The following is a 144,179-nucleotide window of genomic DNA, read 5'->3' on the forward strand; positions in this document are numbered from 1 at the left end:
ACTGTTTGAAATACTCCCCTTGCTTTTCAATGTCTCTCTATCCATCTTTGTCTGCTCTTCAGAAAAGGGGACAATATAAAGCCCAGCCTGGCGAGCTCCCCACGCTCAGGCCTGGGCAGTGCCAACCTCCGCCTTTAAGCAGATTGAAATTGTCACTGCTTCATTAATCTGAAACTAGTTACTTTCCTAAGCACACAGCATACACTTCCGATCTGTTAGGATTCACTCAGGGGAGCCCCTGGGGCCTTCCTGGGTTTGGGATTTAGAAGGCTCAACAAAGATACAGCAAGGGTTCAGGAAAACATAGGGCTCAGCTTGAAGAAAAGCAGTGCCCAGTACCGAAGGGCGGCATTGACATCAGTATATTAAGAGAGCACAAAACACTATTTTCAGAGACAATGGGATGCCCAGGATTTTGGAGGGTACACTTGAGAATAAGTAGTCTGGCTATGGCAACAGACAAGGTTATCTATTGTCACATGGAGCAGCACTAGAGGTCTCACAGGCCTCAGAATTTTTTTCCCCAAACAGAAGAAACTGGAATCCAAATTTCTTTGCAAGTTGGAGTTTTGCTGATTTTTTTTTTTAGTTTTTTTTTTTTAAATCTGAGTTCTGATTCAAGTCTGATTCTAAGAGATGTCTTAAGTTCTGTGCTTCTTTGGCCCCTCCCTTAGTTCCAGCCTGTGTTGCCCACTCCAAGTGCCAGATGTTGGATGTAGAAGCCTCGGGTCCTTATAGAATTTCTATGAGACAAGTTGCCCCTTCTCTTCATACCCCCACCATTAACAAAAGACAATACAAAGGATTCTATTACTTTTAATATTTCTAGCTGGCTTAGAGTAGCAAGTTTTTGGGTTCTATTCTATGTAGTTTAGGGAAGAGAAGTGGGCATTTTTTAAGAGAAGCTCAACTTTCAGTAATGTGAGCCTAAAGATTTATGAAATAGATTTATATTAAATTATGTTAATAGACGCCTAGTAAATGCACCATTTAATTGCATGGAAAAAAATGTTCCCTTTTAAAAGGTCTGTCACCTTAACAGGTACATTCAAAGATTTCCTGGGAATAATGAAAATAGGAACAATTGCTTTGATGCACTGAACTGCATTCATCGTCTAGGACAGCTTTGGGCTGTGTTTGGAGAAGATGGGAGGAGCTCTTTTGAAAGGAGTGATTGCTCCTTTAAACCTGATTTCCTCTAGCAAATAGGTTCTATTGGAGTGTCATTCTCCTCCCCTCTCTCACACCCGTAAGGCTGGGCTTGAGATCATGCCCCAGAGCTCTTCTCCATGTCTCCCCTCCACGTTCAGACTGTTTTTCCTCCCCACAACCCAACACTGAGCACCTCCCCATCTCCCTCAAAGAAATCTCTCAAGGAGTGCCATTAAAAGCGAGTGGAACCTGCAGGAAAGGTATAAGTGGGAAACAAAAAGAAAAAGAAAACCTGGTTAAAAATTACTCTTTTCCACCTACATCACCACCATCAAAGGACCCTCTCTGTCTCTTTCACACACACGCGTGCCTCATGCATGCACACACTACACACATGTACATACAAAGACCCTGTTGCCCTCTGTGACCGCTTTTAGTTAGAACCACCACCTTTCTGGCAATTGTCTGACCACAGTTAGAGTGTGCCAAGCAAACTGCATTTCTAATCCTGACCAGATATAACTGGACAGAATTGGTGGGGCGTTGTGGGTTAGCGGGGTGGTGGTTGGCAATGAGGAGACGGAGGGGGAGGTCAGAAATCAAAGACTTCACATCCCCAAGTGTTTTGTCTCTCCTAAAATTATTAGATATTCTTTAGGGGAGTGGGGAAGGGACTGAGCTATGATGACCACTTCAGAATAAGGACCCTAGAGGAAAAGAGGTCTATGGGCACCAGTGTCTCCATCATGCAGGCCCACTGACACCCTAAGGATGGGCTACTGGGTCACTTTTGCTTTTGGCCTAGTTTGCTATCAGTATCAGGCCCTTGGCCTTAGGCATTTGTTGGTGGCTGAGTGGGAGAGTGAAGGGGAAAAGTCTCTGTTCCTCCTCTATGCTCTGAATGTCTGGGCTGGGCCAGGGCACATGGGTGAGAGGTCATCCTTCCTGCTCTCCACTCTGCCTTCCACCCCCAGCTCTTTTCCTGTTTAAAACTAACATGAGACTTGTTCTCAAAAAGATGGACTCAACCACACTCACAGCGGGTGCTACCCACTGATGTTCTCTTGGTGGAGCAAGTTCCTGCTTTCTAATTCTCATTTTCATTCTCTTTCTTTCCATTCTTTCTTTCTTTCCATGACCTCTCTAAGAGGCCATGCTCTGGGGGAACATAGTTCTGTTTCTGTTTTTCACGTGGGGCATAATGGAAACTAGTATCTAGTGCGTCCCAGGTAGAGAAATTGTCAAGGGTGACCCCATACATCTTAAACTTTCCTCTTAAATGGGTGTTTGATATCAAGATTATTTAGCTGAGAATGTGAGTTTCTGAGGGTTGGCTTAAATGCTGTTAAACTAAAGTGAAACTGTTGGTCTTTAGAATCAGACGGACTTCAAAATACCAAAGCATTATTCCGATTTGAAAACTTCAAAAACATCAACTGATATTTTTTGAGGAGTGGGGATAGGGGAATATGTAAAACATTCTAGCATAGTAGGAGACCTCATACTCCATTCTGAAAGTGACCAAAGAAGTCCACTTTGCATCAGATGTCCTAGAAGGAAGACCTCCCTGGGAACCCTGGAGAACCTTTTCTTCTATGGAGAGTGTCCCAATATCTAAATAGGTATCGCTACGCTTTTTTTTTTTTTTTTTTTTTTTTTGCCTCTGGGCAGAAATACTTTGTTTATTCTCCTTTCCCTAGGGAACTTCCCCAAAGATCGAAGCAAGAGGGGCTGGGGCCATCCAAGCAGATCCAAACCATCTAAACAGGGTTGGCACTGCGGCTATCTGCGGCATGGCAGAGCTGGGTCCACCGCGCGCGGTACCAGGTGTTCCAAGTGCTTGGCTCCGCAGGGCCTGGGAGCCGGGGGCCGGGAGAGGCTTAAGAGACTGTGATCGGGGCTAGTCATGGACATAGGGGAGGGCTAAACCCGAGCGCTGAGCCCCAGAGGGGCCGGGCTGGGTAGATGGAACGGGGACCAGAGGGGTCTCCCCACAGCCCAGAGGAAGCTTAGCTTTGGGCAAGAGCGCAAAGAGCTGCAGCAGGCGCTCTTTGTGCTTCTTATTTCCCCTGGTGGAAATAGTCTGCTTAAACTCCTGTTCTTTGCGCCTGCAAACTCCCTTCCTCCCACCTCTGTTCTCGCGCGCGGAGAGGGCTGCTTCTTGGGAAGAAGAGAGACAGAATCTTTTGGAAAGGCAGCCGGCCTGCGCCTCCTCCCTTTCGTGGCGGGCAGGGCGAAGAGCCCGGAGCTCTGCGCGTGAGAGACAGGAGGAAAGAGATCCAGAGGCCTGAGCTTCCCAGGCCAGGCAGTAGCGAGCCGGCTGTCTGGGACCTCTGCGCAGGACAGAGCTCAGCACATTGCACAAAGCGCCGGCAGCTCCCTTTTCAGCCTGACACAGTGCGGGCCCTCCTCCCTATGTCCCTTGACGGAACGAAGAGGGATTTTCCTTCTGAGTCTACTGTATGTGTGTGTGTGTGTGTGTGTGTGTGTGTGAGTGTGTGTGTGCGCGCGCGCGCGCGCTAAAGACAACACTCAGGGAAAACCGTGTCCAGTTTTAGAACCCCAGCCGTACCTGGTGAGGTTCAGTCCGACCGGCCTCAAGTAACTCAGACCTAAAGCCCTTGTGTATGTGTGTTGTCATTAACTCCTGTGGCTTGAACCTATTGGGTGGCGTCTTTATAGAACCTAATCAGAAATCACACCGGTTGAGGATTAGTGGGGCTCAGCTTGCAGGGAATGAGATCTCTTCGTTTTCCTGTTTCCAGTTTCTTCACTTCTCTCCCTAAGATAACAAGCCCAGGCTGCACTGAGGAGAGAGCCAGTTGCCCTGCTGAGGGAAGAGCTAGAAATAAGTCTTCTCTGGGACCAGGCTTAAAGGAAGTGATTCTGCTAGGCTATGGGAAGCGGGGTGGGCTGGAAGGGACTAGAAGGGAGCCAAATTAACTGAATATTAGGGTGACCGGGAAAAAAACCCCCAAAATTCAAAGGTCTAAAGGCACCTTTGGGCTGCTTTGAAAAAGTGAGATTATAAATCTTTGAACAGAATACTTCCTGTCCCTGACTTTTTGTTTTCTTAACATTGAGGGAAACCCGCTAATCCTGCTTGTAGCATCGTTTTTAAGTTTCCACTGTTTGCTTCTGACCTGTTTGATGGATTGTTGCTCTTCCTAAAACTATTCTGACTCTACAAATTCCTTCACATATTTCAAGTTTTCGTACTGAGAGAAATAAGGAAGTAGAAAGAAGAAAACAAAAACTAGATGGGGGATTTTTATCCTTCCTTGCTAAATAAAGGTTTACCTGTCGTTAATGGTCAGTGTCATTCCAAATGGAGTGATTTGTCCTATCAACTGTGAGGAGGTTGCCTATTTTAAGGATGGAGAGGCACTGCCTGGTAGATGCCATCATGACTAAAGGTGTCTCCTTGGCGAAAGTTCTGTTACATAGAAAACCTATTGAGCCACAAACTCCCTCAGTCAAGAGACCCACATTACCAAGTTCTTACTCAACATTTTCCTCGAATTCCTCAGACAGCTTTTTCCTGCATATGCCTTTCTCTAGACATTGGAGGAGGGGGCAGGAGAAGATAGGGAGAGCAAACACCACAGATTTAAAATTCTGGTTTTTGTTTCATTTATTTAAATAAATATAAATATAAATTTTATATAAACCTATTCACATACAAAGGGACTTCCAGCGACTTAGATTTTAAATTCTCCCCAGGCGAAATTTCAGAAAGCAAGACCTACAGGGTCTAATTTTCTAAATTATTTTCAACTTGGGTGTTTTTGTTTGAAAACGACAACAGAAAATAATTAATAAACCCTGTGTTCTTATCGAGTTCTGAAAGAGAGTAGGGATGGGGAAATGACATGTGCTTTCAAAAACCCCATACAGTGTTAAACTTAAACCAACCCTGTTTTTCCTCTGTTATACGACGAGAATGAGTTGAATGATAGGTTATTTACATTTTTTAAAAAATCTATAACTTCAAGTTGGAGCCCTAGATAAACAGGTCAAGAAGGAGACGCGAAGGGTCAGGTCCCGGCTTGTCCATTCCAGAACTTCCAGGTTCGTTTCTTCTCCAGATGGGACCACTGCAATGAGCAAGGATTTTGGCCCCTGGGTGCCCCACGCCTTGGCGTTGCCTGGTCTGCCAGGAGCGGGGGATGTGAGGGAGGAGGCCCTCCCTCATAAGGGGGAAATCTCCTTGTCATCGTTGGCCGAGGCCGGCGACAGGGAGTCCTCATCCTCGGAGCGCGCATAGTGCACCTGGCTCCCGACGCACTTGCAGCCCGCGTGACTGTTCCTCTGCGTGCCCTTCCCCTCCTTCTTGTGCTTCACTCGGCGGTTCTGAAACCAGATTTTCACCTGCTTCTCCGACAGGTTCAGGTAAGTGGCGATTTCAATCCTCCGGAGTCGAGACAGGTACATGTTGGAAGAGAATTCTCTCTCCAGCTCCAGGAGTTGCGTGCTAGTGAACGCCGTCCTCATCCTCTTGCCATTGGGTACCTGGCTGGCGTCAGAGCCTCCTGCGGACCGGCAAAGAGAGGGTAGAGAGGTAAGGCTCGGGCAAGGTGCTCCCACCCCACGTGCTAACCAGGACGCATTTCAGGGACCCACCCGGGGAAGCCCAGCCGAACATCTGTATCCCTTTCCCATTTCAAGGCACGTGGTTGCTTAGCGGGGAAGAAAAGAGACGTGCAAAGCAAATAAAGGTCTTCGATGCGCAGGATGCGAAGTCACAGGATTAAAGAGGGATGGGGGCTTGCACTATCTGATCGTCTCCCTTTGAGCCAAGCGGAGAAGCGCGCAGGCTTAGCCAAAAACGTCAAAACGCTTTAGCCAGCCCCGACGCGGGGATGCCACACAGGTTCAAACACACCCACCCCAAACCCCAAGCAGTTAACCTCTGGTTTCTCCGCCGTGACGTTCGAGGTCTCTAAGGCCCCAGTATTAATAAGGCAATACTCGAGCACCTACTACTAGGAGTAAAACGCACCAGGCTGAGTGGAGAAGCTGGCAAACTAACTTCCACTTTCGTGGAACTTCTGTGGCTGACTCTACAGTTACACTAAAAGCCCGTCCTCCCTCTTCACCCTGTCCCCGGGCTCCCACTTCCTCCACTGGAGGTGGAAAGTTTGCTCCAGGAGCGCGAAAGGCGCGGAGCGCAGGTGCCCCAAGACCCCGCCCTACCCATGGTGAGGCAGTGGAATCTCCGCGGGTCCGCCACGTTGTAGGTGGTGGCGGTGCAGACAGGTGCGTGGTGTTGCGGGTGCCCCAAGGCCGCCGCGGCCGCCGCCGCCGCTGCTGCTGCTGCCGCCGCCGCGGCCGAGCCAGGCTGCTGGGGCTGATGGTGGTGATGGTGGTGCTGCGGCGGGTGGTGGTGATGATGCGCATGGTTCACCCGCGGGCAAAACTGCGCGTCCCCAGGAGCCGAAGAGAACTGGCTCTTAAGCAGAGGCAGTGCCCCTGCGGCCCCTGCCACCCCACTACCTCCGGCCCCGGTAACCCCGGCCCCTGCGCCCCCGCTGCCGGCGCCCACAGACCCCCGAGAGGAGTGCAGGTGCGAAGTGACGCAGAGAGGGCACACGCAGAACGCGCCGCTCTTGCGGGACGGGCAGCCGGGGCCGGACACGGACATCACCAATGGGGACGGCATGCCAAGCGGGATGAAGAAATCCGGCCCGGGGTGCGGTTCAGGCAGCGAGGGCGCAGGCCGTGAGGTGTCCTTGATGATGAGCGAGTCGACATAGAAGGAGCGCGACATGTCGAGAGGGGTGGGTGGCTGGAAGCCCCGGCAGGTCGCGGCGACCCCTCTCCTCTAGTGTTCTAAGCTCTGCCCTGGGAGCCGCGCAGACACGGGCAGTCAAGTCCTTGGGGACGCAGAGGTGTTGGCGTCTGGGCTGGAAACAAAGGGGTCCCCGGAGAGGGCTGGTCCTCACGTCCCCCGCCCGGCGCCCCGGCTCGGGTATTTTATAGCCCCCCACCCTGGCACGTGATGCTGCGGAGTACAGCTCGGCTCAGGCTCCTCGGCAGCTCCCCACCCTCGGGATAGGCTGCCCGAGTCACAACAGAAGCCGCGAGGAGGGGCGGGCTCGCGGCGGGGAAGAACTCGGGGGAGGGGGATGGGGGAGACTTTGCAAAGTGTAGGTTTTGTTAATTTCCCGGGGAGGCCGGCCTCCTCCCCCTCTTTCTCCACGCTTTACTGAGAAATCACAGCGCTGCATCCTCCATCCCACCCCCTCTCGCTACCCTGGCCGCAGCCCAACTCTTCCCCACGCCCCACCGCAAAGCGTACCAGGTGGGGACTTGGAGGCTTATTTAATAGGAATGCTCAGTGTTTCCAGCTCCTCTGTGGTAGGGGTGGCTGCGGCGCGGTGAAGTGTGAGGCCTGCGGTTTGGAGCAGGATTGTGCGGGCGACGGACTGGCAGTCGTCCAGTCCCTGGGCGCAGCTCTGGCCACGGTTACACCTACCCCTGTCCACAGCTTTTGGACTTGGCAGAGGTCATTCAGGTGGTTAGTTCAGGACTGTCCGGCGCAGAACTGTGAGGCCTCCCAGCTAAGAAACCGTCAAGCTTTTCATGCTGATGTTCGACAAGGTCTGAAGTGTCTTTGTACTTGGGGCCCTCCTGGGGCCACTCAGATCAACGACCCTTCCTTGTTTCCCTTTCTGATCGGCACCTCCCACTTCCGCAGAGAGAGAGAGATGTTGAAGAGTCACCCTTTTCTTTCTCCAAGTAGTAACACCATGGCATTCCAGGGCAATCCTACAAACTCCATCCTGAAGATTTTGGAGGGAGGACCTCAAACAGCAAGCCCTCCTAAAGACGCAGCAGGGATTAGATAGACCTTCGCTCTGGGTCTGAGGATTTCCTGTCCCTCATTTTTACCAATCTTGGGCAGCTTAGCAAGGCTAACCAGGAAGCACTCTTTCCTCTGCATCTTAAGAACCTAAAAAGGATGAAGAGGATTCAGCCATCCAGGGAATCTTGCCTCTGATTGGCAGAAGTGGCTTTGTAAGGGAAATCTCTCTGGTCCATGGAAGTCTTGCACACCCCTTACTGCCCGAGAGAGGGTGGCTGCCAAACTATTGGGACTATTTATCTTCGCAGAAGGCAAGGCAGCAGAGGTGGCCATTTTCTCTCTTCGTTTCCCCCTGCAGAAAAGCGGGCTGGGGCCATGAGGTTGGGCAATAGTTAGAAGTCTGATCCTTTTTCCAGAACAGCTAACTTCAATCCAGAGTTCATGATGGTGCTAAGAAACTTAGAGACAGGACTCCCTCCACCTGAGAGAACAAGGTGCCCAAATCCAGGAGAGCACTAGCTAGAGGCACGGCTCTATCTTTCCATCCTCTGTCTTCCCCTCTCCATCTCTGTGACAGTCTCTCTTGCCTGCTAGAGAAGTGTAATTGGGTTGTAGGGATGCCCCGCTCTGGGGAGCCCAGGATTTATGGATGGCAATTAAAGTTTTATGAATTGCAGCTGAGGCTGGTTATTGAGCTATTTGAATGTGATTAGAATTCAATTAGAAAGCGGTTAGTGGACGGTGGGTCTCTGGAGTGTAAACAGACAGCTATTCCAGAAATGTGCTAATCCAACATCTTGTGACAACAATTAAGGAGTCTCAGGGCTTAACATGGGGCAGCTCAGCTGTAACTACTTTTGTACCACAAGGTCTGCAGACACTCAGGCTCACCCCAGCCCGCCCTTGTTCATGACTGGAGGATCTAGGCAATCCCTGAAATCATTTCAGCCCCAAGAAGAAGGCTTGGAGCCACTGACGGAGAATGGCAATAAAAAACATACCCTGCTGAATGGCAGGATATTTTTTACAGTCCTAAACTGTCCAAATAGATGACTCGATTCCCCCCATTCACTTTGCAACTATACAAGCATATATAGATATAGATATAGATACTCTTTAAGAATAATAGCTTTCTCTCTTTTCCTCCTCTGGGTTAGGTCCCAGGTTATCCACAGTCTGTTTTGGGCTGATGGTTTGAGTCACAATGTTCCCAGTGGTTTGGGATGTGTTCAGAGGAAGAGGTCCTATGCTAAAGTCCTAGAAATCGCACCCATGTGCAGACCATTTTACTTTAGAGAATCTTAACTATGCAAGAGGCTTGTGCATCTTATTCAATTTGTGTCTGACTATGGAAACTTTCATTTTTCAGTGCCAAGGAATTTTGAGAAATGTGAGGGGCTCATGGGGTTTCCTAAAGCCTTCAAGGGGAGCAGTGGTTTCAGACCAGGCTGAGGCTGAAAGCAAGACCATGTCTGAAAAACTTGACCCTTAGGGTACTTGGTTAATTCCTTCAGCCCACCAAGAGCAAGTATACTGGAATCCCATTTCTTGCACAGTTTCTGTCCACTCTGCCTCACTTCTCTAGTTCTCTTTGGATCTCTCAGTGTCTGCCAGTCTCTCTCCCTCCTTCTCTTCTGAGTCCAGCCCCTATCTGGCCCTACCTGCCTATCCCCTCCTCAAAGGAAGCCTACCCTCCATGCCCCCGGGGCAGCACTGCCCCCCACCACCCCGGCCCCGCCCAGCCCTACCGTTCCCCAGAGTGCAGTGCCCTGAACCAGCAGGAGACCCCAAGTTCAGCTTTCTTTTCCTGAGAGGGAACAGGCAGACCATTGGCGTGTGCCCATGGTGTCTGAGCCGCCACACAATTTTATTTCTCAGTGATTCTGTCCGATAAAATTTCATCGTCCATTAAGTAATCCCCAAAATGAGAGCTCTTATGAGCCTATAATGAGCTCTAATTGCCACGACTCCGGGAGCCACGTGGAAGGATTTATTCGGTATTAAGCAGTCGGGTACAGAGTACAGGCTGTTACCTAAGCCATTACTTTCATAATTCAAGGAGAAAATTAGTTCTTTTAAAGGAAAGGGGAAATCTTTTTATTATCTCCCCCTTCCTCGGGACAATAGAGTATGGTTTTGTCTTCCTTGAGTGCAAGACAGTGTCACATATGTGATGGTAACAAAATTGTTCTTTGTACCTCCTCCTGGCCAAGGCACTCCACCCTTACCCTCAACTTACAGAAAAAAATCAAAGCTATTCTAGAAAGAACAGCAGAGGCATGGCCTTCTTGTCTCTCGATTCTCCAAGTTGAGCCTGGGTGAGCAGTTTCCTTTCAGCCCAACCTGATATTTGGATTCTTAGTTCTAGCTTCCAAAAGGTCTCCAGTACTTCTTCCCAGCTCTGGAATGGCACCTGACCTGAACCCCACATTCCTGTCTCACTTCTCTTTCTTCCTGTTTGCTTTCATGGGCAAAGTCAGGACAAGTAAAGGGCAGGGACTTAGCATTGCTTATTCAACAGGCCCCAGAGTTCTGACCCGTTCCTGTGCTTAGCTGTTTTTTTCAGGCTGTAACTCCCACTTTGCCCCTCCCTCTGTGTCCTCCAAACCTCCCCACCCCCTCCCCACCACCACTTTCATCCCCAGTCCTTTTTTCTCTTAGTTTCAGCATTTGCCCACATGGTTCTCCAGCTCCAAATGGAGGCTGCAGGCAGGGCGGGACAGCCGGGGAGTTGGCGGGGCCGCCTCGGATTTATTTGCTCCTCTTACATTGATTTCATATTAGTTTCCAAAGCGATGAATGATCTCAAAGCTGGGTTTTGTTAGCCGAACACAAACAGGAGACAGGACTTACTTGCCCCCAGCTCCCTTTAATGAGGTCATTATCAAAGCGTGAACAAGTCTATGAATGTTTTATTGAAAGTGCATCGTTAACTTGTATCCATCCTTTTCTCCGAGTGGCATTGTGATATTGCTGTCTGTGGCACATCTTACCCGATATAGCCCGAGATTTCCCCATTCTCTGTAACCAGGCAACCCTTTCTGAATACCCAAAAATTGAAAAGAACCGCTTAGTCTTCAAGAAAGTCCTCAATAATAGTGGAAAAGAACAAAGATCCAGGAGACAACAAAATGCCACAGGGGTGACTTTTCATGAGCAATTATCTCTCATTAATCAGAAGAACAGCTGCAATATTAATTTTCTCTCTTTCTTCCTCTCTTTTCACAGTCCCCAACATTTGAATAATCATAAATTTTGATTTTATGAAGGAGTCACATTTTCAGGGGCTGGAGGAAAGCAGCTACCTAGGTGAAGACAAGAAGAAAATGCTCTCATTTTATTTTATTTTTTGTTTGGGTAAAGCTGCCAACAAAGCAAAATGGAAAAAATAAAAATAAGAAATGCCAGAGAAAATGCCCACCCCCCCTTTCTTCTTCTAGATGGCTGTTGAGAATAAGGACTCTCTTCTCCCCCACCCTCTGCTCACAACTACCCCTCCTTTCTTTCCTCCCCCCGCCCAGACCCATTCCCCAGTTTTGCTCTGAGCAGGGCGGAGGGAAACGTCCCTGGCGTCTGGCGTGGGAGTTTCAGCCGGGTTTCTGCCCGTTTAACTTGCAAACGTGAAGCCAAGCGTTGTCGATCTGACCAAAGAGACACTCTTTGGGCGTAACTTGCATTGTGGCCATCAAAAGCCCGCCAGCCTTGGATGAACTGAGAAGTGTATTCAGCAGAAATGGGGCGCTCGCTCTCCTTTCAGGCTCTGGAGAGGCAATTGTTCACAGGATGTGTAGCCAGGGTGGAAAACGTGGGTCCCCAGATAAGGCTATAACCTGCAAACGAGCTTGGGGGAGTTAAAAGAATCTCATTAAAGCCCCGGCTGCAATTAGCAAATACACACTCACAGAGAACTCAAGCTCCTCTTGAAAAGCTGTGGGTCAAGATGAAAGAGGGCAGTTGGGAGCTAGTCCCCACATTCTTGTACTGCTTGAGTGATGGGGGGCTCAGGAGCCAGGCTATTCCTTCAGCTGCCCCAATATTGTTAGTTTTAATGCAAGGCCAGGGAAGGCCTTTCTAGAGGGAGGGCAGGCTGTGGGCCCTGTGTTCATGCACCACCAAAAATAATCTTGCTTCTCCCTGGTGTTTATTCAGAACGGATGGGCTTTTGAGAAACCTGAATTCGCCTTTGTGCTCACCACAGTTGCAAGAGTTCAATTCGGCCCTCTGAGAAGAAGCAGCGGGGAGAGGGGGGTGGGGGGGTGGTAGTGGAGGTCTTCTGAGAAATAAGTGAGGGGTTTGGCTTAGAATTTCAGCCAGGAACGGCCCAGTTGGAAAAAAGTTTTGATGGCACTGAATGCCTGCCACACAGCCCCTCTGCTCCCCACTTCACTTTAATTAATATTCGCCCACCCCCAAATCCTCAAGCCGAACAAGGCATCCCTCTCCCACCCTCAGAGCTCTCCTCTGTCATCAGAATAAAATTTATCGAGCGCCTACTCTGTGCCCAGCGTGTGCTAGGCACTGCAGGGAGCAGGCCTGAAAAGGCCAAGACAGTATCCAATAGAATATTGTTTCATTTCAGTAACAATGGCCTGAGGTGGGGAACAATTATCCGGATAATTGAAGCAAATGCTTCACCTCCCTCCCTCCCTCCCTCTCCAGTTCTCCTGGCACTTACTATTTTTTACTACCCTATTCAGAGATGTGGTTTTTGTATTGGAGGGCGGGCGGGGGAGGCAGGAGTGTGTAAGAGGAGGGTTGAATTATTCACATGCATACCAATTCCCCACTTCCCTTGGCCTAAATTTTCTGAAAGCTTGGAGCCAAAATAGCTGCTTAGTTATGGGAGCAAAGACTTAAAAAAAAAAAGTCACTAAAATAAGAGCAATTCTTTATAATTTTTAGCAGCCCAGCCCTTCTGGTTTTTGATCTTGGTCATCTACAAAAATCACCTGGAGAGCTTTATAAAAATACTGATTACCTAAGGGATTTAGATTTAATGATGTGAGGCTGGAACACGGCGGGGTGTAGATGGAGGGGGAGACAGAAGTCAACCAGAATTCTGCATGCGGTTCTGATGTAGTTGAGAAATAAATGATAAATCCTGCCCCCTACGCCCTCCTATCATGGAATCTGAAGAGAGCAACGTAACTTTTTTGAGCCTTATCTGGTCATTTGATAGTTGGAAAGTGTGTATTGAGCGCCTATTATACCCCAGGCTGCGCGCCAGGGAATTCAGTAGCACAAGACCCGCCCCCGGGGAGTTTCCAGGTTAAGCGAATCAACAAATTAACTCGGAGCTGGTGAGTTAAAAAGGTCGTGTGAATATGAAAGAAAAGCTCAAGGGGCTCTGGGTGATGATAAAACCGAAGCTTGAAGTGACATTTAAACGGAGACCTGCAAGATGTGCGGGTGTTGGCCTGGGAAAGAGGGATGGGGAATGCGTTCCCGGCCACCTAAGGGTGCTCACGGGAGCCTCCGAGAGTTTCTCTTGGTTAATTGCAAAAACTGAAAGGAGGCCAAGGAAAGTGGAGAAAGAATTTCAGTTTCTGCATCTGTAAAATAGAGAAAATGCCATCGTCTTCGAGTTTTTGTGAGGAATTCAGGACTGCCTAACACCGGGCCTGGTGCCTGGTAAGGCTCGTGGCTTCTCTTGGTTTTATTATTATCTGAGACCTGCAGCTCCATGGGCTCTTGAAGCTTGTAAATTAGGTATCAGAGTCCCTGGGCTTGGCAACGAGGAGCCAGGAAGCCGCTGCACAATCATCTCTCCGTCCCCCCGCGCCTTTTCCCGGCCGAGTGTTGCCCTCTAAGGCTCCTCCACAGCTTGGCGCTGGCACCCTGAAGGCGCCCAGTGTGGGGCCTTTCTATCCCTCGGTTTCTGGGCATATGTTTGTTCAGCAGTTACATTAACCTCGCCACTCCCCACCCCCGTCAAAGGCTCTGGCGTCCTGGCCGTCCCTACTTGGGACTGCGCCCTAAATTTCAAAACGTTCCTATGATATTAGAAACCTCCCAGCTTTGCTGCACACCCACCTGCTTTGCATAGGAGGAAAACAGTCGCCTTTCGAGTATATGACAATACTCGTAGGTACATTTTCTGAGCTCTCACTGTGTGGCAGTTCCTGAACCAAGAGCCTTGCCTGCATGACCTCATTAATCCGCACAACAGCCCTCCCAGATAAAATGCCATTATTTTCTCCGCATTATGTTTGCGGAGAACCCTATTTGAACTACTGAAGTTCAAAGACTGAACCAAGGTCACACAGCTAGTGATGGCAGAGCCTTTTAGGCACTAAGCAATACTAACCACCTGATAACACCTAGCATTTATTGAACACCTACTATATGCCTGGCAGTGGGTGAAGACTTTAATGCCTCCTCTATTTCTCACAGCAACCCTGTGAGGTAGGTGCTTTTATTACTTCCTTATTTGTTGGCTGTCCATTTGTTGGTTAGTGTGGTTGGTTTTCCTACATATTAAAGGTTCTGAGGGCCAGTCCAATGCACGGACTGAAATTAGAATGAGGACAGGGAACATGATTGTTTTTATTCACCTGTGCCCAGAACACAGTAAGCGCTGAAAAACATTTGGAGTGGATGAAAACAATATTTTATTATTTAATTCAAAAGCCCTCTTCATAATCAATCCGTATGCTTGTTGACTGCAAACTGCTCCTGGGCAGAAACTGGGTCTGTTTTATGTATTCACCAGTGTATGCCAAACGTCCAGACCAGAGGTAACATATATTAGGATGGCAATTAATATTTGTTGAATGAATGATTCCTTATTTCAGATAGGAAACGGAGGCTCTGAGACAACGGTAACCTGGCCAAGGCCACATAGCAAGTGGCAGAGGGAGAATTCCAACCATAGTTTCTAACGCCGAGTCCCTTTTTCAGCCTCCTGCCCTGTGTCCCCGGGGCATAGGGACAGGGCGCGGGAACCCTGTGCTGCGCGGCCGAGGACGGTTGTAAGTCTGTCCTCACTCGCCCGCGTCCCACACCTGGGCGAGGGCAAGGGAGGCAGAAGAAATGAGACGCTGGAGAAGCCGCTCCGAGGAAGAGGGTAAACAAACAGGCTCTGGGGCTGCGCGAGGCGCTCTCTGCGCGACAGCTCCTACCCGGCGCTCTTGCTCCCACGGCTCTAAAACCGCAACCTACTCCCTTCCTCCAGTCTCTGTCTGCCTGGGTCTCCGCCTCTCTCTCTTCCTGGCTAACTTATTTCTCACTGGGAAACCAAGGAAATCTAAACGATCGCACTGACCCCACAGCCTCAAAACAAGCCCATCTGCAAAGGCCACCAAACACCCGCTCCCACACCATGCACAACGTCCTCTCCGCGACGGATGCGCATGCGCGAGCGCGAGTGAGGAGGCAGTTCGCGTGTGCGCCTGTGCGCATGCGTGAGTGTAAGTGGGTAGGGAGTCCTTGAGTGTGTCTGCGCGCAAGCTCGTGTAAAGAGCGAAGGCGAGGTGGGGGCGAGTGTGCATGAGCGCGAGCATAAGTGTACTGTCAAGAGTGAGATTAAGGTACGTGGGCGTGATGGTGTGTGAAGAGGTGAAAAGTGAATTAGAATGAGGGTAGGGAATGAGATTGCTTTTCCTTTTTTATTTTTAAATTATTTCAATAGTTTTTTGAGGAACAGGTGGTGTTAGGTTACATGGATAGGTTCTTTAGTGGTGATTTCTGAGATTTTGGTGCACCCATCACCCAAGCAGTGTACACTGTACCCAATGTGGTCTTTGATCCCTGTGCGCGGAGCTGTGTGAGTGAAGCGTGTTTGGGAGCATGGGTGTGTGTGAATATATGAGTGTATGAATGTGTGAATGTGAGGAATACGAGAAACTGGGGGTGTGCACAGGGTGAGTGCGGTGCGAATGAGAGTGTGAGAACGTGCGTAGAGAGAGCAGGAGTGTGTCTGCGTGTGCCCGGCCCCTGGAGCCCCGCCTCCCCACTAGGCACGCCTTCCTCTTGGTGGGGTGCGCGACGGGCGCAGCCCAGTGCCTCTGTCCGCGCAGACCCGCTCTGCTGGTCCTGGAGCCTGGCGTGGGCTGAGGCTTGAAACTGGCGTCACTCAGCGAGCCAGAAAGGAGTGGGCGGGAGTGTCTGGGGGGTGCGCTGTCTCCCCATGTAGAAGCCTGGACACTGTAAGTAGGAGGGGCTCTGGCAGTATTGCCTCGAGGTCCTCCCTTTCACCTGCCCCTAGTATTGCTCACCCACCTGTGGATCATCTTTATGTTCATGTACTCAGGGAGCATCCATGGTGTGCCTATAGTATGCCAGGCTCTACTTGGGCTTGGGAAACCGTGAGAACAAGATAGCTTAGATCTCATTCGTTTTGGAACTTCCACTGGGCCTTTTATTAATGTGTAACCAGCTTGCAAAATGCCAGTCATACACAAGTTTTGTTGCCTCTGTCCTCAAGCAGAGGGGCATGGAGATTATGAGACAAACACTGATCGTAATAAGACGATGCATTGAAATCAGTGCAAATCCATTTCATCTCCAACCCAACCTCACCCTTTCACTGCACCACTGGGTTTGGGATTGGGTTTAGGAGGTCCTGGATGTGAATCCACCTTCTCTCTGACCGTGGAAATAATAATGACCCTCTTCTCACAGGATGGTTGTGAGCATTAAGTGAGTTAAGCCTGACATCCCTTGGCACAATGCCTTGCACATACTTAGCACTCAGTATACAAACTATGACGACGTTGATGTGTGATGACGTTCCCTGAGTCTGATGGAATGTTGTGGGGAAAGAGGGAGGATGCGTTTGTGAGCTACAAAGTTTAAGGGATTATTTCTGGATTTAGGTTAAATTAGGCCGGTCGTGGTGGCTCATGTCAATAATCCTAGCACTTTGGGAGGCCGAGGCAGGCAGATCACTTGAGGCTAAGAGTTCGAGACCAGCCTGGCCAATATAGTGAAACCCCATCTCTACTAAAAATACAAAAATTAGCCAGCATGGTGGTACACACCTGTAGCCGCAGCTACTTGGGAGGCTGAGACAGGAGAATTCTTGAACCTGAGAGGTGGAGGTTGCAGTGAGCCGAGATTGCACCACTGCACTTCAGCCTGGGCCATAGAGCAAAACTTCATCTAAAAAAAATATATATATATATAAAATAAATTAATTAAATTGTGTATAATTTATACAGATTGAGTATCCTTTATTAGAAATGCTTGGGACCAGATGTGTCTGAAGATTTTGGATTTTTTATGGTTTTGGAACATTTGCATGTATATAATGAGATATCTTGAAAGAGAACCCTAGTCTAAACACAAAATTCATTTATATTTCATATACAGCTTATTCAGTGTACATAGCCTAAAAGTTTTTTATACAATATTTTAAATAATTTTTTGCATGAAGCAGTATGTTTTAAGTACTTCTGTGTGGAATTTTCCACTTGTGATGTCATGCTGGTGCTCAATAAGTTGCAAATTTTCAATATTCAGCCTGTATTACATTCTCCTCTAGCATCAGGCTAGTATTATAGTATCAGATACTCCATCTTCATCCTTTACTATAACTTCTTTTCTTCCACCAATGTTATCAAAAGTGCTGTTACCAAGGGAAATAAAAATGCAGCAAGAACCTATAGGAGCTGAATATTCTTTTAGGCAGCTTTGGAAGCATATTTAGTCCTGTTAAAATGGAAGGGAATATTTTCACAGTGGCACAAAATGAATGCTGTAATTTAACCTTGTGAGCAAAATTTCTGATTAAATACGACATAGGAAATATGTTTCCTGATTAGCCATGTACCTCCCTGGAACAAGGTATTGTATAAACAATTGCAAGACATACTTATTTTTATTTTAGAGAAGCTGACTTATTAAAAACATTTTTTGATATTTTGATCAAATATTTTGATCACTATATATATATATATATACATATATATATGGAATGTGGTGGTGGGATCATAGCTCACTGTAGCCTTGAACTCCTAGGCTCAAGCTGATCACAATATAATTTTGTTTAAAACCAAAATTTTTAAAGATTGGATTTCATTATTGAGATGTTTTCCCAAGGAAAAAAAATCAAAAAGAAGGCTTGAAAGATTGGAGAATCGATTGCAGATCTAGGTTCTTGAATTTAACAGCAAGAAAGGAATTCTGTCCTTATGTAACTGACCTATCTCATGTTATAACTAGGGAGACTGAGGTCTCGAGGGATGAAATGGTCTTAGTGGTCAGTCTCTCCTACAGTCACCAGATAGGACCATATCAGCTTTGTTCCTCTACCTACAGTTTTATACACTTGCCGGAAGATGCCCCGGAAACTAGGAGAAAAGAAGGTACAGGAGTTCCAGGTTCCTGCATTACCCTCAGGTCTCTGTTGCTGGCACCTCCATCTTCTGGTGGCTCTTGCCCAAATCCTTTGAATCTTCTGTGACTTCTCTCTTGCTCTTTCTCTAATCCTGTACATTTAACCCATCATGAAGTCCTGAAGGCTTTATCTTCAGATGTAACTGGAAACTGACCACTTCTTAACACTCCAACTACTATCACACGGGTCCAAGCCATCACCACTGCATAGGGATGACTGGGTTCATTCTTCCTATACTTGCCTCTACAATCTGTTCTCAACAGAGCAGCCAGAAGGATCCTTTTGAAATAGAAGTCTGATCAGGTCAGACCAAGAACAAAAGGCCCTCCATGATGCCACTATGGCTGTCTCTGACCACTCCAACCACTGGCCTACTTGCTACCTCTGTTTTCCTTGCTGGTCTGGCCCTCTCTAGCCTTCCCCTCTGTTGAGAACTCTTCCCCTACAAGCTCACACATGTCTTACTTCCTCACCTTTAGGTCTTTCCTCCAAAGACACTTTCTTACTGTCTTTTTTCTTTTTTGCTTTGAAATTTAGAAACAAATTTTATTTAAGATCTGAAATGTAATTCCTAAAATACCAACTTTTCCAGAAAACTGTGGCGTACACAATAATGCATTGCCTCTATCACGTTACAACATGCATTAGACTCAAATGCAAAAATCATGAAACAAACCACCATCCTTCAACAATTTGCGCAAAGATAGAATGCCTAAGGAACAACATAGACGGATTTGCAGAGGATGGGCTGTTTTACTTCAAGCATCATTAAAAAAAAGAGAACAAATGCATGGGTTTTTGGGTATATATATTAAATTGAATGTTTGGCACTAGGAGTCAGGGCATTTTGTCATGTAGCATTAACACATATTAGAAAATTGTGTAGTGTCAAAGGGGTAGAACCACCAGCATTCAAGCAATGTTGTCAACTAGGCAATAAAATGTTCCACTGAATATTTCTTTTTTGTTCTAATTACTGCATACCCTGGTAGCAACTTTGAAATGAGAAAAGGAGCTTACACTCCTTTTATTTTCTGTTTAAAACAGAACAGAAAACAAACTGAAACATAAGCCCTATTTTACATTAACAATGTTAAAGAACATCCATTTTACAAGAAAAAGACTAAGAACAAAAAGTGTTTCCAGATCTCAGGCAAATAACAGTGAGTGGTCTGTAGACCAGCACAGGGCTTTGTGGTGGTACTTAGCAGAAGCTACTTTGTAATCACCGCCAGTAAAAAGAGATGCAGAATTCTTTGCCAGATATTTTAGGAAATCATGCAAATGGCCCAATAATAACGCAAGGCTCTTCTCATCAAGGGATATATAGGCCAACATTTCTCCAATTCTTACAAATAACCTCAGTAGGTGTGTGCCCCTTAAACCTGGGACACAGGAGCATCAGGGTGAGCCAAGAGGATTTCTGCATACAGGGGCCTCTCAAATTTGTAGAGCAGCTGAGTGCCTAACATCACGTCGAAATATTCTTTTATTCTTGTCACAATTTCATTAACTGCCTATGCCTTATTATCGACGTTTCCCTGCGATGTTTTGCAATTTGCATTCTCCTTTAGAATTGCATCTACATTTTGCTTAGCAGGGAGTTAAAACAGCTGCTTCTGCTTGGTAACTAAGTTCCAGTCCCCAACAAGCCATGGTTTCGATTCTTCAGGCATCTTCACTTTAACTTCCATTCTGTTCTTGAATGCGTCCTCGCTTTCAACAGTGAGGTCTGCCCAGGCTCTTTCCTTCCCTGGGGTCTGAGGTGCTTTGCTGGTACTGCCCCCATATCTGTTTCCAGGAGTCCTCTGTTTGTTCTTTCTGGTTTTCCTCACGGATCCTGAAGCTAGGAAGTTCTCTGCAGAGCAACCCCACATCTTCCTGAGAGAGGTGGTTCAAGATTTTTCTGCTGTGGACCAGCTGCCTTCTTTCCTGAGGAGGCCCCTCTCATCTCTGCGTGTTGCTTCTAGTTGGTTTTTTGAAGTTGTCTTCTTCTGCAGATTGTTGTCCATGAGATTGAGAACCCGGCTTTCTGGAACTCATTCAACCCTTTTTATTCCAACCAACAATCTTTCTTCTTTCCAAGAACTCCTAGGGATTTCCCAAAAGGACTCTTATAGATCTTGCAGGATGGTCTAGGAGGATGCAGTGGGAGATACAATCCAAGATTCTGTAATCAGAGGTTTCTACAATCAGGATCAGATCTCCTGAGCCTTACTATACAGCAAACTTAGCTTTTCTGAATGGTGACCTGAAATGAGAATCCAGATCTTTCTAGCTGCCGCTTTCTCACTCTTTTTAAAATATCAGATCTGCTACTGTGCCTTCTGCACTCCCAATCCCTTTTCCATGCTCTATTTTTTTCTCCCATAGCAGTCATCACCTTCCAACTATATGCTACATAATATCTTGTGTTTATGTTTATCGTCTCAATCTCCCTGCTAGAATGGAAGCTCCTGCAGGATATTTATGTCTACTGGGTTCATTGAGAACAACCACCCTATGAGAAGAGGGCCATTATTATTTCAAAGAGAGGGTGAATTTACATCCAGGACCTCCTAAACCAAACCCCAAACTCAATGGTGCAGTAAAAGGGTGAGGTTGGGATGGAGATGAAATGGATTTGCACTGATTTCAATGCATCATCTTATTACTATCATCATCTGTCTCATAATCTTCTCCATGCCCCTCTGCTTGAGGGCAGAGCCCAAAACTTGTGTATGACCAGCATTTTGCAAGCTGGTTGCACATGAATCAAAGGCCTAGTGGAAGCTTCAAAACGAATGAGATCTAAGCTATCTTGTTTACATGGTTTCCTAAGCATATAAAGCAGAACCTGGCAGAGGAGATGCTCAATAATTTATGAAGGATTGAAAGAAGAATGTCAGTGTTCTAGGTGGATGCTTCCTCACCATTCTATTTTACCTGTATACAGGACTGCAGTTTATAAAGACTCTAACCAGTTATGTCCTTGGGTTAGCACAATTATTTAAGCTAGATAGGACTTTTTGTGTTTTTTTAACTGTTATTTCCACAATAAGATATTGAGAGGTTAAAGGACTTGCCAAAATCAGATCCTGGATTTAGACTTGCAATCAAAGTATCATTTTATTTTTGGTGGGAGACAAGTTCCCTTTCCAGAACTCCTGGCTAAATGAGGAAAACTAATAAGTTACTGGATTTACTGTGGTTGCTTCTAAATCCAGTGGCCGTGAGATTAGGGCTAAGGTTCTCCCTCCACTGTCGGCCTGTGGAATTCTTTAGCTGCTCACATCACAGCTACATGAACAGTTTTTGGGAAACACACCATAATGGCCACATCCTCTTGTTTTTATAATTTACACAGGGTTGGAAACAAGAGATATTGTCTTGTTGTTAGCTAGAGCTCATTTGGAGTCTGCCCTGAGTCTCTGGACTTGGCTGGATGCCCTTCCTCATCTGACTGCTCTGGGCAAACCAACTACTGTCTTAGTCATTGTATTACTCTGTTTGGATTCTCTGTCAGTCCATCAGATTTAGCTGATGAGCTCATTGACTGAAAATTGATTGAGCAAGACAGTGTCCCTAATTCTGTATGCATACACAGCACCATTGTCTTCCACAGATACTTCGTAATAATTGGCATCCCCCTACGAGATCATTGGTATCTCAATAATTAAAATCAATAGCTGTTGTTAAGGCAAGAATTTATCATAGTAACCTACAAAAGTGGTAAAAAGGTAATATAATTCAGAAGATAGATGTAAATATAAAATTACCAATTCTGAACAGGTTTTTAAAGATAATACTTGTTCCTTAAGGACATTCATATTTAATAAAATAAATGAGTTATTTCTTTATTATCATTTGAATGACATAAATTGTTACTTTTTTATGTGAGTGGGGAAAATATAGCACTTTAACATTTTGAGATAAGGAGTAGAACACTTTATTTATATCAATTCAGTGTTTAGTTTTTCACAGATTTTGTCTCTATGCTACCTGTTCGATTTTTTTTTTTTTTTTTTTTTTTTGAGACAGAGCAAGGCTCTGTCTCCCAGGCTGGAGTTTAGTGGTGAAACCTTGGCTCATTGCAACCTTCGCCTCCTGAGTTCAAGTGGTTCTCATGCGTTGGCCTCCCGAGTAGCTGAGATTGCAGGTATACACCACCATGCCTGACTAATTTTTTATACTTTTTTGACTATACTCTAATTTTTTGCTTTCTGGGGTTTTACCATGTTGGCCAGGTTGGTCTCAAACTCCTGGCCTCAAGTGACCTGTCTGCCCTGGCCTCCCAAAGTACTGGGATTACAGGTGTAAGCCACTGTGCTTAGCCTGTTAGAATTTAATAGGTCTCAGTTATACACTATTTCACTATTCTGGGTGCTCTAAAGCATCAGTGACAATAATTATGAATGTAGAAGGTGCATTGGTAGCCAAAGTTAACTATGTCATTGCTGTCCTTGAGAGGGGTTTTTACCTGTGTTTTCTTTTTTTTTTGTAATTTTTCTGAGATCAGACAAGTTAGTTAGATTCCAAACAATATGGGCCTAATATAATCACAATTCCATTTAAATTGGCCAAAGAATGACCCTTATCCAGACAGGACTCTTAGTGTATTTAGCTGTCAACAAAATATAAAACTTATAAGAATAATGGCTACTTTTAAATATAAGGCCTGCATCATATTGTTAGAGGAACTTCTGGAAATAGGAGACAGTTGCTATTAAAATTCAATTTAGTTTAATTCACCATTATTTACTGAGTGCCTACATATGTTAGGTACTAGGGCTACAAAGATGACTAGACCCCGGGCTGGGCACAGTGGCTCACCTAACCATAGCCATCAATGAATTCAAATAAGTGTGTGATAGTGGCATGCAACAACTGTGGAACCATGGAGGAGAGATCTGTTCTTTCTTCCTGCTGGCATCATGGACTGTGAGACTGAGGCTTGAACTATTTCTAGGAGATGCTCAGAGTAAAAACAACAGCAGGAGAAGAGACTTCTAGGCCAAAGTTTCAAGAGTGAGCACAGGCCCAGAGGATGGATATGCATTAAGCTGCATGCAGGAGACAGAAGCAGGAAGGGCTGCTTAGTGGCAGAAAGCAAAGAGTGTGAGTGGCAGGTGAAGAAGTATGAAGGCCTCTGTAGTAAGATGAACGGTCTTTGAAGGATGCTAAGCAGAAAATTGAAATGATTATATTGTAATCATTGTAAAGAATGGGATTGGAAGAGAGAGAAACCAGAGACAGTTAGTGTCCAGTACCAAAGTCTAGACTTGAAATGATAAGTGTCACATTAATCAGTGGTGGTGGGAATGGAGAGGAGAGAATAAATTCAAGAGTAATTTGGAAGGTAGCACCAATGAGCCTTGGTTACTAATTAGATAGGACAGGGGTAAAGAAAGACAAATGGGTCAGTGGGGACTTGGGTTTCTAGCTCAGGTGTCTGTATTGAATATGATTGTGTTAACAAATATAGTGGTTACAGATGAAAGATAAGCAGTTTTTTGTTGTTTCAGATGAGACTGTAGATAGAGTGAGTGGAACAGAAAAAAGATAAATTGGTTATAAACATTTTGAGTTTTAAGTGCTATAAGAATAGCCAAGAGGAAATTTTTGATGTAGAGTAGCAGTTGGAAATATGGATCTGAATTTAACAGAAATTGAGATTGGAGTTGGGCGTGGTGGCTCATGCCTGTAATCCCAGCACTTTGGGAGGCTGAGGTGGGTGGATCACCTGAGGTCAGGAGTTCGAGACCAGCCTGACCAACAGAGTGAAACCCCGTCTCTACTAAAAATACAAAATTAGCTGGGTGAGGTGGCACATCCCTGTAATCCCAGCTACTTGGCTGGCTGAGGCAGGAGAATCGCTTAAACCTGGGAGGCAGAGGTTGCAGTGAGCCAAGATCACTCCAGCCTGGGCAATAGAGCAAGACTCAGTCTCAAAAAAAAAAAAAAAAAAAGAAAGAAAGGAAAAAGAAAGTGAGAGTAGAAATAAAAATGGCATCAGCTTATATTATTTAAAGCATATATAATATTTGAAGCAATATGATGAGATGAAATTACCCAGGGTTGGTGTCATGGTTAGGATGGTGGTCAGGAAAGTCATTGTTTTGGTGTAGTACTTAGAGTAGTTTGAATATACTATGTGATATATTTGTTGGATGCTGAGTCTCTTCTACAGTCTCACTTCCCTCCTCTAAGGACTTGTATAATCTTTTGGTGAGTCTATCTAGGGATAATCCAGTACTTACCATTTGACAGTGGAACTGGAATACACCTGGGAAACCAAATTAAGGTTGTAAGACAGGTTGGTGTAAATATGGGATTGGATTTAGAAACGATTGGTATGAATATGAGATTAGAGTTACAAATAGCCCTGACCACCAGATGACTTGAAAAGGTGGCTGAGTACTCTTTCCTCATCCCTCTCATCTAATAGAAATAGAGTGGAGTAGGGAAATCCTGACGGAGGATTCAGACACCCTGCCTTCTTTTCTTTCCAAAAGACTTTCTTTTCCACGTAGACCGTAGATGTTTTCTGACTGAGTCAACTTTATATCCACAAGGTCTGTTGACATTTAACATGCCAAAGATCCATACAGTGGAGCAGCCAGATGTTTAGGGCCTGGTCCTGGCTTATTACCATGAGCATTGCTCAGATTCCCAGTCTGAGTCAGAATCCTGAGTGACAGATCACAGGATGTTTGTGTTTCCTGAAGGACTTAAAGGGCTTGCAAAATGTTCTGTCTTATCCACCTCCAGAGAGAAGATTGCTCATCTTTGAGATCCATGTAGATGGAAAAAGAAAGGAAAAATGGTATATCAATGCACAAAATCATATACAGTATCACCATTCGTCATCAACTATCACTCTTGATTTTCCATCAGTCACTTCCTTACCTATCTAATGCCCTCATCCCATTATGTTCGGGATCAACCTTTTTGCTTCGACCAGGCTAGCCTGTTTGTGGTCCATGGCACACATAGTTATCTTACCATATGTGGGGTTTCCCATTGACACCTTTCTCCACCTCTATCGTCTATTTTTCATCTTTAAATTGCTATTCAAAACTATAGCTTCTCCACAAAACATTTGCTTCCCAATGGTAAAAACTTAGGCTGGGTGCTATGGCTCACACCTATAATCCCAGCACTTTGGGAGGGCAAGGCAGGAGGCTCACTTAAGACCAGGAGTTCGAGACCATCTTGGGCAACATAGTGAGACCTCATCTCTGAAAACAACAACAACAACAACAGCAACAAGCAACCCAAAACAAACACATCAAATCATCCCAAATTCACCAATGGTTTCCTATATGGCAATTAAAGTTTTATCTCCCCATAGAAATTATACCAGAGGTAAAATTTATACTCATTTGGGCATAAAGTACTTATTTATACATCTCTAGGGCAGATTCCTGATCTTTCCATAGCAGTATGTTACAGAGTAGCCCTCACTTAGAGAGGTAGATAAGTAGAATAGAATATTTGACTACATCAAATTGAAGTATCTTAGATGATGAGAATAATAGCGATAATAAGTATCATTCATCAAGTGTCTGCCATGCCAGACACTCTACTAAGCATTTTGTAATGTTATTACATTTAACTATCACAATAAAGAGTAAGAAGGGTATCATGCCCATCTTATAGACTAGAAAACAAAGGTTCAAAGAAGTAATTTGAAGCCAGGCACAGTGGTGTGTGCCTGTAGTCCTAGCTACTTGGCAGGCTAAGGCAGGAGGATCCCTTCAGCTCAGGAGTTCAAGGCCAGCCTGAGTAACATAGTGAGACCCTGTCTCTGAAAAAAGAAAAGAAACAAATAAAGGAGTAATTTACCCAGGGTCTTAATTTATAGGCAGTGGAAACTGGATTCAAACCTAAGTCTTTTTTTTCCCCAGCTTTTTGAGATATTAATCAAATAAAATTTGTATATATTTAATTTAATTGACAAATAAAAATTGTATATATTTAAGGTATATGTGTGATGATTTTATATATATATATATTTACACACATTGTGAAATGATTACCACAATCAAGCTAATTAACACATCCATTATCTGACATAGTTACCATGTGTGGTGAGAATACTTAAGATCTACTCTCACAGTAAATTTCAAGTATACAATGCAGTATTAACCATTGTCACCATGCTGTACATTAGAGACCCCAGTACTTTTTTTTTTTTTTTTTTTTTTTGAGACAGAGTCTCACTCTGTAGCCCAAGCTGGAGTCCAGTGGTGTGATCTCGGCCTCCACCTTCTGGGTTCAAGCAATTCTCATACCTCAGCTTCCCAAGTAGCTGGGACTACAGGTGTGTGCCACCACGCCCAGCTAATTCTTTGTATTTTAGTAGAGATAGGTTTTCACCCTGTTGCTCAGGTTGGTCTTGAACTCTTGATCTCAGATGATCCACCTGCCTCAGCCTTCCAAAGTGCTGGGATTATAGGCATGAGCCACTGCACCCAGCCGAGACCCCAGTGCTCTTTAATCTTTCAACAGAAAGTTTGTACCCTTAACCAACATCTTCCCATCTCTTCCCCTTACCCTGCACCCCAAACCCCTGCCTCAGCTCCTGGAATCCACTATTCTACTTTCTGCCTCTGTGAGTTCAATTTTTTTAGATTCCACCTATAAGTGAGATTATATAGCATTTGTCTTTCTTTGTCTGGCTTATTTCACTTAGCATAATGTCCTCATTGTCACAAATGGTAGAATTTTCTTTTTTTTAATGGCTGAATATATATATATACACATATATACGTATATATACACATATATATGTGTATATATACGTATATATACACATATACATATATATATACACATATATATACACATATATATGTGTATATATATACCAAATTTTCTTTATCCATTAACTGTGAATGAATACTTAAGTTGATATCATAACATGCAGTAAACATGAGAATGCAGATATCTCTTTGAGATACCGATTTCATTTTGTTTGACTACATACCCAGAAGTGGGATTGCTGGATCATATAGGAGTTCTATTTTTAATTTTTTGAGGAACTGCCGTACTGTTTTTCATAATGGCTATACCAAGTTACATTTCCTCCAACAGTGTATAAGGGTTCCCTTTCTCCATACCGTTGCAGACACTCATCTTTTATCTTTTGGATAATAGCCATTCTATTTTTAAAAATTTTTATTTTTTTAATTTGTTTTTTTTTTTTTTATTTCTGAGACCTCTCAGGGATGAAATATTAATAATTGCCATTCTAACAGGTGTGAAGTGATATCCCATTGTGGTTTTGATTTGCACTTACCTGATGATTAGTAATGCTGAGGACCTTTTATATACCTGCTGGACATTGGTACATCTTCTTTGAAAAAATGTCTATTCTAGTCCTTTACCTATCTTTAAATCAGGTTTTTTGTCTTTCACTATTGAGTTGTATGACTTCTTTTTCTATATTAAATACTAACCCCTTATCTGATATGTGGTTTCTAAATATTTTCTTCTATTCTGTGGGTTTTCTTTTCATTTGTTGCTTGTTTTCTTTGCTGTGCAGAAGCTTTTTGATTTGATGCGGTGTACTACTTCTTTATTTTTGTTTCTATTGCCTGTGCTTTTGGTATCACATCCAAAAAAAATCATTGCCAATAACAATGTCAAGGAAATTTTCCCCTATTTTTTGTTCTAGGAGTTTTGTGGTTTCAGACTTTAGCTTAAGTCTGAAAGGATAAAAGTTTTCTGGAAGGGGAAGTTTTGTTGTTGTTGTTGTTTGTTTGTTAGCTTTAAATGGAGTCTCGCTCTGTCACCTAGGCTCGAGTGTGCAGTGGCGCAATCTCAGCTCACTGCAACCTCTGCCTTCCAGGTTCAAGCAATTCTCCTGCCTCAGCCTCCTGAGTAGTTGGGATTACAGGCACCCACCACCATGCCCGGCTAATTTTTATATTTTTAGTAGAGGCGGGGTTTCACCATGTTGGCTAGGCTGGTCTCGAACTCCTGACCTCAAGTGATCCACCTGCCTTAGCCTCCCAAATTGCTAGGATTACAGCCATGAGCCACCGCACCCAGCTCTGTAAGGGGAAGTTTTAACACTAACTTGGAAAAGAAAGTACATAGTAAAATTTCAAAGACTGTATAATTTAATGTCATGTAGGAAAACATAAAGATAATAGTTAACAAATCATAAGAGAGGCCGGGAACGGTGGCTCACGTATGTAATCCCAGCACTCTGGGAGGCCAAGGTGGGCAGATGACTTGAGGTCAGGAGTTTGAGACCAGCCTGGCCAACATGGCGAAACCCCATCTCTACTAAAAATACAAAACTAACGGGGTGTGGTAGTGCATGCCTGTAATCCCAGCTACTTGGGAGGCTGAGGCCAGATAATTGCTTGAACCCAGGAGGCGGAGGTTGCAGTAAGCCAAGATCGTGTCACTGCACTCCAGCCCTAGGGACAGAGACAGACTCTGTCTCAAAACAATAAATAAATAAATAAATAAATCATGAGAGATCTTTTAAGGTTGTATGACAGAAAAACGAAAGGCCAGCTCAATACAGACAAACATAATTCAAGCTTTATTAATAAGGTTGTTCCTATATTATTTTAATTATGATCCAGAAACAAAAGAGGAATTAGAAAAGATTGTGGAACTGTTCTCTAATGGCATGATCCTAATATGACTGGATTAAATCTGACTGGACTGCTCTGTTCAACACAACCATCAAAATGTTGATTTTGACCATCCTAGCAACGAGAATAAAAAGCAACATCGGACCCTTTGACAGTGGCATTTATAAAAATGAAATCTCACATATACATGAGGGTAGGGTCTTGAGCTACCTAAAGTTTGTAAACTCATTTCAGTAACTTGAAGAAACCTCTATTAGTAAGCACTAATTATAGAATCCACATGTGAGACACATTACATTTATGGGTTGATTGGCATCATTCTCAGTTGATCTGAGATTATCATCAAAAAAATTTTGACTTAGGATTTCTTTGCCAAGTTACATCATTCCTAAAGCATCTAAAATCAGGCAGGGCAGAATAGAACCACATGCTGATGTCACAGGGTGTAGGTGGGTTTGAATGGTCTCTGATTTAGTCAACATTCATGCTGTAATTGTGAATGATAGCTGCTCTGTGATACTAATAAGAATGCTCACCTGCTCAAGTGATACGCCCTTGAACAACAGGTCCTCACAGTTGGCAGCCGGATGGCAGGAGGGCTGCTATAGAAATGAAGTTATAGAGACCTAACAGAACCACTGGCAGAGTGGGATCTTTGAGCCAAAGTGGGATCATGTCTAAGGTGAGCAGTAGCCTCAACAGCCTTGCAAGCACATTTTGAGGAAGCATATTCTTGTGGAGAAACCTCTTACAGGCTAGTGACTATGCTCATCCTCAGCAAAATAATCTGTCTGTTCCTTAGATGATAGGTGCATAGATAGTGTGAGCTGTTCATTTGATTCTCAGAAAACAATAAAATCATGCTGGCTGTTCTTTCCAGTTCAGCCATTGAACTCTTAAATTGCCAGACAGCCATGTAAGTCTGAATGAATGACCATTCATATACCCTTTCCACTGCCCTGCAATATGGCTTTGCTCAGAATGGCAAGGAGAAAGACTGGAAGAGAAAAATGGTTGCAGAATCTTCTTGTGTTTCTACAAGGCTTTGACGGTGCTGAGAACATAATCCATTCTGGTGATTTTTTTCTGTGAAGGAGGCAACTAGAAAGGAATATTGTCTTCATTCTCTAGAAAAAAGAACTGAAGGAAGAGAATTTATAGTTGGCTGATTGTAACAGCATGAAAACGCATATCTTCTACTCTTTATCTAGAATGTTGTCCATCCTGATTAAAATAACAACACCCTCAATAACAACTAACGTTGAGTACTTGTCATATATTGTATCATTTTAATCCTCCCAACAACTTTATGAATGAGTACTATAATTAGCTGCATTACACAGATGATAACAAGGATGACAATTGTTGAGTTAACCCAGTTTCCTCAGTTTCTTTTTTTAAATTTTTAATTGTTTATTTATCAGTACAAATGATTCCTTAGCCCACATATTCATGTTTCATAGTTCAGGAACATAGGTCAGTGACAAACTTCTGAGGAACTCAATCCCAAAACATTCTTAACATTCCAAAATCACTTTGCACTCTGAAAGATACCAGCCCTCTTCACCTCCTCAAAATCTTTCATGGAATCATAGTTTCTGTAGAAATCTACATATATCTTCTTTCTTGGTTCAGCCATGTAAACTTTAAGAGAGCTGCAACCCCCAGCATTACAAGAAATGCTCTGACAATATGAAATCACAGACACCTGGCCAGAAGGCTATGCATCTGAAATTTCTTCAAAACACTGGAAGCCATGGTAGTTATTGTCAACACCAATGTCCTTCCTGGCTGATGGAGAAATGCCCAGTTTCTTAAATATCATCATGGGATTGTAAAATCTTTGGGGAAGCATATAGACTTTTAAAATAACCACTCAACAATTGCTAATTATACTGAGTAAAACCGGTTAGCTTTATTTTCTCATTGCTTATATTTTTTCCTTCTTATTTATCTTTTCTCCCTTGCAGTAGAAACATTTACCTACAGCAGAAGTCTTAGACCTTAGTTGTATTTCAGCTTTTAGGGGCCATTTGAGCTTGAGTAAGTCATTTTTAAAAATTAATTTAATTAATTAATTAATTTTTTTTTTTGAGACAGATTTTCACTCTATTGCCCAGGCTGGACTACAGTGGCATGATCATGGCTCACTGTAGTCTTGGCTTTCCTGGCTCAAGCAATTCTGCCTGAGCCCCCAAATAACTGGGACTACAGCTGTGCCCTACCACGCCTACCAAATGTATTTGAATTTTTAGTAGAGACAAGATCTCGCTATGTTGCATAGGCTGTTCTTGAACTCCTGAGCTCAAGCAAACCTCCTGCCTTAGCTGCCCAAAGTGCTAGGATTACAGGTGTGAGCCACCATGCCCAGCCTGAGGAAGTCATTTAACTTAAGTTTTCTCTGAAGTTTATAGAATGGGATGAATATCTCTCTGTTTACAACACTGGGGTATGGTGAGGGTCAGATGTGACATTGCAAATAAACATGTTTTATAAAATATTAAGCAGTATGTAAATACTGATATAAATATGGCCGGCACAGTGGCTCACATCTGTAATCCCAGCATTTTGGGAGGCCGAGGCGGGCCTTGAGGTCAGGAGTTCAAGGCCAGCCTGGCCAAAATGGTGAAACCTCATCTCTACTAAAAATACAAAAATTAGCCAGGCATGGTGGCAGGTGCCTGTAATCCCAGCTACTCAGGAGGCTGAGGCACGAGAATTGCTTGAAACCAGGAGGCAGAGGTTGCAGTGAGCTGAGATGGAGCCACTGCATTCCAGTTTGGGTAATAGAGTGAGACTCAGTCTCAAAATAACAATAAAAATAAATAAATATTATTTCTACTTTTTTCTTTGCCTGATTTTTCCCTTATTTTTCTGAATAAAGATATTGCATTCCTTTACATGTTCATATCCAAATATCCTCCAAATGGTGTGATTAACTACAGCATAAAAAGATAATAGCAAGATTTCTGAAGACGTTCACTTAAAACTATTTTGTTTCTCCAAGACTAAGTTATTCGTCCAGTAACTAACGTGTATTTAGTTTTCTGGACCTTCAGATTACCTCATAGTCCATTATAGCTTCAAAGGACACATTGATATCTTTAAATATATCAAGTGCAGAGTCACCAGATGATCCTCAAAGCTCGAATTCAGGTATCTCTTTATGTGCTTAATGTCACTGAGAGCAAGGTTATACCCTGGATACTGACACCTTAAAGTTAACTGACTTCAGAGAATTTATTTTATTTTATTTTTATTCATTTTTGGAGACTGGGTCTCACTCTGTTGCCCAGGTGAGTGCAGTGGCACAATCACAGCTCACTGCAGCCTTGATCTCCCTGGCTCAAGTGATCCTCCCACCTCAGCCTCCTGAGTAGCTGGGACTACAGGTGCATGCCACCATACCTGGTTAATTTAAAAATGTATTTTTGTAGAGACAGGGTCTCACCATGTTGCCCAGGCTGGTCTTGAACTCCTGGGCTCAAACAATTCTCTTGCCTTGGCCTCACAAAGTGTTGGGATTTTAGGCATGAGCCACTGTGCCCAGCTGAGAATTTTTAAAAACATTTTAGTTCTACATAAGAGTCACTCAGGTTAAGAAGAGGTTGAGATATACTAGCCAATAAAGTAGAAAAGAAAGAAATTTGAAAAGTATGAATTCAAAAAGTAGACATATTCAGAAAAAAAATCACATAAATATAAGAAAAAATTAAAAATAGGAAGAAACACCATAGTAAGGCCAGTGTGTGTGTGTGTGTGTGTGTGTGTGTGTGTTTGTGTGTTGTAGGTGGAGGTGGCAGTGGGAGAACATAGAAACAACTTCTCTTTTGAGCTCCCAGATGAAGCTGGGTACTTCCTAATCTCAATTAAGTGAGAAGGCCAACATGATTATAACTATTAAATCCAACTTTTCCCTGTACCATGTGCAAAGAACTACAGAAAATCTTAACACTGGTGTGTAAGAAGGCCATTGACTTCAAGTGAGAGTTCCAAAGGATAAAGAGTAGATTTTCTCAGCATGCATTCAGGGGCCAAAAAAAAGTGCTTGTGCCTCTCAGATCTTAAAAGTGAAAACCAGTGTCTTAAAAGCCATGTTTTAAGTGTCTATGTAAGTTAAGTATGGCACTTAACAGAGACACAACACAACTTAATTAAAAATATCCCTTAAGAAATTTTACACACAGACACAGAAGAGAAAAAAAACCTATGACTTTTTTTTTTTGAGATGGAGTTTCCCTCTTGTCACCCAGGCTGGAGTGCAATGGCATGATCTTGGCTCACTGCAACCTCCGCCTCCCGGGTTCAAGCGATTCTCCTGCCTCAGCCTCCTGAGTAGCTGGGACTACAGGTGTGCACCACCATGCCTGGCTAATTTTTGAATTTTTTTTAGTAGAGACAGGGTTTCACCAAGTTGGCCAGGATGGTCTCGATCTCTTGACCTTGTGATCTGCCCGTCTCAGCCTCCCAAAGTGCTGGGATTACAGACATGAGCCACTGCGCCCGGCCTAAAACCTACGACTTTAAAAATTAATAGTTTGATCTATTTTTCTTTGTCTTTCTACTGTTTCTTATGATATCCAGGGTCAGGAAGAAAGGGCTAAGTCCCTCTTTGTTCTAGCCTTGCTGTATTAGTCATCTATTGCTACATAACCAATTGCCCCAAAACTTGGTAGCTTAAAACAACAATAAACATTTGTCATTTCTGACAGTTTCTGGAGGTTAGGAATTGGTGAATGGCTGGGTGGTCTGGGGTTGCAGTCAAGATGTTAGTTGGGGCTGCTTGGCTGGAGCTGGAGGATCCAATTTTAGGGTGGCTCACTCCCATGAGTGGCAGAAAGCCTCAGTTCCTGTTCATGTGAGTCTCTCCATAGGCCTGTTTGAGTGTCCTCATGACATGGTGAGTGGCTTCCTCCAGAATGAGTTATTTAAGGGAATAAGATAAAATGTGTCATGTCTTTTATAACTTAGCTTTGGAAGTCATATACTGTCACTTTCACAAATCCTATTGGTCACACAGGTCACCTCTATTCAGTGTGGGAGGGAACTATAGAATGGCTTGCACACAAGTTGATGAGTCTCTCAGGGACCATCCTGAAGGCTGGCTATCACAATAGTTACGTCACACCATCTAGTCAGAGCCCCAAATGTTAAGAAGGCTGTTGACCAAACCAAGGCTGATGGGAGTGAGAGACTGCCTCTGCAAAGAGGCAGGGACTAGAAACTCCCTTCCAGGAGGAAATATGGTTGAAGTAAATGGGCATGTTTAGCTCACAAACAAAAAAGATTTGGGATGTGAACATCTTTTTTTCTTTTTTAGACGGAGTCTCGCTCTGTCACCCAGGCTGGAGTGCAGTGGCACGATCTCGGCTCACTGCAAGCTCGGCCTCCTAGGTTCATGCCATTCTCCTGTCTCAGCTTCCCAAGTAGGACTATAGGCGCCCGCCACCATGCCTGGCTGATTTTTTGTAGTTTTAGTAGACACGGGGTTTCACTGTGTTAGCCAGGGTGGTCTTGATCTCCTGACTTTGTGATCCATCCGCCTTGGCCTCCCAAAGTGCTAGGATTACCGGCATGAGCCACCACGCCCAGACGCGCACATCTTAACATATTTGAAGGACCATCATATAGAAGAAGTAGACTTGTTTTGTGTGTCCTCAGAGACAGGAACCAGAACTAACAGATGAAGACGTATTGAATGACTCTTGGATTCCAGGCAATAGTCAAAGGCTTAGATTACAAGAATAACTAAGTCATAGTTCTAGACCTTAAAGAATCTAGTCTTTTATGTGGAAGAACATAATATTTTTGTATATGCTCAATATACTATAGATATTTAATACAATTATTGTAGTTGTTCAGCTAAAGAAGGAAGTACCGTGTGATGCAGACTGGTACATGGTTTTGAAGGCCAGTGTGGGCCAGATGACTTTTGGGTTCATTCTGGTTTTATGAACCTATGATTCTAGTAGTAATCTCCAGATTGTCGTGAACTTAAAGGATGGTAGTGAAGAGAGCTAAGTACATAAACTAAGTATTTTATATTTATGGTGTTGATTTAAAAGATACTTTTTTTTTTTTTGAGATGGAGTCTTGCTCTGTCGCCCAGACTGGAGTGCAGTGGCGCAATCTCGGCTCACTGCAAGCTCCCCTTCCAGGTTCACGCCATTCTCCTGCCTCAGCCTCCTGAATAGCTGGGACTATAGGTGCTCACCACCACGACTGGCTAATTTTTTGTATTTTTAGTAGAGACGGAGTTTCACTGTGTTAGTCAGGATGGTCTCGATCTCCTGACCTTGTGATCCGCCTGCCTTGGCCTCGCAAAGTGCTGGGATTACAGGCGTGAGCCACCGATCCTGGCCGAGATACTTTTTTTTTTTTTTTTTGAGACGGAGTCTCGCTCTGTCACCAGGCTGGAGTGCAGTGGCGCGATCTCTGCTCACTGCAAGCTCCGCCTCCCGGGTTCAAGCAATTCTCCTGCCTCAGCCCACGCCATGACACCCAGATAATTTTTGTATTTTTAGTGGAGATGGAGTTTCACCATGTTGGCCAGGATGGTCTAGATCTCCTGACCTCGTGATTCGCCCGCCTTGGCCTCCCAAAGTGCTGGGATTACAGACGTGAGCCACCGCACCTAGCCTAAATTAGATACTTTATAGGTATTAATATTATTTAGATTTAGATATTACTCCAGGGGAATCTAAGAGAAACCACATGGATTTCATAGATTTATTATAACAACATTTTAGGGACAAATTTTGAACCAAATGTGTACACATGGTGTGAAATGATCTGAAAAATATGATTTTATACATGTAGCCATCCATTTAGTATTTTTAGTAGAGACAGGGTTTCACCATGCTGGCCAGGCTGGTCTCGAACTCCTGACCTCGTGATCTGCCTGCCTCGGCCTCCCAAAGTGCTGGGATTACAGGCGTGAGCCACTGCGCCTGACCCCATTTAATATTTATTAAGCACTAATTATATGGCAGGTACTGTTGTAGGTGTTAGGAAGACTGATGTAAGGAACCCAAATATTTCTCTAGGGGTGTTTAAGACCAGTGTAGCATAGTGGTAAGATTACGGGATAAGGAAAGATCCTATTTGAGTTCAAGTTCTGGCTCTACCACTTCCTAGTTGTGTGGCCTTGGCCAAGTTACCTAACTTCCTTGTACTTCAGTTTTATAATGTCTAAAACAGGGATGAAAACGGTACCTATGTTATAGGAATGTTTACAAGGCTTATAAGGCTAAGTGGGTTGATTTGTACAAAGTGCTTAGAATAGTGCTTGGAATACTATATGTGCTATACAGGTTGTGTATCCCTAATCTAAAAATCCAAAATCCAAAATGCTTCAAAACCTGAAACTTTTTAAGTGCTGACATGACACTCAAAGGAAAAGCTCATTGGAACATTTCAGGCTTTGGATTTTCAGATTAAGGATGCTTAATCTATATACGCATTTAGCTTTTTCTCCAAGCATAATTGGTTCTGCTCTCAGGAAGCTCCCAGCCTAGTTTAGATCATCTTCCTTCCCTCTCCTTTAGTGGCCACAGTTGTATGGAAGGTGAAGAGGATCTCTGTTGCTTTCTAAAGGCCTTTTGCATAGTTGTATTGCACATACATTAATCCTAAAGCATTGGAGCAGTAGTGCTATTTTCTATTACTTATACTGCGGGCACCAAAAACTCTAAGGTTGGGGCACAACCTGAACATTTTAGATCAGATGCCCACTCTTGGAACTGGAGATATGGTCAGCTTAACCTAATCACATGTACTGAGGATGGAGGGGATATGATTTACTAAAAATCCTGAGAGTGTTGTTACAGAATGTGTGCCGTTTACAGAATAACAGGCTGGGAAGTGGTGCAGGCAGCCTAGGCTGGACTACTGGTCTCCCATTTGGGGATTTAAAAATACACATCTGGCCAGGCCTGGTGGCTCACGCCTGTAACCTCAGCACTTTGGGAGGCCAAGTTGGGCAGATCACCTGAGGTCAGGAGTTCAAGACCAGCCTGGCCAACACGGTGAAACCCCGTCTCTACTAAAAATACAAAAATCAGCCAGGCGTGCTGGTGCATGCCTGTAATCCCAACTACTCAGGAGGCTGAGGCAGGAGAATCGCTTGAATCCGGGAGGTGGAGGTTGTAGTGAGCCGAGATTGTACCATTGCACTCCAGCCTGGGCGACAAGAGTAAACTCCGTCTCAAAATAAATAAATAAATAAATACATAAATAATAAAAATGCACATCTGATAATGTCACTGCCTGGCTTCACATCCTCCGCTCCTTTACCTTTGGCATGCATTTAAGATTTCTTACAAAAGCCATCAAGTTTCCACCCACCTCTTTGACCTCAACTCCAATCTGGCTCTGCCTTCCTCGCTATGATCCACCCCCACTGGCTTTGTTTTGTACCTCATTTGAGCTGTGCTCTTTTCTACTTCAAGGTCTTTAAACATGCTATTCCCACTGTCTCGAGCTTTCTCCTCTCTTCTCTCTACTTCCCTACCTCCATACCTTTGCTTAGCTCATCAGCTTACATGTCATTTTCCCAGAGAATAAATCCTGATTTCTTGGAGTGAGTTAGGTGGGTTTACTACTCCCATGGACCCCTGTGCTTCTCCGCAGAACTGATCACAATTCTAATAGTTATTTATTTTTATAATTATCTGTCAGTCCTCCCCAGTGGACTTTATGCTCACAAAGGCAGGGGATGTGTTTGGTTTACTGCTAAATCCCTAGTTCCTGGCACAGTGTGTGATACATGAGAACCATTCAATGCAAATTTGTTGAATGAATGAATGAGTGAACAAATGAGGATTTATATGCTTTCTCAAGTCAGCTTGGGCTGTGTGATATCGGGAAATACATATTTGATTTTTGACCCTGTTTCCTGGCATACAACACCTAAAATGCTTAGAAACTCCAAAGCAATGTCTTTCTGTATTCTAGTGAGTTGACTGTAGGCTGGCAGCTCCTAGGTAGCTTCAGGATGAGAGCTGATCACCAGAAGGGGCTGAACATTAAGTCAATGGCCAGCGGTTTAATCAATCATGCCTACGTAATGAAGCCTCCATAAAACCCTGAAGGAACAGCGTTCTGAGAGCTGCCAGACAGCTGAACACGTGGAGGATTACAGGGAGATGAACAAGAACTCATCCGTGTGCTGGGAAAGCAGAGCACCCCGACTCCGTGGGGACAGAAGCTCCTGCACCCAAGACACTTCCAGACCTCACCCTCTGTGTCTCTTCATCTGGCTGTTTATTTGTAACCCTTAAAAGATCCTTCTTGGCTGGGTGTGGTGGCTCATGCCTATAATCTCAGTACTTTTGGGAGACGAAGGTGGGTAGATTACTTGAGCCCAGGAGTTGGAGACTAGCCTGGGCAACATGGTGAAACCCCATCTCTACAAAAAATATAAAAATTAGCTGGATGTGGTGGTGCATGCCTGCATTCCCAGCTACTCGGGAAGCTGAAGTGGGAGCATTGCTTGAGCCCAGGGAGGTTGAGGCTGCAGTGAATGGTGATTGTACCTCTGTCTCAATAAATAAATAATAAATAAATAACTATTGGACTGCAGTGAATGGTGATTGTACCTCTGTCTCAATAAATAAGTGAAATGAAATGAAATGAAATATCCTTCTTAATAAACTGGTAAACCTGTTTCCCCAAGTTCTGTGAGCCGCTCTAACAAATTAGTTGAACCTGAGGAGGGTGTTGTGGGAACCCCAATTTATAGCTGGTCAGTCAGAAGTTCTGGAGACCTGGACTTGTGACTGGTGTTTGAAGTGGAGGGTGCAGTCTTGCGGACTGAGCCCTCAACCTGTGGGATTTGATGCTATCTCCAGGTAGAGAGTGATGGAATTGAATTAGGACATACAGCTGGTGCCCACTGCAGAATTGATTGCTTGCTTGTTGGTGGGGAAAACCCCCCAACACATCTGGTCACAGAGAGTCTTCTGTGTTGGTTGTTGTTGTTAAGCAGGAGAATAGGAAAAAGCACATTGAGTATATTTTCCACACAAATAGGCTGCCATACAAAATACCATAGACTGTGTCTTAGTCCCTTTGGGCTGCTATAATCAAATATCATAAACGATGTGACTTATAAACAAACATTTATTTCTCATAGCTTTGGAAACTTGGAAGTCCAAGATCAAATGGCTGGTAGCTTTGTTTTCTGGTGAGGGGCTTTGTCCTTGTATATGGTTGTCTTCTTGCTGTGTTCTAAGATAGTGGAAGGGGCAAACCAGCTCTCTGGAGCCTCTTTTGTGAGAGCACTAATCCCATTCATGAGGGCTCAGCCTTCATAACCTAATCACCTCCCAAAGGCCCTAATATTTCCTAATACCATCACCTTGAGGGCTAGGATATCAACATACAAATTTGGGGGGATGTAAACATTCAGTACATCGTAGCCTGGGTGGCTTAAACAACAGAAATTTAGCTCACAGTTCCTGATGATTTGGTTTCTGGTGAGAGTTCTCTTCCTGGCTTGCAGATGACTGTCTTCTTGCTGTGTCCCCATGGCACAGAGAGATCGAAAACTATCTAGTATTTCTTCTTGTAAGGGCACAAATTCCATCATGGGGGCCCCAGCCTCTTGACCTCATCTCAACCTAATTACCTCCAAAGGCTCCATTTCCAAATACCATTACATTGAGGGTTAGGGCTTCAACATATGAATTTGGGGGTGGGGGACAAAATTCAGTCCATAGTACATGCACGATCTCATTTGATCTTCCAGAACCCCATGACATAGTTTCCATTTGAAGATGAAGAAAAGGAAGCTTAGAAAGGTGAAGCTGCCAATGGCCACTCTGCTAGGTAGAAATGGAACTGGGAAGTTTTCAAGTCTAAGGAATTAACTAAGGAATATTTGCCTTAAAAACAAGTCTTGTTGACTCCTGAGGCCTGACATTATCCAGTTTGGTTCTGAGCCATTTGGTCTAAAGGTAAATATGAAAATATGTGAGGCAAGAATATAAAGAGAAACTCCAATGAAGAGGAGGCTATGGAGGGATGGGCACTTAGCAGGGTGCAAGTGAGTACCTGGACACAGAGGGAGAGGATCCTGGAAAAGCGGCTTATCTCCAGGAAGAAATTGGGGGAGGAGTTTTACAGGAAACTGGATCTTGGAAGGTTGGCAGGGCGGAGGTGGAGGGTTGGAATTACGATGTCAACTCTCATCAGGAAAATGTTTGACTCATGTTCGCTCACCCCTTTGGCCTTCTTCCTAGGTCCCACACCCTTTTGCTGGCTCTGACAGGTTTTTCAGAACAGGAAAAAGAAGAAAACACACACACACACACACAGACACACACACAGAAAGGAAAAAAGAAAAAGAAAAGGCAATTCCCTCCCTCCACCGTATACCCAGGCAGTGGGAGTTACAAAGATCTCTCTGTTGAATAGATCTTAGAATAAGAACATTTCTCCCACATCGAGCCAGTGTGAAGATAAGAGTGAGGTTCTCACAGTCCTCTGAAGCCTAATTAAGTCATAGTGTTCTGGAAAGAGCACTAGTAACACTATATCTCAATTCAGATAACATTTATTAAGCTCCTTTTCTGAAGCAGGAACTGTGGAAGGTGCTGGAGTTCTAAGGAGCTCTGTGTGGCTTCCTCCGTCTTTGGGAAGTTGTCAGCTATGTGATGATTTAGATACTTTGGGGCACTAGCCCCTTATCTTGGCCACTGTTTCTACATAAGGGTGAATTCTCAGCCACAGCCAGGTGTGGGCTGTGCCAGGACATACTGACCTTATTTCCTCTTATTCTCTTTCTTATCTTCCCATTTGCAGCTGTTCCTTTAACTGAGTGCAGCCACTAGTCTCCTGGTTCCTGCCAAGAAGGAAATTCAGAGGCTGAGGAGGGAGGATCGCTTGAGCTGACGAGTTCAAGGCTGCAGTGAGCTATGATGGTGCCACTGCACACCAGCCTAGGTGAGAGAGTGAGACTCTGTCTTTAAAAAAAAAAAAAAAGACATTCAGGAAAGCTTGGACCACCAGTACACTCAATCAGACCATTAAATCTTAAATCGTCACATGGCCTTGAGAAAGCCACATAGCATCTCTGAAATATAGCATATCATAGCATCTCTGAAACATAGCATATCTGAAAATAAATACACCCTCTTTGCTTACCTCACAGGTTCTTGGGGGAATATTAAATGATATATTATGCACGTGCTTTATAAGCAGTAAAATATTACATAATGCTGTGGTAACCCTCATAGGGTTGATAAGCTAGGGAGCCTTAAGCATCACCTATTGCCCCGTATTTATTGTGTGCTGGGCCCTCTTCTAGGCACTTCACCGATCTTAAGCCCTTGAATCTGCTGAGCATCCCAATGGGGCAGCTACTGAACAGGGAGGTTAAGTGGCTTGTCTAGGGTCACACAGTAAGTGGCAGAGCTGAGATTCAAGGCCAGGTAGTCAGGTTCCAGAACACACATTGTTAAACACCAGACCAAGCTGCCTCCTGTGTGCCCCACTGACACTTCCTGTGTCCTCCTCCATGAGCCCCTTGCAGAGATGACAATTGCTTGCCTTAACAATAGATAAGCTACCAGAAGGCAGGGCCTGTGCCTCATTCACACACGTCCACAGTGCCTGCCACATAGCTAGAGTTCAGTAGATATTTGTTGAATGAACAAATACCCTCCAGGGAGGGATACAATAAGTCTGATACAACTACTGTATTTTTCCTTCATTTTTTCTTGGCTAACCACACTCATTTCCTTCAGTTGTTTCCAAAAGGAGGTTGGCATCTTTCACTGTCCTCATTGACCTCCTTTGCACTTTCTCCACGTCAACAGTGACCCATCTAAAGCCGACTACTGTGACATGAACACTGCACTTGAAGAGCCTGACCAGCGCTGGGCTCAGTAGAACTATCCTTTCTTCTCCCATGGTGTATCCTCACTGTCCAGGACTCTCTTCTCAGAAGCCCACTCCTTCCCCTGTACTGTTTATATGCTTAATGAAACCAAGTACCCAAAGTGACCGTTCAACTGTTACTAGGCAGCTAAGTAGACTCCATTAAACCTTTTCCTTCCTTCCTCCCCTTCTTTCTTTCTCTCCCATTCTTCTTTCATTCTTCTCGTCCTTCCTTCTATCCTTTCTTCCTTCCTGCCTCCTTTTCTTCCTCTCCTCTGCCCTTTCTTTCAGGTCTTTTTTGTGGTAGGAACTGGTAAGAAAAGGAAAGGAATTCCCTAAGATTTTAAGGAAACAACAACAAAAACCAGGTTATGTTTGGTGAGGGAGTTGGGGCAAGAAACTGCATCTTCTAATATGGAATCCAGGTAATTTATCAGTTTTTTTTCATAGCATGACTACGGTGAGATTTCTTGTAAGAAAAAAAAAAAATACCAGCATCGCTGGCCTCATATATTGGATTATACTTAAGGGGATCAAAGGACAAGATGTTTGAATTTGGAGATGTCTTGAAAAATCCTGTGGTGAGCACAAATGTTTGCAGTGTCTCTGCTGGACTCCTCAAATTGGGAAAAAAGAGACTCTGGTTCTCATCATAGACTCAAAACCTGAGGAAAAGCGAGATGCGATTATTAGATAAACTGGCAATGACACGCACAAAAATGTGTCTATTCCAGCCAGGGCTTTTCTTTTCAGTTGTTTGTTTTGGTTAGAGATGACTTTGGGGAACTGCATGTCCCACTGGACATTCCAAGCTGCGTTGTCGGAGTCGCGGGTCGCGGCCTCCAGTCAGCGGAGCCGCCGCCCCCAGGGTCCGCCACCCAGAAGCCGGCGGAGGGGGGCCCGCCTGCGGGAGCGCGCGCCCCGGTCGCCGTCTGCGGGTAGAAGCAGAGGAAAGACGGTGGCCAGGGAGCGCGCGAGGCCGCACGTGCGCGCGCCCGCCCGCCCGCCAGCCTGTCCGCTCGCCCACGCGCCCACGCACGCGCCCGCCCGCCCGCGGGAAGTCTCGCGATGCCGTAGCCGGCTGCTCCCGCTGCGGGTGGCTCGGGCTGTTGCTGTGGTTGCCTGAGTTGCTGCTGCTGCGGCGGCGGCAGCGGCGGCTGTGCTTGTGGAGGTGTCGGCCTCTGGGCGGATGTTGACATTGTGTTGTTGTTATTGCTGATGGTAATGGCGGCGGCGGTGGCGGCGACGGTCCAGACCCCATCTCCTCTGTAGCCGGAGCCGAGACAGCCGACAGCGAACTCCGCGGCCTCGGAGCCGGCGGCAGCGGCGACTCCCCTCAGCCTCCGCCGCCTCGCCCGCCGGTACCCCGGCGCCAACCCCGGGAGTCAGGCCCTTTGGGCAGGGGAGCTCGGAGGCTCAGGATGGCGGATTTCGACGAAATCTATGAGGAAGAGGAGGACGAAGAGCGGGCCCTGGAGGAGCAGCTGCTCAAGTACTCGCCGGACCCGGTGGTCGTCCGCGGCTCCGGTCACGTCACCGTGTAAGGCCCGGAGGAGGGCGAGGGCGGGAGGTGCGGGCTGGGTGGGCCCCGTTACTCCACGGGAGCCCCGTTTCCCCTGTGTCCGTCTGGTGTCGGGGGCCTTCCGAAAGAGTAGGCGACCAGGAAGTGAGAACTTGGCTTATTTTCATTTGTTTGGGTCTCCGAAGTGGGGACGGACGCTGTCCTTCCTCCTCCACACACCCCTTTAGCAGGCCCTACAGGCCCGGGCGATGTGACGATCCCAGTAGGCACGGGTTTTCATTAGGGTCTGCCCTGCGGGCCACCCTTCCTCTTCAGGGTGGAAGTACGTGTATTGACAGGGAGCCTCCTTGTTTTCTCGCCCAGTTACCCTGTGGTTGTCTGTGCCTTTGCACCCAGTGACATGGCTCAGAGGCCAGATCTGGGCCGTGTGAGACCCCAGTGACAATTGGCAGCGAAGCTCCGTTTCGTGTCTATTTCACACATACCCACAGGTCTCCCAGTTTTTCCACTAATTTCCGCAGAACTAATGCAAGTTCTTGTAATTGTACGTGATAAAAATATATAGTTGAACACAAATTTAAGATATACAGAAAGAAATATGTTTACAACACCAACAACAACAACAACTACGTGAGGGACATACACTCTGCTCAGGTTACTGAGGGAAAATTGTAGTCCTGAAGCTCCTCCTTGGGGCACGAACTTGGGGCTTGTTAATTTGGAAAGTCCCACTAGTAACATTAAAAGTCTGATATCAATAAGGAATGAAAGCTTTCGGAAAGACCATGACAAATAAAGGAATGTGAAGCCTTGAACCAAATAATGAGCTGTCCGGAAGCAGGAAGTTTTGTAATGTTTCACTATGAAGTCCACAGTTTTGTACCGCTTGATGTATTACATTGATACTCTCTCATTTTAGATCTCTTGTTCAAATAATAGATCAGACTTCCATACTTGTCAGGTATCTCTGTACTTCTTCACCTTTTCAGTAAAACAAAAGAGCCAGCAAGTCTGAGAATGTCTGGAATAGTCTTCATTATATTTTGGTGAAGAGTGAGTGGGATGTGCTGTGAATAACTTAGGGAAACAGTAAGACTTCTCATATAAGTTTGTCAGCAAAATAATTGCATTTCTCGTATGACCAGCCATATTGTTGTTTGAGTATGCTTATGTAATGCTTTAATTTCTTTAGTACCTGTTAGTTTATATTCAGGTGACTTAACAGGGTTAAAACACTGCATAATTGCCATCACAACACCATGACAAGACAGTGGAATTTAATTCACCACAATAATACTTTCTAAGTGTTGTCACCAGCTTAAGAAGTATAACCAAATATCATGGATATTAAACTTTTAACATATATCACAGAATTCATAACCTGTCATTTGATTTTATTTTGACTTTTAGGACCTTTTTGCACTGTTTTAAGCCTAAGGAGTATGTGGATGCTTAAAGAAGTGATTTCCAAACTTTGTCATGCCATCTCTCCCTCCTTCTACATTCCTCATGTCAAAGAAAAGCTGGAGAATTTTGTCATTTAAAAAGGCGCCGCTGTAGTTATAATGTTTCCTCTGTTAAGGAGAAGAAAAGCTAAGCACTTTGTTGGGCAAGTGGAAAATGCAATAGTGGGCAAAGTGCTCAGAACCTAGGTAATCAGTAAACTTGATTGTAGTTGGCTACATGGAGAGGTTAATAGGGTAGAAAATAATTATTAGTGGTTTTCAAACTTAGCTGTCCATTAGAATCCTGGGTGTCTTTAAAAAAAGACCATTGTCTTTGCTCCACCCCAGGCCAGTTGAAGGCCAAATACTAAGTGAGGGTCCTAGGAGTGGATAGTTAAAATAATAAATAAAATAAATAAATAAATAAATAAATAAAATCTCACAGGTGATTCTAATGTGTAGCCAAGATTGAAAACTATTCCAGGTTATAGGGAGGGACTATCTATCATCAATAAACAGTATGCCTTTCTACATTGTGAGTTAAATCTCTGATTTTCCTCAGCAACTTCCTTCTTCTCCCATTTGTCTTGGTTCTAGGCTCTGGGTTAAAATCTATCTCAGCTACTTCCTGGATAAATTGTTTATTCATGACCTTTAGTTGAGATGGGGATAGTTATAGTCGATACCTTTTGAGATTATTAAGGATTAAATGAGATAGTACATGAAAAGAATTTATTGCACTGTGTGGTACTATGTTCAATAGATACTAGTTTTTATTATTCTCCTCCTCAGATATAGTTTTCCACTTTGAGAAACAGGTGTAAAACAAAGTACTAAAAAATTAGAACTGCCATTATCAAACATAACAATGATTCACCTTAGTCTTATTTTTCCATTTCTAAGCAATGTGTATGTGCTTAAATTACTGTGTTTGAAGTATTTTGATGACAATAAGGATCTTTCTGCATTGAAAACTTAACCTGTTTTGTGGCAACGTAGGTAATAATAGAAAACTTTTTTTTTAACATGGCTCTGTCATGCATAATTCCCAGGCACACTAGCACACCATGCCAGTGGGTAGCCCAGTTAACATCTATAAAGGTTTTTAGAATTGGTGCATATGTATTACTATAACTGTTGAGCACATTCAATTTTTCTTGCTTTAAATATAAATGGGAAGAGCTATTAGAACAGTTGTAGTAAGACTGGCTAAATTTAACACCCCCTCCCCCACCTTTTTTTTTAATTAGGTGCTGATCAGAGCAGTCTTCCCTTACCAATTTGAAAGTAATTGACCATGTAAACTGAATCATCTGTAGTCTAGATCAGTCTAGAAGGATATAGATCAATCCATATGTTTTTCACAGATGAACTTTTGAGTAGCCCTTTACAATTGACTATTTCTGCTCTTTTTTTCTACTTTAATATATTACAATATTACTGTTTACTTTAGAAACTTGTATTCTCACGTGATGTGATTGGCATGTCATTGTGGTGATGTGAGAAAGAAAGTTACCTTCCATTCTCTAGGTTAGTCTCTAGGCATAATCAGATTTTTGTGACATAGGATGCAACATGTTTAATTTGCCTAAAGTCTGCTTTAAAGTGGCTTTTAATACAAATATTTTCCTTTTTTTTTTACTACAAATGTTTTCATCTTGACCCCCAAATCAGACTTACTTTTTATACTTCTCTCATGATCAGTATTCTTTTCTGACATTCTTCTGTTTAAGTATAATATTTCCCTTCATTGTTAGATTTCTAGGTAGCAATATGGGGAAATCTTGTGCAGAAGCATATTTTGAGGAAAGTGGTATTGGAAGGAAGGAAAATAAATGATAAATTCCTGTTATTGCATAGTATTTAGGTACATGTAACCTAAAAGGCTTACAGTCACCATTCAATTAAAAGTAGATTTCCTTTTTGCTTTCATGGTGACTTCTCATATAATTGACGATGAGGAAAAATAGTTTCCAAAATAAACAGTAATACTGTAAAAAGACTATTAGGTAGTCTTGACCAGATTGGTTAATATTTTAAAATTATGGAGTTCCTTATGCTTCAAAATATATTTGCAAAATATGTTGATCATTTATTGAAGAGTTTTGTTTTTCACAGTGATAACTCTAAAGGATGTGTCAGTCTAAAAGTTAGAATTTAAAAGTAGTTTTAGGCCAATATTTCCTAGGTAATCTGTCATTATAACAGACATTATTTGCTCCCATCTCCACTTTCTACCCTTCTTGTATCAGAATCAAACTTGGGGCTTTCCTAGAGTATGTATAATCTTTGACTTCTAACTCAAGCCCTGTCATAGAGCCAAGTTATTTTGCTGAGGTTTGTTTCTAATGTTATTCTCTTGTAATTTTACCGTGTCTTCATGTACTCTCTTCTGAGGTGTAATCTTACCATCTCCACAAATAATTCCTTATCCTTCAACACCAGTTTTTATCAATGGCTGTCGGAAACCACTTTTTGCTTGTTTTCATTCCAGATATGTTATGGAAGATTAAAGATTTAGAAATGTGACTTGAAAATGTTTGGGAACTACACTGGGATGGAATATGATTTTTGAATAAGAGACATCACAAGAACACCTTAGTGTTTATTGATCTTTCAAATGGTAGAGTTAGTAAAAAATTGTCTTGAAATGTGTCAGTATTTCAGGACTGCTACTAGATGCTGTGGTTAGCAGTAAGAGACCTGAATGTGAGTTGCCAAATTACAGAATCATGTCAATAAAACAATTTTGTTAAACTTTATAATTTCTACTTCTTTCTCCCACCCAGCATAATATTTAAGACACATTCTATTTATTTCTAAAGATTAAGCTCTCTGTTTTGAAATTTTTGAAGGCTTCATTGATGTATCTCCACAGGCTATAAGTTCTTGAGGGCAGAGGTTGTGTTTATTGATCTTTCTTTACTATTTAATATAGTGTCCAGAATATTATAGTTCCTATAATATTTTCTAAATGAATGAAGTAATTGTATACATCTTTGGATTTTGTCAGAATTGCCAAATGAATCACTGTTTTCTTCTCTGCACCTCCGAACAAAGGCAAACAATGTTCTATAATAGAATACTTATCACACTGAAAAGATAAATAGCTCCTCTGTTTTAAAAAATGAAATCTGGTAATTGTGAGGAAATTATCAAATTAAGGTAGATTTTTTTTTATAACTCTTTTTTTTTTTTTCTCCAGAGATTTTTGTTTTCTTTTTTTAGAGACAGAATCTTTCCCTGTCACCTAAGCTGGTGGGCAGGGGCCTGATCACAGCCTACTGTGGCCTTGACCTCCTGGCTGTAGTGATCCTCCTTTCTCAGTCTCTGAAGTAGCTAGAACTACAGGTACACGCTGCTATGCCTAGCTAATTTTTTAAAAAAATTATTTTTTTGGTTTTTGTAGAGATGGGGCTTCACTGTATTGCCAGGCTGGTTTTGAACTCCTGGCTTCAAGTGTTCCTCCTGCCTCAGCCCCCACAAATGCTGGAATTGTATGTATAAACCACCATGCGTGGCTTCCCAGAGATTTTTCTTATTCCATATAGTTTGAGAGGAAATTAATTTGATTATAATTTGGTAATTTGATATAATACATATCTTTGGTAATGTGAAGAAAAAATTCTATGCATTTTATTTGGACGAACTACTAAAACTTCTTAATGCATAGATTTTCTTGAAGAAATGAGAAATATGATAATTAACTGAGGTTTCAAAGTTTTTGCTGTATTTGAATTTGAGAATTTATATGACATTTGGTCCAAAGAGTTCAGTGTTGGATTTTTGCCTACCAAGGGATATGAAATTGATTAGTACTTAAAATTTTATATGAGTAGCTAAGTGGAAAAGAGGGATTAAATGGTGAAAAGTAAATTATATGTAATTATTATGATACTAATCAAATACTATTCTAAATAATTTAAATAAATAATATTACTCTAAAGCAGAATTCCAGCTGGAGTTTATACTGTCAACAGGTTAAAGGCCCAGGATATTAGGCCAGCTGTATTCTCAGAAAGAAATCTTTCAAATCTCTAATAGCTGTGTCTGGCTTAGGTTTCTAATCTGCTATAAAGCTATTTAGATTTTATTAATAAAATTAAGCTTTAAATATAACATGTAGCAACAGATGCTCTTAAGTATCCTTCAAGTATCTTCTGTGTAAGATTGTGTGTGTGTGTGTGTGTGTGTGTATGTATGTGTGTATGTGACTTTTGACCCAATCAGAATATTGGGTCTGGAAGGGAAGAGTCTAGGGATTTTTATTTTTGGTAGGAGTGTTACGTGATTCTATCAGACATATTTGGAAAGTAATAGATGGTACTGTGGAAAAAGTGTGGTCTTTGATATGAGGCAAATTGGTTTCAATTCTCAGTCACTTCCTGACAGTAACCATAAGCAGATTAACCTTTCCGAACTTCAGTTTTTTCATCTGCGAAAGAGATAATATCCACCTTAGAGGTTACATGTGAGAGTCAGAATTTATCTAATTAATAGGCATTCAATAAATTATTACTTATGACATATTTTGATGTTTAACCCTGCATGCACATTTTTTGGTTATTCTTTACCATTTTGTGGGAAGTCAGTCTAAAATGTGAAGTATGCTTTTCTGCTTTAAAACAAGATTCTGAGCATAGCTCAGAATTATCTAATTGACTAGAGGAATCATTTAATCAAAAACGGCTATCAGATTGATACACAGTGATGCCTTAGTGGCCCTGAGGTATGTTGGAGTTTGAGAACCTTCTCTAAATGGCACTTTCATTTAAATTTCATATGTGGGCTGTTCTTTTTGGTTTGCTTTCTTCTGTCTTTGTAATTGGTCAGCTGTTCTTGGAAGCAAAACAACCAACCAGCCTTATTAGAACTGCATATAAAGTAAGAGAAGTTCATCCTGATTGTTGAATGTAGATGCTTGGGTTTTGATGCTTGGGTTTTACAATATTTATTTTGTTTTCTCAGAGTATTTTTTGCTTAATCTTTGATTATCAGCTGTCTTGTTGAGGTTTCCTAATAAGTAATTTAATGAGTATTTGTTAAATGCCCATTTTTCTGCCAGGTATTGCACAAAGCTCTGGGTATATAATGAAACCCAAAATGAAACACACATAGTTTCTGCCCTCATGGAGTTTACAGCTCATAGACAAATTTTATCTGATAAAGTTGCAGTGAAGGAAATGGATGAGATCCTGTGATTGAAAATAATGTGATTAGGAAGAACCTCTCTGAGGAAGCTAACATTTAGGAAGGATGAGAGTCCTGTCAGGAGCCCCTGGATCTGGAGAACAGCAGGTGCCAAGACTCCAAGCCAAAACAAGCTTGACTTGCCTGAGGAACTGAAAGGATACCTCTATATTATGGCTAGAATATAGTGAACAAAGGGGATAATGTCTTGAAATGAGATTGGAGGGTTCAGTAGGGGCCAGAAAGGATTGTAAAGGAATTAGAATGAAATTTAGAAGGTTATAGAAGCAGCTTCCATAAGACATGATAGTGGCCCCAGCTAGGGTGTTGATCTCTAGATTAAAGGAGTTATTACAGTTCTGTGTGTAAACCATCAAATTTCACAGCTTTTCCTATGAGGTATGGAAATACATAGCAGTGGCCACTTTTGCTGTCTAATTCCTCAGTTCTTATGTTTGTTTTGGTCTGTTTATTTTTTAATTTTAGCTTTGTGTAGGCTGAGGTTAAATAACTGGCTACCCTTACTGTTCACTGGGAGTGATTTTGATGGCATACCTGCACTTTCTGTTCTGCTGCTGGGGCAGCTAGTATGCCAAGAGAATAGCACATCCCAGAAGTAGAGAGTCTTTCCCACAAGATCATAGATTTTGAAGTGGGAACCCTCGTAAACGTGATATCCTTTAGCTGTAAGGTGTGTAGTATGTGACAGCCCTCAGTACATGATTCATTAGATTTGAGGAAAAAAATTGTGTTTTTTATATCTTACATTTAAAACTCAGTTGCATCCGTAGGAGCTGAAATGTTCTCACAGTGTCCCTGAAGAATAATTTTTTTGTTCTTAAGCTTTTTTTCTCTCCCACTATCTACTTAGGATAGAGTTGGTTGGACTTGAAGGTAACCTAACTTTGTTATTTTGATTGATAAAAAAAGTGAATGTACTATATATAGTGAGCTTCCTGCAAGAACTTCTTGTTTTATTCTCTTTGATCTTGCATTGTAGTCATAATGTGGGCCTTGGTTAGTTCAGTGGTGGAGTTCCTATGTACCCAGTCTCCTTTCTTGGTCTTTTCTAAACTGCTCAATTATAAATGTTACTTGAAATGAGTATTTTTGTTAGTCTATATTGTAAATCAATTCAACCATATATTTTGCTTAAATGAACATAATTTAGCATCATTATTTTGCTCTTAAGATTTATAGAAGTATGAAGAATATTCTAAAATATGTATAAATCAGATATACAAAAATCTTTTTTCTGTAGTACAGAAAATTTAAAAGTTGTTAAGTTAGACCAGCTGCATCCCTATATCGCCAGAAGTTAGTTATACTGTGCATTTTCATCAGTATACACTTATATAACTTTCACTGCTTAACAACATATTTAATCTGTTAATAATGGAAATTATAACCTTAATAATTAAAAATTGATAAAATGCTAATGCTAGATTATTATAAGACTATGTATAATGGTGAGGTTTATGATAGAGTAAATTTAACACATGCTTTGGAGAATTAAGTCTTTGATTTCACTAGTTTCCTGAATGAGATTAAACTTTCATAAGACCAGATGAACTCAAATATTGTTCAGAATGTGGTTACAGAGTTAAGATTTTTAGAATTATTCTGAAACCCAAATATACGTCTCCAACTCCAGGGTCTCTGTATCTTTTGTATAAATAGAGTATACTTTCAATTAGATCCCATCCTCCTTGAGCTACATTGATATTCAGACGTATGTTGAATCAACCAGATAAACTTAAAGCATGATTTATATGCATCAAAGTCTGTTAATTTTTTTCCATAGTTATGACTTTATCTCCAAAACTAGCTAAAAATTTGAGTTCATTGAGCTCAAAGTTCAACATTAGGAAATAAGCACTCTCTTCATGTGCCATCTGCATAACCAATGTGTTCAGTTTGAAATTTCTAGTTTATATGCTCATAGGTCTTGTCATATCTGTAGGAACATAAAAATTCTCTGTATCTATAGATTTGTACAGGTTGAATGTCTCAGAATCCAGAATATCCAAAATGGAATTCATAATCTACACCCCAAATCAGCTTCAACGGCAGCCTTCCATTCTCAGTTGATGGCAGATCGAGGACCCTGTTTGTTTAGATCAAAAACTTTTTGATGTATTCTTGATTTTCCTCTTTCTCTTTCACTGCATCCATTCTGTCTTGACATCTTGGCTCTGTCTTCAAAATTTGGCCCTATTTTGCCACCTACACGACTGGAGTGAATTGCCAGTCTCCCTTCTGCCTTACGCTTAATGTATTTCTTAAGTCAGGTATGGTGGCATGTACCTATAATCCCAGCTACACGGGAGGCTGAGGCAGAAAGATCACTTGAGCCCAGGAGTTTGAGACTACACTGGGCAACATAGCAAGAATGCATCTAAATTACAAAAAATATATATATATTTTTTTCTTCCCCCTGTCTCCACCTTTCCACCTTTGCCTCTCCTCTTATACAACCATTTTGGTACATCTGCTATAGTGATCCTTTTAAAACATAAGTCAGTTCAAGTCTTTTCTCTGTATCAGGCCCCTCAAAGGTTCCCCATCTCCTTCAGAGTCCTTTTAATGTTCTACCAGACCCTCCCTGATCTGGCCCATCATTACTTGTCTGGTGATCTCAGTTTCTGCTTACTATTGGCTTCAGTTTATTTTGATTTCTAATTATCGATGGCTTTACTACATCTTGACTTCAATTTAAGCCCTCTCTCAGCTCTGCATGTTACCATCTATTTGTCTTATGTTCAGATACCTCAAGAGAGAGCTGATTGAGTTAGTTAATGTTATCTAAGTTAGGCAGGACTGTTTGGCCTTGCCATTCCATGTGCTGCTACCCAGCCCAGGGATTAGCTGTTCTTAAAGCAGATGCCCACTTGTGATCTAATTAGCCAAAGTATAGGGAGCTCCTAGTTAGGCATGCGGAGTAACAGACTACTCTCTCTAGTATACATGGTTTTGAGCTGTGTAGCATCTTTTCAGATTGTTGTGTTATAATTAATTTAATTATAAGATATTTCTGTTTTAAAAATTTCACTGTTAAAAGTATCACTGTAACTCAGAAGAAAAGAAACATTGAACATATATTTTTGATTAAGGGCAAAACAAGTTGAAGCAGTGGATTCTTGCATTTCTGCATTTAAAAAGCAAAATTCGTTATGAGTTCAAAACATGTCTTAATTTAAAATGATAGCTCAGTAGTGAATGCCAAGAGACCTTGTTAATATGAGGAGATACAAGGAACATAGAAGAAGTTAAAACTGAAGTAAGAAGGACAGAGGATTAGATGGACTTGAACTATGGAAAACATTGAAATGCATTCAAGAAAACTATTGATTAGTGAACCTAAATTTCCTTGTTTACTTATCTTAAAATACCTAGTTAATACCAAATAAAATATTCAAATAAGAAAACAAAATTAGGGTGGTATTGTACATTATAAAATATTTGTCTGCCGAGTGTAGTGGCTCACGCCTGTAATCCCAATACTTTGGGAGGCCAAGGTGGGCGGATCACTTGTCAGGTGTTTGTGACCAGCCTGGCCAACATGGTGAAACCCCGTCTCTACTAAAAATACAAAAATTAGCCCAGCATGGTGGCGAGTGCCTGTAATCCCAGGTACTTGGGAAGCTGAGGCACGAGAATCGCTTGAACCCGGGAGGCAGAGGTTACAGTGAGATGAGACCACGCCACTGCACTCCAGCCTGAACAACAAAGCGAGACTCTGTCTCAAAAAAAAAAAATAAAATACTCGTCAATTATTTAGTTAGCAGGAACTATACATTTCTGAAAAATAGCTCTTATTTAAAAAAAAACAAATGACACAAAATGTCTTTAATACCCCCTCCCTAAAATAACACTGCAGAATACTTGATTATTCATTAACATATCTGTGCCACTGCAGCTATTTTCTCTTGATACATTTCTGGAAGTAGAATTACTGGGTCAAAGGGTAGGAATTTTTTTTTTTTTTTTTTTTTTTGAGACTGAGTCTCACTGTTGTCAGCCCAGGCTGGAGTGCAGTGACGCAATCTTGGCTCACTGCAACCTCCGCCTCCGGGTTCCAGCAATTCTCCTACCTCAGCCTCCTGAGTAGCTGAGATTACAGGTACCCACCACCACATCCAGCTATTTTTGCATTTTTAGTAGTGATGGGGTTTCACCATGTTGGCCAGGTTGGTCTCGAACTCTTGACCTCAGGTGATCCACCTGCCTTGGCCTCCCAAAGTGCTGGGATCACAGGTGTGAGCCACCACACCCAGCCAGGGTAGGAATATTTTTTAAGACCTGTTTTACATACTACCAGATGGCACTCCTGAAAATTCTATCAACTTGCAAGATTTTTGTTCTTTTCAGTTAATATCATGGTATATTGAATTTTCTTCTTCAACATTTTCCTCCATTGAGAAAGATGGTAAAAATACTGAAGATACATAAATAAATCTAAAAATGAAAGGGAGGGAAGGTAAATAAGTTTATGTTCAATGGTATTTCCGTGTTTTTAGTTTGCAAATTTCATTTTTAATGGTTGTTTAATATTCTGTTATATTGAGATAAGATAATTTTCTTAACCATTCCTAAAATGTTGTAAATAGATACATATATATATTTGTGAATAAAGATTCAATGAACTTGTTTATGCATAAATTTAATCCACATTTCAAGTTATTTTTTAGGTAATATTACATTTCTAAAGAGAAAACAAGTATGACAAAGGTATAAATATTTTCAATGCCAAATTAATCTGAAATGGTTGTAACAATTTATAGTTCCATTGACAGTGTGTGATATTTTTCCATCTTGACCTTCTTGCCAACATAAAATATTTTTTAAAATTTAATTAGTCTTGTAGATAACTGAATTAAGATGCCACCTACTTTAAATCATATTTTTAAAAATTATCCAAGTGTTACTTCTGGCTTTTTGGATTAGTAGAATGTTTGGTTATTAGAGTCTGAAGGGGGTTCAGCTTCCTACTCAATGCAGGAATCATTGCTCTTCTTTCAAGTACATCAAATTATTATTTTATGGGATGAAACTTGGCCTTTCTAATACTGTGCTGAGCCAGTTGTACTTTGTCTTAGAATAAAGGAAATTATTTTTACCATATATAAAAAGTTTTATGTAAACTTGTAGGTACATTTATAATGCTGTCAATTGAAAACAAAACATATATGCCATTTTCATTCTAACAATCTCTGCCTCCTGCTGAACTTAAAAAAGAAGCCAGAACTAAGGTATTGTCAAAATTAAGTGGTTTATGTCAAAAATAAATCATTAGAGGTGATATTTTACAGTTATATTATCAAACAAGAAGTGTGACTTTTCCTATCCATTTAATAAAATAAGATGGTCTTGCTAAAATTCTACCTGCTACTATTGTTTTGGTTGGTCTAGATTTGGATTAAAAAAAAAGAAGGTTTTGGCAGGGATGAAAAACATAGCAAAGGAGATATTTGCTGTGGCCTGTGCCAAATAAGAAATTCTGACATTCAAGCTGTTTGCCAGGAGAAAGCATGCTATATGAAAGAAGACTTGCTGAAAAGAGTTGTTTTCAACTACTCTGATGAGAACAGTCTTATTAGTAAAGAAGTGTGTAGGAAAGCCTGGATTGTGGTAGTTTGAATAATGAATGGGAGGTAACGTAAAGATAGTTAATGTAAAGGAGTCTTTCAAAACATTAGTTGAGGAAGGAAAGAAATAGATGCCATCAGACATTGAGAGAGAAGAAGAAATGAGGATTCACATCCTCAGGTGGATAGACTAATTCAGGTTTGTAGGCTATGTTTAAGGAGCCTGAAGCGAGGTAGAAATACAGTGAATTGCAGAGGAGACTGGAGGAGATGCACTCAGAAGTAAATGGTTAGTTTTTGGAAGCTTTCCTCCATTGAGAGATGGTAAAAATACTGAAGATATATAAGTAAATCCAAAAATAAAAGGGAGGGAAGGTAAAGCAGTTTATATTCCATGACATTTTTTTCTCTCAGAGTTGACAACTGTGGTTATTTGCAAAAAAATGTTGGTTGTGAGGATAAAGTGGAGTACCTAAAGACAGGCACAACAACTACGGAGCATGGAAAAGAGAACTTACTGGGGATGAATAAAGATTGTTACAATAATACTCATGAGATTAGAAATAAGATATGTATGTTATATATATATTTATTATTGGTGATACATTTATAAATGTGATTTTTCTCCAGTAGCTCCAGGCAGTGTGAAGAAAGTAAACAATTTAATTGAACCTGGGTTGGCAAGGGACACTGTAGAGATGATTAAAGATGTTTGTTGGAGTATGTTCAAAATGATTGACTATGTAGTTCTGGCAAATAAGGAAGGAAATGGAGTCATAGGGAGCTATGGAGGGGTGGGAAGCAATATATTACAACCAGAGGCCAAAAAACAAATTTAGTAAGGATGGGAGAAATGAAATGATTGATGGCAGTGGTAAGAGAAGAATTTTACAGTTCAGAATTTCAGAGGTGATACAGTCCCAAGTGATGACAATATGCAGAATATATCACAGTGAGTAGGTTGCTGAATTAGATGGAGGTGCAGGAGGTAAAGTTCTTTAGAATAGATAAGGTCAGGAGTGAACTGTAGTTGAGGATTTCTAAGGAAAGAGTGGCATTTCAACAGGGTTTTTGGTTAAAGTGAAGATATATACAAGTATGTGGTGCTTAACTATGGGGACTATTCTGGTAAATGGGTCAGTAGGCAATTTCATCATTGTGCAGACATCACAGAGTGTGTGTATACAAACTTAAAATGGTGTAGCCTACTACACATCTAGGCTATATGGTATAGCCCATAGCCCTTAGGCTACAAACCTGTACAGTATGTTACTGTACTGTGTATTGTAGGCAGTTATAACACAGTGGTAAGTTTTTGTGTATCTAAACATAGAAAAGGTACAGTAAAAATACAGTATTAAAATCTTGTGGGACCACCTTCTAGTATGTCCTGACTGAAACGTTGTTATATGGCACATGACTGTATGTATTTAAGGTTTGTTTTGTTTTTTAAGATAAGATATAAGGAGGTATCCTGATAGCTGCAGATCAACAGATTGAGGGTTTCAAGATCTATCAGGAAAGATAAACTTGAATTTGATGATCATGAGAAAGCAGGATAACAGATTGGAGTGGTTTGCAGAGTTATGACTATAGACTGGAGGAATGTAGAGATAGTGAAATGGATGTATGTGGGATATGAGTAAAACAAGCCTGTTTCAAGATTCCATTTAGATTTAGGTGTAAAGTTGGAGTCCCCCCTTCAAAACTTTACAGTGTATTACATGAACTTTCAAAATTATCTCAAATTATATAAAAGTAAAATTGGTCTCGTGTGTGATTTCTTAAGGAAACAAAGGAAGCTGTAAAAGCCGTAAAAGCCTGTACTGAAGTGTTGCATGGAATGTGCTCAGTAGTTGTGATTTGAATGAATTCTGTGTTCTCCAAGTACTGGTAGACTTCTAATAGATAAAAGCAAGATAGGTTGTTTTTATTATGTCTTTTATCTTCTTGTTATATTTACCGTTCTTTGAAAAGAGTTTAAATCTTTTATCAATTCTAAAGCCATGGAATATTTTAACCATGATTCAAGAAAAGGTCTTTTAGGTAATAGGAATAGATATAGGTATAGTACACGTCTACATTTTCTTTCATACCATCTAATGCACTGACAAATAGGTGTTGAATGGAACCTAAGACGGTTCTTGGTAGCACTTTGTCCATTCCTACTTTTTTATTTTTTCTCTCCCTTTTTCCTTATTCTTCCCCTCCTCACTCTTTTTCCTGCATTTTTCCTTCTCATCTTATTGCTTGTGTAGGACACCTGCTAAAATTCACAGCTATTGTTTGTTTCCACCAATAACATTAAAAGCTGGAAAAAATCACTATCCCACCCATTAAAATAGTATGCTTTGTAGTTACTTTTTAAAATATAAAGTTGGTAGCTCAAATTAAATGAACCATTTATATTTTTGTTTACATACTGCTGGTTAATTAACATTCAGCCCCTTATCATTATGCAAAAGTTTCCATTTAACTGCTAAAATAATTGTTACATTTCATAAATTGCTTGTTACAGTTATTTTATCTCAAACTTCCATTTTATGTCTCAAACTTCCTCCGTATGTGAAAATGCTTTCTATTGACTTGACCTTTAAATTAAATGGTCTACATTTTTGGCAACAATAACATGTAATAACATATTCTTCTTATTTTTTAAAATAGATTTGGACTGAGCAACAAATTTGAATCTGAATTCCCTTCTTCATTAACTGGAAAAGTGAGTGTCTCATTTATGTACTATTTGTATGCCTCAAAATGAAAGTTTTTTTCTGAGAAAATTAGAAAAAAGTATGCTCATCAGTCATGTTTTTTGACATTAATATTGCATTGTTATTATTTCTTAAAATTTTTCTTTAGGTAGCTCCTGAAGAATTTAAAGCCAGCATCAACAGAGTTAACAGTTGTCTTAAGAAGAACCTTCCTGTTAATGTACGTTGGCTACTTTGTGGCTGCCTTTGTTGCTGCTGCACATTAGGTTGCAGTATGTGGCCAGTTATTTGCCTCAGTAAAAGAGTAAGTTGAATTATATATTTTAATTTAAATTTAGAAGTGGACAAGCAAGTCTTGCATTTATCTAGTTTTTATTTTTTGTATTGAATGAATCACGCTATCCTGAATAAAATATGAAAATAATCTGATCCAGGAGAGGAGTGAGTCAGTAAAGTTACTATATATCCAAGTGCTGTTATTAAATAGCCATCTAAAAATTATATTTATAATTTTAGGAGCAAGGAGTAGTGTATGGCATTGTCTGTATCTGTACATTGATGGTGGTGTGGTATAGTGATCAAGGATGCTGGCTTCAGCTCTACCACTTTTCTCTGTGACCTTAGGCACGTTTCCTAACCTCTTTAAACCCTACTTGACACAACTGTAAAATGTTCACCTACTACTTGAATATAAAGGTAAAATGAAAATGTTTGGAAAACTCTTAGCTGAATATCTCAAAGGAAGTGGTTAATAAGTATTAATTAATAGTATTCTTACTGACTGTAAGATAGTACCCATACAAGAAATAAAATGGTTACAATGGTTGTTTCTTGTTGGTAAGATTATGGGACATTCTTTTCTGCTTTTTATATTTTACAAGTTTCCTGTAGTGAGCACAAAGTGATTCTGTAATCAGAAAAAATAATTTCAAAGACTCATTATTTTGACTGCTTATAATAAAAAATTCTGGCCAGGCACAGTGGCTCATGCCTGCAATTTTAACACTTTGGGAGGCCAAGGCGGGCGGATCACTTGAGGTCAGAAGTTCAAGACCAGTCTGGCGTACATGGTAAAACCCTGTCTCTACTAAAAATGCAAAAAATTAGCCAGGCGTGGTGGCGGGTGCCTGTAATCCCAGTTAGTCAGGAGGCTGAGGCAGGAGAATCGCTTGAACCTGGAGGGCGAAGGTTGCAGTGAGCTGAGATCGTGCCATTGCACTCCAGCCTGGGCAACAATAGTGAAACTCTGTCTCAACAAACAAATAAACAAAATTTTAAGATGTTGGTAGAGATATGACAAATTATTATAGATTGAATGTATTATATTCTTGTTAAAATTTTTAAAAATTGTATTTATATGTATAAAAATGATACTTAAAAAAATTTTTTTTAAATAAATAAATTTTATTTTTTAAAAAACGTATTTAAAAAAATAGAGACAGGGTTTCTTTTTTTTAATTATTATACTTTAAGATTTAGGGTACATGTGCACAACGTGCAGGTTAGTTACATACGTATACATGTGCCATGTTGGTGTGCTGCACCCATTAACTCGTCATTTAACATTAGGTATATCTCCTAATGCTATCCCTCCCCCCTCCCCCCACCCCACAACAGTCCCAGGTGTGTGGTGTTCCCCTTCCTGTGTCCATGTGTTCTCATTGTTCAATTCCCACCTATGAGTGAGAATATGCGGTGTTTGGTTTTTTGTCCTTGCGATAGTTTGCTGAGAATGATGGTTTCCAGCTTCATCCATGTCCTTACAGAGGACATGAACTCATCCTTTTTTACGGCTGCATAGTATTCCATGGTGTATATGTACCACATTTTCTTAATCCAGTCTACCATTGTTGGACATTTGGGTTGGTTCCGAGTCTTTGCTATTGTGAATAGTGCTGCAATAACCATACGTGTGCATGTGTCTTTATAGCAGCATGATTTATAATCCTTTGGGTATATACCCAGTAATGGGATGGCTGGGTCAAACGGTATTTCAAGTTCTAGATCCCTGAGGAATCGCCACACTGACTTCCACAATGATTGAACTGGTTTATAGTCCCACCAACAGTGTAAAAGTGTTCCTATTTCTCCACATCCTCTCCAGCACCTGTTGTTTCCTGACTTTTTAATGATCGCCATTCTAACTGGTGTGAGATGGTATCTCATTGTGGTTTTGATTTGCATTTCTCTAATGGCCAGTGATGATGAGCATTTTTTCATGTGTTTTTTGGCTGCATAAATGTCTTCTTTTGAGAAGTGTCTGTTCATATCCTTTGCCCACTTTTTGATGGGGTTGTTTGCTTTTTCTTGTAAATTTGTTTGAGTTCATTGTAGATTCTGGATATTAGCCCTTTGTCAGATGAGTAGATTGCAAAAATTTTCTCCCATTCTGTAGGTTGCCTCTTCACTCTGATGGTAGTTTCTTTTGCTGTTCAGAAGCTCTTTAGTTTAATTAGATCCCATTTGTCAGTTTTGACTTTTGTTGCGATTGCTTTTGGTGTTTTAGACATGAAGTCCTTGCCCATGCCTATGTCCTGAATGGTAATGCCTAGGTTTTCTTCTAGGATTTTTATGGTTTTAGGTCTAACATGTAAGTCTTTAATCCATCTTGAATCAATTTTTGTATAAGGTGTGAGGAAGGGATCCAGTTTCAGCTTTCTACATATGGCTAGCCAGTTTTCCCAGCACCCTTTATTAAATAGGGAATCCTTTCCCCATTTCTTGTTTTTGTCAGGTTTGTCAAAGATCAGATAGTTGTAGATATGTGGCATTTTTTCTGAGGGCTCTGTTCTGTTCCATTGGTCTATATCTCTGTTTTGGTACCAGTACCATGCTGTTTTGGTTACTGTATCCTTGTAGTATAGTTTGAAGTCAGGTAGCGTGATGCCTCCAGCTTTGTTCTTTTGGCTTAGGATTGACTTGGCGATGTGGGCTCTTTTTTGGTTCCATATGAACTTTAAAGTAGTTTTTTCCAATTCTGTGAAGAAAGTCGTTGGTAGCTTGATGGGGATGGCATTGAATCTATAAATTACCATGGGCAGTGTGTCCATTTTCACAATATTGATTCTTGCTATCCATGAGCATGGAATGTTCTTCCATTTGTTCGTATCCTTTTTTATTTCATTGAGCAGTGGTTTGTAGTTCTCCTTGAAGAGGTCCTTCACATCCCTTGTAAGTTGGATTCCTAGGTATTTTATTCTCTTTGAAGCAATTGTGAATGGGAGTTCACTCATGATTTGGCTCTCTGTTTGTCTGTTATTGGTGTATAAGAATGCTTGTGATTTTTGCACCTTGATTTTGTATCCTGAGACTTTGCTGAAGTTGCTTATCAGCTTAAGGAGATTTTCGGCTGAGACGATGGGGTTTTCTAGATATACAATCATGTCATCTGCAAACAGGGACAATTTGACTTCCTCTTTTCCTAATTGAATGCCCTTTATTTCCTTCTCCTGCCTGATTACCCTGGCCAGAACTTCCAACACTATGTTGAATATGCGTGGTGAGAGAGGGCATCCCTGTCTTGTGCCAGTTTTCAAAGGGAATGCTTCCAGTTTTTGCCCATTCAGTATGATATTGGCTGTGGGTTTGTCATAGATAGCTCTTATTATTTTGAGATATGTCCCATCAATACCTAATTTATTGAGAGTTTTTAGCATGAAGGGTTGTTGAATTTTGTCAAAGGCCTTTTCTGCATCTATTGAGATAATCATGTGGTTTTTGTCTTTGGTTCTGTTTATATGCTGGATTACGTTTATTGATTTTCGTATGTTGAACCAGCCTTGCATCCCAGGGATGAAGCCCACTTGATCATGGTGGATAAGCTTTTTGATGTGTTGCTGGATTTGGTTTGCCAGTATTTTATTGAGCATTTTTGCATCAATGTTCATCAAGGATATTGGTCTAAAATTCTCTTTTTTGGTTGTGTCTCTGCCCGGCTTTGGTATCAGGATGATGCTGGCCTCATAAAATGAGTTAGGGAGGATTCCTTGTTTTTCTGTTGATTGGAATAATTTCAGAAGGAATGGTACCAGTTCCTCCTTGTACCTCTGGTAGAATTCGGCTGTGAATCCATCTGGTCCTGGACTTTTTTTGATTGTTAAGCTACTAATTATTGCCTCAATTTCAGAGCCTGTTATTGGTCTATTCAGGCATTCAACTTCTTCCTGGTTTAGTCTTGGGAGAGTGTATGTGTCGAGGAATTTATCCATTTCTTCTGGATTTTGTAGTTTAGTTGCGTAGAGGTGTTTACAGTATTCTCTGATGGTAGTTTGTATTTCTGTGGGATCGGTGATGATATCCCCTTTATCATTTTTTATTGTGTCTATTTGATTCTTCTCTCTTTTCTTCTTTATTAGTCTTGCTAGCGGTCTATCAATTTTGTTGATCTTTTCAAAAAACCAGCTCCTGGATTCATTGATTTTTTTGAAGGGTTTTTTGTGTCTCTATTTCCTTCAGTTCTGCTCTTATCTTAGTTATTTCTTGCCTTCTGCTAGCTTTTGAATGTGTTTTGCTCTTGCTTCTCTAGTTCTTTTAATTGTGATGTTAGGGTGTCAATTTTAGATCTTTCCTGCTTTCTCTTGTGGGTATTTAGTGCTATAAATTTCCCTCTACACACTGCTTTGAATGTGTCCCAGAGATTCTGGTATGTTGTGTCTTTGTTCTCATTGGTTTCAAAGAACATCTTTATTTCTGCCTTCATTTCATTATGTACCCAGTAGTCATTCAGGAGCAGGTTGTTCAGTTTCCATGTAGTTGAGCAGTTTTGAGTGAGTTTCTTAATCCTGAGTTCTAGTTTGATTGCACTGTGGTCTGAGAGACTGTTATAATTTCTGTTATTTTACATTTGCTGAGGAGTGCTTTACTGCCAACTATGTGGTCAATTTTGGAATAGGTGTGGTGTGGTGCTGAAAGGAATGTATATTCTGTTGATTTGGGGTGGAGAGTTCTGTAGATGTCTATTAGGTCTGCTTGGTGCAGAGCTGCGTTCAATTCCTGGATATCCTTGTTAACTTTCTGTCTTGTTGATCTGTCTAATGTTGACAGTGGGGTGTTAAAGTCTCCCATTATTGTGTGGGAGTGTAAGTCTCTTTGTAGGTCACTCAGGACTTGCTTTATGAATCTGGGTGCTCCTGTATTGGGTGCATGTGTATTTAGGATAGTTAGTTCTTCTTGTTGCATTGATCCCTTTACCATTATGTAATGGCCTTCTTTGTCTCTTTTGATCTTTGTTGGTTTAAAGTCTGTTTTATCCGAGACTAGGATTGCAACCCCTGCCTTTTTTTGTTTTCCATTTGCTTAGTAGATCTTCCTCCATCCCTTTATTTTGAGCCTATATGTGTCTCTGCACGTGAGATGTGTTTCCTGAATACAGCACACTGATGGGTCTTGACTCTTCATCCAGTTTGCCAGTCTGTGCCTTTTAATTGGAGCATTTAGCCCATTTACATTTAAGGTTAGTATTGTTATGTGTGAATTTGATCCTGTCATTATGATGTTAGCTGGTTATTTTGCTCGTTAGTTGATGCAGTTTCTTCCTAGCTTTGATGGTCTTTACAATTTGGCATGATTTTGCAGTGGCTGGTACCAGTTGTTCCTTTCCATGTTTAGTGCTTCCTTCAGGAGCTCTTTTAGGGCAGGCCTGGTGCTGACAGAATCTCTCAGCATTTGCTTGTCTGTAAAGTATTTTATTTCTCCTTCACTTATGAAGCTTAGTTTGGCTGGATATGAAATTGTGGGTTGAAAATTCTTTTCTTTAAGAATGTTGAATATTGGCCCCCACTCTCTTCTGGCTTGTAGAGTTTCTTCCAAGTGATCAACTGTTTCTTTTTTTTTTTTTTTTGAGATGGAGTCTCACTCTGTTGCCCAGGCTGGAGTGCAGTGGCATGATCTCTGCTCACTGCAAGCTCCACCTCCCGGGTTCACGCCATTCTCCTGTGTCAGCCTCCCGAGTAGCTGGGACTGTAGGTGCCCACCACCACACCTGGCTAAGTTTTTGTATTTTTAGTAGAGACAGGTTTTCACTGTGTTAGCCAGGATGGTCTCAATCTCCTGACCTCGTGATCCATCCGCCTCGGCCTCCCAAAGTGCTGGGATTACAGGCGTGAGCCACCGCACCCGGCCGAGGCAGGGTTTCTCTGCCCAGGGTGGTCTCAAACTTCTGGACTCGAGCAGTCTGCCCTCCTTGGCCTCTCTAAGTGCTGGGATTACAGGTGTGAGCCACTGCACCCAGCCAAAAATGAAATTTTGTTAAGTTGAAAATGAATGAACAGTTTTATGTGGCTACATTTTGACAACCAATAAGAGTAGGAAGTATGGATGATCAAATTCTTTGTCCCTTGATTTCTGTTATAAAATAAAAGATATATTCCTACTAAAAATTTTTAAACTGGTACATTCTATTGATAGGAAGGAGTTAGTGCCTTTGTAATAGAATGACTTATGATATTTACTTCAATATTTCTAATATTCCTTTTTTCTAAAAATGGTTCTTTTTTTTTCATCATTCTCACCAGATTACCTTTGCACTACAGAACATTTTTTCGTCTCTGCATCCACAGTTGATTTTGTCGCTCTTGTAGTTTGGATCCCCTCACTCCCTTCTGCTATGTGGGCATTTCCATTGTTTCAATGCCTGCTATGTCTCTCTTGGTTGGGAATTGCCATCATGTAACCCAGAAAATCCTAAGAGTTTTAATACTGTAGATACCTTTGAGATCTGGCTTGTTTGTTTGTGTTGGTTTTATTTTGATACCCTTTTTTTAAACCTTTAAATGAGTAACAAGATGTTGCAGTGTGTACAGTGTATTTAGAAAACAAAGGTAAATGAGTTAAACTTTGCATTCATATCAACTTGAGATCCTTTTTGAAATGCCTTCATTAAATTCCTTCTTACGTGAGATGTAAGATTGACTTTTTAAGCTAGTTTAATCTGTAGTTTCTGAAAGTACATTTCATTTAGCATTGTACTGTTCAGTCTTAAGTTCTCTCTTTGTATTTTATATGACTAGATGGAATATTTATTTGATGCATTTAATTTTATATGGAGTACTATCTAGGGAGCATAAACAAACATGACTTGCTTTTTAAAAAAGCCATACATATCTGTCCTTGGGTGTAAACTATTACATAACCATGGTAAGAGTGACACTTCATGCATGTGTGAAGGATATTACCGGCCCTGGAGAAAGAGGTGCTTTGTAAGATGGAGGCAAAATAATTTGGATTTTTTTTTCCTTTTTTTTTTTTTTAAATTATACTTTAAGTTCTGGGGTACATGTGCAGAATGTGCAGGTGTGTTACATAGGTATACACGTGCCATGGTGGTTTGCTGCACACATCAGCCCATCATCTACATTAGGCATTTCTCCTAATGCTATCCCTCCCCTAGCCCCCAACCCCTTACAGGTCCCAGTGTGTGATGTTCCCCTCTAGAGCAGGGATTTTTAACGTTTTATTTGCCATAAATCCTTTTGATGGTTTAGGGAAGCCTGTGAATGCTTTCTTAGATGCTTTATGTATATTTAAAAATATTTAATGTATTCTAAATGCATAAGGTAAAATACATGGATTACAAAGGAAACCAATTATATAAAATATAGTTATCAAAATTTTAGAAAACTTTAATGTGGTTTATAAATATGTTTATTAATGCATACAAAATGAGATAGCAACAAATCCATGATAATAATGATATGATAGGAAGAATCTGTGATTTCTTTAAGTGATGAAGGTGCAGGTCCTGTTCAGTCTATTGCAGTTAGTTGCATACATTCATAACCTAAGGAAATGTAATACATTTCAGTTAGTGGTTAAAAAGATGTATTTTCATTTCACTCACTTTCACAGATCCCAGAATTCTGTCTAGGTACTGTATGTTAAGAACCCTCAATCGAGAGGCATGAGTATAAAAAATTGCCAGCCTGTGAACTTCTGTTTTCTTTCTTGTGATGTGAAATCCTCTTATGTGGTTAGAATGGTCTCAGACTCTAAGACAAATCAGGACCAAAGGCATACTTGATATGCAGCTCAGTGCTTTTACTTTCTTCACATTATTCACTGATTTGGAAAACTGCAGTTCTGTCTTGCCTTCAAAATCCATCCCCTCACGAGGTCAGGAGATCGAGACCATCCTGGCCAACATGGTGAAACCCCATCTCTACTAAAAATATAAAAATTAGCTGGCATGGTGGCACGTGCCTGTAATCCCAGCTACTTGGGAGGCTGAGGCAGAAGAATCGCTTGAACCAGGGAGTTGGAGGTTCTGTCTCAAAAAAAAAAAAAAAATCTATCCCCAACTTAGTGCCCTCTTTTTATGACCTGATATTATTCCCAAGACCTTGTTTTTATTCTGTTCTATTATTATTATTATTATTATTATTATTATTATTATTATTGAGACGGTGTTTTACTCTTGTCATCCAGGCTGGAGTGCAATGGCACGATCTCTACTCACAGCAACCTCCTCCTCCCACGTTCAAGCAATTCTCCTGCCTCAGCCTCCTGAGTAGCTGGGATTACAGGCACCTGCAGCCACACCCAGCTAATTTTTTTTTTTTTTTTTGAGACAGAGTTTCACTTTTATCACCCAGGCTGGAGTGCAGTGGTGTGGTCTCTCAGCTCATCACAACCTACACCTCCCCGGTTCAAGTGATTCTCCTGCCTCAGCCTCCGGAGTAGCTGGAATTACAGGCTCCTGACACTATGCCCAGCTAATTTTTGTATTTTTAGTAGAGACGGGGTTTCACCATGTTTGCCAGGCTGGTCTTGAACTCCTGACCTCAGGTGATCTGCCCGCTTTGGCCTCCCAAAGTGCTGAGATTCAGGTGTGAGCCACCGTGCTCGGCTAATTTTTATATTTTTGGTAGAGACGGGGTTTCACCATTTTGGCCAGGCTGATCTTGAGCTCCTGACCTCTGGTGATCTGCCTGCCTCGGCCTCCCAAAGTGCTGGGATTACAGGCGTGAGCCACTGCGCCCAGCATGTTCTGTTATTTTGATTATTTTTTAGACCTTCCAAATTGCCTTTTTTCTTAACTACCTTTGCCTATTTTTGAAAATTGTTTTTTAATATACAGTAAAATTTTTGTAAACAGTTCTGTGATTTTTGATAAACGCATAGAGTTTTGTAACCACCACCAGAATCAAGATACATAACAGTTTTCCATAAAAAACTTAACTTGTGCTGTAGTAAGTTTTTTACTTACTACCTCTGTAGTTGAACCCTCGTCAACTCTTAAACCCTGGCAACCAGTGATCTGTTGTCTATCCCTACAATACTGTCTTTTCTAGAATATTATATAAATGGAGTAAAATAGTGTATATAACTTTTTGAGTCTGGCTTCTTTCATGTAGCTTAGTGCATTTGAGATTCATCTATTTTCTTTTATGTATTAATAGTTTATTCTTTTTTATTGTTGAGTAGTATTCCATTGTATGGATGTATCACAGTTTGTTTATCCATTTATCAGTTGAAGACACTGAGTTTCCAGTTTTTGAATAAAGCTTGCCATAAACATTCACATGCATGTTTTTGTGTGAACACAAGTTTTCATTTTTAGGAAGGGGATTGCCGGGTTATATGGTAAGTGAATGTTTAATTTATAAAAAATCTCCAAACTGTTTTCCAAAGTGGGTGAACCATTTTGCATTCCAGCCAGCAATGCATGAGAGATCCAATTGCTTAGCATCCTTGCAGGACTTGATATGATTAGTTATAGAAATTATAGTCATTCTAAAAGATACATAGTAGCATCTCATTGTGGTTTTAATTTGCATTACCCTCATGAGTAATGATATTGAGCACCTTTTCATGTGCTTATTTGCCATTTGTACCTCTTTGTTAAAGTGTTCATTGAAATATTTTGCCTATTTAAAAATTGTTATTTCTTATTGAGTTTTGAGAGTTCTTCATATAATTCTGAAAATAAGTCCCCTGGCAGATATGTGCTAATATATATTTGCAGTCTGTAGCTGTCTTTTCATTCTCCAACAATGTCTTCGGCAGAACAAAAGCTTTTGCTTTTGATGAATTCATCGCTTGAAAAAAAAATAGATTGTACTTTTGTGCTGTATCTAAGAATTTGCCTAAACCAAGGTCATGAAAATTTTCTCCTGTGATCTCTTTACTTTTAGGTGTGTGACCCATTTTGACTCAGGTTTTTATATGAGTGTGAGGTATGGGTGAAATTTTTTTTTTTTGCATATCACTTTCTAGGTTTTCCAGTACCATTTGTTGAGAAGACTATCCTTTTTCCCTTGAATTGCCATTGTACATTGTCAAAAATCAGTCAACAATACCTGTGTAGGTCTCTTTCCATACTCTATTCTGTTCTATTGATCTGTATGTCTATCTTGATTAAATATCATAATGTCTAGTTTACTGTAGCTTTTTTTTCTTTTTTAATTAAAAAGGAGACAGGGTCTTGCTGTGTTGCCCAGGTTGGTCTCAAACTCCTGGGCTCAAGCGATTCTCTCATCTCGGCCTCCCAAAGTGCTGGAATTACAGATGTGAGCCACTGCGTCCAGCCTACTGTAGCTTTATAGTAAGTTTTGAAATCAGGTATATTGAGCCTTTCAATTTTTTTCTTATTTTTCAAGATTGTTTTGGCTGTTCTAATTTCTTTACCTTTCTTTATAAATTTTAGAATTAGCTTGTCAAATATCTATAAGAAACACTGGTATTTGATTGGAATTACATTCAATTTACAGATGAATTGGAGAGAATTGACATCTTAACAATATTAAGTCCTCTAAACCAAGAACATGACATAGTCTCCATGTATTTAGGTCTTTGACTTTTTTTTTGTTAGAGCTTTGTAGTTTTTTGCGTAGCATATAGATTATGCTCATGTTTTATTAGCTTTATACATAAGTATTTCTTTGGGTTTGCGCTATTGTAAATGGTATTGTTTTTTAAATTTTGATTTCCAGTTGTTCACTGCTAGTACATAAAATACAGTTGATTTTTGCATATTAACGTCATGTCCTTCAACCTTGCCAAGTTCACTTATTAAATTCCAGGAACTTTTTTGTAGATTCCTTGGGATTTTCTACAGAGATAACTATGTTGTCAGAAAATAATGACAGTTTTATTCCCAATCTGTGTACTTTTTCTTTTCCTTCTCTTTTTCACAGTGTAGGAGTTCTAATAAAATGCTGAATAGGAGTGATGAGAGCAAACTCCTTGCTTTATTCTTGATTTTCTGTGTTGTTTTTCTGTTTTCACTTCCATTGATTTTTTGTTTTTATTATTTCTTCTCCTTGCTTTGGATATAATTTACTTTTGTTTTTTAGTTTCTTAAGGTAGAAGTCATTGATTTGTCTTTTCTTTTTTTCTTATATAAGCATTTAATGCTCTTTCCCTCTAAAGCACTGTTTTGACTATATCCTACACATTTTTATATAGTATTTTTGTTTTCTTTTGGTTCAAAGTATTTGTGATTTTCTCTCTGAGTCATGGATTATCAAGAAGTTTGTTTAACCTCCAAATATTTGGAGATTTACCAGAAACTTTTCTGTTACTGATTTCTAGTTTAATTTTATTACTGTTAAAGCATATACTTGGTGTGATATCAGTTCTTTTAAATGTGTTTTATTTTACAGCCTTGAATACAGTGTATTTTGGTAATGGCATGTTCAAAACTTTTATTTATATTTTACTAGCTTTATTGAAGTGTCAGTGACATACAATAAACTACACATACTTAAAGTATATTATTTGATGAGTTTTGATACACTTTTGTGCATCAAGATAGTGAACATACTCATCATTTCCAGAAACTTCCCTGTGCAAGTGCTGATCTGCTTTCTGGCACTATAGATTAATTTGCATTTTCTAGAGTTTTATCTAAATGAAATCATACAATGTGCATTCTTTTTTGTCTTCTTGTTTTATTTTTTATTTATTTATTTTTGAGATAGGGTCTCATTCTGTCACTGAGGCTGGAGTTCAGTGGCATGATCATGGCTCACTACAGCCTTCCCAGACTTCCCAGGCTCCACTCATCCTCCTACCTCGGCCTCCCAAGTAGCTTGGGCCACAGGTGCGCATCACCACGCCTGGCTAATTTTTGTATTTTTGGTAGAGACAGGGTTTCATCTCTCAAACTCCTGAGCTCAAGCAGTCCACCCGCCTCAGCCTCCCAAAGTGCTGGGATTACAGGTGTGAGCCTCCGTGCTTGGCCGGCCCCTTTTTCTTTTACTTACTATGATTTTGAGATTCAACAATGTTGTTGCATCAGTAGTTCATTCCCTTTTATTGCTGAATAATGTTTATTATATGGATATGCCACATTTGTTTATCTATTTACCTGCTGATGGACATTTTGGTCTGTATAAATAAAGCTGCTGTGAATATTCTTGTTCAGGTCTTTTTGGGGACATACACTTTTTTTTTTTTGAGTAAAAATTCCTGAGTGGAATGCCTTGGTCATGTGTCATGTGTATGTTTAGCTTCCTTTCCTTTCTTTTTTTTTTTGTGGTTGTGGGACAATCCATGGAAATGCATTTAAGGAACTGAGAAACTGCCAAAAGTGGAGGTACTATTATTTTATGATCTCACGGTACTGTAGGATAGATTCTGTTCTGCTACATACTTGTCAACATTTAGTATAGTCTTTTAAAGAATTGGGGTATGTGTCCCCTCTAAATCTCATGTTGAAATGTAATCCCCAGTGTTGGAGATGGGGCCTCGTGGAAGGTGATTGGATCATGGGGGCAGATAACTTCACAGGTTGGTGCTGAGTTCTCTCAAGAGCTGGTTTTTTAAAAGTGTGTGGCACCTCCCCCAACCCCGTTGCTCCTGCTCTGCCATATGAGATGCCTGCTGCCTTTCATCTTCCACCATTATTATAAGCTCCCTGAGTACTCCCCAGAAGCTGAGCAGATGCCAGTGCCATGCTTCTTGTACAGCTTGTCCAATTAAACCTCTTCATTATAAATTATCTAGTCTCAGGAATTTCTTTATAGCAATGCAAGAACAGCCTAACGAGATTTTAGTACCACTGTCTTGATAACTGATAGAACTAGTAGACAGAAAATCCCTACAGATATCAGCCAACTTAACCCAATTGACATTTATAAAACACTCTAACCAACAATAGGCAAAATACACATTCTTTTCAAGTACATACAGATCACTGAGATAGTTCTTATTCAAAGTAATTAAACAAGTCTTAATAAATTTAAAGGGATTCAAAACATACAAAGTGGGTTATCTGACCACAATAAAATTAAATTAAAAATCAGTAAATGAAAAATCGCTAGAAAATCCCCAAATATTTGAAAGCTAAATAAAATGCTTCTAAATAACTCATTGGTCAAAGAAATCAAAAGGGAAATTTAAAAGCAGAATGAATTAAACGAAGATTAAAGCACAAAATGTCGAAATTTGTGTCATACTACTAAAGCAGTGTTCAAGGAAGGAAATTTATACCACTGAAAGTCTACACTAGAAAGCCTCAAATCCATGACCTCTGTTTTCATCTTAAGAAATTAGAAAAACAAGAGCAAATTAAATCCAAAGTAAGGAGGGGGAAAAAATAATGGTCAGACTGAAACCTATGAAATATAAAGCATAAAATCAATAGAAATAATCAAACCTTTGAGAAGATCAATAAAATTAATAAATCTCTAGCCAGAGTGGGGAAAAGAGAAAGAAAGAGATAAATTAAGTTTCAGGAATGAAACAGGTGATGAGACTAAGAGGTTTTAAAGATAGTAAAAGAATGATTAATGAATACTATAAACTCTATGCCTGTAATTCAACACCTTAAAGTGGACAAATTCCTTGAAAAACAAAAACTGTAAAGCTTAACCAAGATAAAATAGATGACTTGAAAAGTCCCATATCAATTAAGTAAATTGAATTTGTAATTTAAAAACTTCCAACAAAGAAAATTCCAGGCCCAGATGCCTTTACTGGTGTATTCTTACAAAATTTAAGGAAGAAGTAATGCCTGTTCTACACAAACTCTTCTAGAAAATCAAGAGAAAAGAACCCTTCCCAGCTCACTTTATGAGGCCATCGTTACCCTGAGGCCAAAACCAGACAGAGATATTCTAAAAGAAAAGTCTACAGAAAAATGTTCCTCATGAACATAGATATAAAACTTCTAAACAGACGTTTAGCCTATCAAGTCCAACAAAAACATGAAAAGAAAAACACACATGGCCAAGTACATTGTCCTTCCCAGGAAGGTAAGTAAGGTTGGTTTAACATCCAAAAATGCAATGAATGTAACTCAACATATTTCTAAACTAAAAAGAAAAACCACACAACAATCTCTAAAGTGGCAGAAAAAGCATTTGACAAAATCCAGCATGTATACTTGATTAACACTCTCACAGCCTAATAGAATAAAACTTCCTCAAGCTGATAAAGGACATCTACAAAAACCCTACAGTTAACATGACACTTAATAATGAAGGTCTGAATGCATTTCTTCTAAGATCAAGAACAAGCCAAGAGTATGTTCTCACTACTACTAATCAATGTTATTCTGGAGATTCTAGCCAGGGCAGTAAGGCAAGAAAAAGCAACAAGTATAGTAATAATACTGTCTTGATGGGCAGATGACATGTTTGTCTATGAAGAAAATTCAATAGAATCTTTAAAGAAACTCTTGAAACTAACAGGTGAGTTTAGCAAAGCTATACCCTATCAACAAAAAATAAAAAATTAAAATGAAAAACAATTTTAAAATAGCATAAAAATGCTAGGTACTTACAGAGAAAGCTGAAAAAAAATATATAAGACACACTAAAATCTACAAAATACCACTTAGAAAGAAACTTAAAAGACTTAAGTAAATGGGAGAAAATATTGGTTCATGTGTCAGAAGAGGAAATACTTTTTTTTTTTTTTTTTTTTTTTGAGACAGAGTTTTGCTCTTGTTGCCCAGGCTGAACTGGATTGGTGTGATCTCAGCTCACCACAACCTCTGCCTCCCAGGTTCAAGCGATTCTCCTGCCTTAGCCTCCCGAGTAGCTGGAATTACAGGTGTGCACCACCACGCCTGGCTAATTTTGCATTTTTAGTAGAGATAGGGTTTCTCGATATTGGTCAGGCTGGTCTGGAACCCCCGACCTGAGGTGATCTGTCCACCTCAGCCTCCCAAAGTGTTGGGATTACAGGCATGAGCCACCGCGTCTGGCGAGGAAATACTTTTAAGTGGCCAATTTCTCCAAACTGATCCATAGATGTAGTGCAATCCAAACTAAATTCCCAGCAGGACTTTTTTTTTTTTTTTTTTTTTTAAGAAATTGACAGACTGATTCTAAAATTCATATGGAATACAGACAACCTACAAAAGCAAAACAACTCTGAAAAGGGAATACAAAGTTGGAGAACCAACACTACCCAATTTCAAGACATAATTATAAAGCTACAATACTCAAAGTAGTGTGGTACTTGCATCAAGATAGACAAACAGATAAACAGAAGAGACAGAGCCAAAAAATAGACCCCTTTATGAACTGATTTCCACCAAAGGTAGAAAGGCAATTCAGTAAAGAAAGAACAGTCTTTTAAAGAGATGTAATTGGTAAAATTAAATGCCTATATATTTTTTTAAAATCCTTCAATCTGTACATTAAACCGTATATTAATAGAAAGTTTAACTCAAAATGTAAAACCTAAACCTATAAAACTCTAGAAGAAAACATAGGAGAAAAATCCTTGTGACCTGGGCTTAGGAAGAATTACTAGGTATAACATTAGTAGCACAATCCCTAAAAGAACACCAGACAAATTGGACTCCATAAAAGTTAAAAATTTCCGTTTTTGAAAACTATTGGAGGATTTAAAGACAAACTACTGACTGGGAGAAATCTTTGCAAAGCAGATACTTTTGTCCAGAATATATAAAGAATTCTCAAAACTCAACAATAAGAAAACAATTCAAGAAACATTGAGCAAAAATTTAGAACAGACACCTCACCAAAAAAGATATGTAAATGAAAAATTAGCATTTTTTCAGATGCTCAACATCACTAACCATTAGGAAAAATGCAGATTAAAACCATAATGATAACATTACATACTTATTAGAAGGACTGAAATTAAAAAGACTGTGTTAGTCTGTTCTTGCATTGCTATAAGGAAATACCTGAGACTGGATAATTTATAATGAAGAGGTTTAATTGGCTCATGGTTCTACAGGTGGTACAAGAAGCATGGCACTGGCATCTGCTCAGCTTCTGGGGAGGACTCAGAGAGCTTATAATCATGGTGGATGATGAAAAGAAGCAGGCATCTCATATGGCAGAGCAGGAGCAAGGGGGTTGGGAGAGGTGCCACACACTTTTAAAAAACCGGATCTTGAGAGAACTCAGCACCAACCTGTGAAGTTATCTGCCCCCATGATCCAATCACCTTCCACGAGGCCCCACCTCCAACACTGGGGATTACATTTCAACATGAGATTTAGAGGGGACACATACCCAAACTCTTTAAAAGACTATACTAAATGTTGACAAGTATGTAGCAGAACAGAATCTATCCTACAGTAGTGTGAGATCATAAAATAATAGTACTTCTACTTTTGGCAGTTTCTCAGTTCCTTAAATGCATTTCTATGGATTGACTATAATTTTGGGTTTGTGTATTTATTCATGCAGCTTATGCTGTATGTATTTTGGCACTCTGTAATTAGGTATATAAATTTTCAGGATTTTTGTGATTGACCTCTTTATCATTATAAAATTGACCTGTATTTTTCTCTGAAATTTACTTTGAACGAGACTCCATCTGCAATCCCGGCACCTCGGGAGGCTGAGGCTGGCGGATCACTCGCAGTTGGGAGCTGGAGACCGGCCCGGCCAACACAGCGAAACCCCGTCTCCACCAAAAAAATACGAAAACCAGTCAGGCGTGGCGGCGTGCGCCTGCAATCGCAGGCACTCGGCAGGCTGAGGCAGGAGAATCAGGCAGGGAGGTTGCAGTGAGCCGAGATGGCAGCAGTACAGTCCAGCTTCGGCTTGGCATCAGAGGGAGACCGTGGGGAGAGGGAGACCGTGGGGAGAGGGAGACCGTAGAGGGAGAGGGAGGGGGAGGGGGAGGGGGAAGCGGAGGGGGAGGGGGAGGGGGGAGGGGAGGGGGAAGCGGAGGGGGAGGGAGAGGGGGGAGGGGGAGGGAGAGGGGGAAGGGGAGGGGGAGGGAGAGGATACACCAACTTCTTAACCTTGTTAGTTGTCTTATCTCCTTTATAAAAATGCTTTACTCTTTTAGATATGCTAACCAGAATTATGCCACTTTCTAAAAGTGGTCCCTATATGGATTTATTAAAAATATTGCATATTTTCATTTCCTTTGTGCTTTTATTTATATTTAAAATTATATCAGGAAATCATTCATTTAGGAATAGGGAAGTGGCCTGTAACATGTGGTGGCTAGAACTTGCATTTTGGTGCTAGAACTAGCTGGATTGGACTGTGACACTTATCAAACCACTCACTCTAAAACCTTCTTTGTAGTGTTGTTTTAAGAATTAGAGCAAGTGGGCCGGGTACTGTGGCTCACTCCTGTAATCCCAGCACTTTGAGAGGCCGAGGCAAGTGGATTGCTTGAGACCAGGCGTTCAAGACCAGCCTGGCCAACATGGTGAAACCCCGTCTCTACTAAAAATACAAAAATTAGCTGGGCGTGGTGACAGGTGCCTGTAATCCCAGCTACTCAGAAGGCTGAGACAGCAGAATCGCTTGAACCCAGGAGGTGGAGGTTGCAGTGAGCCGAGATGGCACCACTGTAGGTGCTTAGTTCAATGTAGTTATTGTTATTATCATTTTAGTATTATTATTCTCAGTGTTTGTCTTCTTAACTACTGTATCCTCAGTGCTGTCACAGTGCCTAGCATCTACTTGGTGTTCAATAAATATTTGTTGAATAAATGTATTCATCTGGCCTTTAAAATCCTGGCATTAGTAAGATCATAATGTTTCATAAGATATGGTGCTTACTAATAAGAAGAAGATTCCCTGATAAATAGAAGCATCTTGCCTTTTAGAATAAGTAATAGGAGCTCCTACTGCTGTAGGAGCAGTGTGATACAGTATAAAGGATAGTAAACCAATGTTTGAAGCTGGGTGACCTTGAGAGAGTTGCTTAAAACCTCTCTCAGCGTTAGGTTTTTTTTTTTTTCCTTTCCTTTTAATCTGAGCAAAGGACAGGCCAGCTGATTTTTCACATATTTTCCAGTTCCAAAAATGTGTAATCGTCTGAAAATTGAGCTTTATAGGTCTATAAACCATTTATATTTCCATGCTTTAAAAAGAATCCAGGAGTGGTGGCATGCACCTGTAATCCCAGCTACACAAGAGGCTGAGGCAGGAGAATTGCTTTAATCTGGGAGGCGGAGGCAAAGGTTGCAGTGAGCCAAGATTGCGCCACTGCACTCCAGCCTAGGCGACAGAGTGAGACTCCGTCTCAAAAAAAAAAAAAAAAAAATTCTCAATGTTAATTTTTATTTTAAAGCCTAAGAATTAGCATTTTAGGCCAGGTGCGGTGGCTCATGCCTGTAATCCCAGCACTTTGGGAGGCGGAGGCAGGAGAATCACTTGAACCTGGGAGGCAGAGGTTACAGTGAGCCGAGATCGTGCCATTGCACTCCAGCCTGGGCAACAGGAGCAAAACTTCGTCTCAAAAAAAAAAAAAAAAAAAAATTAGCATTTTAGTAAATATAAACATATATATGTGTGTATATATATTTATATATTTTATAAATATAGATTTATACATTTATATATTGTGTGTGTGTGTGTGTGTGTGTATATATATATTTTTTTCTTTTGAGATAGGGACTCTCTTGCCCAGAGTGGAGTGCAGTGGCATGATCATGGCTCACTGCAGCCTGGACCTCCTGGGCTCAAGTGATCTCCCACCTCACCCTCCCAAGTAGGCGGGACTATAGGCACACACCACCATGCCTGGCCAATTTAAAACAAAACATTTTTGTAGAAATGAGGTCTCTCTGGGTTACCCCAGCTGGTCTTTAACTCCTGGGTTCAAGCAATCCTCCAGCCTCGGCCTCCCAAAGTGCTGGGATTACAGGCATGAGCCACCGCACCTGGCCATCATTGTAATAAATATTTTAATATAGGTTTCTTAGGTTTTTTCTTTTCTGAATTTTTTTAAAGATAATTGCTATTTAGTTTTTGAAACCTTTGCTAAGATGCCTGTATTTCTCTCATGTAAAGTATTTTGTATGCATACAAATAAATGGTAATCCAGTTCACTGTATTTTTTTTTAGTTGAGATTCTAGTTTACTTATGTTTCTTCTGAATATCTTTGCTCTCAAGTTCAAGTTTAGTTATCCAATAATTGTGACTTACTCTGGTTAGGGGTATAGTAGTGTTGAGAATCTAAATGGGAGAAGTGAATAGTAAAGTTTTGTTTTTAAGTTAGAATGCAACTTTGTAAGACTTAAAGAAATTCAAAGGAAAGTGAACCTGGGGGAATCATAAGCAGAAAGCTAAGAATATTGGTATATGGGAGGAATATAAAATATCCTTATTCAGTTATACCGATGTATTAAAAATTATCCAAAACTTTCAGAACTGATTTACTCTGTGTTTGGGATTGACCTTATAGTCAGTAACTCTGAGTCATAAAATGAGAAAGAAACATTTAGATGAAGAATCAGATAAAGAAAAATACCTCTAACAACATATTACAGATATTGCAACAAGGCAGAACAAATTTGAAATTATATTGAAATTCTAGTGAAGTGAGAATCCAAAGTAATTTCTAGTGAACAAGGAATGATGAATGAAATGTAGTCGTATAACTGCTATTGTTATTGATTGAAGATGTGGAAAATCAATGCTATTTTTTTAGAATGCTATCCAATTTGCCTTATTTTGGTAAATATAACAAATATTCATGTGGTCAATAATGGTCTTAATCTTCATTACCCTATATTTTTTGTCTTTCATATGATTTTATTACAGAGGTTTTTCAGTAACCTGATCTTTCTTGTGCAGGGGATGTTTATACTGTTCTAATGTACAGTGATAGACTTAGCAATATAAAATAGAACATAGAGAAATTTCTATCGAGTAAATTTAGAGAAACAAACTTGAGTTATGGTTTGTATTTAAATCAGAAACATCTTACTTTTACACTTAATAAAACCTTTCACATCATATTTGATGTTTGACTTTTTTTTTTTTTTTTTTTCTTTGAGATGGAGTCTCGCTCTGTCACCAGGCTGGAGTGCAGTGGCGCGATGTTGGCTCACTGCAATCTCCACCTCCCCAGTTCGAGTGATTGTCCTGCCTCAGCCTCCAGAGTAGCTGGGGCTATAGGTGCACACCACCACGCCTGGCTAATTTTTTGTATTTTAGTAGAGACAGGGTTTCACCATGTTGGCCAGGATGGTCTTAATCTTCTGACCTCATGATCTGCCCACCTCGGCCCCCCAGAGTGCTGGGATTACAGGCGTGAGCTGCTGCGCCCAGTCGATGTTTGACTTTTGCACCTACTTAAATGTAATTTAAGATAGAAACACTTAGTTTATAATACCAGTTATTCCAAATGGCTCAATTCCTGATGTTTAACTTGAAAGATTTTGCTATAAAATGGAAAATATGTGTTGATATGCAATGAAATAATAGACTACAAGGAACAAATGAAGAGAAAGATAATTATTGTATACCGGCTATTAGCAAGGCACATTACATACATTCTCTTTTAATTTAATCTTCATAACACCCTATGTGGAAAATATCATGGTAACATCAGAAAGTTGAGTCCTTACTCACTCTTTACCAGGGATGGAGTTAATCAATTTACATGTACTGTATTCTTACAAAATTACAAATCAGATATTCAGATTATTTTAAGGATGAGAAAACTGAGGCTCAGAAGTCAAGTAACCTATTTGAGATCTCCCAGTTTATAAAGTTAAGCCAAACTAGAATTCCAATCTTACAGCTCAAAATTTCATGCTTTTCCTACTATTTTAAAGAGCTACAAAAATCAAGCTATTTTTTATTATTAAAATTTGACTTTATACCTACCAGCAGAGAGAGAGGTTTTAGAGCTTTGGAAGGAATTTAAAAGATTTCATGAGTTAGGAAATTCAGGCCTATGGGTTATAATTTACCTAATTTGTCCAGTTGATTGATAAATGGTAACAATATCCAAGCATTATTATGCTTGCAGTACTTTAGTTTTTTAGCAGATTTTTCTTTGTAAGTATTTTTTCTTAATATTTAAATAACTTTGTATTTCTTGAAGACACAAACAGTAAAGGAAAGAAACTGTAAAGCAGGTAAAGTGGGTATAGGAGAAAAATATACATTTTAAGCAGATTTTATACAAAGTTATAGTTGGACAACCAAGAGTTGATATATTGCCTTTGCTTCTGTTTTGCTTTTATAAAAACAAATGAAAATCAACATCCTGTCTTTGAAAAGTTATTTATTAGGTTCCTACTCCCTAGCAAATAAGTTTACATGACTTCTGGTAAAGTTATTTTTCTTCTAGTATTAGATCCTTTCTTGAAACTTGTGTATTTACTTTTAGAGAGATTGAGAATGACATGTAATGAGTGCATGTCCCATGCAGTAAAGATGGGACAGGAACTCTGAATGAAAGAACTGGGTTTTCTTTATCCAGCCCTAGGCATTTAATTTGTGGTTTTTGCCCCTTCTTCACTATCTTCCCCATTATAAGATACAGAATAATGAAATAGGTTTGACCTTTTTGAAATCTTATTTCAGTCCCTTTACAAAAGGGGTCCTGCATAAAAGATTTCTCATAACTAGATGAATACATTTACTGCAGTTCCATTTTAAAGAATGCTTTGGCCTTGAAACTTAAACAGATTCTTATGTAAATTACTGCCATTATTATTAACACTAGTGACAATTTGTTTTTAATTAAAATTAAACCGCATTACTAAGTTTTCATCATAAAAGAGGATACTCATAAAAATGTAAACTTTGAGCCTTAAAAATGCAGAGGTAGCACTGTAAAGATATGCTAGAATCCTTAGAAAATGTGTTTTGTCAACAGCTGGCTGACATTCATTTCTCTGTAAATATTTAGAACATAGTATTGGTGTGGTGGTTTATAGAAGGATTTGCACCTATCTTCTGTGACCTGAGTTTTTAATATGAGATACTGTATTTTTCAATTCTAGGGTGTCCATTTGCTGTTTTTTAAAATAGATTCCAGTTTTCTTTTGAAATTCTTCGTTTTTTCATCCAGCTTTCTACTTTCTTTTCTTGAACACATTAATCGTAGTTTTAGAGTAAGTTGATTATTCAAGGCCGATAGCCTTGTTAGTGGCTAAGAAAACTTGCATGTCATACATATGTTATTTGTCTCAGGATAATATCTGTAAAAAAGTTTGATTTACAAAAATTTTTCATTATAAAATCATGAATGGCCTTGAAATTAACAACAAATGTATGTAAAATATAATTGAAATGAAACCATTAAGATTTTAAAGTGAAAGGAAGAAGGGTGGATTTAGTGAAGTGACTGCATTAGTCAAGAAGAGAAAGGCATAAAAGTAGACAAGAAAGAGAAGTAAACAGATTAAAATGATACTTAAAAGACAAAAACTGTCAAGAGTTTGGCATACTAGGAAATAAAAAAGGTGAAGGGCAGAGGAGGAGGTGTATAAAGATTTATTATCTCTGTTTTCCAGCTTTGTTTAGTAGATGGATACTAGGGCCATTCCTTTATTCATCTCAGAATAATATCTGTAAAATATCCGTAACATCTCTGTAAAAAAGAAAAGTTCTTGACAAAAATTCTTTTTTTTTGAGACAGAGTCTCATTCTGTCACCCAGGCTGGAGTGCAGTGGCACACTCTTGGCTCACTGCAACCTCCACCTCCCGGGTTCAAGCAATTTTCCTACCTCAGTCTCCCAAGTAGCTGGGGCTATAGGTGCACACCACCATGCCTGGCTAATTTTTGTATTTTTAGTAGAGTTGGGGTTTCACCATGTTGGCCAGGCTGGTCTCAAATTCCTGACCTCAAGTGATCCATCCACCTCCACCTCCCAGTGTTGTGATTACAGATGTGAGCCAAACAAAAAAAAACAAAAAAAATTGTTTTTTTGTGATAGTATTATAATAGTTCTATAGCATGATGAAAAGAACAGGAAATTGAAGGCCATTTAATCCTGGTTTCAGATCCGAGCTCCATCATTTCCTAGTATAGATTTACATTTCTTCACCTCTGTAAGCTTTAGTTTTCATATGTAAAAAGAAAGTAGTCCAAGCCGCCATATAGGCTTGTTGTGCAGATTAAGTAAGGTAATAAAAGCAAGACACAACATGGGATCAGACCCAAAGTGAGGATCCACAAATGCTGGTTCCTTATCTCTTCTTGTTTCTCCAGTTGTGTTATCATCCATCAGCAGGTGATTTTCTTTTACCCCTTTCTTCTTGTTTTTTAAAACAATTCCTATTTTTATTTTTATTTTTTGAGACAGGGTCTTACTCTGTTGCCCACGGTGGAGTGCAGTGACACGTTCACTGCAGCCTTGACCTCCCAGGCTCGAGTGATCCTCCCACCTCAGCTTCCCAAGTAGCTGGGACCACATGTGTGCAGCACCATCACACCTGGCTGATTTTTGTAATTTTTGTAGAGATGGGTTTTCACCATGTTGCTCAGGCTGGTCTCGAACTTCTAGGCTCAAGTGATCCGCCCTTCTCGGTATCCCAAAGTGCTGGGATCACAGGCGTGAGCTATTGCGCCCGGCCTTTACCCCTTTTCTACCTGTTGGTCCTAAGTGTCTCATGCATCCGTGCGAAGAGACCACCAAACAGGCTTTGTGTGAGCGACAAGGCTGTTTATTTCACCTGGGTGCAGGCGGGCTGAGTCTGAAAAGAGAGTCAGCAAAGGGTGGTGAGATTATCATTAGTTCTTACAGATTTTGGGATAGGCGGTGGAGTTAGGAGCAATGTTTTGTGGGCGGGGGTGGATCTCACAAAGTACATTCTCAAGGGTGGGGAGAATTACAAAGAACCTTCTTAAGGGTGGGGGAGATTACAAAGTACATTGATCAGTTAAGGTGGGGCAGAAACATCACAGTGGTGGAGTGTCATCAGTTAAGGCTATTTTCACTTCTTTTGTGGATCTTCAGTTGCTTCAGGCCATCTGGATGTATATGTGCAGGTCACAGGGGATATGATGTCTTAGCTTGGGCTCAGAGGCCTGACATTCCTGTCTTCTTATATTAATAAGAAAAATAACATAAAATAGTGTTGAAGTGTTGGGGCAGCAAAAATTTTGGGGGGGCGGGTGGTATGGAGACATAATGGACGATGTTTCTCAGGGCTGCTTTGAACGGGATTAGGGGCGGCGTGGGAACCTAGAGTGGGAGAGGTTAAGTTGAAGGAAGATTTTGTGGTAAGGGGTGATATTGTGGGGTTGTTAGAAGAAACATTTGTCATATAGAATGATTGGTGATGGCCTGGATACAGTTTTGTATGAATTGAGAAACTAAACAGAAGTTAGAAGGTCTGAATAAAAGAAGGAGAAAAACAGGTATTAAAGGACTGAGAATTGGGAGGACCCAGGACATCCAATTAGAGAGTGCCTAAGGGGGTTCAGCATAATTACTTGCTTGGTTGGCGAATTTTTGGGCTCTATCCTTGAGTTTTATTATGTTGTCATATACCAGGCCAGATTGAGTTAGAGAAAAACAACGCTCTTTATTTAAAAATATACGGAGTCCCCTTTTTTTAGCAGTGAGTAAGTCAGGGCCTCAGTGATTTTGGAGGAAAAAGAAATGCAAAGCCAGCAATTGTTTGTTAAAGAAGGATTAGAAATGGCTAGGAGAGAGTGAGTGTGATTGATAGTGTGATAGAGATAGCTGGGGAGAGGTAGTGGGTGGCATAAGAACGGGAACAAGAATAAGAATGAGTATAAAAGTAAAGAATAAGACTTCATCAGGGTGAAAGTATTGGAGTGTGTTCTGTCAGCAAAGATCATCTATCCACTCCAAGAGGGAGGCAAGAGTGGTGGATTGGGGATAGATTTTCACGATGGAAAGGAAATGAGAGGTTTTAAGAGATGGGCTAGTGGCTTGTAACCTACATGGAAGAGGTTATGAAATGACGACAGAATAGAATGGGCCTGTGAGGCTGGAAGGAGATATTTTCCTTGGTCCAAGAACCATTTGCCTTGTGTAGGAAGAGATTGATAGGTGGAAGTTTCAGTGGCAGAGTAGGTGGGAGTGACTGACGAGAAGGAGAAAAACTGGCCATGAGGGACAGAAGTTGGAACGCTAGCTGCTTTTTTAGCTACCTTATCAGCATAAGCATTGCCCTGAACGATGAGATCTGACACCTTTTGATGGCCCTTGCAGTGAATGACTCCAGCTTCCTTTGGAAGTAAAGCGGCCTTGAGAAGAGTTTTTATTAAAGAGGAATTAATGATGGAGGACCCTTGCACAGTGAGGAAACCTCTTTCAGCCCATATAACAGCATGGTGGTGCAGGATATGGAAGGCATATTTCGAGTCAGTATAGATATTGATGCGTAGTCCTTTTGCAAGAGTGAGGGCTCAAGTTAAGGCAGCGAGTTCGGCTTGCTGAGAGGTAGTGGAGAGGGGCAGAGCGGTAGCCTCAATGATAGATGTGGAAGATACTATAGCATAGCCTGCCTTTGTTGGTGAGTGGCGATTAGGCCTGGTGGAACTGCCATCAATAAACCGAGTGTGATCAGGATGGGGAAGAGGAAAGAAGGAAATATGGGGAAATGGAGTGAATGTCAAGTGGATCAGAGAGATACAGTCATGGGGGTCAGGTGTGGTATCCAGAATAATGTGGGAGGCCGGATTGAAGTCCAGGCCAGAAACAATGGTAATTGTGGGAGACTCAGAGAGTGAGTATAGCTGAAGGAGCCAGGGAGCAGAAAGTATATGCGTCAGGTGGGAGGAAGAAAATAGATTTTGGAAGTTATGAGAACTGTAGAGAGTTAGTTGAGCATAGTTTGTGATTTTTAGGGCCTCTAAAAGTATTAGGGCGGCGGCAGCCTCCGCACGGAGACATGATGGCCAGCCTAAAATAGTAAGATCAAGTTGTTTGGACAGAAAGGCTACAGGGCACGGTTCCGGCTCTTGTGTAAGAATTTTGACCGCAGAGCCCAGTACTTTGGCTGTGTGTAATGAAAAGGGTTGGGATGAGTTAGGGAGAGCTAGCATGGTGGCAGCTTCTAGGGCTGTTTTTAAGGAATGGAAAGAGGAGTGGCGAAAGGAATTAGGATCTATGGGGTCAGCTAGGTTTGCTAGGACAGAATAATGGGTTGTGGAGGGAGGTATTGAGGATAGAGTATATGGGTTTGGCACCACAGGGTGGCTAGGCAAGACAATTTGGTTGCTAAGGCACAGATCCTGAACTAACCTATAAGACTTGTCAGGTTTTTGACAAGGTAAAATGGGGGAATTGTAAGGAGAGTTTATAGGCTTTAAAAGGCCATGCTGTAACAGGCGAGTGATAACAGGCTTTAATCCTTTTAAAGCGTGCTGTGGGATGGGATATTGGCATTGAGCGGGGTAAGGGTGATTAGGTTTTAATGGGATGGTAAGGGGCATTGATCGGTTGCTAGGGAGGGAGTAGAGGTGTCCCGTACCTGTGCGTTAAGGTGGAGGGATACAAGAGGAAGATGTGAAGGAGGCTTTGGGTTGGGAAGAAGGGTGGCAATGAGGTGTGGCTGTAGCTTAGGAATAGTCAGGGAAGCAGATAATTTAGTTAAAATGTCTTGATCTAATAAGGGAGCTGGGCAGGTGGGGATAACTAAAAAGGAGTGCATAAAAGAATGTTGTCCAAGCTGGCATCAGAGTTGGGGAGTTTTAAGAGGTTTAGAAGCCTGGCCATCAATACCCACAACAGTTATGGGGGCAAGGGAAACAGGTCGTTGAAAATAAGGTAATGTGGAGTGGGTAGCCTCCATATTAATTTAGAAGGAGACAGACTTACCCTCCACTGTAAGAGTTACCCAGAGTGTCTGTGATGGTCCAGAAGCTTCTGAGGCGATCGGGCAGCGTCAGTCTTCAGCCACTAAGCTGAGAAGATCTGGGAAGGAGTCGGTCAGAGAGCCTTGGGCCAGAGTTCCAGGGGCTCTGGGAGTGGCTGCCGGGCGAGTTGGACAGTCTGATATCCAGTGGGGTCCTGTACAAATGGGACACGGCTAAGGAGGAATCCCGGGCTGCGGGGCATTCCTTGGCCCAGTGGCCAGATTTCTGGCACTTGAAGCAAGCTCCTGGGGAAGAGGTTCTGGAGGAACCCCTGGCAGCTGCAGTTCAGGTGTTTGGAGTTCTTGTGTGCTGGCAATGTAGCTGGGGTTTGTCTCACAGTGGAGGCAAGGAACTGGAACTTAGAAATACATTGCTACTTGGCTGCCTCTACTCTATTATTGTACACCTTGAAGGCGAGGTTAATTAAGTCCTCTTGTGGGGTTTCAGGGCCAGAATCTAATTTCTGGAGCTTTTTTTAATGTTGGGAGTGGGTTGGTTAATAAAATGTATATTGAGAATAAGACAGCCTTCTGGCCCCTGTGGGTCTAGGGCAGTAAAACGTCAAAGGGTTGTTGCCAAACGGGCCATGGACTGGGCTGCGTTTTTATATTTGATGAAAAAGAGCCTAAACGCTAACTGATTTGGGAGAGGTCGGATAAAGAAAAAGGAGCATTAACCTTGACTATGCCTTCAGCTCCAGTCACCTTTTTAAGAGGAAATTGTTGGGCAGGTGGGGGAGGGCTAGTCGCGGAATGAAACTGTAAGGCAGAATGGGTGTGAGGGGAGTTGATAAAAAGATTATAGGGTCGGGGAGCAGAGGCTGAGGAAGAATTGGGACCTGGCTCAGCCTGTTGAGGAGCAGCCTGGGGAGGAGAGGTCATATGGGTCTGTAGAAAAGGAGGATTCAAAGGACTCAGAGCTTGGTGTGGAGACTGAAGGAACTGACAGGAGAGAAAGAAGAAAGATTTGGGATGAGTCGCATTGGGAGCAGAGACTAGGGAGGGACCAATGTGTAAAAGAATGCCTGGATGTCAGGCACCTCAGACCATTTGCCCATTTTTCGACAAAAATTATCTAGATCTTGTAAAATGGAGAAATCAAAAGTGCCATTTTCTGGCTATTTAGAACCATTATCGAGTTTGTATTGGGGTCAAGCAGTATTGCAGAAGAAAATAAGGCATTTAGGTTTTAGGTCAGGTGTGAGTTGAAGAGGTTTTAAGTTCTTGAGAACACAGGCTAAGGGAGAAGAAGGGGGAATGGAGGGTGGAAGGTTGCCCATAGTGAAGAAGGTAAGTTTAAAGAGAAAGGTAGAGACACGGAGAAGCGGGGTGGTGGGGAGCAGCCCTGGGCTGCAATGTGGGTGAGGAGCCAAAGCAGGCATCCCTGCAATTGACTTGCCACCATGGGAATGTGGGTGAATGACCAAGGCGCAGGCGTCCCTGCAGTGATCAGACACCAGTGAAATGTGGGTGAATAATCAGGCAGGCGTCTCTGCAATGATTAAACACCAAGGGAAGGCTGTCTTCCCGAGTCTGTGACTGGCGCCAGAGTTTTGGGTCCATGGATAAAATGTGTCTCCTTTGTCTCTACTAGAGAGGAAAAAGAACTGGAATTGGAAGGACAGGGAGATTGAAGGGTAGCTAGAGAGGCTGGAGAAGAGAGTGAAAAGACCGCTTACCCTATTTGAAATTGGTGAGATGTTCCTTGGGCTGGTTGGTCTGAGGACCCGAGGTTGTAGGTGGATCTCCTCATGGAGTGAGGCGAGGACAGGGGACTGGTCTTCCGAAGGAGTCCCTCTGACCCGGGTCTTCAGCACCAAATGTGTCACGCGTCAGTGTGAAGAGACCACCAAACAAACTTTGTGTGAGCAAGAAGGCTGTTTATTTCACCTGGGTGCAGGCGGGCTGAGTCCAAAAAGAGAGTCAGCAAAAGGTGGTGGGATTATCATTAGTTCTTACAGGTTTTGGGATAGGCAGTGGAGTTAGGAGTAGTGTTTTGTGGCTAGGGGGTGGATCTAACAAAGTACATTCTCAAGGGTGGGGAGAAATACAAAGAACCTTCTTAAGGGTGGGGGCGATTACAAAGCAGGTTGATCAGTTAAGGTGGGGCAGAAACAAATCACAGTGGTGGAGTGTCATCAGTTAAGGTTATTTTCACTTCTTTCGTGGATCTTCAGTTGCTTCAGGCCATCTGGATGTATACGTGCAGGTCACAGGGGATATGATGGCTTAGCTTGGGCTCAGAGGCCTGACAGTAAGCACTGATTCTTTCTTTTGTAATTACATATATTTTTAAAAATTCCTGATAGCCGTACTTTTTATTTTATTTGCATAGTGAAATTCCTTTGTCTTATGAACAGTTTTTCTAATATTCTGTGGTCAGTTGAAACTATATTTATTAATTTTTATCTCTTAATTTTTTGGATAATTTTTTTTTAACAATAATAGTGACATATTTGCTGCCCAAATTCAAGGAGACCCTTCCTGCACCCTGCCCCAACCCAAGTGCATTTTTATTTGACTAGATTATTGAAACCAAAAGAACCCTTTGAGACCAAGTGGGATGATTGCTTAGTGGAAATAGGTCAGGCAGAAGATGGGTCAGATGGGGACCTCAAAACTTAATTTTAGTTTTTTAAAATGTTAGTATTTTCTGAAATGGTACTCAGAGTTAGTAGATAACCCCCTTTAAATTGTGCATGTTTGTGTACATGTTTCTTTTTTTCTGCAGAGAGAGAATCCCTGTCTTTCATAATTCATAGCCAGTGTAACCTAAACAAGTTAATATTCTCTCACTAGCCTAGATCGTAAACTTGATGAAATTCTGTTTAAGATTAGCACCTATTAAGACACTGCTCAGTACTAAGAGGATATTTTTGATTCACAAAATTTTAGCAATTTTTTTTAGCGTATTTCTATCTAAAAATATTACTTTTAACAAATAGCACATGATACTTCAGTAGGTGTTTTAATATATCTAGATTATTTAAAAGTTAATGTTCATATTAAAATTTTAAAAGGTGCTTTAATGTACAGGAAAGGAATTTGTTTAAAAATCCTTTTGAGAAATCATATTCTAGTTTTTTTTTTTTTTGGTGAATCTAGGCTTTTCACCTAGCATAATACTGTGATATAATTATTTAATTTTCTGCACATCACTGGAATATAAAATTTCATATTAATCCAGAATGAGCAGAAGTGAATAATATAATTTCCTCTTAAGTTCTCTTATGTTAAAATAATTCATTTTAAATTATATATGGTTTCTCCCTAATAACTTACAGCTAAAGACATTGTTTTACTTAACAAATTCAGTTTACACAGATGTCTAAAGATGAATAGCATTCTTATTTGAAAAATATGTTAAAAACAAGATTATGAATATATTCAAAACATTTTAGTTAAAGGTTAATTAATGCATTATAGATTTAAGAGTTTAAAATTTAAGTAGGGAATTGAACATTTGAAATTTTGCTTTCCCATTTTGTGATGGTATGAATAAATCCAATTCAAATACATTTTAATTATAGGTTTAAATAGGTGAACTTTTATAAATAGTTATTAGTGAGTATTCTGTACATTTTATTAGCATATCATAGCATATTTTTGTTCTAAAGACTGGTAATACTATTTTATTGGGAAATATTAAGATAAACTTTGTTACAGTTTCTACACTTAACATTTTTTTTCTTTAGCTCTCAATACTCTAAAATTTATGAGATTTCCATTGGTTTTATTAGTAATGTCTAGAAAACCACTTCTTTGTAAAACCATGTTTTCAAACAATTGATTGTGATTAAATGAGTCATTGGGAATTAGGAAACTCTTAAGTAATAGTGGTGGCAAAGTAGGAGATTAATACCTTAAAGATTTTCTAAATGGTTCTTTGCTGTCCTGGAAGACTAATTTATATCTAATGGCATTTAATTTGTTTATAGGGAATAATATTAGTAATTTATTCCTAAGAAAGTTACAGTATTTAGGAAAAATTACAAAAATACCTAATAATTCAAATTTGAATTTTCAGGAAATCTTAGTTTTCTGTTGCAGTAATTGAGTTTGTCTAGGTGTATGTGTGCTTTGCTGTTATAAGCTTACTTTAGATGCTTCTTTGGAAGGTATGTCTTATTTGGGTATGTCTTATCTAATATTGCTGATTAATCATTACCTTATTAGCCATTTTATGAATTACTGAGGCCCTTTTAGTTCTCTTTCCGTTTTCATGTTTTTCCTATTTTCACAATTCTACCAAAAATCTAAAAGGGACCAAAGGCAATATAAATAGAAGCCAAAATTTCTATTCTTATGTTACTACTACTTGTTGCTCAACTTAAGTCTGTTTAATACCTATTCAGTAATTGAAATGATATTCTTTAAATCTCCTGTTAATTTTTACTTTCACAAAGCTGAATGGCTGTATTAAAACTAGTTCACCAATGAGAAAAATATAACCACTAAGGTGTGGAAATGAAGAAATGTGTGGTTTTTTTGTTTGTTTGTTTGTTTTTTAAAGAAAAAGGATTATTTAAAGTGAGCTGAGGGAGATGGGTGGGATCCAGATGCTTGGAGCTGTCTACTTCCAGACCAGGTTAGTAACATGACGCCATTCACACAAAAAAGTTGTTTTTCCTGCATATTGTGAGTTGGTGGTCTTGGTCCTTTTAATTAAAGATAAGAATACTTGATAAAATTACATTTCTTGTTGATCATCTTTTGCAGAAAGACGGAGAATTACATTGGTAAAGAACCGCTAACCTGTCCCCTCACCCCCAGGGTGTGAGCAGTGAAAAGGATTAAGGCCCACTGTAGGGAAGCTTGCACTAAAGCCTGCACTGCCCCTTCCCCTGTTCTTTCAGCTAAATAGATTTTTAGTTCCCATGACTATCAATCTGGTGCTTTTCACAAGCACTAAATTCTCTTAAAGAAAATTAAAGATGACTTATTTTTTTAGAAACTGGCCTGAAATACTGAAAGATGGTGTTTTTTGGTACTTGTTTCATGTTGACAGATCCCATACATATTTTTTTCTGATGCATGTTAATTTGCTTCAGCTTGTTTTGAATTTGGAGTTGAAATAAACATTTAAAAACCAAGGACAGGTTGTTATATGATTAGATTTGCTTGTCCACAGTTAGCAAGTGTAGAGTTCGACACTGTTGAATCTTACATTTCATTAGAAATAGCTACCTGACAGCCTTGTGGACATAAACTCTTTAACTTTTATCTAGATGACTACAATTATAAAGTGCTTTCTTTTAAAAGCTTTTAAGTAGCTTTTATAAATGCTGAAGTGTCATTTTTTTTAGTATCTGCCAAATTGGTATTGTATTTAATCTTGAAAATATATTTTGATTTTCTTAACTAACAATAATTGCATAGTATTAAACATTCTCAGTAGCTCAACCTTTTTTTTTCTATTTAATTTGAGCTTTTGTTGTTACTAACAAATAATTTGTGGCACAGTTTCTTTCCTTTTTTTTTTAAATGACTGCTAGAATCTATATACTTGTCACCTTAGTGTGCTAGAAATGTTCCACTCAAATCAAGGGTTCCTTTCTGGTTTTGTATGTTCTCACCTGCTCCTCACTGTAAATCATTGAGATGTCAAGTGCAATGATTAATTAAGCTGCACGTGCAAGTGCTTTTTTTTTCACCTGTCAAGCAGGAAAGAAGTCTTATAGCAAAATTAGATGGTGCTAATTCACAGCTTTTACTTCAGACTGTGAAGTGTGTAGAAATATTTTATATTTATATGCTTATTCAGAATGTGGCATATCAGGGCTTGTTTGTTTTAGACTTCTTAAATATTGTAAGATACAATTATTATACCAAGCCCTATCATTAAACTCCTAATTATAAACAGAGAAGAAATTCAGAATTCCTACATAAATATTTTGGAATTTAAGATTTATACTTTGTAATTATCTTTTATTCAAATACTAGTAGTTGATTTAAGTTAAAGTAAATATTTTTAAGTTTTAAAATTGTGTGTATGTATGTGTCTATATATCATAATGAGATCTATTCTTATTATAGCATGGGTTTAAACTTCTGATGAAATGATGGTGGTAACTACATTTTTTTCTTTAAGTAATAAGTATTTGCAGAATGTAGTATTAAGCTTTTGGGTACTATTTTATACATTAATATAAAACAGTGGGCTTGGAAAACTTGTTCTGCTCTAGTTCTTTCATCATCCACCCACCCCCAAAATCATCAGTAAAAGTAAAACCTCAAATTGTATAGTAATCTTAATCTATTATTAAAAGGCCCTAGAAAGAAAGATTACAAGGTAGATTCAGGTTTTGAATCGGTTTTGCCATTGGTTTAGCAGCGGGTGGGCAGGCAGATGCCTGCTCAGAGTAGAACCTATTGCCATTTTTCACCATTGATAGAGTAGCCTTTCAGAGTCAATGAGCTCTGTCAATGTGAGCTTGTCAAGGCTACAACTTCATAGACCTGAGAGGCGGTTTGAGAGGTCAGCCCTTTTCAGGTTCGCTGTGATGCAAATGAACTTTAATGCTTAAACAACTATTGGAATTTTTATGTCTGCTCCTTGTTCTTTTTTCTTCACAAAGTCATTGACGAGACATTCAGTGCTTTTTAAATTGGAAGTTGCATTGTGCTAAAGACCTAGTACAGATTTACGGAGGGCTGAAAGCAGTTAGATCATGTTCTTTTCATGGTGCGATTAGAATCAAATCGATTTCCCTACAGCCTTCAGCATTCAGATGGCAATTTTAACAAAGCTTGGGGGCTAGACAAGGGACAAAACGACCGAACTGAATGTTAATTACACTCTGCAGCCTTATTTTCTTTTGATTTGGGGCTGACTGGCAACTAAATTAACAAAAAGTGTGACCATAACTGCTGCCCTATTTTCATTTAAAAGGAGAGCTGCCTCTAAAAGGCTATCTTTACAAAGAAACAAGTGAGGTCTGCTGATCATTGTTAACAAGGGCACATTTTTTTTCTTTAAAATTCTTGCCAAAAAGACTCTTCAGAAAAAGTAATGTAATAAATTAGTCATTGGCATATTATTACCCAGAGAAGTAGTTGATTTTCCGATTTTTATGACATAAGCTTGGAAAATGTAAGGCAGTAGTCGTAATTCATTGGTAGTTATGAATTATAATTGGCATCTATGTGACTTTGGTGTGTCTTTAGCATGTTTAATATGCTAAAAGGTAATGTAACTATTTAAAGTAGATACTTTAAATACATATTAAAATTTTATTATGTAACATTAAACTGTTCAAACCCAGCTTGATCCTAACAGTTTTTCACCTAGCTAATCCTTGCTTGACACGCAAATTTTCATATTTGATTACTAGTACTTCTTTATACCACATTAATAGTGGTAAGATTTTTTTTCTTTCTCTTGCAAGAAAAGTGCAGCTGAACCAAGTTGCAAGTTGATCCTGGTGGCAACACTGTCATTTTTGCACCTGCAGCTGTGTCAGTCTCATCCTAACACCTGGCACCATGAATTACCCTCTTTTATTCATATTCTCAAGCAAGAAACATTTCATGCAGCATAGCATATCTTGCAAAAATCAACTGAAGTAAATTCTCAGTTGATTCCTGAAACAGTAGTATTGAATTAAGAGTTTGATTTTACTATCAGATGACACTTTTATGTTGGTTTAAATAAAATTTTGGCTCTGTTCAAAAAATCTATTGGTAGAATAATCAGTAAGCTGGCTTTTAAATATGGGCATTATTTTAAGCATGATGTGAAAATTGATTTTATAACTCATTGATTTTTTTAATATTCCAATTTTTTGTTTTGGAACTTACTGAAAGGCCATTTGCATTTTGTTAACTAATATTTACTTTTGTTTTAAAATATGTATTAAAGAACTTCCGTTACTATTTAAGTATTGGAAACATTTTTGAAAGAAGTGGGAATTTAATTTTATTTGGCAGATGACATTAGCTTTTTAAACCTTGATAGTTTTAAATCAGAGGCTAGTAAAAAAAGATTCGTATGATAAAAATAAAGGCATATCTTTTTTAAGAAAGAGTACTCTTTTGTGTTCAGGTTACCATTTAGTGCTTAGAACATCGATAGTGATGCACACCACACTATACTCAGTCACTGTCTTATACCTCTCCCCTTTTCACAGAAAAAGCAGCTGCAAAACAAAGTTTTCTAAAACCAGTCAAGAGCAAACTTTTTTCTTATTTGTCTTCCAGACACGAAGATCGATTGAGAAGTTATTAGAATGGGAAAACAATAGGTTATACCACAAGGTGAGTACCACAGGGAGCAGCTTCGTACTGTTGGGGTCTGAATTGCACAGTATGGAAACAGATGCTTTTGTTGAACTAAAAATATGAAAGGTGGACAAATGGGTTAGTCTGTGTGCTGCAATAAAATAGAGCTCATTTTTCTTCTTTTACTCTCCTACTTGTCTAGCTGTGCTTGCATTGGAGACTGAGCAAAAGGAAATGTGAAACGAATAACATGATGGAATATGTAAGTTAAAGGGCTGTTTTGTGAGTTTCTCTATTAAATGATCATTTATTTTGCCTCTGATCTTATTCTTTCCATGATTATTAATCAGCAAAGGTGTCAGGAGCTTAATCTCCTGAGTGCAAGGATTTTCTACGGTTCACAGATGCATGGTTTCATGTGCAAGACTGATTTATAAAGTTATGAATGACTTGAAAACAAGGCTTCACTGTGTTCTGAAAAATAATAAATTAATTGCCAAGATAAAATAGCCTGAACATGTGTTGATGGAGTGTGAAATTTTAGATGCTGTATAAAGAATAACCACAACTTTGGTTACGCAGCAAGTCAGATATGGCTTTTTTATATAATGCTAATCAAGTTTCCAAGTATGGAAGAAAACCTTTCAGCCAAGCCATTGGAGCTTAAGAAACCTTTACCCTTTATAGATTTTAACTGCCCGTACCTCAGTGCCGTTTAAAGAATCTCTTTTAAAGTGTTATTAGAATACTGCTTTGTAAAAATTAAAAGTAAGCAGGAGATGAGATGTTGATCATCTTGTGTTTACTTGTTAAAAAATATCTAATTTGGCATATATATACAATGAATTTTAGAACTTACTCAGCATGGGATTTAATTTACTGACTCCATGATTTACTTGAACAGTTTTTCTCCTTTTGAAAATTTCAGAATACTCTAGAAAATTAAGAATTTTAATTCTCTTTTGAGCTTGGATATTTTATTTTAAATATGGTCAGGTTATTACTTTAAAAGAAAAAGATCTAAGGAGAAGTTAATTGTTGAAAATAAAACTCAGAGCCTTTGTGAAGTACCTGTTACAACATTTCTGAGGAGTTTTGTCTATTCTTTAAAACAATATAGCCATCATAGATGTGTGCGTGTGTATGTGTAAAATATTGATTAAAACAGTGTTTAGTTCTAAATTATCATAAAATCATTTTTGTCTGTTAGCATTTTCCTGTTCTTTCATTATCCCACAGTCAAATCCTATTTCTAGCCTTGAACATAAAAAATATTTTTAAAATGTCTTAGACTAGCTTTATTCAATGAACCAAATAATGTAGATTTTATCTTTACTATATCAAACATGTTAATTTATGATGATAAGAAAGACACTTGATACTTCTTTATAATCATAACACATTTGAGTAACTGATTTTGAGGTGAGGAGACTAGTCTTCTATTTTCATCTTAGATAGAGGGTTTATGTATATATTTTGGGGAGAGGGATGGATAGGAGATGTAAAGAATTTAGTGAAAACAATATTTACTACATTTATAACACAAACACTAAGCTTAAAACTGAGGTATTAATTTTTTCATGCATTTCTAAATTTACTTTGGAAAGGAAAACATAAAAGTTATCCCAATGCTATGAATTCCAGATAGAACTATATGACTATAATTTATTCATAAAATAATTTATAACCTTCCAAAACATTCTGAACTATATGCTTTGTTTGTCAAATAAGTTTCCTTGAATTTTTAGATAATTAAGCACTTCTGCTAAAGCCATTATATTATTTTCACTCCATCATAGAAGATACCCAGAAGAGTAGTAAAGATAAAATAAATATTTCAATTGCCAGGAAAAAGCTGGGTGTAGTGGGCATGCCAGTAGTCTAGCTGGGGAGGCTGAGGCAGCAGGATCACTTGCGTCTAGGAGTACAAAGACAGTCTGGGTAACATAGCAATACCCACCTCTCTTTAAAAAAAAAAAATAATAAGCTGGGGAGAAAAAATGTGTTCTGCTGGATTTTCTTAGAGTATATATATATATTTGTGATAGTTGAAAGTGAGAATAATGTAGCTTAAAAAATTTATAAAAATGAATTTTAAAAGTTAAACTAGCAAATAAAATTCATTTTATCTAATGAATTTGGGCCTTTTTAACCATGTGTCCCTCTTTTCTTCAACTTTTCTTTAACTTACAGAAATTTAATTTTGTTAAAAGAAAATAATTATCCTTGATTATAATTTGAACATTGGAGATACTAAAAAAAAAATATATATATATATTCCACCTTGGCACTAACTTTTCTTTGTTCAGATATGGTAGAGATGGATGATTTAGAATAAATGAGACAAGTGGCCAGTCTCTATGTGTGGCTTCTGAAGGAAAAATTTGTAGAATATATTATTTAAAAACTAATAGTTCAAATGTAGGCAAAGATAGCCTTTATTTTATGTTATGTATTAAAAGTGTATGTTATAAACTGTGGGGATGCCCACACCTGGGAACTAAAATTATAAAGACTGATTGAGGACATACTTGAAATACAAAATTATTTATTTAATGTTGACTCCTAAGTAGTTTAAACATTTAATTGTCAAATTTTAAAGCTGCAAAGAATCTTGTTATCTAGTTCAATGCTTTTATTTTATAGATAAGAAACCTGAGAAACAGGAAAATCTAGCTCAAATGAAGAAGCTAGTTGGGAGAAAGTATTTTAACAGGGAGCTAGTGAATATTTTGTAGGCAAATCACAGGTCAGGAGAGTGGCAAATGTGACAGCTAAGCCTTAGTGCAGGATACCTAGAGTAGGACAGGAATATTTTTGAGCCAGGTATAGAAGTGTATCTTCTTTATTGAGGCAGATCAAAAGCCAGGAGAACTGAAGAGTGAAAATGAAGATTCCTGGCCCAGACAGCTAATTTGTAGAAGTATTGAAATCTGGAGGTCATATCAAGCAAGACACAGTTTCTGAAAAAGAATGATGAGTTCACTAGACTTAGAAACTTTTAAAATCAAATAATTTTTAAATCACCATCTATTTAATACAAATTTGGAGCAAAAGAAAGAGTTGATTGTAATTTAAGAAAATTCAAATTTGGAAAAATTAGCTCTGGTCACTTTGTGTAATTCTGTGTTACCATATTTTGTTTTTGTTGGTTTTCCTTTAGTTTCCTATTAAAAGGCCTTTTGGAACAAATTTTAGCCTTTAATTTTGCTAACCTAAGAAGAAATGGACTTTTTAAAAAATTAAGAGATAAAGGACCTTTTATCTAAAGATTACATATTCTGGTAGAGTAAAATGAGAGCAACTCTAGAACTTAGAGAAGACTCATGTAGTTGGGTTGATTAAAAAGGAGAAAGTCTAAAGAAAAATGTTGGGTGAGCTGCAGTCACGTAGGGTGGTAGAAAGGGCAAGGCTTTGGAGTCAAGACAGTCTTTTATGCAAACAGTGACTCCACATTCGATTGTGATACAACTTCTCTGGATCATCAGTTTCCTCATCTGTGAAATAAGGATTATAATACTTGCCTCATAGAAAAGTTGTTGGGTTTAAAGAGACCCAATGTAGTATGGAACACCTGGTATACAGTTAGTTCTAAGTAAATACTAGCCTCTTTTCTCATGAGTGCAGGGGAGCGTGCATGTGTGCATGTTTGCTCCTCCAGTGTATCAGGGGCACTATCTATATCACCCTTCTCAGACTTTGGTGATTTTACTTGCTTATTTGTCTTCCTTTTCATAGAGGCAAGGTATTTCGTGTATTTGGTAAAGGTCCAGAAATAAAAAGAAAAATTCTCAGTGATGGAACTCTGCATTATCAGATAAAGATCTGTTTTAGTAATGCAAAGTTGCGTTTTAAAATGTGAATGGATTTTCAAAAAAATTGTGAAAGCATATAATTGAAGTTTTAAGAAAAAATTTTGTTTAAATCTTTTAAAACCTTTTTCTTCTCCTTTTACAGGTCATCCTCATAGAATTTTTACCAAAGACACCGATTTTTCGACCAGATTAGCATTTACTTTATTTATAGAGACTTTCCAAGTATGTTGTCTTTCCAATGGTGCCTTGCTTGGTGCTCTCCTGGTGGTGACATAACATTGGTTCTACAGAATCGTGTGGTGTTTTTTTTTGTTTTGTTTTGTTTTGTTTTTAAATAACCGCATGTTCTAAGTGTGCATTTTTGTCAATCTTTGCAACAGTTATTTCATACAGATGTTTAATACTTAAGTTATTGTGCTCTTTTCTGTTATGTATTCTGATTTTCAAGGATTACTTTTTTGTATTATCAAAAAAATACATTTGAACTTAGCATAAAAAGTGGCCAGCCTTTTTTATTTTGTCACCAAGGTACACACAGTCCTTTATTTATAAATTCCTTAACAGAGAAAAACACCTTTGTAAGGCTCAACTTACCTATTCCAGCAAGCACACTTTTTCTGTCATTTTTTCTTTCTTTTAAAATTTGATATTGTCATTATTTTAAAATAGTAAGTTTTCTTTAATAGTCTTTTGGGACCTAACATACCCTTTCTCATACAATTCCTAATGCTCTGTTTATGGCAGATAATCTGTAACGTTATGAAGACCTATCAAAAAGTTTTAAAAGTATTTCTGTCTTCAAAGGTAGTAAGACAGGATTAAATTTTTATTAGAATAGACAAATCAGTGAATGGTATGCATGTATCTAGTGGTTACTAGAACTCAGGATCACACAATATAGTAGCATCACGATCTGTGTATATTTTTGATCAAGATGATAATAATGGCCTTACTTGGGTTTTTATTGTTTATCAAATCTTACATACAAAAGAGTGGAAGTATTCCTTTACAAAATTTCTAAGGAAAATATTTCTTCCAATCTATCACAATTATAGAATGGATATATGTTTCTGAAAAGTTTTTGAAAGAAAGCAAAAGTTCTAGAACTAAAAGTAAGCTGGTATTTAATATCCCGTTGATATTTAGAAAAGATTGTTAATAAGAAATAGAGGATGCATTTAGTACTATTTTTATCCACTAGTTCACTTTCAGTACAGTTATGTATACTTGTTTTGATTGAGAGTGTGACATACATGTTAAATCAGATTAGCTTGTTTCTTTTAAATATACATATACACAAATACATATAATTTTTTCTCCTTTTTGTTGTGCATATCTCTATGCATTTTTAAACTTTTAGATTTGTGAATGACCTATGTGTAAATTTTTGTTTTTATAAACCAGAAATTATACAAGTTTTAATGTGTGTCAAGAACTTGTTCCATACAACTGTGGTATCGAGCAATAATGTTACTAACTTTTGGAATTATATAAACTATGCTTAATAATTTGTATTGAGAATTGGTACCACTATACAATACTTTTTTCCTGTATTAAATCTTTTAAATACCAGTTTCATTAATTTATATACCTGTATTTTTAAAAGTATTTCTTTGTACTTGCCTAAGTACTGTAATCCTATATAAATTTGAATAGTCAAATGCCAGTATCTCATGTCCTATATCCTGTCTTGGATATTAGGAGCTATCTTAAAAACTAGGATTTAAGATTTTTTTTTGTTTGAGAATTATATGTTTTCCTTGCCCCCCAAGTAACAACTTGAATTTGTAGAACACTTTTCCTGTGAAGAGTTCAAAGTACAAAGAATTCAAATACTTATTTTATTTAACTTGTATCTAGGGTGTGTCCTACCACCTTAAAGTAGTGCAATTAAAAATAATGCCATCTAGAAACTTCAGTATTCCTCTGTGGTTTCAGTGTGAAAAATAATTGTATCTTCATACAACGCTAAATCTGCCTCAGGATTCAGAAAGATCAGAAAAATATAATGACTGTGTAAACTATGCAACACAGTGTTCCCTGTATAAAATTGTATAAATCCATAGAGCACCATATTGATAAGCTTTATGAGAAGAACTTATCTATTTACATAATTTATTCTCCTGTTATTAGTCTACTGTGGATAATAATTTTAAAATTACTGTATTCCCTTAGGGATATTTTAACTGTAAGATAATTTTCATAGTTGATGATATTAAGTATAGAATCTTTAAAAGCTTTTCTGATTTTATTCAGCCATGTGCCATTTGCTTAAAGATTCCCTAGAAACATACACTTCCAATGTATATATAGAAAATAACTGTGAATACTTAATATGTGGTATTATAAGCCAGTTATGCCTTGGGCATTTAGATTTTCATGCTTGGATTTTCATTAGTAACCTGTAGTATAACTGTATCCTTTCTTGAACCATGAATTTAAGTGCCCACATTACTGGATAGTAGAGATGCCCATATTAAGTAAACATCAGTCTAAGGAAATATTTAAAGTGATGATTTTTCTTCAGCTTCTGTTTTTCTGACTTAAAGTTTGTGGGACATAAACTGTAGAGCTTTTTAAACTGGCCAAGAAAAAATATTATTGGCAGAAAGTTTGGTATATGGATTCTACATAGGCTAAGGTAAATAACTTATGGTCTTTTTAAAATACATTACTGGCATTTTACAATCAGTCACCATTTCTGTATAGAAACATTCTTTTCTCAACAAATGTACGTTGACAACCCTGTTATATTTTAATATATAACTCTGGCTATCTGGGTTAAAATGATACTCCAAAGCCTAATGACTATAGTAAAACTGATGTGACACATTTAGCTTCTAAGGTAGATGTTGGCCCTCCCTTACATGGAGATCACCTTACCTATCTAAAATGATCATCAGATGCTTTATTAAGACTCTTTAATGACTAGATTTCATTTATTTAATATATAAACATGTCATTTTGCCCTAAAATCAACAAAATAAATTCAACAAAGCCTTGAATAATAGTAAACAATGATTATCTTTTCTTATGAGAAAAGCTAGTTTTGTAATTGAATAATTTTAAATCAGGAAGAATCCAGCTTTCCCCAAGGTTTTGTCTTTAGTATTATTTTTTCAGTGTTAGAGAGCTTCTGGTTGTTTCTTTATATTAATAGACGCAGGCCAACCATAAAAATCTTTGACAATATTCTGTCTCTATCTTTGGATGTAAAAGGACATTAAATAGTAATACGTACAGTTGGACCCACAGTTGCATGAGTTCAAACTACTAGTTTTGTATAACACTGTGTACATAGTCAGACTGTTTCAACTTTTGTGGTATTTAGCTTCACAATTATAACCTTTAACTGCATGCTTGATGTTTCACTGTAAATATTTGCTTTGACTTGCTGTTAATCAGTAGTACTAAATCAAAACTATAGTGTGTTAAAGCTGTCTTGGACTGAACTCCAGCATCTAGTCCTGCACCCTCTTTCTTTTTATCCTTTTGGACACCATGGATTCTTTTGCTGTCCTTCTGATGTCCAGAGTCTTTACCTAGGCCTGAACATAGTTCAGAATTGCATTTTTATCTTTCTTCCTCAAAGCTCCCAGTAAGAACAGTAATTTTTTTTTTTTTTTTTTTTGAGACAGAGTCTCACTCTGTTGTCCAGGCTGGAGTGCAGTGGCACCATCTTAGCTGACTGCAACCTCCACCTCCTAGGTTCAAGCAATTCTCTGCCTCAGCCTCCCGAGTAACTGGAGGCTGCCTGCCACCACGCCCGGCTATTTTTTTTGTATTTTAGTAGAGACGAGGTTTCACCGTGTTGCCCAGGCTGGTCTCGAACTCCTGTGCTCAAGCAATCTGCCCACCTCGGCCTCCCAAAATAAGAACAGTAATTCTTTTGTATTCTTAGGTAGGTGTTTAGAAGACCAATTAAAGTAAGTCGCATTAAGTGATGAATGGCTGACACCCTCAGTTCTGCTAAGGTGGTACTTGCATTTTAAAAATGCATTTTAAAAAGAGATTTCTTAATTGATGCAGTGGTGCAATTGATGTTTCCTTCTGAAAAGACCCTAATGGTCCACGCTTTCTAGGGAGGGAACAATAGGATGGTTGGACATGGGGTTGCTTCTCAAACCTGTTTTTGAAAGAAGGTGATTAATAATTAGTTTTTGGGAGGAAAGAATAGGCTAATTTTAAACCAAACTATTAATTATCCCATAGCCGTTTGTGTTTATTTAACCTTTTCTTAAATAAAGTAACTCTTAATTTTTCCTTGATATCATGGCCAACTTTATGTTGTTTTTAGGAATATATCTTGAGATTTGAAGAATGTCTTTAAATCTTGAGGTATCTTGTTCTGCACTTCTATGGAGATCTTTAGATAATAATTAAGAGAAGCCTAAAATATTATTATTATTAATCATAATTCTATCTGTTTCTGTAATATGGAGCATTATTTCCCCCACCCCAATGGCATATTGAACTAACAGAGGTTGTTTATAATCTTAATAGGTAGTACTGAAAACAGAAATTCAGGATGTTGATCCTGATTTGGAACTCATTTCTGGTATTCTACAAGATCATCCAGCTACTTGGCCTTTTTGGTTTCATTTTCATTTCCCAAGCAGGGAGATACTATGACTACCTCATGGTGTTATCTTGTGAAGCAATATTTTTCGATAGTTTATTTTCCTGTTATTAAGTCCTATATAAAAGTAAGTAGTTAGATGTTTAATAATAATGATTGAATAGGTTTTTCAATTTATTTACAAAGTCAGCGCAAACTTGAATTATTGTCAGGTTTTGCATTTAAAGTGGAAGAGATTGGGTATTCCCTATATATACTTATAATGCTTTGCATGTTTAAAAATCAGGGAAACATTAAATATAGTACTTTGAAGAAAGTTTCTAATAAGATTTTTAAAAATATAGTTAAGTCTGAGATACTTAAACAAAATCATGCCTTTTTTTATATCCCCTCTATTTCATAGACATGGTGCTCTGATATTGAGTTGATTACTTTTTTCTCTTTATGAAAACCAGTATATTGCTTTCCTAGCTCTTTATCTTAGAAAGTATTTTGATGAAGTGACCATACCCGGTATCCTTAATTTTGGCAAATAAGCTGTATATTGCTCTGTTGTTGTTTATTTAAAGAAACATAGTGTTAAGCAGCCTTCAAGAGACATAAGTGTTGGGTCAGTGTTTTGTCTACTCTACTTTATTGAGACATAACGTACCCTCAGACTGCAGAGTTTCTACCCTATTGTGTCTTCTACTGGTTCTTGATTTAGCATAACTGGTTCCATTTCTTTTTCTTGGCATAAATTCTGTATAGATTTAAAATATTCTAGAAGGAAAGAGTATTTCCTCAAGAAACCTTTTGCTCTAAATTAAAGAACTCCTCTTCCTTTAGTAGCAGCTATTTAATTAGGTAATTAGAACAATCTCATTACATGGCCACCAAGTCTTTATAAACAGGAGCTTGTTTAACGCAAGTATCAAAGCACTTTTAAATTCTGTATTTCTTTTTATGTTTGTTGAGGTTATTAGCATTATGCCCTCTCAGAAGGGTAAAGTATTGTGAAACTTACCGGTTGTGGCAGTAGAAGCAAGGCAAACATGATTGGAAGGCAAAATGCTGAAATCTACTGGCTGAGAGAAATAACTGCATTATTATCCTACTCTTTGGTTTACAAGGGTGAATGTTATGCATTGGTCAGGAATTGCACACAGCTTTTTGCTTTCTTTATACATTCTTTATATATTACAATGGAAATTATTTTTAAAGAAAAAGAAAAAATATTATTCTAGATAGAATTTTCCTTTATCATCATGTCTTTTGAGAAGATAATGGGAGGCTACCTTGAAACAAATATACTTAGATTTATCTTTTATAATATAAATGTGACCATTAAAAAAAAAAAAGGGTTCCAGGAATTTGTTCCTATATCTTTTTTTTTTTTTTTTTTTTTTTGCCACTAATGTAATTTATATCCTTAAATGAACATGGAATAGTTTTCATATAAGATAATCAGAAATTTCTGATGGTGAGCAGTTATGTAGAACTAAGAGCAGAGTCCCTAAAAATATGCTTTCAGATAATTATACAGCATTCAGGTAAGTCTAGTAACATTAGAAAATGAAGATAACTGGTAAAATATAAAGTTGAATGTCAAAGTTATGTATTATGTTTTTGCTTCCATTATTAAGATATTAATCCCACTGCCAAATAAACATGGTTTTTTTTCTTTTTTTGAGACGGAGTCTCACTCTGTCGCCCAGGCTGGAGTGCAGTGGCATGATTTTGGCTCACTGCAGCCTCTGCCTCCCAGGTTCAAGCAATTCTCCTGCCTCAGCCTCGCAAGTGTCTGGGATTACAGGCGTGAGCCACCAAGCCCAGCTAATTTTTGCATTTTTAGCAGAGAGCGTTTTGTCATGTTGGCCAGACTGGTCTCAAACTCCTGACCTCAGGTGATCCGCCCACCTCAGCCTCCCAAACTGCTGGGGTTACAGGTGTGAGCCACCACACCCCGCCTATTTTTCTTAAAATGAGATTGTTTTGTTAGATAAAAACTTGTTGGCCTTCATAATTATGAAGAAATACATAATGGGTTATATTTAAGGTGGCTTAGTTTTTGGTCCTGTGTTGGTTGTAGTATATTTAGTCTTGTAAAATTAAGTCTTCATTGATTGTATTGATTGTTCTTTTTTTAGTAAACAAATGGAGACTAATTTGAGCTAGGGATTTTTTTTTCCCCCCAGTTTTGGCTTGCTTTGGCTAGTTGAGTTTTGTTGCTTTTAAGTGAGTCTACTACAACATGTCATTTCAACACACCATTCCATATTCAAAACTAAAATATGGGCTAATTCACAGCATTTTGTCTTTAAAGAATATAATATATTAAATAAGATCGTAAGCCAGTGTATTTGGAATTGGAAAAGGGAATCTGGAACTTAGATCAAATCACTTTAAAGGAAATTGGCCAAACTAATAATGTCTGTTAAAATGACCATATGAATGAATGCGTACACGCACACACACCTGCTTCTGTAGATTTGACCTGTACAATGTGTGGGGAAAAACTAATTAAATTGACGTCATTATGAATATGAGTTTAGAAACTGTGTACAATGAATTTAAATAAAGTTTTATGTTATATGTTCATGAACTTACATCATAGTTGGAAAAAAGAATAGGGGAAAAATGTAGCTTATATAATATTACCTTTTTTTCCCCACAATGGTGTTTTAGTTATCCCTTAAGTTTAAAATTAATGCAGCTTGTAAATAGGATTCTCAATTATCCCGTTTCAGTTTTTAAGCTTTCAATAGGAGGCAGAAATAATTCCAGTTGCCACTTCTGTAAATAGACGTTTAGCACTATTTAAAATAGCTTATCTGTGGCATTGTATCAAGTGACTATTTGTAATACAAATTTTTCATTTTACTCAATTGACCCAGATTCCAGTCTAAACCTTTACTAATATAGATCCATATATGGAAATACACATACACATACACACGCAGAATCAAAGATGACGTAACTGTGACTCAGTACACTAAGACATCTCTTTGCAGTAGACAGTAAAGGTAACTCCATCACCTGGATTGTTTCAGTTAAAATACAAAATGACAGTTGATTCTATATGAAACATAAAAACTAAAGGGAAGTTTTGTGAGTTAGTCTTGTTTCCTTGAGTCATCATACTGTAGTTTTTAAAGAATTGATAACTTATTTTCTGAATTTTTATTCTTTTATTCACATTTTTCATCCTGACCAGAAAAACGTGAGCATTCTCAGAAGTGACTTGTTTGTTTTTTCACAAATAGAGACCTATGCAAAAAATGCCATTGCTGCTTGCACTAGTTACTATCTTAGAATCCATCACAGAAAGCCCAAAAGATAGCACAACCTTTTGTACCTACAGTCTTAGATATTGTTAGATAGCCATTCAGTTTTCTTTGCATTGTGTATGAGATGAATATTTCTTGAGACTTTTTTGTTTGCTCTACTAAAGAAATCAACCAAGGGAAAAAAAATCCAAAAAACAAAACAAACAAAAAACACCCTCTAACTCATGTGAAGCATGCAGGGTGTTGTAATTTCAGTTTGCAAAGCGGTGTGATACAATGTTGCTGAGCCAAAAGCACACGATAGATTTAATGTAGCCAATTGTGTACTTTTGAAAAAAAGAGTAACTGTTCCCTGTGAGTTAATTTTGGATTTCTTCAAAATCTCTCTTTTAGGCTTTGTGCTGGATTCTTCCAGACAAATGCGTATTCCATGTGGGCCACTGTTCTGCTAAATGCTCTCAGTTCTCCTTTTGCAATCAAGATTATGTTGCTAAGGAGATTTTGCTTTTATTGCTGCCATTGATTTGTGTTAATACGTTTTGAATACCTCTCGGTATTCTTTCGTAGACAAGGCCAAAAGAAAAACTTCCCCGAGTTTCCCAATTTACATTACAAATGGAGCGGTGGTGTAATGAAGCCGATATAAAGTGGGCAGTTGAAAGGAAACTAAAGAAGGGCACTCAAGTGAGAAATGAAGAAATGTGCCGAGTGCAGTCTGTGGGCTGCCCTTGGTCCAGCTGCAGGAACTGGCTCTGGCCAGAGGTAGAGTGAGTGAGCACCTCCCTCTGCAAAGACCACCCACTTTTGGAGCCTAGGCTGGCACACCAAAGATTACCTCATTGATTAATACAGGGCTTGAAAATTTCTGAGGTGGCAAAATCACTTCTAAATCTCTTTTTTGAGTCCTTCCTAGAGCATGACTGAGGCCACACTTCCTGTGCCTTATGACCTGAAGTTGTAAAGGATAACCTATGGATGGACCAGTTCTTTTGGTTCTGAGGACTAGTGTATTTCAAATGTTGGAATGTATTCCTAGGTGAGGAGGCTATTAACTAGATTAAATTGGTTTTGGTTATATGCTTCTTACTTTGTGTCATATTTTAGACTCCAAAAACTGTCTTCCTACCAAAAAAACCCAAGTATTCCATCTGTGAGTGGAAAGAGACCAACTAGATGTGTCTTTAACCAGCGAAGTGGTTTGCTCAGGTTGCAGTGCATCGAGGTGCTAAAGAATAGCATGGGCCGGGCGCAGTGGCTCCTGTAATCCTTGCACTTTGGGAGGCCGAGGCAGGTGGATCGCAAGGTCAGGAGATTGAGACCATCCTGGCTAACATGGTGAAACCCCATCTGTACTAAAAAACAAAAAATTAGCCGGGCGTGGTGGCGGGCGCCTGTAGTCCCAGCTACTTGGGAGGCTGAGGCAGGAGAATGGTGTGAACTTGGGAGGCGGAGCTTGCGGTGAGCCGAGATCACGCCACTGCACTCCAGCATGGGCAACAGAGCAAGACTCTGTGTCAAAAAAAAAAAAAAAAAAAAAGAATACCATGGTAGCACAGTCATACCCTTTAATGGCTCACATTGTTCAAACAGCTTCATGCATATAACTTAAAGAGTTTTAGATATTTTAAGTTAGAAATGCCAAAAATATAAAAACCATGAAGAAAAATTTCTATAGAAGTTAGGGAATTAAAAATCGATCATAAGGGAAGCATCTCAGGTTTTTATTGCAGTATTTGGAGATGAAAAATGACTTTCTATTGACACGATTTGTTATTTCAGCAAAATAGAAGTCTGTCAGTCTAATGTTGGATGATCTGATAGTCTTTGCAAGAAATAATTGCAGAGAGTTTCTGCAATCACTGGGAAATAGAAATCTATAAAAACATCTGAAAAAGGGTGAGACTGGGCCACTGCCTAGGGGGATAGCCCTGTTGTTTCTATGGAACAGGAAAAAAAAAAAAAAAAAAAACTCTGAAAAGGAAATTCTTAATTCCTGTATTTACAGTGCCTTTTTCAGTAGGTTTTTCCTGCAAAGGGTGCTTGTCAGTTACTTTTCTTTAATGGATAAAATCTCAATTTCCAGGCCAAATGTAACTTTTTTTGGTCTTATATCTTGATTTACTTGTACTTAAGAGGTTTTTTCTCCCTGTAATATTTTTAAAGCTTTTAAAATTAACTTCAGCTTAAAGACAATATAAGTATGAATTTCTGTTTCCAGCCTTGTAGTTCTGACTGTATTTGTCAATGGTTTCTATATTAACGATAGCATTGTTCCATTGTGTAATCCTAAAGTTAAAAATTCTAAGAATGAGAAAAACAGCTATGAATAAATTATAAGTGAAAGATAGAAAAAACACATATTTCTATACTAAATATTGAGAGCTTTGTATTTTTCAAGTTGGAATCAATATATTGAGAACTGACTTTAAATTTTAAAACTCTTATGCTGAGAAACCCTGACAGGTAGGTAAACCCGTTTGTCTACATAAGATGTTAGCAGTGTAGTATTCTGCACATCAAGCATGTTACAAAAACTCTAAGTTATTCTCTGAAGATACATAAGTTTTACTAGAGATATTCTAGATTTATTAGTCCTGCAAAGCCAGCTTTTTATAGTCTTCTGTTTGTAACATATCTGCTGGATGGTAATTTCTGCCGTGATCATCTGACCAGTGTTTCTTCTATATGCATTTTAGAGCAAAGATGAACTAGGTCATCTATAAACAAATGCATTACATGTTTTAAATCTGTCTATCAAAACTGTTGACAGGTGTGTCAAGAAAGAGCTCTGAAGAAAGCGTTGGGGAGGAGGATGGGAGAGGCATTTTTTGTTAGTTTGTTTCCCAAATTCTGTTAGCATTGGGTCTTGCTTCTAAGCTATAGGCCACATCCATTTAAAAGAAGGTGGAGTCTCAGAGCTGGAAGAAACCTTGGAAGTATCTAGTGGAGATGTGCATAAAATCAGCTGGGAAGTTTTTTGTTTGTTTGTTTGTTTATTTATGAGAGTCTTGCTCTGTTGCCCAGGTTATAGTGCAGTGGTGTGATCAAGGCTCACTGAAGCCTCCATATCCCAGTCTCAAGCAATTATCCCACCTCAGCCTCCCAAGTAGCGGGGACTACAGATGAGCACACCATGCCTGGCTAATTTTTAAAGATTTGTTTAAGAGACAGAGTCTCACTATGTTGCCCAGGCTGGTCTTGAACTCCTGGGCTCAAGCGATCCTCCTGCCTTGGCCTCTCAAAGTGTTTGGATTTACCTGCTTGAGTCCTTTGCTGGCCCTTTAAACAAATTGTAACATACTATTCAAGTATCTAGGTTTTAACAGGGTCAGCTCCTTTGTTTTATCTTCCTCTTCAGTTAAAACCATTCTCCAGTTGATTTTGAATGATTTAATGAATGTCATTTTGATCTTGATACAAATGCATTCCAAAACTGTAATTTTGATGAGTAAATTAGAATTTTAATATGGGCTTAATTGTTTTTTTTTTTGCGACGGTGTCTCAGTTTGTCACCCAGGCTGGAGTGCAGTGGTGTGATCTTGGCTCACCACAACCCCTGCCTCCCGGGTTCAAGCAATTCTCCTGCCTCAGCCTCCTGAGTAACTGGGATTACAGGTGCCTGCTACCACGCCTGGCTAATTTTTTAATTTTTAGTAGAGATGGGGTTTCACCATGTTGCCCAGGCTGGTCTCAAACTCCTGACCTCAGATGATCCACCCACCTCAGCTTCCCAAAGTGCTAGGATCACAGGCGTGAGCCACTGTGCCCAGCCCAGTAGTTTGGTTTTAAAACTACACTTGGCTCTACCCTCCACGTTAGAATTGGGAGGAAGGAAAGAAGACCATGTATATTTTCAATATTTTTATCAATTATATCTTCCGGCTGGATGTGGTGGCTCACACCTGTAATCCTAGCACTTTGGGAAGCCGAGGTGGGAGGATTACTTGAACCCAGGAGTTCAAGACCAGCCTGGGCAACATAGCAAGAACCTGTCTCTATTCTTATTTTTAAAATTTAAAAAAAAGATATTTTCCCTTACCTCTCTAACCTAATTTTATAATGACAATAAGGCTTAGGAAGTTTATCACTTATCTTCCATTGCAGGTTGTTAGTGATTTTTAAAAATCCCAAAAGTGATCATTTAGAATCCTTGTAAGAAAGCATGACCACAACTGGCTCACTGTAACTGAAAGAGCATCGCCTATGCCTGGGGAACTGAAAGGTAAATTGTTGGATTCCAGCCACTCAAAAATTGTTTATCTGTCTCTGTAAGTGGTTAAGTTTTAGTTCTATCTACTGCCCAATCTGAGAACTGTGACTTAGACATTTAATTATTTATTGCTTGTCCGTGTGAAAACATTTAGAATGGCTGGCAGCCTACCAGACCCCGAGTTAAACATTCTACAGCCTGACTAGACTGTCGGGTAGCCAACTTCACATCAGATTAAACACATTCTCTTCATGATGAATAGCTTGGAACCTAAAAACTTAATTTCGTTACAAAAAGTGCAAGGGGTGTGTTGTTTTCTAAATTAAAATTATTTTATGTTTTACTGCCACCGATCCAATTGTGGTTGTCAAATGTATTTTCTTTGGTGCTGGTAGGATGGAAGGGAAAGGGACAATGAGGGACTTTTGGGACTAATAAAATTTAAAAAAGGACTCCTACAAGGCTGGACACAGTGCAGCCTAGGGATGAACGGTCATGAATTTTGTACTGAAAAAATTTACATTTCATTAACATTTTAAATTACAAAGGCAGGTCTACAAATACCGATTTGTGTGTTTGTGTGTGTGTGTGTGCTCATTGCATTTTCCAAGCAAACAAGTGAATAATGTGCTAACTGTATCCTTTGTTTTTTTATTTTTGATTTCTCTTTTTATTTTAAAACGTAAGCTGTGATGTGTAGTGACATTAATTTTAGTAAAACCTACTTTACGTTCTCTATAGATAATATGCACATAAAGTCTACGTAATGTTTTCTTATGTAATAAATGCTTTGGGATAATGAAGGGTACTTCGAGCATCATTCCTCAGCTGTTTAGTAAACCAGCTCTACAGAGACTTGCCTTTCTAATTCTGCAGCTACATGGGTAGAAATTAATCTACTTGAAAATGAATTAGCAATATAAAAATGTAATATTTTATGATTAATATTAACTAGAAATTAAGACTGAATTATTCAACTTCAGTTTGCCATTCTTTGAAACAAGTTATATTTTGGGAAGTTCTGTGAAGTTAGAAAAAGTTTGAAAGTGTGGTGCGGGAAATAGTGGCTGACTAGTGTAATGAATTGAAACGTTGGAATCAAGAACTCTATGCCCAAGGGACCTGGCTGTCCGCAGGCTGTCATTTGAGGGTAAATGACAAGCAGGTGCCTGAGAAATGACAGGAAAGGCCCTACTTTTGGTCATTGGCATCAGTACTAATAACCTTCTGGCTTTAGACCATGATTGAGGAATATATTTTCTGCGAGCACAATTGTGTATCATATAAATTTCAAGTGTGTTAACTAGTAGCAGAAAACTACAGTATCTAAAATTGTTTTTGCTGACCAAATGCCTTTTGACCAGAATCCCCCATTTAAGAGCTTGTCATTGTGCAGTTTGAAAATTTAGCTACTTAAAAAAAAACTTTAGATATATTTTTGATAAAACTATAAAATATACTTGAAAAATCACAAAGTTTTAAACACTTTTATAAGTGTACTTTTTGCTTTATTGAATGCCTGGAGCAGTTTCAGAAACTTACATAGTTTGGGAGTTCTCAAAGAAACAGCCATCAATGACGAATATAGCCTTTTGATGTTCCAGAGTACCGCACTCTGACAGTTGTCTTTCTTACACTGTCTTCTTCCACCACTATGGTGTCCCTATAATTATGCTTCAAATGTGCTGTCATTTTTGAATGCTACATTTTCACACATGAGTGGATAGACATGAACAGTGTTTTGGTTCTTTCCTTTGTTTCCCCTATTGAACTACTTTTTTAGTAAGTCCATGTTAATTAAAATTCTAATGTTCTCATCAAAATTGCATTTTTGGAATAAATTTGTATCAGGATCAAAATGACATTAAATCATTCAAAATCAATTAGAGAATGGTTTTAATTAATTGAACAGGAAGATGAAGTAAAGGAGCTGACATTGTTAAAACCTATTTACTGATAATTTAATAGTATGTTAAAATTTGTTTAAAGAGCTGGCTGCAGTGATTCACGCCTGTAATCCCTGCCCTTTGAGAGGCTGAGACAGAAGGATCGCATGAGCCACAAGACCAGCCTGGGCAACACAGTGAGACCCCATCTCTAAAAAAACTTTTAAAAATTAGCCAGGCATGGTGGTATGCGCCTGTAGTCCCAGCTACTTGGGAGGCTAAGGTGGGAGGATCCCTTGAGCCCAGGAGTTTGAGAGCAGCCTGGGCAACATAGGGAGACCCCATTTCTACAAATAAAAATAACATGTGAAAAAGCTGGGAATGATGGTGCATACCTGTGGTCCCAGCTGCCAGGAAGGTTGAGGCTGCAGTGAGCCGTGGTCACGCCACTGTTCTCCAGCCTGGGCAGCAATGAGACCCAGTCCCCCTGCCAAAAAAAAAAATATTTAGAGTATTTTGGGGTGATATATAAAATCATAACAGCTTAAAACGGAATACAACAAAAAAGACAATTTTTAAATAGTTAAAAGTGTTGGTGAGATAGAGGAAGTCAATCATAGTCTTGGAATAACATTTAGATTTCAGAATTTGAGTTTTTATGTTTGTTTTGACAAAATGGTTCTTTTGCTTTCTTCAACAAGAGGTTTAAGGCTTTGAACTTTTTGAAACTTTGATATAATTGTTGAAGTTTTTTAAACAAATCCTATAGAAATAGGAGACTGCTAATATGAACAAGATAGAACATACTATTACAGCAAATTTATTTACTCACAAAAATTGCTTTTCCAAGGTAATCTTTTTCAAAAACTTACTGACCTTTTAATGCCAAGTGTGTTTTCTTTGTCCCTAGTTTTAACAGTTTTAAAATACATGATTAACCTTTTTTCCTGAAACTGAAAGGAATCTGGACCAATTTTTTTAATCTATGCTTAAAAGCCACTCTTTTGATATGTTTTTCTTCATAGGACAGCCCATTATATTTAAATAGATAAATTGTCTCAGTTATTTCACACTAGCTGTATGACTTTATTTCTGTTATCCCCAGCAACTACATTTTTAGCTTTAAAGAATATTTTTATTGCTTTTGCATCAATTTCAAGTTTCAATATACAAAAGAGAGTAGTAACTAGTTTCTATTCTCTTCAGTCTGCTTCCCCAAGTAATCATTCTACTGTGAGGTGTTTTGTTTTTGGTATTGGCATTTTGGTATTAGGATTCATTATTACTAGTTATCAAGGAGACTCATTATTACACTGTGTCCCCTAATCATGTATAACCAGTGGCCTGGCAAAGCAGAAGACGACTTCCTCAAAAAACAAACAAAAAAATCGTAGTTTACTTTAAGAGTTGACACTGCTGTAACCCAAAGACCTATTGAACTTACATTGCTGGTTGAGAAGCACACATCCAAAAAATCCAGTTATCTTCTGATCCACAATAAATTTTTGGAAAATAATCTGAAAACCAATTGTCCTCCATTATGACTAATGCACAATTTATTAAACTTAGATCTTTTGAGTGCAGTAACAGAACTAGAAATGTGTTACTGTGTTACTCTGTTCTCGTACTGCTATAAAGAAGTACCTGAGACTGGGTAATTCATAAAGAAAAGAGGTTTAATTGACTCATAGTTCCACAGGCTGTACAGGAAGCATGACGGCTTCTGCTTGGCTTTTGGGGAGGCCTCAGGAAACTTATGGCAGAAGGCAAAGGGGAAGCAGGCACTTCCTACATGGCGAGAGCAGGAGGAAGAGAGAATGAAGGGGGAGGTACTACACATTTTTATAAACAACCAGATCTTGTGAGAACTCACTATTACCAGAATAGCAAGGGAAAAATCTGCCCCCATGATCCAATCACCTCCCACAAAGCCCCTCTTCTAACATTGGGGATTACAGTTCAACACGAGATTTGTGGGGGAACACAGACCCAAACCATACCAATTACTAAAGAAATTGGAGACATTTGAATTTGGTGAAGAAATGGTCTAAGGTCTAAGCTTGGCCCAATCTCGGGCATCATGCCAAGTATAAAGGATAGCAAAGAGAATAATGCCTTTTGGTTTCTAAAGAGTTGAGGCTGGAGGAATAAGCATGTAACATGGTATGAAAAGTGCTAATAATCAAGGGAAGTAAGTGATAGGGTGGATCTTCAAAGGAGCAATATATTTGGGGTGGAAAGGTCATCGGTTGCATGGGTTGAAGCTTAACACATGAAAAGGCTGTGTTAAAAAAGTACTGATGATTTCTGTATGATTGGAAAATATGGGGAGATGGTCTGGTACAAAATACCTGTTTAATGAATTGTGCAGAAGCATCAAGAGATAAGGTCAGAAAAGGGAGAAGGGACAAGTGTATCATGCTGAAATTTTTTTAACTCTAGCCTGAAGCTATTGAAAGATTTTGAGAATGTGAGTGGACCTGGTCAAATCTGTCATTGATGAAGCTCATTCTGACCCTGAAATAAGCCAAAATTAGCAAGCTCCAATGTTAATTTGTTTTAACCTGTAAAGCTAGCACGTAAAAATTCCTTAAATAAAGAACTCAACTGTTTCACTGTTTAGCAATGAGACCAAAGAGTATGTAAGATGGAAGGAATAGAGGTATAGAAAGACTGTTTTGCCCTTTGTGAAACTGAAAGACTAGCCTACTAACAATTCTAAATAATTATCTGGAACATTATCAGGGAATCTCACTGGGGTCAGACTGGAATCTAATTCTGGTTCTGCCACTCTCTAGCTGTGTGGCTTTGGAAATGTTACTTAACAGCTCTGTGCCTCCATTTCCTCATTTGTAAAATGGATTTGTTAATAGTACCTGTTTCAAGAAGTACTTATGAGGATTACACAATATAATGCATATATTCCACTGGTAATGCCACTCAACACAGGAGACCACTAGGAACACACAAGGAGTTGAACAAAGTTGAGTTTTTTTGTTTGTTGAAACTAGAGATACATTGTGGGGATTCCTGAGTGCTGGAAAGGCCTTCTTTCAGGATTTGGGCTTGTGATGAGTGATTTGGGAAGGATTCAAGCAAGAGTTTGCACTGGATTTCGATTCTGTAAGGAAGTGGGGTAATTTTATGATTGGTCTGAATAGATCTCATTTAGGAGGTGGGAGACACGAAGCTAAGTTAAAGCCGTAATTTGTAAAGAAGCAGCAGTCACTCATATTTAGTATTTTGTGCTTTGCACTGCGACTTTGTTTTTGTCTTATTACACAAGATGTGAAGAGGTCTTTTCTGTTTCATGATGGTCACAGAGTAACCTTGACTGATGGTCTTCTGTGAGATTGTTTATGTTCAACAGGAGAACACCAAGGCCTAGCTGGTAATAACAAGCCAAGTCCTGGATGCCAAGGGCTGCTTTTCTCTTTCTGTCACTTAGCACAATGCCTGGCATAAAGTTAAAGCTTAAGAAATATCCTAAGGAACAATTCTAAAAGAATTGAGCCCAGCTCTCACATGCATTCTGACCCTAAAATAAAGGCCAGTTTGGTCCATTTTTGAGATTAATATGACAGTGTTGTTTCAACTTCATTGGTCAGTACCTTCTTATTCCTTTTCTATATGGATAGATTTGCCTTATGTTTTAGATGTTTACTTTGAGTTTGTATTTTTCGTATTCAAAACAGATAAATCAGAATGTTAAACTTCTAACAACAGATTCTCTTTGAACGTTTTTACAAAAGTTTAAAAGTTTTAAAAATCTGTTTTCAACATCTCCCTAGGTCAGTCTTCACAGTGTTTATCACAACTGAACATAAATATTAAGTTTAGTTATTTGTAAAATATCTGTTTCTCCTGCTATACCATGAAAGCAGGTTCTTATCAGCCTTGCTATTATACCTTAGCGCCCAGTATGTGCCTGGCACAGACTGTTTTGAAGAAATGATTGTTGAGTAACTGAACGAGGAAGAGAAATTGTACTTGGAAAGTGGAGTTGAAAACTAACATGTATTGAGTGACTGTTCAATGCCAGGTCCTATTTTAGGCACTATACAAAAATTATAATTAAGTCCTCTCAGAAATTCTGTAAAGGAAGTATTGACTTAAGTTCAGCGACTTACCCTTCTAGGAATGGGTAAAGTCTGATTCCAGGTCTGTGTCATTCATCAAACATTTAATAAACACATATCTTGGGAATGTATCATAGCCTATCATTAGCAATTGCTTTTTTGTAATCATATCAACTTCATCTACTCTCTGTCATAGTCTCCTACCTGCGAGTCCCAACTTGTTTTAAGCACTGCTCCATCTCTTTACTCTGCGCTTACACCTAACAGCTGAATGGGGCTGGAGAAAAATCTAAAGCCAATGCTGACTAATTTCATTTTAAATCCATTACCACAAATTTCAAATAGGTACTACCCAAAGATCTTACTGTGCTTCACAAACATGTTTGTTCTCTTACTCTCCAAAATTACTGTGTCATAACTTCCCTCTTCAACTTTTTCCAACACCAGCCTCTGACTACTGGACCATTCCATCAGCATACAAACATTTTCTTCTGCCTCCCATTTGTAAACAAAACGACACCTTCCCTTGACCTCACATCTTCTTTTGCCACTTCTCTCACACCTTCACAGAAACCTGCTCAAAAATTTCCTCACATTTCCAGCTTACCTCTATGGACCCTAAAACTAGGTTTTGGATCCCACCATTCCCTGAAACTGCTCTTGTCAAGATTACAAACACCTCCACTTTGCCAAATCAGTCATCTCTCTCTTAACTCCTGCCGCATTTATTAAGTCCTCTTCATGCACTGTCTGTCTTTTCTTGGCTTCTTTAACAGCATGCTCTCCCAGTTTCTTGCTTCTTGCTCTATCCATTGGCTGTAGGTCTTCCTCTTAAGCCTTAAGTGTTGGTGTGCTCCAGGCTCAGGCCCAAGACTTTTCTGTTTTTCTACTGATCTCATCTAATTGCATGGTTTAGATACCATCTTATATACAGATTTATATTGCCAGTTCTGACCTTTCCACTGAGCTATAACTTTAGATACCTAAATGCCCACTTGACCGTTCGCTACTTGAATAATAAAAAGGTGTTTCATACTTAAAATGGCTAAAACAGTACTCTTGACTTTCTCCCTGTGAAATTGGTTCTTTTTTTCATTCTTCCTCATCTCACTGTATGGTCCTTCTCCTTTCACTCATATATTTCACTCAGACAAAAACCCAGGAGCTGTCATTTCTCCTCCATTTCCCATAATCTCATAATCTACTTCAAAAATACACCTGCAGTACATTAATTTTTCCTTCATATCCATCGCTTTTCCTTTTTTCTAAGTTTCCATTATCTTCTATCAGTTCTTACCTGAATTGCAATTGCCTCTTTAGCTGTTCTTCCAGTGTTCTACACAGTCTGGCCATTGCCTGCCTTTTGACATCATTTCTTATCATCAGTGTTCCACCCACTCCAGTCTGACTGCATTGTCTTTTTCGGTTATTCAGAAAGGCAAAGTTAGTTTTCCCATGGGGTTGTTTATTCATTGTTGTCTCTGCCTAGAATGACCCCCTCCTCTTAGGATTTCAGGTCTCAGCTCAAATGTCCCTTCTTCAGTGAAACTTTTCCCAACCTGCCAGTCTGAATGAGCTCTTCTGCGCTGTCACTGTGACATTGTATATTTTCTTCATTACACTTTTCACTATCTGAATTTCTTATTCATATTTTTGTCATTCTCTGTTAGAATACCAGCTCCATGAAATTGGGTGCCGTGTCTGGCCACCTTAACTTTCACCAGTATATTTCCAGAATCAAGAATATTGCCTGACACATGATAAATGCACCATAAATGTTTGTTCAATAAGTACATTTTATAATCATACTTGTTTTAATATAAAAGGGTTTTAACCCCACGACTTTAACCTGAGGAAAGTCATGTTTCTCCCATGGCCTTGTTTCTCCCATGGCTCTATGTGTGCGTGGCTTCACTGCCTTATTCCTTGCTTTGAGAAGCTTTGTCACTGCTTTCACCTATACCAGCCACTGCAAAAAAATAATAGCCCCCAAATCCCTTAGAATGAAAAGAAGGATAATAATGTCTTTGAATAAACATCAGGGAGGAAGTTCATCATTAAATCATCAATACAGGCCAAAACAAAAGATAGAGACATTGTCATGTTATGAAAAGAACTCCTCCCACACATGTGAGTATTTGGTTTGACCCTTGATTTAAATGAACAAGTATGCTTCCCTGATGTGGCTGATAAAAGGTAATACAGTATCATGATGAAGAGAGATGACACTGAGGCTCCAGTCTACTTTAAAAATATGTAAGTCTCTGATAGGTCATGATTTTAGACCACATACAGACTGTCCTATGGGGAAAACACAGGGAAGAAAAGCAGCATAAACATTTTTATCCTTTACTGTGTTTGTCCAAAGCAGAGTTAAGAGGGTAGCCTAAGAGTATAATACTTGCCTTTCCAACTACAGAATAATCTTTTCCTTTCTCCAAATTGTATAAAGTAGATTTTTTTTTTCAGTGAGTGAAACGATGAAACTTAGACTCACTTAAATGTATTTCCTAATGTAAGAATGTGTGTGCCAAGTAAATTTACTAAGCATTAGAACATGGAAAGCAGAGTATGATTAATACCCTCGTTTACCTCACTTTTTCCCCCATTTTCAAAATTTGTTTTCAAATATGGAAACTCTTCTGTACACTAAAATGATCTTAGGAAACAGGTAGCTCATGGTCTAAAGTTTAGCAGTTCATGATTAAGGGTTGCCGCAATCTAATCTGTTAATGCACTGACTTTTGCCATTAATTTTTACTAGGTCTCTGCTTCCGTACCTGTGGAGGTCAATATTGTTAAGATACAAAATACATGGTACCAAGGCATATTAGAAAAACTTTAAAAATTGGTTATTTGGATTTGGCCTACCCACTTGATTGTTATCTGTAAACAAATGATGTTGATATGATTTGGAATTTGACTATGCATTCAAAACAATGTTTTTGTCAAATGGGTTGGGTCATTCTAGAGAAAGAAAGAAAAAAAACAGACATTAACAATTAGTCATGAGGCTGAGTGTAATTCCAGCATGTTGGAAGGCTGACGTGGGAGGATCATTTGAGGCCAGGAGTTTGAGACCAGCCTGGGCAACATAGGAAGACCCTGTCTCTACAAAAAATAATTTAAAAAATTAGCCTGGCATGGCGGTGCATACCTGTAGTTCTAGTTATTTTAGAGGCTGAAGTGGGAGGATTGCTTGAACCCAAGAGTTTGAGGCTGCAGTGAGCCATGATCACACCACTGCACTCCATGCACTCCAGCCTCAGTGACAAAGTGAGACCTTGTCTCAAATTAATAATTCATGAAATTTTAGTTACAACAAAGCTGTTTTTTTCCAATAACGATGGAAGATTAACATGTTTTTCTTCTTTTTCAGTTATTTGCTCATTAATGAATTAGAATATACCAAAAGTAAATTAAAAATAATTCTGAGTGTCATTGTTACTTCTTACTTTAGTTAAAGAGCAGTGGAATTACCACTGTGCTGCAGACCAAGTCCTACTTGCTAAATACAGATAGTTAAAGGTGAAGGCTGAGCACGGTGGCTCACACCTGTAATCTCAGCACTTTGGGAGGCTGAGGCAGGCAAATCACTTGAGCTCAGGAGTTCGAGACCAGCCTGGAAAACATGACAAAACCCTGTCTCTACAGAAAATACAAAAATTAGCCAGCCATGGTGGCATGCTTGTAGTCCCAGCTATTTGGGATGCTGAGGTGGGAGGATTGCTTGAGCCCAGGAAGTCAAGGCTGCAATGAGCCAGGATCATACCACTGCCCTCCAGCCTGGGAGATAGAGAGAGACCCTGTCTCACAAAAAAACAAAAACAAAACAAAAAAACAAACACCAAAACTATAGTCAAAGCTGGAAGGGACCTGCTTATCCTGTGGCCTGGGCTTTAGCCATCTCTTCCAATACCAATTGCCTAGTGTTATTATGTAAAGCTAATTTGGCCAGCTCTGGTCCTTATTTTGCACTCATTCCAGTAAACCCAACCACTATGGCACTTAATACTGCCATTGTCAGTCAGTCTGCAGTATTGATTGACTGCCTTTAGAGCTCTCTTTTGTGTGCCTTGTCCACTCTTCAGTCACTGAGAGAGAGACCAAAGAACAGAGACCAACACCCTGTACTTGGCATGGCCATTAGCAACTCTGCTAAGGAGTCACTGGAGTTAGATGAATCACACTGTATCTAAGAGAGAAGACTCAGGGAGAAGGGCTTAGCACAACACAGAAAAGCTTTAAACACTCTTACCTTTGACTGGAATTACACACACACACACACACACACACACACACATACATACACACACACACACTAAGGCTTTCCCACAAAGCCATGATGCATCCTTAAAAATAACACACAGCTCTGAAAAGTGAATGTCGGGGGTGAAGAGAGCCCTCCTACACTCCTTTTCCTAGTGATGACAAGGTTGTGGGGGCATGGCTAACTGTGAGGAGCAGAAGATGAGAGGGAGATATCATTTTACTTCTTTGTACTGCAATAATAAAAAGAACAGATAGAATGGAATGAAGAGGCCAGGGGCGGTGGCTCATACCTGTAATCCCAGCACTTTGGGAGGCTGAGGCAGGTGGATCACCTGAGGTCAGGAGTTCGAGACCAGCCTGGGCAACATGGAGAAACTCCGTCTCTATTAAGAATACAAAAATTAGCCAGGCGTGGTGGTGGGCACCTATAATCACAGCTACTCGGGAGGTTGAGGCAGGAGAATCACTTGAACTTGTGGGGCGGAGGTCGCAGTGAGCCAAGATTGCGCCACTTCACTCCAGCCTGGGTGAAAAAGCGAACTCTGTCTCAAAAAAAAAAAAAAAGAATGGAGCGAAGAAGCCAGATTGAGTCTTCTTGCAATGAGGCGGAGTATACAATATTATTTTTAAAAATCAGTCTAGTGTTTCTGAAAACAAGGACACACTAGGAGGAAATGGTGGAGGAAAGGAGAACACAAAAGTGACACTGCCTATTTCTTCACGGGAACAAGGGCCACTTAGGCTGGGACGCTTTTCCTGAAAATGCAGACCATACAGAACAAGGCCATGTGACTAAGAATCCACAACAGAAACAAACACAAGACACATATGAGTTAGGAAAGTTAAGGAAGCAGTCCTTCCTTTCGGCCAAAACTGCCACCTTCCAGTAATTTGCCACAATGATGAACACAAAGAGGGAAGAGGAGAGGCACCGATATACATTCTCTAGGCCTTTTAGAAAACATGGACTTGTTCCTTTGGTCACAAATATGCGAATCTATAAGAAAGGTGATATGGTACACATCAACGGAATGGATACTGTTCAAAAAGGAATGCCCCACAAGTGTTACCATGGCAAAACTGAAAGTCTACAGTGTTCCCCAGCATGCTGTTGGCATTGTTGTAAACAAACAAGGGTAAGATTCTTGCCAAGAGAATTAATGTGCATATTGAGCACATTAAGCACTCTAAGAGCCGAGATAGCTTCCTGAAATGTGTGAAGGAAAATGATCAGAAAAAGAAAGAAGCCAAAGAGGAAGGTACCTGGGTTCAAGTGAAGCACCAGCCTGCTCCACCCAGAGAAGCGCACTTTGTGAAAGCTTGTGGGAAGGAGCCTGAGCTGCTGGAACCTATTCCCTGTGAATTCATGGCATCATAGGTGTTAATAAAATAAAATAAAATAAAATAAAATAAAATAAAATACCTCTGGCTGTAAAACAAAACAAAACAAAAAAATCAAAAAACAACAAAAAAGAAAGCAGTGGAGTGCATTTGTAGATTTGGTACATTAATGTGCCAGGCCCTCCATCCCACTTCTCTGAAAGCCTCTCTCCTGTGTGTGAGAGAGAAGGCATGGGGCAAGAAGGGGAAGGTCTTCCTTAAATAGCTGGTGGTAACATTGTCCTCAGCTCACCAAGAGAACTCTGAACAATGTGACTCCTATTAGAAATGACAACAAGTACCTATTGTTTAGGCTTAAACAGCTCTAAGTGTTTCTTTTAGAGATAATTAATTTAATTAAAATGGTCCCTGAAGCCAAACTGAGCTTCATATTGAGCACTATACACATTCCTTCCAAATTCCAGTACGAAGCTATTCAGAACTAGTAAGCTATCAGTCATGTAGCTCACATTTACTTCCACTGGAATGGAGGCCCTAGCACAGGGGCTGGGATAGGAGGCTCTTCCTGAGCTGGAGGGAGTAGCATTAGTTCTGATGCAGTTAGAGAAAAGATGATTTTTCATCTGTGGATTTAGTTCCAAAAATGATGTGGGCATTTTTTCCTTCATGGTAGTTTCAAGAAGAGAAATTTGGTTTACTGACTGCATCCAAATCAACCATCTACAGGATACCCTCAGCATGTCGGTGCTCAATAAATGAATGAATCAGTGGATAAATGGCCAGGCACAGTGGCTCACCCCTGTAATCCCAGCACTTTGGGAGGCCAAGTGACCTCAAGGCGGATCACTTGAGGTCAGGAGTTCTAGACCAGCCTGGCCAGCACTTTAGGAGGCTGAGGCAGGGGTGGATCACTTGAGGTCAAGAGTTTGAGACAAGCCTGGCCAACATAGTGAAAATCCGTCTCTACTAAAAATACAAAAATTAGCCAGGCATGATGGTGCACTGCTGTAATCCCAGCTACTCAGGAGACTGAGGCAGAGGTTGCAGTGAGCTGAGGTCGTGCCACTGCACTCCAGCCTGGGCAACAGAGTGAGACTCTGTCTCAAAAAAAAAAAAAAAAAAAAAAAAAAGATACATGAATGAAACCAACCTCTTTGGCCTAGAATAGATGAGCTTTTGGACCTGTTATCTTCTGGAGTCAGGAAGTAAATTGAGTAGAATTTGATGTTAGATCAAAACTACCAAGCTGTCATGTACCCCAAGAGGACACAATAAAATTCTGTGGCATTTGATGATGGTTTATTGACGGTAGATGCAGTTCAACATGTTTATTCCAAACCTTGAGGCAAGCGCACTGTAGGGAGGCCACATGGCCTGGCCATTTAGCAAGTAGACTGTGGAATCAGGAAGACTGGGCTCCTGGCTGTCTCCCTTTCTTGTAACTTGACTATAGGCCTATTTTTAAAACTTAGTCTGTTTCTTCATATATAAAATAAAGATAATATAAAACCTAACACATTAGATTTTTGTGAAATTTAAACTATGACATTCATTCAGCATGGACTGAATGCCTACTATGTGTCAGGCATTGTTCCAGGTGTTTGGGATATGTCAGTGAACAGAATACAGATCCTTGTCTTTGTGGCATGTACAGTCTAGTGAGGGGAGGGGGATGGGAAGCAAATAAAACACCATAACCATAAGAAAATATATATTAATATGTTAGAAGTTCTGTGTGCTAAGAAAATAGCAGTGCAGGGTAAGGGTTCCAAAGGCAGGGTTGGGGGATATGGGAGGCTGGTAGTGGGTTACAATTTTGTATAGGGGAGACAGGGTAGCCTCCATTGAGAAGATAACATGAGCAAAGATGTGAAGCTGGTGAGGGAGTAAGCCATGTGGATATCTAGAGGCAGCAGATTCAAGGCAAAGGGAAGAGCCATTACAAAGGCCAGAGGACAGGAGTATGCCAGGCATGTTTGACAGCAAAGATCAAAGAAGACAGAGTGGTTGGAGAGGCAGAAGTGAAGTAACTGCAGATCAGGTTGTATAGGACCTTGAGGCTATTGTCAGAGCTTGGTGTGAAATGGGGGAGCCCGTCTAACTAATCATTTAACAGATTGATGTGGGTGGGTGGCTATGGGAGGTTTGTGTTGTTGATCTAACTCTGTGAATGATTGGGTGAAAATTGACGATGCAGGAAAGAGGAGAATGTGCTTGAGTATGAGAGGGGTTGGTGCCAGGGACTCACGGGGAGTTTTCATAGGGACTAGGCAGGAAGGCTGAGAGTGTGGGTACAGTGACTGGTAGGAGAGTATGTGGTTGTGGGAGTCTGTGGAGGTTTTCTTCTGCTTCTCTCACTTTTCTTAGAGAAATAGGTAGCATAGTAATCACCTAAGAGTAAGTGGGGAAAGGAGTATTCTTGAGGGGAAGAAGGAAGTATGAGCTTGTTCTCTAGGAGAACAGGAGAGTGAATGGATGACGGGAACCTCATCCTGCTGTGAACCTCATGCCTGGCTATGAATGCCAGGCAGCATTAAGGGCCCAGTTAAGGGTTAATGACTATGAACTCAAAACGAGATCAGTCAGCATGGTTTTCACCAGACATATTCAACCATTCCAGTGCAGGGAAAGAGGTGGGTTTCACTAGGGTTGTGTTTTGCTAAACAAATAAGTCAAAGCCAGAGAAGGGCAAGGGATTTGAGGGATTCTGAAGTGAGTATTTACAGCGTAATAATTGACCAAAGCATTTAAGTCAGGTAATTATAAAGAGAAGATAGGACCTCAAGTGCAAAGTGGGAGAAGGACCAATGGTGGAGAGACCCTTGGTTTAAAAGGTTTGGAATTGGGGTAATAGAATTAGTGAGCTGGAAAGATAGCAGGTGAGGTCAGAGTGGAATGTGTCAAATCAAAGTTATGAAAATGCATCTAAAATTGTAGGACAATATGTGGTGCAAAGCAAATGCCCAGTAATTAATGACTATTATTAGGGATTCATCAAACTTGTTATCCAGAACCCTTGAGACCAGATTTGTTTTGTAACTTAGAATTCTTCAGACTGTAGAAAAGCTTCATGGTGTATATACACCTCCATGGAGGTCCTGGAAAGTTTTCTGTAATCCAGCACATCAGCGTGTCTTCAGGAAAATGTATGAATATTCATATTAAGTAGGATGGATAGCCTCATGTTGGTGTAGGGCACGTTTTGCTGTATAAGTTAGGCACTAAATTTTTAAAAAACAAAACTTTGGATTTTAAGATTTCGACTTTGAGATTTCAGAATTGCAACAAAAAAAGACGAACCTGTACTGACACTTTCACTAAGCATCGTGAACTTAGGGGAAATACTTCATCTCTCTAGAGGACTTTGAGTTTGGAAATTTCTGAACTACTTCCCTGCTCAACATTTTATGATTCCTTGATACCCTTCACTGGACTCAATTCCCCATAAGACAACTGAATAAAGAGGTTGGGCATCCTTAATATGAAAACCCCAAATCCAAAATGCTTGAAAATCTGAAACTTTTTGAGTGCTGACATGACACCACAAGTGGAAAACTTCACAGCTGACCTCACATGATGAGTCGAAGTCAAAACACAGATGCACAACACACAATTCCTTCAGTGTCCCCGAGCAAAGAAACACCCTCCCAGGCCCTTTAATTGTGATGTATATTTTCTAGGCATGCCCAGATTCCTTCATGCAAGCACACCCACAAAAGGTAATAACATGGCATGTGTGCAGGCCAGATATGCCAACAGCAGGATCCCCATGATGCCCCATATGGGACCAAGACCCACGTGCATTACTTACTTTATTTTTGCTTACTCTCTGTAAAGATATTGTTGAAAATATCAAAAAGCCCTACAGATACCCCTATGGGTAACAGTGGTAAGAGAAAGAGGAAGAATATTTATCTATAGCACAGAGAGTCAAACTATTGGACAAACTGGACAGTGGTATAAGTGTGAAACATCTTACAGCAGTGTGGTGTTAGAATGACCACCCTCTATGACATGAAGAAACAGGACTGTTGAAGTTCTATGCTGAAAGTGATGAATAGAAGTTAATTAAAAATAGAAAAACACTGCATAAAGCTAAAAATAAAGACCTCAATCATGTATTGAAAGAGTGGGTTGTCAGTGTTGCAGTGAACAAACACATGCCACTTCATGGTATGTAGATCATGAAACAAGCAAAGATCTGTCACGATGAATTGAAAATTGAAGAGAACTATGATTAGTCAATAGGCTGGTTGCAGAAATTTAGGAATAGACATGGCATTAAATTTTTAAAGATTTGTGGTGATAAAACTTCTGCTGATTGTGAAGCAGCGGAGCAATTCATTGATGAGTTTGCCAGCATCAGCTGGATGCAGTGGCGCATGCCTGTAATCCCACCTCTTTGGGAGGGTGAGGCAGGAGGATTGCTTGAGCCCAGGAGTTTGAGACCAGCCTGGGCAAAATAGGGTGACCCAATTGCTACAAATCTTTTTTAAAAAAATTAGCTGGGTGGTGGTTCATGCCTGTAGTCCTAGATACTCCAGAAGCTGAGGCTGGAGGACCACTTGAGCCCAGGAATTTGAGGCTACGGTGAGCTCTGATCATGCCACTGCACTGCACTCCTACCTGGATGACAGAGTGAGACCCTGTCTCTTAAAAAATAAAAAACAAAATAAAATAAAACACATGAAAGTGTATCAGTTTGACAAGGTCATTGCTGATGAGAGTCTTATCCCAGAAAAAGTCTATAATGCTGATGAAACATCTCTGTTTCGGCATTATTACCCCAGAAAGACTCTGACTACAGCTGATGAGGCAGCTCCTGTAGGAATTCAGGATACTAAGGATAGAATAACTGTGCTGGGATGTGCTAATGCAACAGCCACACAGAGTGTAAACTTGCTGTGATAGGCAAAAGCATGCACACTTGATGTTTACAAGGAGTGAATTTCTTACTAGTCCATTATTATGCCAACAAAAAGGCATGGATCACCAGGGACATTTTTTTCTGGCAGTTTCTCAAATATTTTGTACCAGTGGTTCATGCACACCGCAGAAAAGCTGAACCGGATGTCCACTCAAAGATCTTGTTATTCCTTGACAACTGGTCTGCTCATCCTTCACCTGAGATCCTCAGCAAAAATGTTTATGTCATATACTTTCTCACAAAGATGACTTTATTAATTTAGCCATATGACCATGCTATCCTTAGATCAATAAACTTTCTGAACAGCATGCTAGCAATAGTGAACAGAGGCGTGGCTGTGGAAAGTTTTCAAAAGGAGTTTAGCCTGAAGGATACTATATATGCTATTGCCAGTGCTTGGAACACAATGACTAAACACATGGTTGGGCATGTCTGGCACAACTTCTGGCCTGCAACTGTGTTCAGTGATGATGACGAGCAAGGTGACAAGTTTGAACGATTCTGTATGTCAAGTGAGAAAAAAAATGATGTCTGGCCTTCTTACATATGCAAAAAATACACCTTCGGAGTCCATTAGTGAAGCTGGAAGAAGTTTTTTTACTTTCTTCTTATATTAAAGAAGTTTTTTCGTTTTGGGGGTTTATTTATTTATTTATTTATTTTGAGACAGAGTCTTGCTCTGTCTCCCAGGCTGGAGTGCAGTGGCTCGATCTCAGCTCATTGCAACCTCCACCTCCCAGATTCAAGGGACTCCCCCTGCCTCAGCCTCCCAAGTAGCTGGGACTGCAGGCACCCGCCACCATGCCTGGCTATTTTTTGTGTTTTTAGTAGAGATGGGGTTTCACAATATTGGCCAGGCTGGTCTCAAACTCCTGACCTTGTGATCCGCCCGCCTCAGCATCTCAAAGTGCTGGGATTACAGGCATGAGCCACCACACCCTGCCATTTTTGGGGTTTTTGAGATGGAGTCTCCCTCAGTTGCCCAGGCTGATCTTGGCTCACTGCAACCTCTGCCTCTCTGGCTCAAGCCATTCTCGTGGCTCAACCTCCCAAGTAGCTGGGACTACAGGTGCATGCCACCATGCCCGGTTAATTTTTTTGTGTGTGTTTTTAATAGATATGGGGTTTCACCATGTTGGCCAGGCTGGTCTCAAACTCCTGACCTCAAGTGATCCTCCCACCTCGGCTTCCCAAAGTGCTGGGATTACAGGTGTGAGCCACCATGCCTGGCCTATTGAAGAAGTTTTGTTTTGTTTTTGACACAGGGTCACACTCTGTTGCCCAGGCTGCAGTGCATTGGTGTGATCATGGCTCACAACAGCAGCAACCTCCTGGGCTCAAGCGATTCTCCCACCTGAGCCTCCCAAGTATCTGGGACTACAGGTGCGCACCACTACACCTAGGTAATTTTTGTATTTTTGGCAAAGACGGGGTTTCTCCATGTTGCTCAGGCTGGTCTCGAAGTCCTAGGCTCAAGCAATCCGCCTGCCTCAGCCTCCCAAAGTGCTGAGAAGACAGGCATGAACCACCATGCCCAGCCTGAAGAAGTTTTTGACATCGATAATGAGGTTCCAGTTGTTCATTCACCACCTGATGGTAGAATAACCAAAATGGTTCTGAATCAAGGTAATTGTCATAATAGTCATAAATTTGATTTTGTTAACACTACAGAAAAAGTGCCTATAGACAACATGGTGAAAATGTGTAATGGGCTTATTGAAGGACCAGAGCAGCGTGCATTCATTCAAGAACGAGAAATCATGACAGTTTACAAAAGCAAAGAGACTTCTGAGACAGCAACCGTTGTTAATGAGGCAGAAGAGTCTAGAGGAAACATTTTTAAAAGCCATTCAGCAGAATGCCTCCTAGTCCCTAGAAGACCCACTTCCTGGTCCTTCGACTTCTTCTGATGTTTCTTCTCACCTAAAAATATAAAACACAGTGGACAGTAACCTTTTAATCACAACACAGCATCATAGGTGGAGGCTGAAAGCCTGCTGTTATTCGTTGCTACTGTTGTTTAGCAGCTGATGCAGGTGTTCTAGTGAAGCTACTGTGCTGCTGAGTTACCCTGAACATATTATTTTTTAACTGTATTAATGGGATGTTGTTTTTTTACTGTTAAGTACTTATGTGTGAATAAGTGAAAATGATTGTTAATTTGTAGCATATAAATTCAAAGTCAGGAATGAGGATGATGTCAAACAACCACAGATTGTCCACATGAGTGGCTGAGATAATGACACCTTTGCCATCTGATGATTCAGTGTACACAACTTTGTTTCATGCGCATTATTAAAATAGTGTATTAAATGAGCTTCAGGCTATGTGAATAAGGTATATACAAAACATAAGTGCATTTTGTGTTTAGTTTTGGGTCTCATATCTCATTATGTATATGCAAATGTTTCAAAATCCCCCAAAATCCCAAATCCAAAACTCTTCTGATCCTATGTATTTAGGAAAAGGGATACTCAAATTGTGTTAATAAATGAGCTTATTTTGATTGATTATTATAGTCCTGTTTAAACCGATACTAACAAAAGAATTTGGAAACTTCCTTTTTCATATTCAAAGCTAACAAAAAACATAAGTCAGTCACAGGTAATTCAGCATCTATCAAATTTGGTGAAACCTTGTAGGTGAGATAAATTACAAGAAGGTCAGGCTAACTTAATACAACTTAATACAAAGTTAAAAGGAAAGGGCTTTTAAAAAGCTGCATTGTGTAATTAAATTCAAATTTATTTTTATAGTGGCTGTTTCCTGGTAGATGTTAAGCCACAACTTGTTTTGATGACTAGATGAGGTTGATTTTTAATTTTATGCATAATATAATTTGCATTTAGTGTGCTTACAAAATGCTGAAAAAAAAGTGTCCTTGAAGTAGATTAGGTACATCTGCTTTTGGTTGCTCTATTAGTTATCTCAGCAAATTATTTCTTTGTAGATGCAGCAAAGGTAAATGTCAGCAAAGCTTTGTCCAATTATCACATATTCCTCAGGGAAGCTTTCCACTATGGAATTCACTTTCTAAAAGTAAGCACAATTGTAAAAGATGGAGCAAAATCTCAAATACTAAGAAATAGGATGTTTTGCATATCTCAAATTACCATTGCCACTTGAATTAATGACTTGTTCTTCAAATTATTTTACACAATGGCTTTTCTCTTTCCGGATGTTCTCTTACCATCCTTTCCTTCCTTTTTGCCTGGCTAACTGTTATTTATTCTTTAATATCCACCTTAGGTGATAACTTCTTAGGGAAGCCTTTCCTGTTCCCACCCCAATCCCATTCCCAAAACAAGAGTGGGTGCCTTCCTAAATGCTCAGAGGAATACTGTGTTCCCCCATTGTAGTAGCCATACCTGTAGCGCCCAACAGCTTGTCTCCATCTCTCACTGGGCCATCTTGAGGGGAGGGACCCTGTCTGTCTCACACCACATTGCTTCTCTGGATCCTATCTGTGTTAGACTAATTAAAGATGAAGTTTATCATTCCAGAAGTAGGCCTTTGCACTGCAAACCCAGGACTGGGTAAAACAAAGCAAGCTCTCATCCCTCTCCTTGTGAGGTCTAGAAGAAAAGGAAAAAGGTAGATTCTTGGCAGGAGAGAGAAGTTAAGAATGATAGTTTCTCGGACCGGGTGTGGTGGCTCATGCCTGTAATCCCAGCACTTTGGGAGGCCGAGGCAGGCAGATCACCTAAGGTCAGTCAGGAGTTTGAGACCAGCCTGGGCAACATGGTGAAACCCCGTCTCTACTGAAAATACAAAAATTAGCCAGGTGTGATGGTTGGCACCTGTAATCCCAGCTACTCAGGAGACTGAAGCAGGAGAATCACTTGAACCTTTGTGGTGGAGGTTTTGAGCTGAGATCGTGCCATTGCACTCCAGCCTGGGCAACAAGAGCAAAACTCTGTCTCAAAAAAAAAAAAAAAAAAAAGAATGACAGTTTCTCACCATTCCAGGTACAGGCACGTGTGTTGATGTAGAGGAAGGTGGAGTGGTTCTTGTAGCTGATTGGTCCCTAGGGAAACTGAGTCCTTCATCTAGTCAGGGCTGAGACAGCACTTGTCTTAGAAGGACTTACCAGGTAAAAGGAGAAAAGGGATAAAAGATAAAGATTCTGTTTTCAAGGCATTCATTCGATAATACAATAAATATTCACAAGACACCTATGCCAAACAGTATGTGGTGGTATCTATCTGGAGAGCTCCAGGACATTCTCTTTCGAGGGGGGACTCCTGAAGCAAAGAATGTAGGGATTCAGATAAAATAAGTCACCTATCTAGCCCTATTTACAGAGTTACCTACAAGTATCATGTGTATCCCTGATCCTTTTTTTTTTGAGACGGAGTCTTGCTCTGTCACCCAGGCTGGAATGCAGTGGCACGATCTCAGCTCACTGCAATCTCCACCTCCCAGCTTCAAGTGATTCTCTTGCCTCAGCCTCCCAAGTAGCTGGGACTACAGGTGTGTTCCACCACACCTGGTTAATTTTTGTATTTTTAGTAGAGACGGGGTTTCACCATGTTAGCCAGGCTGGTCTTGAACTCCTGACCTCAGGCAATCTGCCCGCCTTGGCCTCCCAAAATGCTGGGATTACAGGCGTGAGCCACCGCGCCCCACCAATATATCTCTGATTCTTAGGAAAGGGGTTGGGCTGCCAAGGCATATACTTTTCAAGATTGATCATTCACCTATGTACAGATAACTAAACACTAACCATACTGTTACATTGCAAACGTAACACTGGTTCCCAAACTCAAACTGCTGCATTACAAACAAATTGTTTCAGTCAGCGTTATATATAAAGCTCAAAGAGTTCAGCTAATTAGTTCAGGGGGCTGTGAGGTGACTAGAGAAAGGACATTTAATTATAAAATGGTATTTTCTTACGTGATCCAAGCCCTCAGAAGAGGATGTCCTGAGGTTTCCTACCTAGATGCTACCACATAGTGGTTTGGCATTGATGCTTGGTAAATATTTGTTGTATTATTGAATGAATACTTTGAAAATTGAATCTTTATCTTTTATCTTTTCCTCCATTTAACATTGTTCCCTGGGTTAAACTGGCAAGTATGCAGGTCACTGATAAATGCACAGCTGAGACTCCCTCTTTGGCTGAAGAATCCAGCCATGATCCCCATCAGCTATGACTATTATTTATGTGAATGAGGAAGCAGTGAAATAGTTTCTTTGCAGAGTAGCCTACAGCCTTGCTACTCAAAGTGTGATCCTTTGGCAAGTAGCGTCAGTATCACCTTGGGAGCCTATTTGAAATGAAGCATCTCAGGTCCTACCCCAGACCACCTAAAGCAGAATGTGCATTTTAACAAAATCGTTAGATGTGTAAGCACAGTACAATTTAAGAAGCAGTCTCCTAGAGACCCCAAGCAGGATCAGAACATGAACCCCCACATACAGATTACCAGGCAGACAGCTCAAAAAAGAACACATAGGGCAATCTTGAAGGAGGACTGGAGCCCAAAGATAAGAAAGGTAAGACAGTCAGCCCAAGGGTGGTGAAGGTGTTGGAGGCACAGAAAAATCAGAAGTGACATATGGATTATACCAGGTCTAGAGCTAGAACTCTGAAAGGAACAATCAGGACCAAAATCAGTTATGGACCACGAGTTAGTCTATGATGGATAATGGTTTTGGGCTCAGAAGAGTTTTAGAGCTAGACTTCCTTATAATTCAAATCTTAGCTCAGTTGTATATTGTTCCATAATAAACCATCCTGTAACTTACTGGGTCAAAACAATAACTCTTTATTTTCCATAATGTGTAGGCAATTTAGGCAGGGCTCAGCCTAGGATGGCTCACCTGGGCTCACTCATATGTCCACAGTTAGCTTGCAAATAGGCTGAAGGATGGTTGGTCCCACATAGCTTCACTTGCCTCATATGTCTGGTTTGGCTGCCACAGTGGGATAACTGGGCCTCTATCTCTGTAAAGTCTCTCTTCCTCAAGGAGGTGAGCCGAATTTTGTTCATGAGATAGCAGTGTTCAAAAGGCAAGAGCAGAAGCTACCAGCCTTCTTGAGGTCAAAGTTTGGAAGTCTTTTCTGCTACATTCTATCAGTTAAAGCTACTCACAAGGCCAGCCTGGTGGGATGAGCTTCAAAGAAGTGTGGACATCTGCCACTCTGTCATGTACTAATGCTTTGACCTGAAACAAGTTACTTAACCTTTCTGAACCTCAGTTTTCTCTTCCTTTAACATGTGACAATGATACCTTTTTCGTAGGATTATATGAGATAAATACTTCTAGTGACAAACATGTAATCAGCACATAATAAATGGTCATTATTATTAACACATAGCTGAAGTTTGTGTTTACTATATGTATTAGTCTGTTCTCATGCTGCTAGTAAAAATGTGTCTGAGACTGGCAATTTATAAAGAAAATAAATTTAATTGACTCACAGTTCCCCAGGGCTGGGAAGGCCTCAAGAAGCTTACAATCATGGCGGAAGGGGAAACAAACATAACCTTCTTCACATGATGGCAGCAGGAGAAGTGCCGAGTGAGAGTGGGGAAAAGCCCCTTATAAAACCATCAGATCTCATGAGAACTCACTCACTATCACGAGAACAGCATGGAGATAACTGCCCCCATGATTCAATTACCTCACACTGGTCCCTCCCACAACACATGGGGATTATGGGAACCACAATTTAAGATGAGGTTTGAATGGGGACAAAGCCAAACTGTAGCACTATCCCAGTGTTCTCTCTATATAGCCTTCTTTTCAAATCTGCATACAGAGTACTTTTCAAGTGACTAAAGCATTAGATTCTCACTGGCAGGTTTGAAAAGGATTAGGAAAAGGACCTGGTGTGTGTGTGTGTGTGTGTGTGTGTGTGTGTGTGTGTGTGTCTCAGAGAGAGAGAGAATACTTGTGAAAAAATGAGCTGAGAAATCAAAACCACAATAAGATACCATCTCACAGCATCAGAATGGCTATTACTATTTTTATTATTATTTTTCTGAGTTAGGGTCTTACTCTCTCACACAGGCTGGAGTGCAGTGGCGCAATCTGGGCTCACTGCAGAGAATAGCTATTATGAAAAAGTCAGATCATAACAGATGCTGGTAAGGCTGTGAAGAAAAGGGAACACTTATACGTTGTTAGTGGGAATGTAAATTAATTCAGCCACTGTGGAAAGAAGTTTGAAGATTTCACAAAGAACTTGAAACAGAGCTATGATTCAACCCAGCAATCCCATTACTGGGAATATACCCCAAAGAAAACAAATCATTCTACCAAAAAGACACATGCACTTGTATGTTCATTACAGCTCTATTCACAACAGTAAAGACATGGAATCAACCTAGGTGCCCATCAGAAGTGGACTAGATAAAGAAAATGTGGTACATATACACCGGGGAATACTATGCAGCCTTTAAAAAGGAAAAATAATGTCCTCTGAAGGAACATGGATGCAGCTGGAGGCCATAATCTCAAGTAAATTAATGCAGGAACAGAAAACCAAATACCTCCTGTTCTCACTTATAACTGGGAGCTAAATACTGGGTACTCATGGACATAAAGATGGGAACAATAGGCACTGTGGACTACTGGAGGGAAGGGAGGGAGGGGAGTGTGTGTTTGAAAACTACCTATTGGGTACTACACTTAGTACCTGGGTGATGGGATCTGTACCGCAAACCACAACATCATGCAATGTACCCATTTAATAAACTGCACTTACACCCCTTGTATCTAAAAGGTGAAATTATAAAATAAATAAATAAATCGGTTAATTTCATGTTATGTGAATTTTACACCAGTAATTTTTTTAAATTAAAAATGTAAGCTGAGGACCAATGATTGACAAGAGACGGAAGGATTTTAGGGAAGGGAAACAAGATGTTTGCTTGCATAATTCATAGAATCGAGGTGCCAAGTTGACCCTACAGTTCACGTACCATCAACTATGCAGTCTTGCTATTCAATGTGTGGTCTGAGGACCAACAGATCAGGCTTGCCACAGGATTGTTCATAAGGAAGAGTCTTGGGCCCCAGGTCAGACCTACTGCATCAGATTCTGCACTTGAATGAAATCTCAGTGGTACATATGTACATTACAGTTTGAGAGGCAGTCTTTAAAGGAGAGCCCCTTTCCACACCTCACTTGATCTATTGTGTCTGAACTTGGGTCAATCCCTTTGGGAACAATCAAAGAGACTTACGTGTGAGATGGACCTAATGGTAAAAGGAAGAGAACATGTGTCAACCGTCTCTCATGTTGTGAGACTGGCTGGGTCATGTGAAGGGGACCAGCTTGGTTTGAGGCCATCAGTTAGAGCAATGATGAGAGATATGCAGAATTTTATAGCGTATCATTTAGATATTTGTGAGTCAGAATGGAAGAATAAGAAAAACATTCAGAATGGAATCAAGCATAAATATTCTTTATCCTAGCGAATAAAGTGGTAAGCAAACTGGTGCAGGGTCTGGGTTGCAGATAGACCGGTAAGGTTGTATCTTGAAACCAGGTAAAACCAGTGATGTCTAAAGGGCATGGACTTGGAGTCACTTTTGCTATGGCAACTATAAAAAGAGTTCACTGTGTTGCAGGTCATTACCATGGAGAGAATCAAATCTTATGCCTCAGCTAAAAACCTCTGGCCAATATGAATGCTTGTTCCACTAAAGTAGTGACTTCCTTTTGTTTGGGGTGGTGTAGCTATTTTCTTAATCTGTCTTTTAATTTTGTTAAGGTTTAAAGTAGAGCGGTAGAGAAGTAAATCAAATCTATAGGGTTAGCATTTTTGTGTAAAGTCAGGAAGAGATTTTTATGATTTTGAGGATAATATGTATTTGTTTGGTATTTCAAATATTAGTAAGGGAGGTTTTCACCTTTTAGGGAATTATCCCAATTTAAAGAGTCTAATTTGTAATTTTTAATTGAAAGGCATAAGGAGGACTTTAAAAACCTTTTTACTAAGGCTCTAAACCATTACTATAGTTACATTTTGCTAGAGTCATATATTTGAGAACATTTTGTTTGATAGAAGTATTTGAAGTGCTAAAAAAGGTCCAGTATATTAAGTATGTAAATGCAGTTTGAAATTTTTAACAGGATTTAATTAACTCAATATGTAAATGAAAGTGTTTGGGAAAGTTAGTTCCTGCAGCTTTAGTTGACAGAGCTTTAATTTCCTTGAAACTGATGGTTAAACTCTACTCAATTTATAAATGGAGTAATAAGGTTTCTATGTTGAACTTCAAGGTTTAAGAAAACTAGGTTTTAGAATTAAAATGTGTTCCTTTAATTAATTTTATATTAATTAAAAAACCCAATGTATCTGCAAATAGTCTTCATTATGCCCCGAAGTTTCCATTAAGGCCACCAAAAATTGATATTGACATAAACAATTCAAATTGTTATCAGTATCTAGCAAGTTTAGAGACATTTTAAAGCAAAGAACATTTTTTTAAGTGTGGGACACATCTCTTGTGCTAACATTTTCAAAGGCATAATCTTCAGGTTATTCCTGAAATACTCCTGCATATGATCTGTAAATAACTGGCCAACAGTCTCCACAAGTGGCCTCGCAGTCACTACCACCACCTGCTTACCTCCCAGAAACCCATCACAGGCAGAAGGGACAAGCCACCTGATAAACCAACAGGCTGAAGTTCCTCCAGGATGTCTGCCAATCCATGTATCAATTAGAGTCCCAACAATTTGTTCACTTTCCCCTCTCCAAAAGAGCCCAAGTCTATATTACAAATTGCAAATGGTCTGGAAATTCTATTTTTAAAATGATGCTCAGTTTTCTGAGGATTTATTTTCTTTGAAGCATGAGGCTTCTTTCCCGATGATGGGGAGCCAGCCAGACACCTGAATAGAAGGAAGACTCAGGCTTCCATAGGCTGCCAAAAACTACCTCTCTTTCAGACGGAGGATTTTGATTCTGTTAGCTCTTCTGGGGTCTTAAAAGGAGAAAAAAAGATTCACCACCAACCCTTCCTATAGAAATTGCTTTGCCCCTGAGAGCAGGATAATCCAGCTGGCTTAATAATAGAAGTCCCTGTGGAGCTAGTCTACTGATGCCCCACTGGGTACTTAATGCTGACAAGTCGGCCTCTTTCCTCACCTTTGTAAAGAATTTGAGCTAAGGAGAGAAGGAGGTTGTGGGTTTGTCATAAATAGCTCTTATTATTTTGAGATATGTCCCATCAATACCTAATTTATTGAGAGTTTTTAGCATGAAGGGTTGTTGAATTTTGTCAAAGGCCTTTTCTGCATCTTTTGAGATAATCATGTGGTTTTTGTCTTTGGTTCTGTTTATATGCTGGATTACGTTTATTGATTTGTGTATGTTGAACCAGCCTTGCATCCCAGGGATGAAGCCCACTTGATCATGGTGGATAAGCTTTTTGATGTGCTGCTGGATTCGGTTTGCCAGTATTTTACTGAGGATTTTTGCATTGATGTTCATCAGGGATATTGGTCTAAAATTCTCTTTTTTTGTTGTATCTCTGCCAGGCTTTGGTATCAGGATGATGCTGGCCTCATAAAATGAGTTAGGGAGGATTCCCTCTTTTTCTATTGATTGGAATAGTTTCAGAAGGAATGGTACCACCTCCTCCTTGTACCTCTGGTAGAATTCGGCTGTGAATCTGTCTGGTCCTGCACTCTTTTGGTTGGTAAGCTATTAATTATTGCCTCAATTTCAGAGCCTGTTATTGGTCTATTCAGAGATTCAACTTCTTCCTGGTTTAGTCTTGGGAGGGTGTATGTGTCCAGGAATTTATCCATTTCTTCTAGATTTTCTCGTTTATTTGCATAGAGGTGTTTGTAGTATTCTCTGATGGTAGTTTGTATTTCTGTGGGATCGGTGGTGATATCCCCTTTATCATTTTTTTTTATTATTATACTTTAAGTTTTAGGGTACATGTGCACAACGTGCAGGTTAGTTACATATGTATACATGTGCCATGCTGGTGCGCTGCACCCACTAACTCGTCATCTAGCATTAGATATATCTCCCAATGCTATCCCTCCCCCCCTTATCATTTTTTATTGCGTCTATTTGATTCTTCTCTCTTTTCTTCTTTATTAGTCCTGCTAGCGATCTATCAATTTTGTTGATCTTTTCAAAAAACCAGCTACTGAATGGGCAAAAACTGGAAGCATTCCCTTTGAAAACTGGCACAAGACAGGGATGCCGTCTCTCACCACTCCTATTCAACATAGTATTGGAAGTTCTGGCGAGGGCCATCAGGCAGGAGAAGGAAATAAAGGGTATTCGATTGGGAAAAGAGGAAGTCAAATTGTCCCTGTTTGCAGATGACATGATTGTATATTTAGAAAACCCCATCATCTGCGCCCAAAATCTCCTTAAGATGATAAACAAATTCAGCAAAGTCTCGGGATACAAAATCAAGGTGCAAAAATCACAAGCATTCTTATACACCAATAACAGACAAACAGAGAGCCAAATCATGAGTGAACTCCCATTCACAATTGCTTCAAAGAGAATAAAAGACCTAGGAATACAACTTACAAGGGATGTGAAGGACCTCTTCAAGGGGAAATACAAACCACTGCTCAACGAAATAAAAGAGGACACAAACAAATGGAAGAACATTCCATGCTCATGGATAGCAAGAATCAATATTGTGAAAATGGCCATACTGCCCAAGGTAATTTATAGACTCAATGCCATCCCCATCAAGCTACCAATGACTTTCTTCACAGAATTGGAAAAAACTACTTTAAAGCTCATATGGAACCAAAAAAGAGCCCGCATCGCCAAGTCAATCCTAAGCCAAAAGAACAAAGCTGGAGGCATCACGCTACCTGACTTCATACTATACTACAAGGCTACAGTAACCAAAACAGCATGGTACTGGTACCAAAACAGAGATATAGACAAATGGAACAGAATAGAGCCCTCAGAAATAATACTACACATCTACAACTATCTGATCTTTGACAAACCTGACAAAAACAAGAAACGGGGAAACAATTCCCTATTTAATAAATGGTGCTGGGAAAACTGGCTAGCCATATGTAGAAAGCTGAAACTGGATCCCTTCCTTAACACCTTATACAAAAATTAATTCAAGATGGATTAAAGACTTACATGTTAGAGCTAAAACCATAAAAACCCTAGAAGAAAACCTAGGCAATACAATTCAGGACATAGGCATGGGCAAGGACTTCATGTCTGAAACACCAAAATCAATGGCAACAAAAGCCAAAATTGACAAATGGGATCTCATTAAACTAAAGAGCTTTTGCACAGCAAAAGAAACTACCATCAGAGTGAACAGGCAACCTACAGAATGGGAAAAAATTTTTGCAATCTACTCATCTGACAAAGGGCTAATATCCAGAATCTACAAAGAACTCAAACACATTTACAAGAAAAAAACAACCCCATCAAAAAGTGGGCAAAGGATATGAACAGACACTTCTCAAAAGAAGACATTTATGCAGCCAACAGACACATGAAAAAATGCTCATCATCACTGGCCATCAGAGAAATGCAAATCAAAACCACAATGAGATACCATCTCACGCCAGTTAGAATGGTGGTCATTAAAAAGTCAGGAAACAACAGGTGCTGGAGAGGATGTGGAGAAATGGGAACAGTTTTACGCTGTTGGTGGGACTGCAAACTAGTTCAAGCATTGTGGAAGACAGTGTGGCGATTCCTCAGGGATCTAGAACTAGAAATACCATTTGACCCAGCCATCCCATTACTGGGTATATACCCAAAGGATTATAAATCATGCTGGTATAAAGACACATGCACACGTATGTTTATTGCAGCACTATTCACAATAGCAAAGATTTGGAACCAACCCAAATGTCCATCAATGATATACTGGATTAAGAAAATGTGGCACATATACACCATGGAATACTATGCAGCCATAAAAAAAGGATGAGTTCATGTCTTTTGTAGGGACATGGATGAAACTGGAAACCATTATTCTCAGCAAACTATCACAAGGACAAAAAACCAAACACCGCATGTTCTCACTCATGGGTAGGAATTGAACAATGAGAACACTTGGACACAGGAAGGGGAATATCACACACCGGGGCCTGTTGTGGGGTTGGGGGAGTGGGGCGGGACAGCATTAGGAGATATACCTAATGTAAATGACAAGTTAATGGATGCAGCACACCAATATGGCACATGTATATATATGTAACAAACCTGCACGTTGTGCCCATGTACCCTAGAACTTAAAGTATAATAAATAAATTTTTAAAAAAAGAGAGAAGGAGGCTCATACAAAGAGCATGCGTCTTCTGAAAGGCAAGATCTTAAGGCTTTTGCTTCTAAATCGATGTGCCTGGTGCAAGGTTATGTTGTGGTCCCCTCCCCTTCTTTCTGATGACTTTCCTTCCTGCAGCTTGTCTTCTTCAGTATCTTGTCATATCGCACAATACTGGGCTTTGTGTGTACTTATTTATCTTCCTCCCACCTCAGAATGCTTCAGAGCAAAGCCTGGGTTGTGTTCATCCTTGTGTTCCCCTGTGGCTTCTTCCAGAGAAACTTGCATGTCGTAAGTGCTCAAAACATATTTGTGGAATGAACAAATGAATGAGCTGTCATAGCCACTGATCACACAGGAAGGTTTACAGAGAGGAACATGGAAGTGCTATGTTCTCAGTTTGCTTCAAGTTCTGAGTTGGTTTTTCTTTCCCCTACTTTAAATTTTAAATGTAGGGACCAGGCGCAGTGGCTCCTGCCTGTCATCCCAACACTTTGGGGGGCCAAGGTGGGAGGATTACTTGAGCCCAGGAGTTAGAGACCAGCCTGGGCAACATGGAGAAAACCCATCTCTACAAAAAATGCAAAAATTAGCTGGGTATGGTGGAATGTGTGTGTGGTCCCAGCTACCCGAGAGGCTGAGGTGGGAGAATTGCTTGAGCCCGGGAGTTTGAGGCTGCAGGGAGCTGTGATTGTGCCACTGCACTCCACCTCTGGGTGACAGAGCAAGACGCTATCTCAAAACAAACAAACAAACAAACAAAACACAAACATTAAATGTAGGATTAACCATACCATCATGACTATGGTGTATTATTAAATATGTGCATATTTTATGTTTAAAATCTATTCTTAATTGTCTGCACTAATGGAGAGAGAATTACAAACATAATTGGAATAGGTCTTAGAAATTATCTAGCTGGCTAATAACTATTATTATTAATGTCTATTGTTTTTAAGCATTTACTATATCCCAGGTCTTGTGCTAAGCACTGTATATACATTATTTCATTTAATGATGGAGACAACCTCATACAATAGATAGTATTATTATTTCTACTTTACTGATAAAAAAAATACCCCATGATATTATATAACTTACCTTGGGTGGCAGAGATAATTTAAATATTTGTATATCTGACTTTGATTACAGTAGATTTATCTTTCCAATAAATTTCATCCAAGCTAAAATAAAAATCATTTACATTTTTAGAAAATAGAAATTGATGATGGCAAGAAGTGGCCCAGAAGTGGTTGCAGCCAGTAGGAAATTAAAATTAGCTTCAAGTTATGCATTTGTCTTTTTAGAGAATGTTATTGAATACTTAGCATGTGTAACACACTGTTCTGGGTTATGTGGGTGGATATGGGAGGCATGAAATTATTTAGGACAAGGTTCCTTCCCGCAAAGAGCTAAACATCTAATAATGGGGTTATGCCCTGATTTCAAATAATAATAATACAAGATAGAGCATGTTGGCCCATGAGGAAGAAAACAGATGAAGTGTCCAGGTTCTGATAAGGGAAATATCACTTACAGTTGGAGGAATGAGGGGGTCTTCAGAGAAAAGGGCATGTAAGGGGCCTTGGAGTATGCAGAATCTGGTTTGGAGGTGATAGGGGCAGAGGACGAAGGGGAGCCCTTGTGACAGAGAGAAGAGCATCAGCATGTGCAAAGCCAGCCTGACACAGTCACCCAGCGCTTCAGCCACTCTCTTCCCAGCACCGCCACTTCTGACCCCACAGACAGGGTTTACAGCAGGAGTACAAGGCCAGCTGCCACACCTGCACACTGATTTGTCTTTTCCTCCGTCTCTGATCTCTCTCTGTCTCCTGGTTCTCTCCCAGTAGTTCATACACATGTTCAGGTTTTCTCCATCTTTAAAAAAAAAATTCCTTCCATAATTTTGTATCTCCTTGTGGATATTTGTTTTTTTCTATCACAGTCTTCAAAAGCAAGTCTCTGTTTGTGGTCTCCATGCTCTTATCCTCTATTCTCTCCTCATCCCAGTGAAATTCAGCTCTTTTACTCGGTGCCCTTACTGTACCCTACCGGGCACCCCACCTCCCACCTCGTGCACCTCAAGAGAGAGAACCGCTTGCCAGGATGATCGATGACCTCCTCATTGCCAACTCCCATGGACACGGACACGGCCTGGCTGGCAGGTGACGTGGCTGCTCACATTCTTTTTCATGAAAACCTGATTCTCCTCAGCTTCTGGCCTCCAGCTTGCTGTCCTTCGCTGGCTCTTTCTATGTACAAGTTTAGAGTGGTGTCTCTAACCTTGGTATTCAGCCTGTGTTTAGTCTCAGTGCACACTCAGTCCTCGAGTGAATTTACTGAATCTGGTGGACTCAACCACTATCTCTGTTCAGATAAGTACAAGAGAGCTCTAAAAAGGACTCCCAAATCTGTGCTTCCTGAACTCCCTTTATGCACCAGGTCTCTGGTGCCTGAATGCTCATACTGTTTTCTGAGCTACCGGACCAGACATCTCCACCTACACAGGCCACAGTTCCTCAAACTTATCATGCTCAAATGGAGCAGATCCACTCTTCCCTCATTCCTTAATCTAAATTTCTACTGAGTTCCTCATCTATATTAGTGGTGCCATTCTTCACCCATATGTCCAAGGAGAAAAATCTAGAACCTCTTCTCTATATCCCTTTGGCGTCTTGTTAAAGCTATGTCTCAAAGCTCTCTGGGAACTGTTCTTTCTTCTCCACTCTTACTGCTAACCCACCTGAGCATCTCCTACTTGGACTATCCTGAGTCTCCTATATCTTCCCATCTTCTGCATCTTTTCCTTCAAATTCATCTTCCCCTGTGCCGTAGGAGTAAATTTCACAGTCATCACGAAGCTATATTACTCTGCTGCTTATGATGCTCCATCACATTGGGGGCAAAGACCACATCCCTTAAAAGGACATTTAAGGCCCTGGGTGCTGGCTCAGCCTCCCCTCCCTTCATTCACCCATAGCCACCCAAGTTCTAGTCACACCCGACTACTTAACAGTTCCCTTCTCAAGCCTTTTGCGTGCCCTTTTTGTGGTTCTTTCTGGCTGGGATGTCCTTGACTCCTGCCCACCTGAAAAACTAATACTGCCCTTGAAAACTAAGACATTCCTGACATCTCCAAGAAGAGTTGGTGATCTCCGACTGTGAGGAGCCCCTACAGGGTCAGACTTGGACTCATTTTTTAATATCTAGGGTTGGTACAGAGAGGCCTTAGTAGATGTTGTCTTAGTTTGAGCTGCTATGACAAATTACCACAGACTGGCTGGCTGAAACAGCAAACACTTGTTTCTCACTCTACAGTTTTGGAGGCTTGGAAGGATCTGAATCTGGATCCTTCCCAGCCTCAAGAGGTCCAAGATCAAGGGACAGACTGATCCAGTGTCTGGTGAGGGCCTCCTTCATGGTTTGCAGATGGCTATTTCTCTTTGTATCCTCACATGGTGGAGAGGAGAGAATGAGAGAGAAAGGAAAAGAGAGAGAGAGAACCCTCTTGTGTCTCTTCTTTTAAGAGCACTAATCCTATTCAAGAGGGCTCTAACCTAATCACCTCCAAAGACCCCACCTCCTAATACCATAGCATTGGGAGTTAAGATTTCAATCTATGAATCTTATGGATACACACAATCAGTCCATAACAGATGCTACAGGAAAATGAAGAGTTAACAATCTCAAGCTTCTACCCTAATGCTTTAAGGATTTAAGCAGCAAGGCTCCATGAGGAGTTTTGTTTTTAATTAATTCAAAGAATCATCTGATAAAGTACATGATCAGTGATAGTAAAGGGTGGTTTTCACAGGATCTTAAACTTACTTTTTCTCTTGTCAGGTTCCTTACTGGAGTTTGGCACGAGGGAAGTGAATTCACTCTGGGTGGGAACAAAAAAGCCATTTAGGAGCCCTGCCATCCCCCCTGCAGCCTCTCTGATCTCTGATAGCAGCTCAAGGAGTTGGCTCCCCCCAACTGTCCCCTCTACCTCCTAATATTAGAAATGAGGCTGAGATGGAAATTATTTCCTTTTTTGAAATCTCACTTCTGTAGGTGATCTGCCACCTTGCAAAGAGCTCTCTATTGTTACACAACATCATTAATGAGAGCAGCCTTGTGGAGGATTAAACTGTTATCGATCTTTCATTTTTAAGAACGCTTTAGATTTGCAACATAGAATAGTAAGTTTGCGACATTATAGAAACCAAATAAAAGATTAGTGTGATTAAATGAAAACCACCACCAATTAATTTAATCTAGACTAAAAACTGCAAAATGGTTACTAATACTTCTCATAATTACAGTATCATTAAGGTGCCTTTTTGGGTTGTTTTTGTTTCTTTGTAAATGGGATTTAAGTAACATACCCTATGAAATAATAAATCTAACTGCGTGACTACCAGGTGCAAGAATTCTATTTGTGTGGCATGAACAGGGCTGCTAATCCCTCACTCGTTCTTTTCTGTTTGGCAGCTAAACATTTCCTGGTGTGCCCTGTAATAACAGGCAGCTGTCCTGTCAGCTTCACTGAAAAATGAGATAATAAGGCAGGCAAATGATGTCCTTTATGTCCCGAATCTACTACTTCCTGCAGTTTTCTTCTCAAATGCTTTAAGTAACAAGGATCTGTGCAATTTTCACACTGTTTCTTCTTCTCAAAAAGTTTGTCCAAATTCTTGGTGAATGTCATTTCCCTTTGGGACATTTGGTGGAAAAAAAGGCAGCCTGCTTCATTGCACCAGGACAGAAGGCATCCAAAAAGCCTCTGAATGGGGTTTGTAAATGAAAATCCCCCCTCAAAAGCAACTGAGGTGATCGGAACTGTAGCTAGGGCCTGGAGGGATGGGTTTGGCTCCCATAGAAGACAACCGTTGTGGACCTTTCTGTTGTGCCACTGGAATAACTGGCCCTTTTTTCAGAAGCTGCAGTAAGAGCAACAATATCCGGCAAGTCTTGAAAAAGGGCTGCCTGGCTGGGAAAATGGCGCCAGGCGGGGAGGATCTTCTCAACCCTGAGAGCTTGGGGCAGTGTACAATGTGTGTAAGTTTGAGGGATCTTGAAGGTCACCTGTGTCTCTGCCACATTTTACCAAAAAAGGAAGTTGAGATT

The 144,179-nt window shown here is 39.8% G+C and overlaps 2 protein-coding genes and 1 pseudogene across 4 annotated transcripts; 1 reads left to right on the forward strand and 2 right to left on the reverse strand.

Moving 5' to 3' along the window:
• Positions 1-4,768: 4,768 nt before the first annotated feature.
• On the reverse strand, positions 4,769-7,104 carry GSX2 (GS homeobox 2). Its single transcript, XM_003806467.6, has 2 exons — positions 6,349-7,104; positions 4,769-5,684 (listed from the first exon to the last, which is right to left on the reverse strand). Exons 1-2 carry the CDS (start codon positions 6,920-6,922, stop codon positions 5,344-5,346), a joined length of 915 nt encoding a protein of 304 aa, XP_003806515.2. The 5' UTR covers positions 6,923-7,104; the 3' UTR covers positions 4,769-5,343.
• Positions 7,105-19,448: 12,344 nt separating this feature from the next.
• Positions 19,449-20,342, reverse strand: LOC100972526 (mortality factor 4-like protein 2; annotated as a pseudogene).
• Positions 20,343-39,008: 18,666 nt separating this feature from the next.
• On the forward strand, positions 39,009-98,833 carry CHIC2 (cysteine rich hydrophobic domain 2). Of its 3 annotated transcripts, none has more exons than XM_003806468.6 (6): positions 39,009-43,319; positions 58,189-58,243; positions 58,384-58,539; positions 93,412-93,468; positions 93,635-93,694; positions 97,390-98,833. In XM_003806468.6, exons 1-6 carry the CDS (start codon positions 43,201-43,203, stop codon positions 97,438-97,440), a joined length of 498 nt encoding a protein of 165 aa, XP_003806516.1. In that variant the 5' UTR covers positions 39,009-43,200; the 3' UTR covers positions 97,441-98,833. The 3 variants fall into 3 exon arrangements, with proteins under 3 accessions (XP_003806516.1, XP_054967535.2, XP_063459892.1); XM_063603822.1 differs by having other exon boundaries at positions 42,779-43,319; positions 58,384-58,455; XM_055111560.2 differs by lacking the exons at positions 93,412-93,468; positions 93,635-93,694; positions 97,390-98,833 and adding an exon at positions 74,975-75,259 and having other exon boundaries at positions 42,752-43,319.
• The last annotated feature ends 45,346 nt before the right edge of the window (positions 98,834-144,179 follow it).

This window comes from Pan paniscus, chromosome 3, assembly GCF_029289425.2.
Source record: "Pan paniscus chromosome 3, NHGRI_mPanPan1-v2.0_pri, whole genome shotgun sequence".
Lineage (NCBI taxonomy): Eukaryota > Metazoa > Chordata > Mammalia > Primates > Hominidae > Pan > Pan paniscus.

Excerpts from the sequence above, each read along its gene's own strand:
- GSX2 (XM_003806467.6), bottom strand. The coding sequence starts at position 6,922 with ATGTCGCGCTCCTTCTATGTCGACTCGCTCATCATCAAGGACACCTCA. Across the intron at positions 5,685-6,348 it reads ATTCCACTGCCTCACCATGG|GAGGCTCTGACGCCAGCCAG; the intron begins GTAGGGCGGGGT and ends GCCGGTCCGCAG.
- CHIC2 (XM_055111560.2), top strand. The coding sequence starts at position 43,201 with ATGGCGGATTTCGACGAAATCTATGAGGAAGAGGAGGACGAAGAGCGG. Across the intron at positions 43,320-58,188 it reads GGCTCCGGTCACGTCACCGT|ATTTGGACTGAGCAACAAAT; the intron begins GTAAGGCCCGGA and ends TTTTTAAAATAG. Across the intron at positions 58,244-58,383 it reads CTTCTTCATTAACTGGAAAA|GTAGCTCCTGAAGAATTTAA; the intron begins GTGAGTGTCTCA and ends ATTTTTCTTTAG.